This window comes from Marmota flaviventris, chromosome 18 (genome assembly GCF_047511675.1).
Source record: "Marmota flaviventris isolate mMarFla1 chromosome 18, mMarFla1.hap1, whole genome shotgun sequence".
Taxonomy (NCBI): Eukaryota; Metazoa; Chordata; class Mammalia; order Rodentia; family Sciuridae; genus Marmota; species Marmota flaviventris.
Window position 1 is genome coordinate 321,725 of NC_092515.1, and position 124,061 is coordinate 445,785.

General features: G+C 48.2%; 4 protein-coding genes, 1 long non-coding RNA gene and 1 pseudogene across 17 annotated transcripts; 4 read left to right on the plus strand and 2 right to left on the minus strand.

Annotated features, from left to right (window-relative positions):
• Positions 1–14,087: 14,087 nt before the first annotated feature.
• Positions 14,088–27,844, minus strand: Znf274 (zinc finger protein 274). Its single transcript, XM_027921127.2, has 7 exons — positions 27,725–27,844; positions 26,895–27,021; positions 26,133–26,228; positions 18,169–18,651; positions 16,694–16,794; positions 15,839–15,965; positions 14,088–15,452 (listed from the first exon to the last, which is right to left on the minus strand). Exons 1-7 carry the CDS (start codon positions 27,755–27,757, stop codon positions 14,518–14,520), a joined length of 1,902 nt encoding a protein of 633 aa, XP_027776928.1. The 5' UTR covers positions 27,758–27,844; the 3' UTR covers positions 14,088–14,517.
• Positions 27,845–27,849: 5 nt separating this feature from the next.
• LOC114079774 (uncharacterized) lies at positions 27,850–29,712 on the plus strand. Of its 2 annotated transcripts, none has more exons than XR_003580530.3 (2): positions 27,850–28,148; positions 29,270–29,712. It is a non-coding gene; the product is annotated as an uncharacterized lncRNA (long non-coding RNA). The 2 variants fall into 2 exon arrangements; XR_011705359.1 differs by having other exon boundaries at positions 28,117–28,148; positions 28,895–29,712.
• An 11,852-nt stretch (positions 29,713–41,564) lies between these two features.
• Positions 41,565–60,139, plus strand: Znf329 (zinc finger protein 329). Of its 5 annotated transcripts, none has more exons than XM_027921148.2 (2): positions 41,565–41,655; positions 57,615–60,139. In XM_027921148.2, the coding sequence occupies exon 2, from the start codon at positions 57,623–57,625 to the stop codon at positions 59,174–59,176; it is 1,554 nt and encodes a 517-aa protein (XP_027776949.2). In that variant the 5' UTR covers positions 41,565–41,655; positions 57,615–57,622; the 3' UTR covers positions 59,177–60,139. The 5 variants fall into 5 exon arrangements, 4 of the variants coding, with proteins under 4 accessions (XP_027776949.2, XP_071460935.1, XP_071460937.1 ...); XR_003580526.2 differs by lacking the exons at positions 41,565–41,655; positions 57,615–60,139 and adding exons at positions 41,688–42,163; positions 43,796–44,777; XM_071604834.1 differs by lacking the exon at positions 41,565–41,655 and adding an exon at positions 41,724–42,163.
• Positions 60,140–63,713: 3,574 nt separating this feature from the next.
• Positions 63,714–98,149, plus strand: Zscan18 (zinc finger and SCAN domain containing 18). Of its 8 annotated transcripts, none has more exons than XM_027921137.2 (7): positions 63,714–63,734; positions 87,626–88,062; positions 88,570–88,710; positions 89,781–89,884; positions 89,968–90,259; positions 90,916–91,008; positions 91,865–93,532. In XM_027921137.2, exons 2-7 carry the CDS (start codon positions 87,636–87,638, stop codon positions 92,455–92,457), a joined length of 1,650 nt encoding a protein of 549 aa, XP_027776938.1. In that variant the 5' UTR covers positions 63,714–63,734; positions 87,626–87,635; the 3' UTR covers positions 92,458–93,532. The 8 variants fall into 8 exon arrangements, 7 of the variants coding, with proteins under 7 accessions (XP_027776938.1, XP_027776939.1, XP_027776935.1 ...); XM_027921138.3 differs by lacking the exon at positions 63,714–63,734 and adding an exon at positions 71,437–71,584; XM_027921134.2 differs by lacking the exon at positions 63,714–63,734 and adding an exon at positions 82,515–82,598 and having other exon boundaries at positions 87,481–88,062.
• Positions 93,099–102,496, minus strand: LOC114079765 (zinc finger protein 135-like; annotated as a pseudogene).
• Positions 102,497–102,681: 185 nt separating this feature from the next.
• Positions 102,682–113,751, plus strand: LOC114079783 (extracellular calcium-sensing receptor). Its single transcript, XM_071604886.1, is given in 5 exon segments — positions 102,682–102,807; positions 103,657–103,829; positions 111,365–111,656; positions 112,374–112,657; positions 112,659–113,751. Coding segments are annotated over 5 exon segments (1,590 nt in total). The 3' UTR covers positions 113,374–113,751.
• Positions 113,752–124,061: the final 10,310 nt, after the last annotated feature.

A 124,061-nucleotide genomic window follows, 5' to 3' on the forward strand; every position in this document is an offset into this window, starting at 1 on the left:
AAATGAAAAACGTTGTTGTTCTCTACCCACATCAACTCTGTACTCTGTCATTGGAAAGAGAGAAGCTTTAGAAGGAGCAGTAGGTTTAAGAGAGGACCTTTGCTTTTATAGATTTCATTTTATCGGGCTGGGGATGTGGCTCAAGCGGTAGCGCGCTCGACTGGCATGCGTGCGGCCCGGGGTTCGATCCTCAGCACCACATACAAACGAAGATGTTGTGTCTGCCAATAACTAAACAATAAATATTTAAAAAAAAAAAGAATTATTAGATTTCATTTTATCCACAAAGGCCTCCATTATTTTTTTCTTACTCGAGTCTCTATCTGAACTTTCTGAATCCCCCTCATTGTCCAGATCTGATTTAGGAGAATCATCTATAGTATCACAGATATCTTCCTTGGGCTCCATATTATTAACTTTAGTATCAGATTTGACTTATCGACTTTGCTTTCACAAGGAGAGCCCTTTTCATTACTGCTTTCTAATAATTGCAATGCCTGAGTAATAGCGCTACACAGTGTCCAAATCTTTAAAGAAATAACATTCCCAGCCTGATGCTGCTTACAGAGCTCTTTCTGAACCAGTTTCCATTCCCCTATGTTTAACTGGACCTTGGTTTGATACTGGAACCAGTGACAATGACATTCTATAATTTTAAATAACTCCTTGAGTCTCTTATGAGATGTTTTTACACCTATGGAATACAATAATCCTTGAAGTAACTCCACATATTGTTCCTTAAAGGACTGGGAGTTTCCCGTGTTAGTTCTGAAAGTCCCCCTAAAGTTTTCTCGACCCAGGGTGAACACCCTTTCCATGCTGGATCCTGCTGACTACGCCAAATGCCGCAGATAACTCACACGCAGGTCGGCATGAACAAGGAAGAGCAAGCAGCAGAAGAGGAAGAAGCAGAAGCAGAAGCCCCTTTGTTGTATACAGCAGTCTTTTATAGAATTGTGAACAGAGAAGGCACCTTCCAACAGCAGTGACTCAGGTCTCTAAGCTAGCTAAACACAGTATACAGAAGTAACTTACTAATCAGAAGTGACCCGCTTCTCATGGCTTATCTTGGGCCGGAGCATTCTGAGCTCTGCTCTTTGTTAAGAACAGATAAAAATTCTCCCAGAGCCCTCCTAGCCCACTCGGCAGAACATGCCGTTTGCAGGCAAGCTCCATCAAGGACAGCGGGCATCTCGTCTGCCAGCACGCTCGCAGTCACCTTATCTAAACCTTGGAGGAACATCCCGTCTGCAGCAAGCATCAAGGACAGCGGGCATCTCGTCTGCCAGCACGCTCGCAGTCACATCTGATTCTCTGCAGGCACTGAGCTGGCATCGCAGGCTGTGCAAAGCAAGAGGGCCTCACCTTCGCTTGGGCGTCACCGATGGGACTGGGCTAACCCTCGTTTGTTGTACACAATCCCTTGCCTTATTTGGGGGGAATCTTCTTTCCTCTAATGAACACAGGGGTTCGGGTGCCTTCTCTTTCTTGCCTCCCTTGTTGCTCTATCCCTCCAGTGTGGGAGCTGTGACCCCTGAGGTCGCAGAGCCATCCACGACCCTCAAAAAAGGTATTTTGTGTTTGTCTTTTTGTCGCCAGCCCAATTCACGTGGAGTGACCCTGAATCATCGCCCGCATGGGACGTGGGCGATACTGGGAGCCCTGTGGCTGTGGAACAGTTCTGTATCCTGACTGGTGGCAGCCACACAAGGCAGCCCGTGACAGACTGCACAGATCTAGACACACGGGTGTGCAGCATACCCCCTGGAGAGGGAAGGCACAACTGGCGATGACCCACAGGCTCAGTGTAGCACACAGAGGATGCTGGGTGAAGGGTGACGGGGACGTCCCTGAACACTCTTCCAACCTGTCCATCTCTAATCGTTTCAACATGAAAAGTTAAAAAAATGTGCTTCAGTGCATGATAGTTAATAGAGACGTTCTCAACATGACAAAACTCGAGATGGAGAACACATCGGTGGTTGCCAAGGACAGTGACTGGGTGTGGGCCGATGTGGACAGAGGCCGCCCGAGGGGTGTCTTGAGGCGATGGGCCAACTCTGCACCCTGACTGCATTGTGGTCACGCACTGCGTACAGGGGGAAAGCTGCACAGAATCTCACCCCCCCCCCCACCTGTGTGCATGAATGGAGGCTAGAAGTGAAGGCTGAGTGAGCTCTGGGACCAGGCAAGGTGGGGGCTGAGGCCAGCGCCTGGCCCGTGCAGGAGCTGTGTGAAGGCTGCACCTTCCCGTGGCCGACAGTCATTTCAAAATCCTTTTTAAAATTACACGAATTTTAGTTGGGTGCAGTGGTGCATGCCTGTAATCCTAGTGGCTCAGGAGGGTAAGGCAGGTGGACGGCACGTTCAAAGCCAGCCTTAGCAATTTAGTGAGGCCCTAAGCAACACAGCAAGGCCCTGTCTTTAAATAAAATATTCAAAAGGGCTGGGGATGTGACTCCTGGTTAAGCTCCCCCGGTTAAATCCTAGTACCAATAAAATAAAATAAAAATTAACAAATTAAAAAAAAATCATTTTAAATGACAAACAAATGGAATACACTTATGCACAATATGTTATTCTCAAGTATGTATACAATGTAGAATGGTTAAATTGAGGTAACTAACATGCATTACTATACACCACTTTTTTGTGGTGAGAACACTTAAAATCTACTCCCTCAGCAATTTTCTTTTTTAAAAAATATTTATTTTTTAGTTGTAGTTGGACACAGTACCTTTGTTTTATTTATTCATTTTTATGTGGTGCTGAAGATCGAACCCGGGGCCTCACATGCCCTACCAATGAGCCACAACCCTAGCCCTCAGCAATTTTCTTTTTGAATATTTATTTTTTTAATTGTAGTTGGATGTAATACATTTATTTATTTATTTATTTATTTAGGTGGTGGGGATTGAACCCAGGCCCTTGTGCATGTGAGGGAAGCACTCCACCAACTGGGCTGTATCCCCAGCCCATTATTTAGTTATTTTTATGTGGCGCTGAGGATTGAACCCAGGGCCCTACACATGCTAGTCAAGCGCTCTACTGCTGAGAAACAACCCCAACCCTCCCTCAACAATTTGCAAGGACACAGCACATTGCTATTAACTATAGTCACCATGTTGTATAAACCACACAGCTTTTAAGTCCGTTGTGCCCAAAGTAAAGGTATGGGTAGTGAACGATGAAAATGGTCAGCGACCCTCTCGGCAGCCCCTGCTGCCATTCTGCCTGCAGAGCCTTTCAACAAGAGTCCCCCACCTGCCCACTTCCACTCACCTCTAATGTGTCTGCAAAAACATGACCAGGGGCCGGGGCTGGGGCTCAGGGGTGGAGCACAGGGCTAGCATGTGTAAGGCACTGGGTTCAATCCTCAGCACCATATAAAAATAAACAGAAAATAAAGATATGCTGTCCATCTACAACTACAAAACAAATGGTCAGGATGCAAACCCTCTGAAGGCACAGCACCCAGTGCCAATAAGCCATCACCACTGTAGTCAACCTCTGTTTAAAGAGGGCACCCTGATCTGCTAACATGGCCTCCCTTCTAAGGACTCAGCCTTCCTGAACACGTCAACGGATCCCACGTCCTGGTGCTGTCCGTGTCCAGGGGCAGAGGCTACATCAGTAGTTAGGTTTGCAGTCTTAGGCTCGAGAGGGACCTGGACACCCACACAGATGTTTAGATCCACAAGATTCCGTAGTGTTCGTACTGCAGAAGAACAAGTAATTGAGAGCCCAGAACCCAGGACCTAGGGTCCCTGACTCCAACCAGTTAAAGGGGTACCATCTGCATACAGAATGCCGTCCGTGTCAATCTTTTCAATTTCCCCAGGCAGAGCAAACCAGGGTACAAATAGTGTTCAGACAAATAATTATGTACACAATTCAGCTGGATATGCTCAAAATGATTTACTGGACACTACTTCATCTTCTTGATCTGTCAGGTTCTATGGGCTCAATTTCTGTTTCCCTCATAATTCCTTTAAGTGATGAAGTTTCTGCTTTGTTTTTGCTGAGGCCTCTGATCCATGAACACTCAAGAGTGTCTTCCTGCAGCCCGGCTTTCATCCCTGAAGATGGCTCCTGCTGTTGCCTGCACTGGGTCCCACTGCACCTGACCCTCTCCGGCCCCTTCCTTCCCTGCTGTCACTGACAGCTGAGCCTGGCCCACCACCTGTCCTTCACAACCTCCCTTGGAAAGGCAGACACTTCAGCTTTACATTTAACGCAATCTCAGAGTGTCTTTCTAAACATAGATAAGTCCATCGCATTTACTGCTGAAACTGGCCTTATTTCTGTGATTTTTCATTACTTGTTTTTTTCCTTCTGTACTTTTTTGTAGGAATCAGACTCCTTTAAACGTGCTTTTTCCTTGGCTGATCTGGAAGACAGACACACATTCCCATTCCACAAGTGGTAACCTTCAAGCTTTCTTTTCTTTTTTCGTACTAGGGATTGACTCCAGGGTGGCTCTGCCACTGAGCTACATCCTCAGCCTCCCCCACTTTGTGAGACAAAAGTTTTTGAGACAAGTCCTCACTAAATTGCTGAGGCTGGCCCAGTTGCTAGGTTACAGATGAGAGCCAGCGCAACCCTCATGTTTATGTGCACTAGGCATGGCAGTTCATGAGTGGAATCCCAGTGACTCGGGAGGCTGAGACAGGAGGACTGAAGTTCAAAGGCAGCCTAAGCAATTTAGCAAGGTCCTAAGTCACTTAGCAAGACCCTGTCTCAAAAAATAAAAAGGGTTGGAGATGTAGCTCAGTGGTCAAGCACCCTTGAGTTCAATCCCCGGTGCGAAAAAAGAAGAAGAAAAAAAAAAGAACCAAAATCACATGTCTGCATTTCTTTGGATGTACCACTAATAAACAGTAACGATTCCTCACCCACCTACTGGCTTGGAGATAAGAAATTAAATGTCACCATGTGTCCTAGCTGGCAACCTGATGCTGGGTTCACAAAATCGGACTACTCCAATAACTCAAGAAAACAGCAAAGAAGGCACACAACCACACAGAAATACCTTTTCAATCATCTGGGGATGGCTCTGCAACCTTAAGTGTCCTTGGAAAGAGACAGAGCCACTGGACTTCTCTATTCTTATCTAGGGAACACACAAGGGGAGGTGCCATGGAACATCCTATCTCCAAAAGGCAAAGGGGTCGGCTTACCAAGGAACAGGTGAGTGTAGCTCAACCCCGTGGGCGACACCTACACGTGGAGCCACGCCTTGCCATCTGAGCTGGGACGATGCCCAAGTCACTACAAAATGTAGTGATTGGTCAGAGCCCTGGTGCAGCAGGACTGGAAGACATGTTCATCCACGGCAGCTCCTGACAATTAAACCCTGTTTAACTTCTGTCCTTTTCTTCTCATAAACTTTAACTTCCACTGAAAAGGTCTGTAAGGTGAATTCAGTTCTTTGGGACCAAAGTTTCCTACTGTTTGCTCTAACAAATTACCAAAAACTTTGCAGCTTAAAACACCTAAACGTGGGTTGGGGTTGTAGCTCAGCGGTAGAGCACTTGCCTAGCATGTATGAGTCCCTAGGTTCCCTCCTCAGCACCACATAAAAAAATGAATCAATAAAATAAAGGTACTGTGTCCATCTACAACTAAAAATATTAAAAGAAAACAACAAAACTCAAACTTACTCTCTTACAGTTGCAGAGGTCAGAAGTCGGACACTGGCCTTGCTGGCTAAAGCTACCAGGCAAGCAGGATGACGCTCCCTCTCAGGGCCCCAGGACAGGCAGTGCTGGCCTCTGCAGGGTCTGGGGGATGCCCACACCCCTTGCCTTGTGGCCCGCAGCCACAATCTTGCCTTTTACATTTCTCTCCATCACCTGACTGTCGCTCCCTCTTATCAGGACCTTGGGATGACTCTGGGCTCACCTGCACGCGGGGCAATCTTTCCACATTGAGATCCTCTAACTTAATCATAGCTGCAAAGATCCTTTTGATAAGTAATCTGGTGCGGGAAGCCACGTGTGAATTACTCGAGGGTCTTTACTCGGGATGGAGCCGTGGAGGTTTAGGTTTGTCCTTGGGAACTGTCGCAGGCTCCCTGGTACACATTAGATTGCCCAAGGCACATGATCTCTACCTCCACTCTACTAGGAAGACCCCTCTGGTAGCTCAGGAGTTGGGCATAACTCATTGGGAACTGGACAACCCACCTCCTACCTAGTCTGGAAGAACATTCCATGGAAAACCTTTGATATTCCCCGATATAAATAAATAACGCCAGGGTGGACTCCATTTGGCTCTTTTTAGTGTGGAAGCTCGGTTCCCAAGATTGGCTAGCCCATCCCATCCCCGCTTTTAAAATGACTTTCTGTGTCCTGTGATGTGCAGGACACGGGCGGGAACCTAGTATACTGACAAGTTTCAGAGATTGGGACGTGGACAGGTTTCTCTCTCTCTCTCTCTCTCTGTGTGCGGAACTGGGAACTGAACCTAGGGATGCTTTACCACTGAGCTATACCTCCAGGCTTTTTTACTCTGAGATAGAGTCTAAATCGCCTGCCTCCACCTCCTGAGGTGCTGGGGTTACAGGCCTGCAAACACCATGCCCAGTGGACAAGTTTAAGGGCCACTATTATGCCTATTAAAAACATTACATTTTACTTTCAACACAGAAAATCTGTTCTGCTTTAAAAATCCTTTGCTGCTGGGTGTAGTGGTGCACTCTTGTAATCCCAGCAGCTCAGGAGGATCTCAAGTTTAAAGCCAGCCTCACTAACTTAGTGAGGCCCTGAGCAATTTAGTAAGATGTTGTCTCAAAATAAACAAAATTTTAAAACATATAAAAAGATCTGGGGATGTGGCTCAGTTAAGCCTCCCCGGGTTCAATCCTTGATACTCTCCCCCCAAAAAAACTTTCCTGAAGCTGCTTAAAACAACAAAAAACGTATGTAACCATAACTACCGATTAAAAATGACAATTTAGATTTGAAAAAAAGGTTTAAAAAGTTCTATTTCTTTACTAAAACCATTATAAACATAAATAATACAATTTTTTTAAAAAATCAACACATATTCACGATGTAAAAAAAAAAAAAGAGTTGCAAAAAGAAAGAATATTCTTTCTCGTGTTCAAAAGGGAATGCTGTGGACTATCGCATAGCTTCCCAGAAATGTTACTGACAAAAGCATGTGTTTCTTTTACTTCTTATAATACAAAATATTTTCTTCATCTTTACACATGCAAACACACAAATGGAATTAATAGAAAACCTGTTTGGTAGGTTTTTTTAATTTACATTTCCTGGACTCCGTTACATAGCCACACATACACATTCTGTTCTTTCTGTGGCTATCTGTGAATTAATACATTCCATATATGTACCATGATTTATCCTGAATGACATCTAGGTCTCTGGTTTTGGGCTGTGAAAAACAGTGGATCTGGTGGTGGTCACCTAGCATGCAGGAGGAACAGAGTCCAGTGTCCAGCAGAAGACACAGAAAAGACCTCTTTGCACCCAGATTTTGCATATTTGTATCTTTCTTTTTCCTTTTTTCTTCTAGTAGTGGGGATTGAACCCAGGGGTGCTCTATCACTGAGCTATATCCCCAGCATTTTTCATTTTGAGAAATGAGGGTTCTCCGGAGTGCCTTCCAAAAGGGCTTACCATTCCAAGTTCCCACCAGCACGGCAGGAGAGTCCCTGACGCTCTTCATCTTCACCAGCACTTGATATGTCCATCTGAATTTTAGCCATTTTAGTAGATATGTAGTGATATCTGATTGTTTTGATTTGTAGTTCCCTAGTGATAAGGCATTGAGCACTTTTTCATATGCTTATTTGTCAGCTGTCTGAATTCTTTTTTTAAAATATTTTGGTTTTTTTAGTTGTAGTTGGACCTTTATTTTATCTTTATGTGGTGCTGAGGATCGAACCCAGCGCCCCACATGTGCTAGGCAAGCACTCTACCGCTGAGCCCCAGCCCCAGCCCTGTGTGAATTCTTTAGTGAAGTGTCTGTTGAGACCTTTCTTTTGTCCATGTTTTTATTGAACAAGTGTTCAGCTGCTGTCATTACTACTGCTTGATTCAAGCATCACTTCTACATAGCAGATCTGTTTCCCTGCCTGTGTTTCTGGTTTGGTGTTATTTCCTGGCATTATGGGGCTCCACAGAAGAGAAAGTGTATTCCTCTGTGCCTCCGGGGGCTGAAGTTTAGCTGAGAACATTCTCCAGCACAGGAATCTCACAGACCTCTCACTTCCTGAGCCTGTGTCTGGGAAGATGATCCACAAGCCTGTCCAGTAGGTATTGAAGAAGCCAGATTTCCCCCCATCCCTCCTGCACCCTCTTCTCCCAGCCCCAGTAGAGAAGACAGTGTTGCTGACTAAACAGTCAGGGTTTGATGACAGATTATACCTGAAATTTTGAGGACTCTTTACGTTTACTACTATATTCCTTTTTAAATTAAACCCTGAAATGCAAACAATTCACATTAAGACATAACCAAAATGCATGACTGCATTAAAACTGAGTGAAGGCACACTCATATAGGTAAGGTTCTTGTTCCCTATTCAAAATCCTCCCATTTCTTTCTATCTCCTCCTCCTCCTCCTTCTTCTTCTTACCAGAAATTGAACCCAGAGTGTTTAACCACTGAGCCACATACCCAGTCCTTTTGTTTTTATTTTGAGACAGGATCTTACTAAGTTGCTTAGGTCATCCCTAAAGTGCTGAGGCTGGCTTTGAACTCTCCATCCTCCTGCCTCAGCCTCCTGAGCTGCTGGGATTATAGGCGTGTGCCGCCATGGCCAGGCATTTCACCTCTTAATCTTCTTGCACTGTCTCACATATGAGCTTTGTGGGGACATGTCACATCTAAACCATAATAGGGGGCCACGTAGTAGGAGCAAGCAGAGAAGGAAAGGCTGCCAAGACCCGATCCCAGACTGCGGGACTCTAGGAGATGAACTGAATCATTTTGCGTGGTTGGCGTGTGTGGTGTGCCACCTGTGAAGCTACGTGAGTGGTCTTTTACTCCGTGCTGAGCCATGGAGGACTTAGTCTCCTTTTGAGAATGATTCCTGTGTGGAAACTGCCTAAGGCATGAGATCTCTGTCCTTGCTCTATCAGTGGGACAGCCCTAGTAGCTCCGGAATTGGGCGTGACCCATTGGGCCTGGACCGTGCACCTCCTACTTTATTTGGCAGCACATTATATGGAAAACCTTTGGGGTTTCCCCTTATATAATAAAGCAAACCTGGGCTCTCACCCTCTCTCTTCCCAGTGTGGAAGCTGTCTTGCCCCTGCTTTTCAAAATTATTTCCATGGTGTGTAGTCTTTTTGTTGCCTTCTTTTTCTTAGCCTTATTTCGCAGCCAGTGCACTCCATGCAGAGGAACTCACCTCAACTGCCCACGCAGGATGTGGGCGGGAGAGGTGGACATGAGGTTTTCGGGTTGAGGGCAGGACATTACGTTTTGCATTCCCCCAAAGCTCCTGTGTAATGCAGGGATGATCAGAGGAGAAAGGATTAGATTACAAGAGCTGCAACCTAACCAGACCAGCCCAGTTTGAATGGACCAAGTGGGTGTTCCACAGGTGGGGTGTGGCTGGTGGTGGGTCATGGGGCACTGTGCCCTTCAAGGGTTCATCTTCCCTGTGGCCCCTTCCCCCCCCCTCTGCCTCCTGTGCCATGAGCTGAGCAGCTATCCTTCACTGGCCTTTCTCCCAGTGTTTCGCCTCACCTTGGACCAGAGAAACGGAGTCGACCTATGGACTCTAACCTCTGAAACCATGAGCCCCAAATAAATGTCACCCCTCTGAGTTTTCCCTGTCAGGTAATAAGGTTAATGTAGAGTATGACTTCTCTGACGTTCAGTAAACGGAGAATCCTGCTGAAGGGTTTTCTACCATGGCCACATAAATGACGTTTCTCTGTGAATTGTGAAGCCAAATACAGGAGTGCTCCCTAGAATTCCCATTGTTTCTCTGCAGTATGAATTCTCTGATGAGCAGCAAAGTGAGAACTCCAGCATTTCTTTGTTGTGAAATAAGTCCACAGCTTTGGAACATTTCTATTCCAGTGGCAACATAAGCCTCCCTTCAGTTACGCTCTTTGATGCACATTAAAGTCAAGGATGTGACTAAAAGACTTCTCACATCACAACGAGGTCTTTCTCCAGTGTTTACAGGAGCCTGATTGTCAAAACCCAGCTGCTGAGGACTCTTCCACCTTCACACACTCAGGCTCCCTCTGCACGGAGCTCCTTCATGTCCTCTAATGGGCCTCTCCGTCACCAGCCTGTGACTCTGTGGGGTGCAATCAGGCGCAGGCAGGAGCTCCAGTGAAGGACTGCCGCCCCACAGGTGTCTCCACAAGGCAAGCATGGCAGAAGTTTCTCTGAGTTTTGCTACAATCATAGGATCTTTCCAGTAGGGCTCACCTGGCATTCACTTAGGGATAGATAATATTCAAAGACTTCCATGTGTATCACAGTCACATTTCCAGCCTGGTTGAATTTTCTTCTTCTCATTATTCAGGGATGATCAGTGCAGGAGAACTCCTTGTTTATTTCCAGAGGTTATCTTCTTCCTCAGCGGATGAAGGTCAAAGCTATGCAACTTTGTGTACACTTTGCATATTTTTTCACTTGCATAATTTCTCTAGTGTTTATTGAAAATGGAGTTATTTTCCTAACGTTTTGAGTCAGGTTTATGAAATGTTCTAAAATGTGAATTATCTGTGTGGGGAAAATTGGAAATTAGGAAAATTTACACAAAATTATGCTATCTTGGGTACTAGATGCTGTGGACTTACAGTCTGCTGGGACTGATGACCTCCTTTTAAAGTTTTTTTTAAAGTTTTTATCAGTGCCTTGTAATTACACAGTGAGACTCCTTCTGCCATACCCACATGCACACAGTTTGCTCCCACACGTCCCAGTGCTTCCCGCCCCTCTTCTCCGTGCTCTGCCCCCTCCTCCCCTCTCTGGTCTCTGTACACTGGTGTGTCATCACTTTACATACAGTGGGACTCATTGTGACAGCTCTTTACACACACACACACACACACATAGCAGAATTTTATTTTATTCCTGCTTTTCCCTTTTGCTGTCCCTGTCCAGCACAGGGGACTCAACTAAGGTCACTTGTGTGAATTTGGGGTGACACAAAATAAAACACAGACACGAATTACCTTTACCCAAGCTTCAGGACAGCATTCCTCGGCTCTCAGCCTCAGGCTCCTCAAAAGGGAGAGCAAGAGAAAGTCATGAGATGCTGGCGAGAGAGGGAAGCATATTTGGAAGTGAGCTTTTATTTGGGGGGACACTGTTCTTAGAAATTTGTATCCACAAAAGGGCAGAAGGGGTAGGATTTCACGAGAGCAGGTGAGGGTATGCCTACACGTGAAGCCGTGCCTTGCTGTCCGAGCTGGGACAACACTCAAGTCGCTAGGAAACGTACTGACTGGTCAGAGAATCCCCACGCAGGACATGCGTTCTGTGCATGCACACTGGTGGTGCTCGCGGGCGTCAGGACTGGAGGCATTCACTCACAGCGGCTCCCCATGCCCTTCCCTTGGCTTCCTTCTTCCCCCTGGACATCTACCTCTCTTCTTTTTGTGAGACTCCCCCTTTCTTGTTTCTTTCTGGCTTCTGCATGAGACACATTCTGCCTCTGACTTTACATCATCTGCCATGTTGTTCTACACATTCACTAGCAAATGACATGATCTCAGTTTTTCAGAGTGATACTCGTTACATACACATTTTCTTTGCTATTCATCCGTTGACAGGCACCTACTCAGGCTGGTTCCACGACTTAGTGTTGTGAAATGTGTGGCTGTCATCATTGGAAGGCAGGTATTGCTGCAGTGCGCTCATTTTGCTCTTTTGGAAGAGCGGGGTCATCTGGCAGTTCTAGTCCAAGTCTTTGCAGCGCGACCAACGGCGTAGGAGGGCTTCCTCCCTGCGCTCTCCACGTGCATTTCCTATCATGTATTCCTGGCTGCCATTCTGACTGAGGTGGAATCTCAGTGTAGTTCTGATTTGCATTTTCCAGAATGCTAATATTGAACATTTTCTTTTTTTTTCATTTGCATTTCTTCTTTTGAGAAATTCATTTTAGTTCATTTGTTCTTTTATCAGTTGGGTTGTTTTTGAGTTCTTTATGTATTCTGGGTATTAATCCTCTATCAGAAAAGTAACTTGTAGGGACTTCCTCCCTTTCTGCAGGCTCTCTTTTTATGCTTGTTTCCTTTGCTATGCAGAAGCTTTTTAACTTGAGGCCATTCCACATATTCTTTGTTTTACTTCTTGTGCTTTTGGGTCTTACTAAGGAAATTGGTGCTTGCACCTATGTTGGCATGTTGACTCTATTTCCTTCTATCAGTTGTACAGTTTCTGGTCTAATTCTGAGGTCTTTGATAAATTTTTGCTTGTCTTTGTTTTTGGTACCATGGATTGAACCCAGGGTGCTTAACCGTTCTGAGGCACATCCCCAACCCTTTTTGTTTCATTTTGAAACAGGATCTCACTAAGTTGCTGAGGTTGACTTTGAAATTTCGATCCTCCTGCTTCAAACTCCCTTGACTTTTGTCAGAGGATATATGGGTCTAATCTGATTCTTCCACAAACGGCTATCCAGTTTTCCCAGAAACACTTGTTAAAGGAAGTGTCTTTTTCCCACCTTTCGTTTTTGGTAACTTAGTCAAAGATTAGATGGTCATATCTATGAGGATTTGTGTGTCTTCCATTCCACTGGTCTTCTGTTTTCATGCTTTGGACACATCTATTTACTGTCAACGCAGTCATCTACTAAATCTCATTTGGAAACACCCTGACACACCCAGAAATAATGTCTTATTGGCAATCTGGGATTCCTCAGCCCAGTAAAGTTGGCACGTAAGAGTAACTATTGCAGTCTCCCACCATTTAGCTTCCTTGTCTTCTTTTGGTACTGGGGATTTAACCCAATGGCACTTTACCACTGAATTCTATTCCCAGCCTTTTGAGTTTCATTTGAGACAGGGTCTATGTTGCTGAGACTGGCCTCAAACTTGCCATCCTCCTGCCTCAGCTTCCTGAGCCGCTGGGATTACAAGGGTGCACTACCATGCCCAGGCTTGTCCTTAATAACCAGTAAGGTTTCAGATGTCTCACACCAATTCCTCTTTTCTGTATTTCCTAACATTCCTTACAGAGCATGACCACATAAATTCTTACCAATAGAAAATGAATAGAAGTGATGTATGAAAATTAGTCCTTTTCTTAAAAAAAGAAAATCTCTTTGTCTATGTTTCTCTTCTCCCCATGAGCAAGAAAGTAGATGAACCAACAACCCAACTTAAGCGAGGATAGGATGGGAGAAAGCTAGATCCCTGGATCAGCTCATGGGTCCAATGCTCTTGGCTGACCTTAACTTCTACACTTGCAACTGGTACAACCACCATGGAAAGCAGTATGGAGACTCCTAGAAAAAGTTGGAATGGAACCATCTTTGACCCAGCTATCCCACTCAGTCCAGACCCAAAGGACTTAAAATCAGCATACTGCGGTGATGCAGCCACTTCAATGTTGACAGCAGCACAATTCACAACTGCTAAACTGTGGAACCATCAGAGATGCCCTTCAATAAATGGATAAAGAAACGGTGATATATATACACAATGGAATATTATTCAGCAATAAAAAGAGAATAAAACTTTTTGGAATTTGCAGGTAAATAGATGGAGTTTTGAGAACATCAAATTAAGCAAAGTAAGCCAATCCCCAAAATTAAAGTCAGAGCGTTCCCTCTGGTAAATGGATGCAGATCCATAACAGGGGTGCAGGGAATGGGGTGGGAAGAATGGAGAAACTTTGGGCAACAGGAATGGGGGCAGGAAAGATGGTGGAATGAGATGGACATCATTACCTTAGGTACACGTATGACTGCACATATGGTGTGACTCTACACTGTGTACAACCAGAAAAATGAAAGTTTGTGTTCCATTTGTGTACAATGAATCAAAATGCATTGTGCTGTCATGTATAACAATTTAGAACAGATAAAAAATGAAGTAAAAAAAAACAAATAAATAATCATAATTAAATACAAAGGAAACAAATTCTACAAGAAATAGAGTTTATTTATCCACATTCTCTGTTAGTTCCTGTCCACACATAAATACTTTACTACAGATATATCAGTGCATAGATTATGGCTTTTTAAATTTCTAAGTATTTTAGATTTCATTATTACTTTTTTGGGGGCGGGGTGTAGTAGGGATTGAAATCAGGGTCACTACTGCTAGGCTACATCTCAGCCTCTTTTCACATTTAAAACTTTTTAGGATACTGCTAAGTCGCTCAGGGCAGCCTTGCACTTGCTGCCTTCCTGCCTCAGCCTCCTCAGTCACTGGGACTGCAGGTGTACCGCAGCACCAGCCAGCATTCTTGCCAATGACCAGATAAGAGTGAGTAACAAGTGCAACCCTTGTCTCCGCGTCTGCACACCGACCGGCGCAGGCTGCGCACAGGGCGCGGGAGGCTAGGAGGCTAGGAGGCCGGCTGAGTCCTCCTGCACTTCCTCCCGCCGTGCGTTTTCTGGTGCCCGATGAGGTGCGAGCTCTGGGTGAAGGCCTTGCCGCACTTCCTGCACACGTAGGGGCGCTCCCCGGTGTGCGTCCTCTGGTGCCTGATGAGGTGCGAGCTCTGGCGGAAGGCCTTGCCGCAGTGCGGGCAGGGGTAGGGCTTGGCGCCCGTGTGCGTGCGCAGGTGCTGCGAGATGGCCGAGCGGTCGTTGAAGGTCCGGCCGCACTCGCGGCACTCAAAGGGCCGCTCGCCGCTGTGCACCCTGCGGTGCTGCGTGAGCGACGAGCTCTGCACGAAGCCCTTGCCGCAGTCCCGGCACACGTAGGGCCGCTCCCCGGTGTGGATCTTCTTGTGCACCGAGAAGTACCTGGGGTTCCGGAACACCTTCCCGCACTCGCTGCAGCGGCACACCTGGCTGCCCTTGTGGATCCGGATGAAGGTGATCTGCACGGCTCGCCGGGCCCCCGCCCGGGCCCCCGCCCGGCCCCCGGCCATCCGACAGCCCGCTCCGGCTCTCCCCCTCCCACAGCCCCTCGGCTGCGCCCTCCCCGGGGAGGCCGCGGGCGCCGCACTAGTCACCCGAGGGCCCTGTGGGCGCGAGCGCCGTCTGGGAGGGCCTTTCGGGGGCGAGCCGTGGCTCGGGTCAGGTCCGGCCTGCGCTCCCGGAGCTCCGGGGCCTTCCGGGAGCTGCTGCCCAGAGGGGCCTTGCTCCTGGGCAGGCTCCGCCCGGTTCACGGTGGCCAGGGCTTTGGGGACCCCACCCTGAGAAACAGCAGTTGAGGGGGAGGACTGGCGACCTTCTCCTGAGGACTGTTTCATTTTGGGGTCATGAAGTGGTCTCTCTGCAGGATCATCAGAATCTGGAGTTAACTCTTTGCCTTCTGGTGTACTCTCCCACCCTGAAAAAAAACACAACCACAGACTGTGGATGCTGCAGAGGGAATGCGCCAGGACGGGATCCACAATATAACTCAAGTTTTCTAACGTCAGGGGACATCTCCCCCAGCGCAGCCATTGACCCTGGGAAGGCCTCTGAGAAGCTGTGCAAGACCAGAGGCGAACAAGCACCCGCTCTCTGGCTGCCTTGGGGCAGGTGGCAAATCAGAAGAGCCTGCTCTGCGGCTCTCCATCCAGTTTCCACCCCTTCAGGCCCACAGCTCCAGTGAAAGGTACTGGACCAGGCAAGTGAGCCTCCTCAGGATGTCCCCTGTTCACGCAGGGCTGACAGAAGGCAAGGGTCCTGCCCTGGGGCCCCTGTGGTATTGTGAAGGTAGGTTCCGCTCACCTACTGAGACCAGGTTCCCAAAGGTCTCCAGCATCACATCATGGTACTCAGTCCTCTGTGTCGGGCCCAGCAGCCCCCATTCCTCCCGGCTGAAGCCCACAGCCACATCCTGGAAGGTCACAGGCTCCTGTAATACCATGCATGTGTCTGCTTAGGAGGACTGGGGTCTGTCAGCAGGACAGCAGAAGAGCTTATGGCACTCGGGATTCCTCTGCTTTGGTGGATGGCTCAGAGACAACAACTCCAGGCCCACAAGAGGTCCACAGGGACCTCCTCACAGATTAGCTCAGAGCCCCAGCTGCAAAGCAGAGCAATAAGCAAACCAGGCTCACTGTGCCACAGGCCTTCCCCATGGGGGGGACTGGCAACTGCCTCTGTGGACAGTCTCATCTGGGTGCAGCATCCACCCAGCCTGCCACGTCAGTGCCTTCTGGGGAGCTGACCAGGACTCCAGGGTAAGAAGCTTCCCTGTCCTCCCTTTGCCTGGATCTGACAGGCATTCTGCCCAGATGGAGCAGAGCCTATCTTGAGAAAGAATGGGAAAAACCAGAGCCTTGAGATGGGCTGGTCCAGATCCTTCCCACCACCTGGACAGCCTTGCCTGAAGCCTACCCCCATGGCTCGTCTCACGAGATGACGTGTTACATGAGAGCCAATAAATTTATTCACATGCTTGAGAAAGCAACTCACAGTGCGAACAGGACTGACCTCCCTCTGCCTTCCTCCACACCCAGACTGCGGGTCGTTTCAGAGGCCAGCACACTCCCACAGGCTCAGGGGCGCAGAGACTCCCAACCAATGGGACCACCTCACAGAGATGCTGAGATGCAAGAAACGGGTGAGGTCCCCACTCACCTCATTCGGCACCGCCTCTGGACAGATGGCCACCTCCTCCTGTTCCTTCTCCTGCTGAGCAGTGACCTCTGGACAGCAGGCAGGCCCCTGGACAGGGAGTCCTGGGGGAGACAGAGCATGAGGGGGCTGGGGATGAGTGTGGATCCTCTCCCAGGGACAGCTCCCTGCAGTCCACAGGCTGCTGCCTGCTCACATACCACTACAGTCCAGTGGGTCTCCTCCCACCTCTCCTCTCAGTCAGCACCTCCTCACAGCTTGTGGCCAAAACCCCCTACCTGGATAGGTCCAGATGTGTCATTCTGCATGACCACGGGAACCAGTGTCCCCACTGAGACACGGTCTCAGTCCCCATCTCCAAGGACTGTTTGGGGACCTAGCTTGTCTGGAGATAGTCAGCTTCTGCCCAGCTTATGTGGACCCCCGTCCCCTTTTTCTTCTCTGGTTGCCTTGAAAGGCAGGTCTGCCCCAGCCACAGGCTGTGCCCACAGCCCTCCCAACCACAGCTCTTTCATGCCTACCTTCCTCATGTGTCCCACGTGGTTCTGGGCTACCCTGCCACCAAGGAGGGTACACAATGTGACCCAGGCCGGCCCCCCAGGCTGCCTCCCACAGAGAATAATCTGGGAGCCCACAGCCAGCCAATCAGAACCAATGGAGTGCAGGTGACAAGGGACATGGAAGAGAGGATGGGTCTAGAGGATCTACTGGAGCTCTTGGCCCTTCCCTGTGTCACCCTGGCAGTGTCACAACAGGTCCTCCTGACTCACAATTCTAAGGTCAGTCTTGGCGACTTAGTGACACACTGACTCAAAATGAAGAAAAAAGAGACAGCTCGGAGGCAGAGTCACCTGGGTTCAATCCCTACAGCAGAAACATTAATTAAAATAGAAAAAATCCCGACAGGGCCCTAAGCCGCAGGCCAACTTGGCCCTCTCTTCCGATCCACCACGAACCTTCCGAATCTCTCCCTGATGTCTGCATGCCACACCGTGGTCACATCCATCCTGTCCCATTTCTCCACCTGCTCAGGTCCCAGGGTGTGCCACCTCTGTGATTCCCATCAGCACCCTGACCATTCTCCACCCCGCACTGTCTCCCACCGTCTTCACCTGTTACTTCCCCTACCTCTCCTGCTGGACCACTGGCTCGATCCTGCCTGCCTCAGTGACCCCTTTATCCACCGCTCCTGGACAGCCGAGAGCTCCCGTGGCAGGGATCCCAGGAGGATGAACAGAAAGCACTGTGTCTGTGAACTTCTGCAAGCAGCTTGTGGAAAGACTGCTAGAAGGCCGTGCCAAGCCCCACAATGGGGTCCCAACAGCTTTGACTGGTAACTTGGGGGACACAGACACCTTGGTGGATGGCCTAGGAACAACCCTCTCCCCATCCTTCCCAAGAAGGCCGGAGCTCTTCCTCCTGTCCCTCCAAGAAACCCTTGCAGAGGTGTCCTTCACCTTAGCCATCCATACACTCACCTTCCTCTACCGACAGCAAGGTCACGTCCTCCACCAGGGCTACGGCAGCCTGGCAGTTCTCAGGATGCTGTGACTCCACCCATGTCCGGAACTTCTCAGGCAGAGCACCCAGAAACTGCTCCAGCACCAGCAACTCCAGGATCTGCTCCTTGGAGCGTGCCTCAGGCCGTAGCCACTCGCGACAGAGCTCACGAAGTCGGGCCAGAGCCTTCTGAGGGTCAGCTGACTCCTCATACTGGAACTGCCGAAACCTCTGGCGAGCAGCTTCAGGGTCAGCTGGATGCCCACCTGTCTGTTGGGCTGGCTCCCCGAGGATGCCTGGGCTGAGTTCCCCCTTCTCAGCATAGAGGGCCTGGATCTGGGCATTTCGGGGACCAGCCATCTCCTGGTTCAGTGTGAGGACCTCAACAACCCTGATCTTCATGAGGGGATTTTCAGCAGGAAGAGACTTCATCTGAGGGCCCAGTGGAACTTTAGGACATTCTGTAAGCCAAAAGCACAAGACAGATGGCTAACAAGAACTTGAAAAAGCAAATGAAAATCACAGTGAGATATGACTCCACACCCACTAGAATGGCTACTGCCAAGAGATGGACCACAAGACCTAGTTCAGTGACAGAGCACCTGCCAAGCATGCGCACAGCCCTTGGTTTGATCCTAAGACTGGGGAACACCTCCAAATACCAGTGAGGATACACAATGCCGCACCACTTTCCATAGCAATCTATTAGCTCCTCAAAAAGCTAAATATATAATCATCATTTAACTCAAAAACTACCCTTCAACTTACATCTAAGCATAAGAAAACTGAAAATCTGTGTTCGCAAGAACTTACATGAGCAGTACTGCTCGTAACAGCTGAAACGTAGACATCACTCCTGTCCACCGGGTGACAGAAGTACAGAGGCTCCCTGCCTGCTGACAGGATCACGTCCTGATAAACCCATGGGCATAAGAAGCATCCAAGTAAAAAATGCATACAGTACAACTAGCCTATAAAAATGTCATCTCACAGTTTCCAACAAGCTGGAAATAAAAAAATCGCCAGGCCAAATGACCATCACACCCAGGACCACATGCACAGACTGTGACCCACACAGCGGGAGGTCTGGCAACACAAAGGGCTGGAGGACTGTATGTGACGTGACACTCACCAACCTTGACAAGGCTGGACTGAGAAGGAAGCAGATGCAACACCATGTGCTGGTGAACCAGCTGTATGAAATGCACAACAGACGTGCCTGCTCTCAGCTGTACCACTTAACCTGTGTCCTGGATATTCACCTCACCCGACCGAACAAACTGGAAAAGACCGCAGTGGTTTCACTGCAAATACCCAGGTTATCAGTTGCATGTAGGGCTCAGCCTCAGTATGGCATGTGGTACACAAACAGGAAGAGACACTTTATGTTCCTTACTCAGTGGGATCCTGTCAAGTTAAGTTTCCTCCTTTCTGTCAAGTAACTGAGAGGTAAAGGCTGATAATTTGCCTGCACAGATCACATTCAAAGGGTCCTCTCCCATATGAGTCCTCTGATGTGAACACGAGAACTCCTACTGAAGAGGCCCCCCTGTCTGTGTTCACGTGACAATCCTCATCAGCACACCTTGCTACACCTGAAGCCTTCCTTACATGCTTCCGTGTCCAGTAGGACTTGTGATGCTTCGGGGATCGTCCTCAGCAATCAGGTCCTCATGGTGTCAGAGCTCTCAGGTGTAACTAGTTGGTGTAAGAACTTTTTCAAACTCAATGAAACTGTAGTTTTTGCCCAGTATGAATTCTCTCAACACAAGACATTAGGCAATAAGCCTTTCCTGCTGCCACTGCACTCCTGGGAATGCCGTTTCTTCCCTGTGTGAGTTCTCAGAGACACTCTTTGGAAGACTTCTACCATCCAGGGTTGTTATAAGCATCCTTTTTAGTCTTCTCTGTTAAGGATGCCAATCTGAGCTGAAATTGGGCTTTCTCACACTCAATGCATTTATTCCATCTTGGTTTAAACCTTTTTTTTTTTTTAATACAAAACTACTATATTCTACTGATTTACTACATTCTCCATGTGTAGGAGAATGAAAATGTGGGAGAACAGAATGGCATCCCCTGCAGTAGTTCTCTCCCAGAAGTGATATGGCCATGCCGTTCTAAACTCCCACATCCCAATTCTCCTGTATTCACTCTATAGCCTGTGGGATCCCCTTAGGCTACACAAAGGATGAACCCCCCCAAATTTACCTTTCTTACTGTTCCACAAGATCTCATATAAATTAGTACTGTTTTTAAGCTGATGTTTGTTGTATGTTTGCAAGAGCTGATACTTTCACATTTGTAGGGTCTATTTCCTGCTTAATTTCTTAAAAAGTTGAAAATGTGTGTTCTGCAGGCTTTTCTATGATAGTCTCTTCTCTGCACTAGTTTCCTAATGATTAGGTCTAGTTTATCTCTCCCATGTTCCACTGAGAACTGTATGTATGGTAATCCTCTCCTGATGGGGTGCTCAGTGAGAGCTGATTCCCCCAAACGCCTGACCTTCATAGCATATTGTCCAATTCAAGGCTTTCCTGAGGGGGAATGCCATGTTTTAGCATTTATCCCATTTCTCTTCTACTTCAACCACCAGAACCCATGCTGCCACTGGGCTATGATTGAAAGCTGAGAGGCATGCAGGATGAATTGCCAAAACGGGCTAGTTTTGTGTTCAATCCCAGTTCTGTGCATTAACAAGAGCTTATGGCCATGTCACTGCTGGGAGAAAGCTACTGCAGGGGATGCCATTCTAAACTCCCACATGTTCATGAGCTGCCTCGACCCACTTCTGAGGTTCCAACAGGTGCATCCAACTGGTTTTGCAAACCTCTCTGGCTGTCTCTATGGTCCCTTCCCGTTAATATTCCATTTACAGAACCAGGAAAGATGTGAGAAAGTTCAGAAATGAATCAAGGTGGAAGCTACTATTAATTCTCTGTATAATTTGCTTAAAATTATTTCAACATGAAAAGAAAAAAAGCCTGTATTGCAACTCCACAAAATCTGTATCTTCAGACTTTCCCATGTAAACGGCTAATGCCAAAAATTTGAGTAACTTTTCTCCTTGATCATATTTTATAAACAAGATAGTGACACATATAAAGAGAATGCCTGCAGTATACACAGGCCTCTGCAAGTCCCTCTCCTCTGAAAGCCTCAGCAGCCTTCCTTTGTCTCCCACAGCCACTAGCCAGCCCTATGCACCTACCCATCCACCACAGCCCAGCATTCTCGCCTCTCCCCGGATTCTGCTGTGGCCGCCTCCTGCCTTTTTCTCCAACTACCCAGAGAAAGCTGTGAAAAGTCGGCACTCCCTTGCTCAAGGATGAAAGTCAATCCCCACGCACAGCTAACACACAGCTAACGAGGCCTGTGGACTCTGCCAAGTTTAACGTGCATGTCTTTATGTCCCAGTCACCATCGCTGGCACACTGGGCAGCTTTGTGTTCCCTGAATATGTCCAGCCTGTTCCATCTCATGGTCATCTCAAATGGCATCCCTCTGCCTGCCTGAAAGTTCTTTTCACCACCTTTTTTTTTTTTTCCAAAAAGTGATACAGGGGTACTTTACCACTGACCTACATCTCCAATCCTTTTTAAGAAAACTTAACTTGAAACTGGGTTTCCCTAAACTGCCCAGGCTGGCCTTGAACTTGTGATCCTCCTGCCTTGCAAGTCACCACATCCCGCTGAGCTGATGCCGCAGTCTGGCTGGGCACAAATGACCGAGCTGCCACACAGCCTTGTAGGTTCAAACAGCAACCTTTATTCCCGAACTCTCACCGGCCCTCTACACACCCTTCCCGGGAACACACTGCCTCCACCCACGCCAATTCTCTCAGAACCCCACGAGAACTCAAAGGAACTCCAAAGTAGCGGGCGCCCCAGGCAGCAGGATCCGCCCTAATCCCGGAGCAGGGTCACCTTTCAACCATTCCCTCTGGCAAAAATGCCAGGCGTCATTCTGACTAAACTGTGGCTCTCAACAAGCTGATGTCCTCAGGCAAAGAATATAGACAGGAAAGGTGAAGCTGAGCGCAGTGGCCATGCCTGTAATTCCAGTCACAAGTACACGGTCAGCCTAGACATCTTAGTGAGACCCTCATAACTTAGCAAAATAAAAAAGACTCAGGGTGGGGGACTGGGTTGTAACTTAGTGGTACAGCACTTGCTTGGCATGTGTAAGACACTGGGTTCAGCTCTCAGAGACACATATAAATAAAATAAAGATCCATTGACAACTAAATAAAATAACAATAATAATACACATGCACATACATAAAGTGCCCCTGACTTCAATCCTGAAGTCAAAAAAAAAAACAAAAACAAAAACAAATAATTCCACCCCTGCAGTATACCGATTAGCTCCCTACAGCAGTTCCTCATGGTTCCTCCTCAGTGCCTCCCACAATGCACCATATCCGCACAGTCTTTTCGTAATCTATGGCAACAAGGTTGGGTTTATGTCCCACCTGTTGGGTATACTATATGTGGTAGAACAGGTCCTCAGTGTAAGGAAGGGGGAGGGAAGGAAGCATCTCCTAAAGAACTCTGTGACAGAGCAAAGGTCACTATGGCACCTCTCATCTCAGGCCCACTTGAAAGCCAGCTGACCAGCCGCGGCTCACAGGTCTCCTTCCCTGGAGCACTCAAACTCTGCTCACCTGTGAGCCAGCTATCCGCAGACGTGCAGGACCACGCCTACAGTGTCTCTGTGGCAGCCAGCCTTGGAGCTATTAGACCATCCAGAAGAGTAGTCAGGAGGTTTATCCAGGCAGGACCAAAGAGATGAGCTGTCCCAGCCAGAGCCACACAGACAGGAACACATGTTAACAGGCTGGACACCAACACAGGAGGTACAGAACTGCTGGGGGTCTTGGGCAGGTAAGGTATGATTTGGTGACCAGTGCTAATAGAAAGGATATTTGCAATGAAGGGAATGAAAGGAAGGACTGAATGGAGGAAAGAAAAATAGAAAACCACTGAGCCATAAGTTCTAACAGGGAGAAACCAGAACTGGGTTCAGAAAAAGAAAGAGTGGCATCACAGATGCCAGCTTCGTCTTGTTGGGGCAAATAGGTCATCAATACAGAGAGGAACAGCTGGAGGTCCCACAAACACTGGCCCAAGCAGAGGGTTCCAACACACTCACACCACAGCAGAGAGGAGACACAGGGGAAGCCCCCAGAGTGCTCTAGAGCCGGCATCACAATCGGAGAGGGGATGTGGCAGCAAACATGCAGAGAAAACTACCGCCCAACCCAACCTGAGCACATCAACACACCGACACAAGTGGGCAGCTCCCGCAGCAATTTACATCATGCATGTCTGTGTCATCCTGGAAGGCTCTGGAAGGGAAACTGGGGATATGCCTGAGGGTCATTCACGAGAAATGGCTAAAAGACCATTCATCCATATAAAAACTGATTTAAAACAAAGCAGAATCCAGCCCTGTGCTCACCAGAACTCAGATGGGGCACCTACTTTTCACTCTCAGCATTGTGATGTGTGGAAGAACCACTTATGATGAACCCAATCATGTGACTGTCCAAGGCAGTAAGAAATTAGCAACTGGCTTCCAACTTTATACCTGCTGGTCAAACTACCATGTATGTGGGCATCTAAAGAATCTGGCACAACTGTTACAAATCACCCAAGAACTCGGGAGCCTGACATGTCCACCTGGAACAATGATACAGGCCTGAAGATCAATCAGATCAGCAACAATGCAAGCCCCCAAAGGCAACACACTCCTAATAGCATCTCCTCCTCCCCCGATGCACTGATATTATGTGTCGATTAAGAGAACTACATGCTAAGGGTAGGGGAACATTGAAAGGTACAGCAACACCATGTTTCCACACAAAGATCTAAGCAGCACAAGAGACCTCTGTCAGGACTGTGCACTATGATCACAAAAACTGGATTCACATCAAGATGGTGTTTCCAATAAGCAGAGGGGAGGGAGCAAATGGTGCTGCAAAAATTTGTGCCCCACACCACATGAGAAACTTCCAAATAAATTGGACAAAAAAGCAAACTTAAAAAGCTCAAACAGGGGGGCTGGGGTTGTGGCTCAGTAGTAGAGCACTGGCTAGCATATGCAAGGCCCTGGGTTCCATCCTCAGCACCACATAAAAATAAAGTTGTGTCCAACTAAAAAAAAAAAAAAAAAAAAAAAAAGCTCAAAGAGGGCAGGGGTAGAGTTTAGTGGTAGAGTGCTCACTTAGCATGTGCAAAGCCCTGGGTTCAATCCTCAGCACCACATAAAAATAAATAAAATAAAGGTATTCGTCCAACTACAACTAAAAAAATTTAAACATCTTTAAACAAACAAACAAACAAACAAAAACCTCAAATAGGGTCAGGTGCAGTAGCACAGGCCTGTAATCCCCAGGACCCGGGACACCGAGCCAGGAGGATCTCAAATTCAAGGCCAAGCTCAGCAACTTGGACCCTAAGCAACTTAGCAAGACCCTGTATCAAAAAAGTTTCTGGGGGTTTAGCTCAGTCATAAAGTACCCCTGAATTCAATTCCCAACTTAAGAGAAAAAAAAATTCAAATACATGAAAGTAGTTTACATGGAAAAAAATCCAAAACCAAAATAAAGACAGAGGCTGGGGTGCAGCTCAGTGGTAGCACGTCTGCTTGGTATGCATGAGTTCTTGGGTTCAATCCACAGCACTACCAAAAAAAAAAAGAACACATAAAACTTGTTTTTAAACTATATAGCTATAGCTTCCGGAAAAAGACCTTACATAAAAAGAGTAGATAAATGTTGGACTGAAATAGATATTTCAACATTAACATCCAGAATAGCATTCCCAAAATACAAATAGAAAAGACTAAATAATATAGAATTCATAAATAAAATGTGAACTACAGTGAACATATTTTTTTGTCCATCGAACTTACAAACCTTAAGGAGACCATTACAAACTGCTGGGGAAGGAGAACTTGGCACTTGAGTGGCTACACATGTTAAAAGAATTTGAGAGAACAACCTGCTATTACCAGATTTTTAGCTTACTCATAGGTTAATCCTATGGTTTCTAGACATTGAACCTAAAGAAAAATCAAAATGTGCTAAAAATGAATGTCGAGAGCCACAGCCGAGTTGGGATGGCGCATGGCATTTTACCAGAAGGAGTGGTTGAGAGGTGACTCCAGCGAGCGATTAAGATGATGATAATTAAGCAGTGTATAATTGCTGTGACTGGATGATGCTGGATTGAAACAGGCCGTGTATTCAGTCCTATATGGACCCCTGCTGTCCGGCAATAGGGCGGCCCCTGCTGCCCCTGCTGCCTCGGGAGCCTGCTAGTTCCCCTTGAGTCCAGTGGAGGGTGAGAGAGTTGCCGGGAAGGGCGCGCGTGGAGTGCGGGTGAGAGTTCGGGCAATAAAACAGTTCCTGTTTGAACCTACAAGTGCCTCGTGGCAGCTCCGTTATTTGTGCCCAGCCAGACTGCGGCAAATGAATACTATGAAGTTTTTTTGAATAACCTGAATATCCATCTGGAAAACTGAAACGCGGACTACATTGATCCTGTTAAAAGGAATGGTGGGATCTGTGTTGAGCATAACATCCCCCAAATGTGAATATGTTTGTGCACACACATGTAAACACACAAAAACTCCTGGCTGGGGACAAACCAGAAGCACCAGTGACTGCTTTAGGAGACAGCTGACAGCGAGTGGAATAGATGGGAGACCTTATCCATTCAAAAGGCAAACCTGTACCTATGTACCACCCATTAGCAACAGGTTCACCTTTAACCATCAGGACACTGTTGACTGGGGACAGAGGAAATGTGGAGCTTGATTCTCCAATCACACCTCCCCCTGGGGTCTCACAGTCTCTACTCTTTTCTAAAACACCAGTCTCTAACTAACCAGTGGACGCATCCCCTGTGAGAACTCCCATGTGCCTGGTTCTCACCTGGAAAGGTGTCTTGAAGAATTCCTCTTTCCTCTGGCCAGAAGTCTTCTGCGACTTCTAACTGAGATACCACATCTGGCTTGGAAAGCTGATGTTCTGCTCAAGGGAAAAGAGAAGGCTTGGGGCAGGGTCGGTTTGGGAGAAAACACTGTCCCAGCCTCCTCCCCTTCTAACACATGACATGACTTTGGGTTTAGGGCAATGACAACCACATCCTTCCCTTTTGTCAGAGTTTTTCTGAACTCCCTTGCCCACAGAGGTGGCGGGTGGCGGGAGTCAGGGTGCAGGCTGGCCAGCAAGACAAAGGGAGCTGGGGGACCTTCAGGGAAAGCTTGAACACAGACACGAACCCTGGGGCCATAGTCACCTGATGACTAGGAGGAAAAAGTTAAAAGAACCACAGAAATGGAAGGAATCAAGATCTTTAATGATGCACGTTCCAGAGCTGTTGTATATTAACATGTCATTGTTAAATGATCACAAAAACAACCAGCATTCACTACTGCAGCTGAAAACATGACTGGTATCCAGGCAGCTGAGGTATGGATGGTGTGAAGCTTTGGAATCAGACTGAGAAATTGCCTTTTTCCTAAGGCTACCAAAAAAAAAAAAAAAAAAAAAAAAAGGACCCTCTCAGAGGCTTCAGGGCCTTAACATAGCTACTCTGATCCCTGCAGTCTGAATCCAAGCCGACACACTTCTGAAGCATCACACGGGGTACCACAAAGCACAGATCTTTCCTGACATGGAAGCCGGCCTTACCCACAGAGACCAGGTTCCTGTAGTTCTCCAGCATCACTTCCCTGTACAGAGACTTCTGTCTGAGGTCCAGCAGTCCCCACTCCTCCGGGGTAAAAGTCAGTGTTAAATCTTCAAAGGCCACTGGTTCCTAAAACCCAGAGGTTCCAGTTCAGCCTAGGCAGATCCTCCTCCGTGTTGACAGACAGAGGGGAAGGAGGACCAAGATGACCTGGAAGCATTGTGCCTGTCTCTTCTTGAGTTACTGTCTCTGTCTGAAACCTGAGCAAATCCGAAGTGGCCCTGTCCAGGTCACAGTCAGGAGAACAAGTGAAATCCCTACATCTATGAAAACGTATCCATTTCTATTAACCAGGGAAGCTGTCGAAGACCGGCACGTGTGCCTCCGAGCAATTCCCTGGGCCAACAGTCCCACGTGGCCCCTGCTGCTGCTCTGCCTCCACCGCAGGAGGCCAGCTCGCCCTCCTCCCCCCGACCAACTCACCCGACGGCTCGGCCGACGCCAGAGGGCTGCTGAAATCTAAGCACAAGGCCGACCCCGACCTGGGCTTGCTGCCAGGTTAAGGGACACCTCGGGGCCTCAGGCCGGCCTCGGAAGCCCGCATCCCACCTCCCCTCGGGGACCCAGGCAGTCAGTCCCGGGGCCAGGCCAGGCCACCTTCCCGCTGGGGCCCTCCCGCTACACCGCGGGGTGGCGACCGCGCCCTCGGACGTAGGGCGGTCCCCTCGCAGACGAGCTGGGGGCGCTGCTCACAGGGAGCCAGGTCCCGGCTCAGTCCCCAGGACCGGAAGAAAACCACCAAAACGAAACAGCGGAGTCGGCGCCTACTCACACTGCACCAGGCCGTCGGAAGCCGGGCGGCCATGGCCGCTCCTGGGTCTCTCGCGGGAGTGGGCGGTCCCGAACCGACGCGGGTGGCACACGGGCGGGGCCTCTGAGACGGCGCCGCGCCGGCCGCCCCTGAGCCCGCGAACGGGCGCTGCTAGCGGGGGCCCCAGCAGAGCCCGCTGGCAGCTCGCGAGTCCGCCCGGGAGCGGACGACACGGCGCTACTACGTGCAGCTCCGACGGGCGCAGCGTCCCGCCACACTCATCCCGTGCACGCCGCACAATGGCGCCCGTCGGCCCGCGGCGAAGTGCGTCAGCCCGGAGTCCGAACTACAACTCCCAGAAGCCCCCGCGGCCCGCCTAAAGCGGCCGCGCCCTCACCGCGGCCATCTTGACCCGCCCGTCCGGGCGGCGGGCAAAGCCGGAGAGGTAGGAAGGGGGCTCTCGTCGGCCGCCTTTGGCGGCCCCACGGGCCCAGGGTACAGAACCAGTCGGGGTAACAGGCCTCAAGCCCCCGTGTCTCCGTGGGCGACGACCCGAGCCGCAAGAGTCATGCCCCAACGAGGGCGACCACGCGTGGGCGTGTCGGAAGTTGGGGAAAGGGCAACTGAGGGCAGGAAGTGCGGGGTGCGTGGGGCCCGTCGGGGCGGGGCTTTGCGGGGAGAGCAGTGGGGCGGAAACGCGGGACGCGCCTTCTGTGGGGGAGGCCGGCCGGTGTCCACGGCAGGGCTAGACAGGTCCTCTCCCGTCCACGGGGCGGAAACGAGGGTAGGGCGGGACGGGACGTGTTCAGTGCCTGGGGCCAGTCTGCTCCAGGCTTCCGGGAAGGGCGGGGTTAGACTGTCCGGAAGTGGCCGGGGCGGGCGGAGGTGCCCCGCGGCGGCAGGGGCGGGGTCGGGGGGCGGGGCCATGGCAGGCCAGAGGTGGGCCCCGCCCGGGGGCGGAGCAGCGTGTCTGGAATCCGGTTGCAGCTGGGGCAGAGGTCTGTGGGCAGCCGGAAGCTGCTGTAGGTGCGTCTTCCGAGGCAGCCCAGCCTGATGGAGACTCAGGGCCCAGGGATCTGTCCAGCTGGGGCCAAGGACCTGGTGTGCCCCTCTTGGGATTCATGGCAAGTCTCAGCAGTCCTCTGCCTCCCTGCGGGCGTCCCCGTTCACTGATTGCTGAATTGGTTTCAGGGGCTAATTTTTATGGACTCGATGAAAAAGACCACTTTTGGAGCCACGCTCAGCAGGCCTGTAATCCCAGCCACTTAGGAGGTTGAGGCAGGAGGATCACAGGTTCAAGACCAACCTCAGCAACTTAAGGAGGCCCTAAGCAAATTAGACCTGGCAGAAACAAAAAGGGCCAGGGGTGTGGCTCAGTGGTAAAGCACTTCTGTGGTCAATCCTCCCCACCCAACTGAAAAATAATAAAAAAAAAAGGGGACCACTGTTATGCTGTACATGTTCATCTTAACTGTTGTGTTAGGCTGATTTTTGCATATTAGTGGTTACTCAGAGGTCATGCAGTGTCTTTTGTTCTGATAGTATTTCCTTGGGTTTTTCTTGTAGATGGAACACATCCCGACCTGGGCTTGCTGCTCATTTAATGAGTAACTGAGTCTTTTTCACATTTGGCAGAGGTACCCATGTCCAGGAAGGGAAAGCCCAAGTCTGTTGCTGATCAAAACCTGCTGTATGCACATCTTCCATGTCCTTCCAGAGCAAAGAGTACTCTTTTGTCATTCTCATAGATTATTGCCTGCTATTCTTTTCCTGAGGTGTCTTGTCTTCTTTGGGCCACAGGAAAATGTTGAACTGGCTAGTGTGACGTGTTAAATAATCATGTTTACTAACATTTTTGTTTCGAATAAGTATACTGTGGAAAACTGATTCATGAGACAAACCTTAATGTAATTGCTTACTTTTAGCACGTTAAGTACAATATTTAGTATAATTGTAAAAAAGCATGATTTCTGAATAAATGTTAACTGTTGTACATGTGAAATATCAAATGTGTTATGCATCCTTTTTATTTTCAGAAACATAGACACAACCCTAATCTCTTGTTCAGAACATTCAGGACCAGAACCTTCAAAATTCATAAATGTTTGGATTTTAGAATAGTAAAGTGTATACAGTGTAGAGCACATAACATCCTCACCATCTGGGGTAAGGCCTGGCTGTGAAACACAGGAGTATACAATCTTACCAGATTGGAGAAAGACTGAGTGGTTCTGCTCCTCCATGTGAACTTCACAGATTCACAACGTGAAGACATTTTTCATTAGAAAAGATTTCAGAATTCTAGATTGCAGAGAACGCATTAAGGATCAGATACAAAAATGATTGGAATAGTAATTGTAGATTTCTCATTCGGTTGCAAAGTTTGATTTCATACTTTTTCTTTTTTTAACATCCTGCACGTGGTCAGGCATATGTATGTTGAGATAATGAGTTATTGTAATAGTCTTCTCTATGCGTTCTTGAATCAATAGTCCACTATTGCTTTAAATTAATATGTAAGTAAAAACAACACAGTAAAACTAAGTAGACCCTACTGTGGCAGCGGTGGCATTCGGCTGAATCAAAGCAGCTGTACAACTTGACTACTCAAAATTTGATCTCCACTTACCATTCTTCGATTCATCACCTGGAGCATATAAGATTGTTGCATGTGGAAGACATCATTTTTAAATACAAGTGTTGTAGGGACAAACGAGGCAAGGCAGTGAAGACAGCAGGAAACAGTTTTATTGGGCTGCAGCCAGGTTCAGAGGGCACAGCTTTTGCTGTAATCAATCAATCCCCTGAACCTCCAGTTCAGGGAGTTTCAGAGTTTTACACCCAGCATGTAAGGGGAGGGGCTCAGAAGTTCACAGTCTGCAGAAGTTCACATAAAAGCAGCTTTTTCTTTCACTGTTTTGGGCAAGTTAACTCTTCAAGGACAACACTTGAGAATAGGAGAGCTTCTTCTCCCCTCTCTTTCCTCCCCCTGCCAGCTGTTACCACGGAGCCCAGTTGGTAACTTATCTTAAAAATGTAGACATCTCTGTGAAGCCCAGCTCAAGGCCAGAGGTCTTGTTTGCACATTTCTTCAAAGTACTATACTGGATACGTTTGTGAAAAACTAGAAAGGGGTGTCCAGCACCTGGAGTGCTGGTATCTTCTCTGCAGTGGCCATGTAAACAGGGCGACACGAAAATAGGAAGTTTATCTACATTGAACTCTTGCAGAGACTCTTTTGCTGACAGTCCTAAAATCAGCCATGGTAAAGCAGGCTTTTCTGTGGAGAAAGGGGGTGCCACTTCACAAGAAGGATCTGTTCATCTTTGAAGTGTGATCCTGACACCTCACTGAACCTTTTAGGACTTCAAAACTTCATGTTGGAAAATCACAGCCAAGTTAATCACTTTTTACCTGTAAATTATTTGAAGCATAATTATTTCTCAAAAGAGGCTCTTTGGTCCACTTTTCTGCCACCTGTATGTTCTTTGCCCCACTCCCCAAATCAAAGACAAGGCCAGCACCAAGGTGACCTCACTGGTTATAATGCCCAGAAAGAGGCAAAGAATCTGAGGTTTGAGCAGTGGGTAACCACTAACAGCCTCCAGAAAATGGTCTGCTTCAAAGAGGAATGCAGGAGGTCCACAATGCAGGGCAAACCAGGAGGAAAACCCAAAACTAGAGATGCTGGTTCCTCAGGAGAGAAAATGCACAAGCAGGTGGTCTTCATGCTGGTTAAGCTGCCCACTGCTGCCACCCAGGACTGGCCACCCCCATCCCCCTTGCTGTCCCATGTGGGTCATCTTGTTCCTCAGCCACTAGAATGTAGACAAAGAAGAAGCCCCAGAAACTCTGCTGGTCCTGGTACAACCCAACTCAGGGTCTCTCCCTGCCTAAGAAGTCCACCTGTTCCTATGAAAGTTCACTTCTGTTTCCTCTTGAATTGTTTATTCTTCTGATGGTTATAAAATACATCCCAGACAACAGAAGGAGTCTGTTCTCAACAAATAGAGTATGAAACAGACTTAAATGCTGTAACTTGGAAGAAAATATATTAATGAATAGTCAGACACGGTGGTGCACACCTGTAATCCCAGCCTCTTGGGAGTCTGAGGCAGGAGGATTGCAAGGTGGAAGCCATCTTGGGCAACTTAGATTCTAATAAACTAAAGGGGGCCGAGAATAGAGCTGAGTGCTAGAGCCCTTAGCTAGTATTGGCAAAGCCCTGGGTTTGATTACCAGTCCTGGAAAAAGGAAAGCAATCAACAACAAGAAAAAAAACAAATGAGGTTAGTTTATCAAGAAATGCAGGGGACGCATGTGAAGATAAGTTTCTGGAAAGAAATGCTCATGTTCCAGAATGAAAAGTCCAGTGTATAAAGTGTCAGTTATACCCAGTTTACCACTAGACCAATAAAGTTGCAGAGCAGAGCCTTTTAGGATATTTGACCCTTGGCCTGTGGACTTTTTTCTAAGCTTCCTTCCTCAAAATGTGAGGGCAGGAACTCCCAGCTTTGTGTGTGCATGTATTGGGGGTGGCATTGTAACACTGATTGATGCAAGAACAAGATAGTACCCTGACCCAGGCCAATCAGTGCAAGGTATTCTCCTGTTCGTGGAAATTAGGTTGAAGGAAGGAGCAAACACTAGGAGTAAGGCCCCAAGTTTGGGTTAGATACTTGGAGAGTGTGGCAGGCTGAAAAGGGCCTCTAAAAAAGTCGGTCCTGATTGCCGCTATGTAGAAGCAGGGTCTTTGCAGATGTACCTGAGGGTCTTGAGACAGGGAGATCTCTGGGTTCTAAATGCAATCATGTGCCTTCACAAGAATGAGGTGGAGCAACTGGACCACACCTGTGCAGAAAAGAGGTGTGGGCGGTGCCCACAGAAGCAGGGATCAGAGTAGTGCACCCTAAAGCCAGGAACGAGAGCAACTGCCAGAGGCTGCAAAAGGTGATGCCTTCTCTCCTGGAGCCCCATCACTGATACTGACTTCTCCACAACTGTGAGAGGTCACAGAGAGAAGCCCAGGCTCTCTCACAGTGATGCTGTCAGTGGGCACCAGCTTAAGCGTGACCGACATCTCTGAGGCGGATGGAAAGAAGCAAAGCAGCTGAACGTTTGGAGACATCTTTGGACTGCCAATCATGTTGACCCTAGAGCTCCTCTAACCTGCCAGGCCTGTGGGTGGAAATTCCCTGGTGTCAGTCAGTTTGAGAGGGGCCTGATCTTCCTGGTGACAGGAAGCCTCCCATGCAACAACAGTGCAAGGGCCATGCTTGTCTTTGTTTCTGGTTTAAGTCTGTTTAAAACCTCAGCAGGACCCTTTGTGTCCTGTTGACTGAGGTACAGTGAACATGGCCACAGTGGGAAGCCCTGATCTTCATGCATCAAGGGAATTTCACAGACGTGAACAGCTGTACCTACATCACCCAGGGCACAACTCTAGACCACGTCCAGAGCCCATCCTGCTTCCCGGCCGGAATCACAGAGGTAAGCACCACCCTGATTTTCACATGGACTACTTTTTCCTGCTGTGTCTGGTGTCTTTCGCTCAACATTGTGTTTCTGAGGTTTATGCAAGTGAACACTTACCCGGCAGTGTGAGATGCCATGTTCTCCTTACTTTGTTTTGAGGGACTGCCAGAGGGATTCGTGTGTTTGATACAACCAAGCCTTCTATGAACATCCTTTCCTGTGTTCCGGGGACATGTCCATGAGCTGTGAGCGGTCACTGCCAGTTCTCCGGGGCAGTTCTGTAGGAGTGTGGCTTTGAAACCTTACAGGTCTGGAAATGCTTGCTGTGCTCTCCTCCACAGATGGGATTCTCCTGGGCATGAAGCTCCAACATCAGAGTCCTTTCTCTTCTGCAGTCCTTACTTTCTAGCATCCAGAATTCAAACACAGACACTGCCCCCACCCCACCCCCATTTTTTGTGAGCGATTCTGGTTAGTGCTTGTGCGGTTTGCACTGCCCTTTCAGTCTGAACCACTGTCTGGGCTGGGCTGTGTCTTTTTCATCTTGCCTGGATGCTGGCTGTGCCCTTCAGAGTGTGAAGTTGCACAAGGTTCTTCATGATGCTCTCTGGGTGAACACTAGAGTGTCAATGAGTGAGCCCTTGGGTGTAGGTGTTTAAAGTGACAACATGTGGATTATGCAGGAAATGGTGGTTGGCATGCCCCGCCCACAGCCTCTGGTTGAGACTCATGCTGAAGGTACTCATGCTGAAAGATGTATGGCCTCTGTGTCGTTCAGAATTGGTGTTTTTTTATTTGTATGATGCAGAAAGACAGTTATCATTGATTATCTAAGACAATAATTTCCATGAGACATTGTCCATCAGATCTAGACGCTGAGTTCCATTAGATGTTTCTGTGGGAGATCAAGGGTCTATGTAGAGTGGGATCGCTCCTACCTGCTCATCAATGATTACAGGACGCTGTGAGAACAGTCTTAACACATTTCAGTACTGAGTTCATGGTTCAAAAATAATATGTGGGTGGAGGCAGGAATATGGCAAACTCAAGGCTAGCCTCAGCGACTTATAAAGAACTTGTGCCAAAATAAAAATAAAGCTGGGTGCTGTGGTGCATTCCTATAATCTCAGTGGCTTGGGAGACTGAGGCAGGAGGACCACAAGTTCAAATCCAGCCTCAGTCAACTTATTGAGGCCCTAAGCAACTAGCAAGACCCTGCCTCAAAATCAAAAATAACAAGGTCTGAAGATGTGGCTCAGTGGTAAGTTCCCTTGGGTTCAATCCCTGGTACCAAAAAACAAAACAAACAAACAAAAAACAAAAAGAAGGAGATTGGGATGTACCTTGGTGGTAGAGTACCCCTGGGTTCAATCCCATAGGGTAAAAAATGATAATAATAGCAATAATTTATGGGTTTTTGCCTCCTTTATGGCTTATCTCTGAGGTTCAATAAAATGAAATTCTGATCAACAGTTTTTCCATGTTGGTTGTGTTTGGTGAGTTTCTCTCTATGTACATTTCCTGATGTACAATAACAAAGCTATAGTTGAAAGCTTACCAACAGGAACACCTTTCACAGGTCCCCACATGAACTTGTGCTGGGTGGATAATGACACCGGCTGGCTCTTTCTACCCACCACAGCACAGGGTCCCCAGGATGGTTCTCTGGAGCCAGCTGAGCTATCTAAAGACTCCCACAAAGACCACAACATGGTTTTCCTCTCCAGTGTGAGCAAAGTGTGAAAGATCATGTTCAGAATTGCTTCTCCCACAATGTCTGACAGCCTTGCTCAGGAGAGCTTCCCACACTCAGCAAGAGGAGTGCTGTCACCCAGGAGCTTGTCACAGTTCAAAGATCTCTCTTGCTTGTCATGTAGACATGCTCGCTCCACTGTGCCCTCTCCCATGTCAGAGGGCATATTCCCTGAGGAGGGTGTCACACTCACTGGAATGACTTCTCCAAGTCAAAGGTGGCAGGAGCTCTGTGTGGACACTCCACGTTCCTACATGTGAAGGGCTCTTTCCTGGCACCTCCAGAGGTTTGAGTTACACTTTAAAAATCTGCCACATTTGTTTCATATACAAGGGTTTTCTACATTGAACTATTGCAGGTCTGAAAAGTTGATGTTTTGACAGAAAGCACTTCTTCAATCATGATTTTTGTTTTTTTCCTCTGCATTGAGGGTACTTGATTAAGCCTGAGCATGGGTGGGGTTTTTTGTTTTTTGTTTTTTTTTTTGATGTGTCATGATGTGTCCTGTGGCTGGCAGAAATATTTGACAGTAGAAGAGAATTGAATTTTTTTTAAAGAGAGAGAGAGAGAGAGAGAGTTTTTTTAATATTTATTTTTCAGTTTTCGGTGGACACAACATCTTTATTTATGTGGTGCTGAGGATTGAACCCAGCGCCCTGCGCAGGCCAGGCGAGCACGTTACCGCTTGAGCCACATCCTCAGCCCAAGAGGGAATTGAATTTTAATTAACTTCCTCCCAGAACAATTTTTATTATTGGTATCAGAGATTAAACCCGGGGTACTTGTCCTCTGAACCACATCTCCAGTCCTTTTTACATTTTATTTTAAGACAGGACCTCACTAAGTTGCCCAGTCTGGCCTTGAACCTGTGTTCTGCCTGTCTCAGTTCCCAAGTTGCCAGAAGTGTAGGTGTGGCCTCCACATGCAGCAGAACTCTTTATTGCTGTGGTCTCTCCAGAATCTGCGCTCCCAGCATACTCTTTGTGCCCATCTCTCCTGCTGCTTCTCTAAGGGGACTTTTCCAGTGACCATGGGCAAGGTGTGCTGTGGAGAGATGAGGGGCCTTGACTGGGCAGTGCTTTCAAGGACTGAGCACACGGTGCCCTCAGTGACAATGCTAAGGAGAAAGATGCACAGCCATCACCAGGTTGGAAGTGGGAGCCCAGCGAGGGCAGCCACCATGCCCCTCCGCTGCACTGACACCACCGTACCTAGCTGCACGGAGGCCTTGTCTTTTCATTTGCTTTTGTTGTTTGTTTCTTATTGATTCCTCTGCAAACGACTTGAGCACCGGGACGTAACGGTCACTTTCCTAATCAAGCTCGTTCTCATCCTGGGTCCTGCCTGTTGGGCAGCGTTGGCTCCCCGTTTTTTGCCACTACAAACCTTATTGTAGTAAACAGCCCTGATTTTAGGCCCTTTCAAAGCACAAACTCTCACAGGTGGAGTGCCTGGGCCAAAGGATGTGTGTGATTGATGTATAAAGATATTTCTAGTTGGGTGCGGTGGCACATGCCTATAATCCCAGTTACTCGGGAGGCTGAGGCAGGAGGATTGCAGGTTCCAGGCCGTCCTCAGCAACTTAGTGAGGCCCTAAGCAACTTAGCTAGACCCTGTCTCAAAATAGAAAATAAAGGGGGCTAGGGATGTGGCTCAGTGGTTGCCTCCCCACCCCACCCCAGGTTCAATCCCTGGTACACACACAAAAAAAATTCAGGTGAGTTTCCAGGCCAAACAGTACTAATTCACTTTCCCACAGTGGCCATGTAACTTTCAGGAATCACTGTTCCTTTTAATTCCACCAGCTGGATGAATAACAATGCATTCGTTTATCACTTTACCTTGCCTTTGCTCTATAATCCATAAGCCTGATCAGCTCGTTCTATACTTGATTAGAACCTTGATATCTTTCTGCTTGGACTACCCATTCAGGGCCTTGGGATCCATCCTGTGATCAGAGAGTGGACATGCTGGGGTTTTCTGCTGTGTTAAAGCATTGCTATTATGTGACTGTCTTTGTTGTATTTTACAGTTCTTAGAGAGTCAGATATGACACTTCCTCCATGACTTCTGGGACTGCCATCTTGATGGAGAAGTGTTCACAGCTAGTAGCTACGAGCAGCTCAGAGTGCTAGGAGAACCTACGCTTGTACAGGCCTGACAGGAACACCTGCAGGACGGAGTGCTCTGCCACATCCTCAGCACTTGTGGTCAGAGTTGCCAAGCTAGCAGACTACCAGGTCAGGAAACTGAGATGCAAGTGCTTCAGGGCGTTTGACCCCCCAACTCATAAAGTCCCCCTCCCTTAGGGACAAAGACCCTTCCAGACTGCCTTCCATCACGACAGCAACATTCAGTGCTTCCTCGTAGTGCGGTTACATTAGGCATAAGATGATTGGCTTACAGGTGTTAAGGTGCTTATGTGTGGTTGGCGGGCACGCCCTACCTGAACCCTAATACAGCTCTATGCATTCCAAAATTAAATGGGCTTGAGCTTGCTGAACGTCGACTCCGGTTTCTCATCAGCCAGTTCTCACCAGCGCCCAGTGTCCCTGTGTTGACTTGACACTGCATCTCTACCCTCCCGCGACTGAGGTGACCATTGACCAGAACCAGTGACAGGAACACATACAGAGAAGGACTCCTGATATCAAAGATCAGACCTAGCCAGGGACCAGCACATGGTGACCTTTGGTGCACCTGCTACTGTCAATAAAGTTTTATTGGAACAAAGCTACCCCATTTGCTTAGTATTACCTATGGCTGCTCTCTGGCAGAGCTGAGAAGCCATGGTGAGACCTCAAGGCCTGCAAAGATGAAAGTTCTGATCACTGGGCTCTTTACAGAGTGAGTTTTCCAACCCTTCCCTGGAAGAGTGTGTATCCGTTCCTGTACTACTTAGCACCAGGGAACTGCTGTCCATGATCCCAAGAAACACTCTTGCTGTTAAGGATATGCTTCATTGTTGACCTTATACCACATCATCAACTTTATTTCTTTTTTTAACTGCCTTTACTCCAATTCATTATGTCAGCTGCAAATCTATATTAATTTGATTAGTTCTGCTCTTTTATTCATTTATTTATTTTTTATTTTTTGGTAATGGGGATTGAACCCAGGGTCACTTAACCACTGAGCAATATCCCCATCCCTTTTAATTTTTTTTTAAATTTTGAGACAGGGTCTTGCTAAGTTGCTTAGGACTTTGCTTAGGTACTGAGGCTGGCCTTGATCTTGCAGTCCTCCTGCTTTAGACTCCTGGGTTGCTGGGATTACAAGCGTGCACCACCATGCCCCCAGCTTACTTTATTTATTTTTAATCTTTCATTTTCCCTCATTAAGATATTTATTTATATTCAGTTCTGGGGAAAGTGCTCTGCCACTGGAATGTATCCATTACCTGTCTGTTAATTTATTTTCATAGTACTGGGATCAAACTCATGCTTACAAGCACCCTACCACTGAGCTACATCCCCAGTCCTTTTCGTTTTTATTTTGGGACTGGGGCTTGCTATGTTGCTGAGGTTGGCCTTGAATTTGCCAACCTCAGTACCTGGGATTACAGGCGTGGGCCACTGCAGTCACTAATAAAGACATTTAGTGCTTTTACTTTTCCTTTGATTATTTCTTCTACTTGACCGTATCACCCTTCTGTAGATGTCAGTTTGTCTGCTGAGTTTGTAAGTTGGGGGATCGAGCTGCTCAGTTATAGGAAGCTTTTCTCTTCCAGTTCCAGTCTCTGTAGACTAGTCACCTCTGGTGGAGACTACCAGCCCTCTTCTGCAGCCCTGAGCTTCCTGCAGTGTTTGTGACAGGGGCTCATCTCTGGGCTGGGTGGTGGGCCTCATTCTTCATGTCTGCAGCCCTGCACACCCCCACTGGCTGGCTGGGCTGTGAGAGTCAGATCAGTGGCTGTGGAAAACACACAAACCACCTCTTTTGCTCTGGGACACCACAGGGACCAGTGGCAAGGTCCTCCTTATCAAGGGAGGTGGCACCTATTTCCTTCTCTTGTTCTCCTGCAGCGCCCAGGAGCCTAAGTCACAGAAATGGAACCCCCTCCAGGTGGCCCACAGGTCTAACTGCCCAGAGGTTCTGCAAGAGTCTCTTACTCCTGACTGGCTTTGGAGGATAGGAAAATAGGTCCCAGCATGGCCCTTGTGTCAAATACCTAGATTCCTCTACTTGAAGGACTAGAGAGGTGGGAGGGGGAGTGGTCATGGGTCACCTTCCCACCCCACACATAGCTGCCCTCCCTGAAATCCCAAATCCTAGGAGAAGTTCCAGTGTGAAAGGAAGGAGAGAGATGGGCATGATCGTCAGGGGTCATGCACTTTACATTGGTGGACAGTGAAGTCCCAAGACCACTGGGAAGGAATGGATAGGAAGATTCGGAATACAGAAGAGAAAGGGGATATTTGGAAATGCTAGGCCTTGAAGAAGCCAATCAGAAGTAGACCCAAGGAACTTGTCCAACCTCAGGAAGAAGGGCGGGTTCTTTCAGTACTCACTTTGAACTGCTGAGGAAAAGGAAAGAAATGGATAAAGGAAGCTTGTAGAAAGCAGGGAGGAAGTTCGGGCTGGATGAGCCCGTGATAATGTATGAATTTTCAGTGTTAAAACAGAGGTTTGTTGTAGGATCATCCCTTGTCTTAGCTGTCCACGGGCTGCGTTGACTGTGTTGTGCACCGTGGCCTAGTGAGTGGATGGGTCTGGCATTGGGAACTCCTCACAACACCCACACAGGGATTGACCACCTGAAGCAGGTGAACCTCCCCCTCAGCTCTGGCAAAGGTCCCACACAGCACCTGAGATGGGTGTGACCTGCCAAGATGCCAGTCAACCTGCTGACTGCAAGACATCATGAGACAAGACCCCGCCCTTGAAACCTGATCCCTGCCTTTGATACCCTTGAAGAAACCACTAGAGTCATCTTTCCTTTGTCTAGTTCCAGCGCCCATGTGGACTAGATCTATCAGGAGCTCTGCTTTATGTAAATATATTGTGTTTTGTTCCTCACCAATTATTTGAGACTCCAAGTTTCCAGGTGGCTTACACCCTCCTCAGTCCCCAACAAGATGCTGGTCGTCTCCCCTGTTAACCCCTGAAAAAGGAAGGGTGGAGCAGGGAAGTGCTGCATGTGTTAGTCCCTTTCCCCCCAACAACCCAGAGTGGTGGTGAAAGGCGGTAATCACAGGAGTGTGGGAGCCTGAGACTGAGGCTGGAGATTTCAAATTCAAGCCTTAGTAACTCAGTGAAGCCCTAAACAACTTAGACCCTGCCTCACAATAAAAGGTGAAAATAAAAAAGGGCCGGGGATGTGGCTCTGTCTTAAAAGGTGTGTGTGTTCGATCCCCAGTACCTAGATGAATGAATAACCAAGACACCAGAGCAGTAAAGGTTTTGTTCACAGCAGGAAGTGGACCTCTTACACTTCTAGAAGTTTCCCATTAAAAGAGAACTAAATGTCAGGGAGTGCTGTTGCCCTGTGCTTGGAAGGATGGCTCTCCCGGCTAATCTTGTGTGAGGACCACAGTTTTTGTTCCCCAATGTCTAGCTCCACACTGAGCAGACAAGAAATGGTCTCTTGGAAGACACAGCCACGAGGGACCGACAGAGTCCAGAGGATGCCCTGCTTGGATCAAGAAATAAAGCATCTGGAGCCCTGGCTTCATCCACCTGTCAGGAGCACTCCAAACGTACAGACAGCAGCCTGACTTCTGTGGCTCTGGACCCCATTCACCCATTTTTGAGTTTACATAAATGGGATTCTGAGCTATGCATCCTTTTGTCTTCTTGTGCTCAATATTATATGTGTAACGTTCATCCTTTTCTTTTCTTTTTCTTTAGGTGGGTTGGGGATGACCCCGAAGCCTCCGTGTGCCAGGAGTGGTCTGCCACTACATCCTCAAGCTTCACCCATTTTTTTACATAAAGCAGTTTTTTCCTCTCACATTCTGTAGTATAAAAATGCCAGATTCAGCTCATTCCTCTGCTGACAGCCGTTCGTGTTGATGCCACTCTGGGACTTTCACAAGCAGTGCTGTTAGGGACCTCTCTGACCACATTTTTGACCAGGAATATGCCTCGAGTGGGACGGCCGGGCGCGGGCCGGTGATTCTCCGACGCGCTTTAGAGGACCCTGCCCCGCCGCCTCTGAGCGCGCTGCCCCCGGCAGGTGCCTCCTGCAGCCTCTGGCGGCCGCGGGGCCGCCTCGTCGCCATTTCTTTGTGTTTACCTGACTTTTTGTTACGGACATCTTCCCTTTCAAACGAAGCACACTGACTGCCGGCTCCTGGTCCTAGGCTCGGTGACCCACAGCCTCGGACCAGCCCGCCAAAGCCCTTACTCGGCTGCACTGGAAGACGGTGGTTTGTTTCAAGTGCTGCACGAGTGACAATGTCGACAAAGGCTGAGCTTAGCTGAGTTCTAAGATAGGTCTCTTAAAAAAAGAAAAAAAGGCCTGGAGGGAACGCGAGAGGTCGGGGCGGACGAGCAGGCCGAGGAGGGACTGAGTCCGCGGGGCGGGGGGGGGGGGGGGGGCGGCGTCCCCACGCACGGCGCTGACGTCGCGGGGCGGCGCGGGGTGGAAGGTCGCGAGCTCCGGCTCTCCTCCTCCACGGCGGCTGGCGGGTCGAGCCGGGACCTCTAGGGACGCGAACATCCGGGTGCCGAGGGGCGCAGGCGCGGTCGCCGCGAACATGGCTGCCGCCGGCCGCCTGCGGTGAGTCCCGCCGCGCCCCTCCACCCCTCGGTGCCTCAGTTTCCCCAGAGGGCGGCGTGGGAGGGAGCCCCGGGTATCGTGTCGCGGCGTGCCGGTCGGCGGCTTTCAGCGGGTAGGGCGCGGCGGGCCCGCCGGGGCTGGCGTGTGACCGGCGCCTGCCGTCTGCCCGGCTTTCCCTGGGCTCCGGCCGGTGGCCCGCGGTGGTCTCGCCGCGGCCTCCTGGCGCGAGGCCACCCTGGGCGCGGGCCCCCCGGACTCCTGTGGCGGGACCGGCCTCGGCGCGTTCCTGTGCGTCCGGCGGACTTCGCAGCTGCCTCCCACGGCTCAGTGGTTTACTGCTCAGCGGCTCTCCGCCGCCTCTGTTGACTTCCGTTTCTATAGAAACGCAGCGAGACTGTGCGGTGGACTCCCAGACTGACCCGCGCCCTTGCGCCCCGAGATAGCCGTGCCTTTCCTGGGGTCCATCCGTGTAGCCACGCGTAGTCCGTCTTCTGTGCTGCGCTTCACAGTAAGTTGTAGATGGCACTTGTCAAACACCTTCCTCTGCTTAGCATGAGTTAGCGTTCAGTGTTGTTTCTGATTTTTTGAGGAAAAATTGACTTTCAGTGAAATGCCTAGATCTTCCTGGCATAGTCGGACGGATTTTGACAAAATTACCACCATGGAAAGATCCCTTATTCTTTGCCAATTTAAAAAATGTGGTTGGTAGGAACTAGGCTTGAAAAAAATTTTTTTCAGTATAGAGAATTGAACCCAGGGCCTTGTACATGTTAGGAATGCTCCACTGAGCAGGACCCCAGCCCTAAAAATGTTTTAAGTACCATGCTTTGTTCTTCCCTCCCCTATAACAGGTAAATTATTCTTTTTTTCTCTCTCTTTCTTTCTTTTTTTTTTTTTTTTTGGTAGGATTGGACCCAGGGGCACTTAACCACTGAACCATATCCCCAGCCCTTTTTAGTACTTTTTTTTGGTGGGGGGAGGTACCTGGGATTAAACCCAGGGGCGCTCGACCACTGAGCCACATACCCAGCCCTATTTTTTTGTATTTTATTTAGAGACAGGGTCTCAATGAGTTCCTTAGCGCCTTGCTGTTGCTGAGGTTGGCTTTGAACGTGCAATCCTCTGCCTCAGCCTCCAGAGTGGCTCGGATTACAGGCGTGCACCACTGTGCCCCACTTAGTTTTTATTTTGAGACAGCGTTTTGCTTAGTTACTGAGGCTGGCTTTGAACTTGCAATCCTCCTGCCTCTGCCTCCTGAGCTGCTGGGATTACAGGTGTGCCCCACTGTGCTCTGTGAATTTTACTCTTTTTCTATTGCTTGTTTTCTTCTACACCTAGCTTTCCTGCCCCCTCCACTCCCTTCCCCCCAGTCTTTTATTTTGAAAGTTTTACACCTGCAAAAGAGCTGCAGGAACAGTGTAGTGAACACTTGTAAAGTCATCCAGGTTCTCAGGTTATTAACAGTTTACCACATAAGCTTTACTTTTTTACCTTTCTAAAACACATGCACACACGTTCTCTTTTTGTATTTTACATGTATACAGAGTTGCACAGGCTGGTGTGATATAGGTGAAAATTTATATACACTTTTTTAATTTTTATAATTTTTTATTTTATTTATTTTTAATGTGGTGCTGAGGATCGAACCCAGGGCCTTGCACGTGTGAGGCGAGTGCTCTACTGCTGAGCCATAACCCCAGCCCCACATACACTTACTTATGTTGGCTTTATCACTGAAAGTGTATTGTGGACATCATGACACTTCAGCCTGAAATATTTTCACCTGCACTTCCTAAGCACAAGAACATTCTTGAACAAAACTAAAGTGTTGTTGTGACATCCAAGTTCTGTATTATTGGTAAGCAATTTTTGTGTAATGTAAAATCTGCATGTACCTAAGTTGTTTTTGTATTTGGTTTGAACTAGAATCCAGTCCAGTCCAGTCCAGGATCAATGTTAAATTTAGTTTTCATGTCTTTTTAGTTTCCTTCAATCTGTGATCTTATTGTTGTTGCTTTTTCTTTCAAGACATTAACTTTTTTTTTTTTTTTATAAGAGCCAACTGGTTATTTTGTAGTTTGTCCTCTTAGTGTTCCATTGATATTGTCATGATTAAATTCAGGTTCTCCATCTTTCACAGGAAATTAAGTGAAGTCATACCCTTTTTGGTGCGCCACATGAGGAAGAACATGAAGCTGGTTGTGGTCAAACTTTGTCATGTGGTTAAAGACCTGTCTTCCAGGGCTCTCCACCTTTTCCCTATTGTACTTATTAAATCATCCTTGGGGTAACACTTTTAGTAATTTAAAAAAAATTTTTTTTCAATATGTGTTTTTAGTTTCTGATGGGTCTTTATTTTATTCATTTATTTATATGAGGTTCAGAGAAGCAAACAATGCCTCACACATGCTAGGCATGCACTCTGCCACTAAGCCACAACCTCATCCTCAATAATTGTTATTTTTTAATTTACGGTATGTTATTTATTCTTTTTATGTATTTATTTTTATTATAGTTGTAGACGGACAGCATGCCTTTATTTGTTTAGTTTTTTATGCTGTGCTAAGGATCGAACCCATTGCCTCACACATAGTGGTCAGCGCTCTGCCACTGAGCTACAGCCCCAGCTCATGTTATTCATTCATATATAGTCATATGTTTCAAATCTTTTTTATATGTTTAGTGTTTTTTGTGTATTAAGACTCTTCATCCTGGGGCTGGGGCTGTGGCTTAGCAGTAGAGTGCTTGTCTAGCACGTGCGAGGTGCTGGATTCGATCCTTAGCACCATGTTAAAAAAATGAATAAATAAAATAAAGGCATCATGTCCAACTACAACTAAAAAAAAATTTTAAAAAGACTCTTCATCCCGATAACTCAAGAATATTCTTTACTATATATTTTATTTTAATCATACTCAAGTTTATTTGTGTGTGTGCATTTTTTTTTTTAACGAACAGTTCTTTGATCCATCTGGATTTTATGTGTGTGACAGTATGTACAATTTAGATTTTGTAATTTTTTTCTCATCTGAAAAGGCAGTGAGAGGGCTGGGGATGTGGCTCAAGCGGTAGCGCACTCGCCTGGCGTGCGTGCGGCCCGGGTTCGATCCTCAGCACCACATACAAACAAAGATGTTGTGTCCGCCGAAAACTAAAAAAAATAAATATTAAAAAAATTCTCTCTCTCCTCTCTCCGACTCTCTCTTAAAAAAAAAAAAAAAAGGCAGTGAGAGAAATACATGTGTCTTAACTGAGGTATAGGTTATGAGGCTTTTTTTTTGATACTGGTCCTTAACCACGGAGTCACATCCTCACCCCTTTTTATTTTTTATTTTGAGACATAGTCTTGCTAAATTGCTTAGGGCCTTGCTAATTTGCTGAGACTGGCTTTGAACTTGCAATCCTTCTGCCTCAGCCTCCCCATTTGGAGGTTTAGGCCACTTTTACCATCTTCCAAATTAAGCACCAGAGTGTATTTGCGGCTGTTGGTCCTTCCCTTCCTTTCACTGACTGCTTAGTTACTGCAACCTAGTGAAGAACCTCAACTTTGGGAGTACATTCCAGCTCCTCCTCTTTTCTTTTTAAGGGATTGTCTTGGCTTTTTCAGGTGCTGTTCTCATTTGTGTGAGTTATAGAAATGGTCTGTCCTGCTATAGTGAGATTCTTCCAGAAATTTGCATTAGGAAGGCATTGCTTTTACAGGTGGTCTGGTGAGAGTCCTCATGGTTTCAGTATTGGGCCCCTTCATCCTTTGCACCATCTCTAGCTCCCCACTAGCTCAAGTGTCCTTTCAAGTCTTCAGTATTTTTTCAATGGTGTAGGATTTTTGTTAGTTTTTGTTTTCTATTTTTTATGGGACTTTAATTTTTAAGACATTTTTTATTGGTTATTGTTTTAGGAAGATTTTGATTTGGGGTGTCAGTAGTTATTCAGCAAATGATTATTTACTGGGCACCTAAATTCATCTAGAAATAAACAGACAGCAATCCCTGCTGTGGCAGTGCTTATGATTTAAGGCAGTTATTTCTCTTGCTGAGCTCAGGCATTTAAAAAAAATAATTATCCCTGAGCCTGATTTAGTGTGCATGCTTGTAATCCCAGCAACTCAGGAGGCTGAGGCAGGAGGATTGCAAGTTCCAGGTCATTCTGGCAATTTAGCAAGACCCTGCCTCAAAGTAAAAAGAAGGGCTGGGGCTATAGCTCAGTGATGGAGCACTCCTGTCTTTAATACCCAGTACCAACAAAACAAAACAACCTACCTGTTTTACCAAAGAAAAAAAGAATTATATTTAACTGAGAAGAAAAAAATGATAACTTATTATTACTTTATTATTATAGTGAGAATTTAAATTATTCTTAACAGGAATAATGTGCTTTGTGGATTGATGTAGACTGCTAAATTCTTTTTTTTTTAATATTTTCTAGTTGTCAATGGACCTTTGTTTATTTATATGAGGTGCTGAGAATTGAACCCAGTGCCTCACACATGCTAGGCAAGCACTCTACCACTGAGCTAGGACCCAACCCTGGACTGCTAAATTCTAAAATAATAATTTCTATTATGTATTATGCATTTATACTCTGCCAGATATGTATATGGATGCCATGTGCATATTGTTACATTATTATTACATTATTGTTATATGTATTATATCATTTAATTCTTACAGTGATGATGAATTGGGTACATTAGTGTTCTCATTTTTTACCTGAGAAAACTGGGGCTTGAGAGAAGACTTGAGTTAGCAGAGCTGGCTTTTGACCCAGGACCTGTTCACATCCAGAACATGCTGCCTTGTACTCAGTTTGGCTATTTCAGAGCAGTTTTACTTAGAAGATATGAGGCAATATCTATGACTAAATGTACTTTTTGATTAAATGAGTTTAGAATCTTACTAGTGTGTGGGAATCTTATTATTAAAGAAATGGTCAGATCTCTTCTCTGCAACAGGGAAGGGGCGTGAAAAACATTTCTTTTTGTGTAAAAACATAAAACAAAATTATCCATTTGTTTTAATGTGAAATCAAAAGAAAAACTAGGTGTTGGGGCCACTGTGGAGAGAAAAGATGGGACACACACACACACACACACACACACACACACACTGATCAAGAGGGGTAAATGTTCTACTCAAAATGCAAGGGCAGCTTCCCAAGCTATTGCTGAAATAGGTTAACGGAGCAAGCTGGGCTTTTATTTTGGAGAAAAAGTGGGGCTGGGGTGATAATGGCCTTGCATTTGTTGGGGCTTGCATGTTTGATCTTGCTGCTGGCAGCAAATAGGAGGCATGGAGGCTTTCTTATTAGCTTTCCTAGATGTGGGGAGAGGGCTTGAAAACTGTCTGCAAGTCAGCAATCACGCAGTAATTAGATGGGTTACTTTATTAGCTCAGGGTTAGAGTGAGTGGCAAATGATTTTGTTAAGGCATGGATTCTTTGAACAAATAAGGTAGGCATTATGGGTGGTCCACAGAGATGGTGGGAGCCATGTGGATGGGCAGGTCTGCTGAGGTCTGTTAACGTCAAGTACCCAGCATTGAGTGTGAGTGATGCTCCTGCAGGGCCTGGGACTAGGATGAGACCCTTTAGAGCTGAGTGCCTAGAATGGTGTTCTACACAAGCTCACCACATCACTGCGAAACCATTATTTCTCTTTCGAAGTCCCAAAGTGTCAGAAATGTGCCGGGTGGGGTTCTTGCCCTAATAGACTCAACACACTTTTTTTTTGAGCAGCTTTATTTAGATAAAATTCACATCCCATACAGTTCACCCTTTTAAGGCATACAATTCAATGATTTTTATTATATTCACTGGCTTATACCTATCTTCCCACAGTTAATTTTGGAATATTTTCATCATCCCTGTCCCTTGCAAAAGAAAACCAATACCTGCTGGCAGTCACTGCTCATCTCCCCACCCCTCTTACCCCTTGGCAGTCACTAACCTTTCTGTCTATGCAGGTGTCTGTTCTGGGCATTTTTTATAAAACCCATAATTTTTGATTTTTAGTGTCTGGCTCTTTTTTTTTTTTTTTTTTTTTTTTTGGGTGATGCTGGGGATTGGACCCAGGGGTGCTCTACTACTAAGCAACTTCTCCAGCCTTTTGTTATTTTTATTTTTTGGTTTGAAAAAGTTTCTTGATAAATTGCTGAGGCCAGCCTCAGACTTGCAATCCTCCTGCCTCAACAGTTGCTGGGATTACAGGCCTATGCCGCTGCATTTGACTATATGTCTGGCTTCTTTTATTTAGCAAAATATTTTCAAGATACATCTATATTGTAACATGTGTCTCTACTTTGTTCATTATTATTGATGAATAGTAGACAAGATCAAATCTTTTGTTTCTGAAGTGTTCCAAGATAGACTTCAATGTTTAAAAGAAAAAATTTGTTAAAATGGCTTGAGTTTCATCTTGTTAGGTTCCACTTTGTAAACTTCCACCCTTGTAGTTACCCATTGTGCATGTACTAGTCTTCTAGAACCAAGTAGGTTAACCTGAAACAGCTGGCTGGGAGGAACTCTCCAGGACTTGTTTTCTAAAGAAAAGTATTTAGAGGAACAAAACTTAAACCTCCCTAGGTGTATTACAAAGTCATTCAAAAAGTAACCCAGTTAGACTTGTGAATGGAAATATGTAGTACCCAGTCAACATTCTGCTTTAAAGAGTAATAAATGCAGATGAGTTTTAAAAACAAGAATATTTCATTATATCACATTTTGTTTCTCCTTTTGCCGATTAATGGATGTTAAATTGTTTCTACATTTTTCATATTACAAATAATGCTGTGAACATTCATATTCAGTTTTTAAGAAATGGACCATTTTTGGTTTTTTTGGAATAGCTACCTTAGGAGCTGATTCTGGTCATCCTAGTGAGTATGAAATGTGATCATGTTCTGTTTTGGTTTGTACTTTTCTCTTGGTTAGTAATGTTGGGTATATTTGGTTTATTGGCCAATTGTATATCTTCTTTCGAGAACTGCCTATTCAGATCTTTTGTCCATTTAAAAACTTTGTTTTAGATGTAGATGGACGTAATACCTCTATTTTATTTATTTTTAGGTGGTGCTGAGGATCAAACCCAGTGTCTTCTATGTGCTAAGCAAGTGCTCCACCACTCAGCTACAACCCCAGCCCCTTGTTCATTTCTCAAATGGGTCATTTATATTTTATTGTTAAATTATAAGGTATATCTGTTCTGTATATCAGTCCTTTGTCAGACATGTGGTTTGCCCACATTTTCTCCTGCTGTGTGATTTGGCTTTCACTTTCTTTCTTTCTTTCTTTTTTTTTTTTTTTTTAATGATGCTGGGGATTGAACCCAGGGCCTTATGCATGCGAGACAGGCACTCTTCCAACTGAGCAATATCCCCAGCCCCTGGCTTTCACTTTCTTAATGACATTCTTTGAAGCATAAAAGCTTTTAATTTTCATGTAATGCAATTTGTTAACTTTTGAGTCTTTCTTTTTTGTTGCTTACACTTTTGGTATTATAGCAACTTTCCCAAAGAAATCAAAAGAAAAACTAGGTGTTGGGGCCTAGTTTTTATTTAGAATTTATGCCTGTGATCTTTTCTAAGATTTGTATTGTTTTATCTCTTTATTGAGACGTGTGATCCATCTTAATTTTTGTGTGATGTGCACTCTTTTTTTTATCAATATTTTTATATGTTTATTTTTATGTGGTGCTGGGGATTGAACCCAGGGTTTCATGTGTTCAAGGCAAGTGCTCTTACACTGAGCTACAACCCCAGCCCATGTTTTTTAAACATTTTTTAGTTGGGCACAATACCTTTATTTTGTTTATTTTTATGTGGTGCTGAGGATCGAACCCAGTGCCTTGTGTGTTCTAGACGAGCGCTCTACGGCTGAGCCACAACCCCAGCCCCCATTGCACTGTTTTTGATGAGTATTTTGCAGTGTGTTTCTCACCATCTTTATATATATATATTTTTTTTTGATGGAACTTTATTTATTAATTTATTTATATGCAGTGCTGAGAATCGAACCCAGTGCCTCACACATGCTAGGCAAGTGCTCTTCTACTGAGCTAAAACCCCAGCCCCGTCACTATCTTTTTTTTAAATTTATCTTTATGTGGTGGTGAAGATCAAACCCAGTGCCTCATATGGGCTAGGCAAGCACTCTACCACTGGGCCACTACCCCAGCCCTGCCTTTCACCATCTTGAAAGGCATTTTACAGGTAGTGTTAAATATCTACATAACTTAAAAAGTTCTAAAGCTCTAAGTTCATGCAAGGAAAGTGTTTGTTTTTAAAAACACCTGTTTCTGTTTGGATATGTCATCTAGAAGACATAGGAACAGTCAGGTGCTAGAGAATATGTGTTAATCTTCTGTAAAGTTGGATTAGATGAAGGAGCAGGTGCTGCTGGGGAACAAAACTTAAACCTCCCTAGGTGTATTACAAAGTCATTAAAGAAGTAACTCAGTAAGGCTTGTGAATGGAGATATGTGGTACCCAAATAGTGCAATCTGTTAAGTTTTTAGGTAGATGAGGATGGTACCTCTGTGGAAACAGCTCTCAGCACATAGGACTCGAGGCATCCCAGGATGTCTTACCCACAGGGCAGGGTCGGTCTCCCTGTGTCTTACTAAGCAGCACAGTTCTCCAGCTTTGAAGTCCCACACAGGGCTGAGACAATGCTCATGTGCTTTCTTTTTTTTGGGGGGGGGGGAACCTAGGGCTTTGTGTGTGCTAGGCAAGCACTTTACCATTGAGCCACACCACAGCCCAGCATCCTGTATATACAAAGATTTGGATTAAACTTCTCCAGTGGTAATGGATAAGAGGACAGGTTGGTTAGGGAAAGAATCAGCAATACTAGGGTCTCCAGACAAGTATGTACAGCGTCAGAGGAGGAGTAGGAAATAGAGAGCCCCCAGATATGTGAACAACATTGTGATGAGTTTTTAACATTATTTTTGCCATTGTACTGCCAAAAATATATGAATGTATGGGAGGGGGCTGGGGAGTAGCTCAGTGGGAGAGCACTTGCCTAGCACATGTGAGGCACTGGGTTCGAGCTCAGCACCACATAAAATAAATACATAAATAAAACAAAGGTATTGTGTCCACTTACAATTATAAAAAAATTTAAAAAAATAAATATGTGGGAGGGCAACAATGTAAGATATTTTTAAGACAATTTTAATTTATGAAGTTCAGTAAGATTCTTGCATGAATTGCCTTAATGTAATGCCATTATCCTTAATCTGTCCTAATGTCTTCTATATACTTGTGATAATTTGTTACTTCACTGTGGAACTCAGGTCCTTGTCATCTGAGAAAGGCTTAGTTGGTTTAGACTGCTATAGGAAAATGCCATAAACTGTGTGTCTTATGAACAACAAAGTTTTGTTTCTTAGAGATCTGGGGACTAGGAGGTCCAAGATCAAGGCAACAGAGGCCTTGGCGTTGGGTGAGGGCCTGCTTTCTGGGTCCTGGCTTATCCTCATGTGGTAGAAGGTGGGTAATGGAGCTCTCTGAGGCTGCTGCTTTTTTCTATGACACAATTTATATATTTCAAATGGACAAAAAAATTTGTTTTATTTACAGTACCTTAAGATAAATTGCCTTTATGAGCTTTCTTTCCAGACCTTGAGATCTACAAGCATATCTAGAAAATTCACTATTGTGGAAAATGAAGACTGCCTGTAGTTTTTTTCCCCTTCACAAATGGCTGTAACACTATCCTTTTGGTGGTTCAGGGACTTTATTATTTTCTTTAGGCATCATTAAGTCCTGCAACTCTTACAGAGTAACTTTGACGATATATAAATTCTGTCATTTTGCTAGCCAGTTCTTGGGTCCATCACTCAATAGAACCTTTAGCTCCATTCAAATTTACTTTTATTACTGAAAGGTGAGTGACTCACCCGAGATGGAGATTCAGCCAAGAGATTTATTGGGGGGCTGCCCAAAGGGAAAGAAAAGGAGAGGCAGAGAGAGAGAGCAGAGAGAGGAGAGGAGGAGGGCAGAGAGGAAGAGAGCAAAGGAAGAGAGCAGAGAGAAGGAGAGAAAGAAGAGGAAGAGGGCAGAGAGCGTGAGCTTGCAAGCTTTGGCTTAAGAAGGGTTGCCTAGGCGATGTGGCCGGTGCTGATGGGCAGGGGGACTCAGGAACAGCATGCAGATATCGTGTCCTGTGGGGATGGGTCCAGAAAACTTTTGAATTTGGCGTCCTTTGGCTTGGTGCTCTTTGGAGAGGAGAGAGAGGGCTAAGGGATTCCGTGATGTTCTCGCGAGATGGAAACTTGATTTTAGTGGGGAGTCTCTCACACACCCAATAATTAGAAATCTTACAGAAGGGATTGATTTTGAGTATTTAGGCCCACATTTCTATTTTAAGGCTTTACTTTTCATGAATAGTTCTTGGAGGCCCAATTATCCCTGTCCTTCCTTCCTTCCTCCCTCCCTCCCTCCCTCCCTCCCTTCCTTCCTTCCTTCCTTCCTTCCCGAACCCAAGACACTCAACCACTGAGCCACATCCCCAGCCCTTTTAAGATATATTTTATTTAGGGCGGGGTCTTGCTGAGTTGCTTAGGGCCTTGCTAATTTGCTGAGGCTGGCTTTGAACTCGCAATCCTCCTGCCTCACTAGCTGCTTGGGATTACAAGTGTGCACCTCTACGCCTGGCATCCCTGTCCATCTTGTGTCATGTCTTCATCATCTTCTAGACCTCAGCTAACTGGGCCGTCTCCTACTTCTTTTTGGTATTCTATTTCTTCCAACAGTTGGAAATTTCAAGGAACTTTACTCCTGAGCCAGTGGTGGTTGCCATTTTGTGTCCTTGGGGATTTTTTTATAAGGATGTCAATCCCTTTTTTTTTTTTTTTTTTTTTTTGGTACTAGGGGCATTTAACCACTGAGATAGATGCCTAGCCTTTTTATTATTTGAGATAGGGTCTTGCTAGGATGCTTAGGGCATTGCTGAATTGCTGAAGCTGGCCTTAAATTTGGAATCCTCCTGCTTCAGCCTACTGTGCTGCTGGATACAGGCATGTGCTGTTATGCTGGATGTCAGTCTCATCCTGAGAGCTGCACCCTCATGATCCGTTTGCCTCCCCCAAAGCTCTACCTTCTAATACCATAACGTTGACGATGGGATTTCAGTATGACTTTTGGAAAGGGTGACATTCAAGTCCAGGCAAAAGATGTAGCTGAAATGGCTACTTATCATCAAGGAGTGAGAATTCATTGTGAGGAATGAGTCTAAGTTGAGGGCAGTATCTGGATTTGTTGTAAGCTTCCTTCTACATGAAGGAACTTCCCCTGGTGTCTTAGAACACAGTGCAGGAAGCCATCCGTGAATTACACGAGGATCTTCTCTCGATATAGTAGCCAGGGAGACTTAGGGTTGACATTGCGAAGTATCCATGGCTCTCCTGCGGCAATAGACTGCCCAATGCACATGACCTTTATCTCTGTTCTGTGAGGAAGATACCTCGTAGTAGCTCCGGAGATGGATGTAACCTATTGGGAGTTGAACACCTTTAACCTTTTTTGGTGAAGAACATTCTGTGGAAGGCCTTTGATGTTTCCCAGTATAAATAAAGCAGGCACGGGCTCCATTTTGGCCAGAGTCTAGAAGCTTGGTCCATCTGATTGGCTTACTCATCCTGCCCCTGCTTTTGAAACTACTTTCTGTGTCCTCTGTTTTTTTTTCCACCATTCTATTTTTTCTAGCTTTTATTTCTCATCCAGCCTATTCCACCAAGGGGAACCCCATTTCCAACACCTACACTGGACGTGGACAAGAACATAGTACTGTGGTACCTAAGTACCCAGGTTGCTGGTCCACAGAATGGTCAAGGGGTGGTGTAGGGATCAAACCCTGAGCTTCACACATGCTAGGCAAGTGCTCTGCCACTGAGCCACTTCCCTGAACCAGTGAATTTTTACCTCCAGAATCTTTTGTTTCTGAAAATTCCCTTCGAGAGGTTATATCGTCCTGTGTGTGATGGCCTATCTCCTTTTTTAGACTGTACTTGTGAACCTGCCCTCAAGGTAAGGGGTGTGCTCTGGAGCCTTATTTTCACAGGATGGCCAGAGGCTGCACAGGCCCCTGTGCATCAGGAAGGCAGTCCTGGCAGCCTCAGGAGGCTGCTGGGTGGGAGCAGCAGCTGTGAGCATGGTTCCCTGAGCAGCTGGCCCCTCCATGGCATGGTTTCAAGCTGTGGGCAGAGTAGGTGCCTGAGCTTGGTTTGGCTTCCAAGTGAATTAGGGTATTGCTCACCTCAGTTTGGTGTTCCTACTTAAGAGTTTTGGGGCAGGGTGTGGTGGCACACACCTGAAATCCCAGTGATTTGAGAGGCTAAGGCAGGGGGATCACAAGTTCAAGGCCCACATCAACAATTTAGTGAGGCCCTCAGCCGTTTAGTAAAACGCTGTCTTAAAATAGAAATTTAAAAAGTAAGGGCTGGGGTTGTGGCTCAGTGGTAGAGCACTCACCTAGCATGTGTGAGGCACTGGGTTTGATGCTCAGCACCACATAAAAATGAAATAAAAACATTGTGTGTCCACCTACAACTAATATATATATATATATATATATATATATATAAATAAAAAGTTCGAGAGGTGTGGATCAGTGGTAAAAGGTTCCTGGGTTTAATCCCTGGTACTGCCCCTGCAAAAAACAAAAATGTTTGTAGTTCAAGCTTTCATTAAATACACTTTGAATTTGAGTTAAAGAGGTCTGTTATTTAATTGGAACATCTTGACTCTGAGTTGGGGAGATCTCCTTGAATTGCTTTTTGAAAGTTCTAAGGTGTAGGGAGCTGCCTTCCACTTCAGGTGGTAATATGAGCAGTTGCATTGGCAGGTATTCTAATGCTTCATGTTCTTGCATTCCTGAGAGCAATCCAGCTGTGCTGTTTAGGGACTTTCCACTGTTCCTTGATGAAATCTGCATTTCACAACAAATATTATATATGTATCACTTCTTGCACTTTCCTTATGGTCACTTCTTGCCAAAGTCTTTCCCTCACTGTTTCTCAAATTTATTTATTTATTTATTTGTTAGACATGGGCACAATATCTTTATTTTGTTTATCTTTATGTGGTGCTGAGGATCGAACCCAGGGTCTCTCACGTGCGAAATGAGCACTCTACCACTGAGCCACAACCCCAGCCCTCTCAAATTTAATAATTAATATTTTATGTCATTTGCTTTGCCATTTTTATTTATATTTTTGAGATAGTGTCTTGCTATGGTAATAGTGTTTCTATTTTGAGATGGGGTCTCACTAAGTTGGCCTCAGACTTTTGACTCTCCTGCCTCAACCACTTTGTCAATTTTAAGTATGAGAAATAAAACATTACACGTCAAGTCCTAATCCTCTTGAGTCCCTACTACCACAGGCAAAAATAAGTAATGTGCGTTTGTTTAACCTATTTTTGTTTTTACTCCTTGGTATATCTTGAGAAATATTTTTCTTTAAAATATCTTTTTTACTTCTGACACATAGCCATTGAACGTATTCATGGAGTGCAGTGTGACATTTCTTGCAAATCTTAATGTTGAACAGTGAGCTCAGTGACCTTCATTTTTCTCCTTTTTTTTAAGTCAAGCAATTTTAATAGGTTAATTGTAATCAGTAAAAGCACAAGTAACACAAAAGACTTGAATTTCATATCTGTAACAACTTTTCATAGTCCTTACTGTAAGGTGTTGAGGAAGGGACCCACGCTTTTTTGGCTTTCTTGGTTTATGACCACGGTCAGCAAATGTTCCACGTGTGCCTAGAAGGCATCTGGCTCTGATGAGTGCGTGCTCCTTCATCCCAGTGTGATCAGGCTGGCTGTGTACATTCTCTCCTGCTTATCCCCATTCCGTTTTTTTGAATTTCCATTTCTGAGAGCTGCTCACTGTGGTTGGATTTAGGTTATCTCCCTGCATTCTGGGTAAGACTTTTGCTCTGTGTTTTGCTGCATTTCTAGGTGTTCCGTTGCCCTGTGATCCTTGCTGGATGTTTGTTTGCTTGTCAAGGGATACAGAGCCCTTCCTTGGTTGGCTTTGCCTGTTCCACCCTGATGCTTTTGTCTTCTGTGTCTTTCTGCTTTGGTGTTTCTGTTATAAACTGTTCAGAGAGTTGTTCTGTCCCATTAAGGCTGTTCGCATTTACTGTTATTGGCGATATCATACTTCTTACCTTTTATTTAGCCTGTTGTAATTGTGCTCTTTGAACCCTGTATCAGCTGCTCCTGAATTGATCTGGCTTTCTTATTATTCTTCCTTCCACAAGGGTTTTTGTACTTCAGTGCTATTGACATTTGGGGTTGGGCCATTCCCTGTTGTGAGGACCATCCTGTGCATCACAGGACATTCATCAGCGCCCCTGGCCTCTGCCCCTAGATGCTAGAAGCCCTAGTCTTGAAGTCAGAAGCATTTCCCAAGACTGCCAAGTGTCTTCTGGGGACAGAGCCTTCTGCAGGTGAAATCCACTACCTAGTCTGGGGATGGAGCTCCGTGGTAGAGTGCTTTTGTCTGGCATGTGTGAGACCCTGTGTTCAACCCCAGCACTGCCCGACACACACACCAAGTGCCCTCTGGGCTTGGAAGTTTTGTATCACGCTTACTCTTTTATTTTTGACAAGCTGTAACAGGAATCAGAGAAAACTCAAGGACTTTGTCTCCATTTCCCCTTGTCAGAGGTAACAAGCCACTGCCGCCCTCCGCCCTCTGGCTAACCCTAAATTTTTGGCACTACAATCCCATCTCCCTCTCTCCCTTCTGGGTTTTTCCTGATGAATAGCACTTCTCCATTCCTTTGGCTAGTGTCCTTGGAGTTCAGTTCTGTCTTTGCTTTTCTGACTCTGCCCTTATCTCATTAACTCTGGGTTCCTAATTGCTATGGGGTGATCTGTGGCAGTAGTTCCCACTGTTTACTGGTGCTGTGTCTGGCCCTCTGACCATCTCCACGGGCTTGGCTGATTCACGTCTTCCTACCTATAATTCTTGCTTGTTGAGTCTGAGATGCCTAAATGGAATTGCTGGATGGGGGGTTTGCCCATTTTGTTGTTTTGTTTCTTATGAGACAGCTCTTCAGTTGCCCAGGCGGGCCTGGGACTTGTGCTTCTCCTACCTCAGTGTTCTCAGTCGCTGGGATCACAAGCAGGTACTACTCTGTCAGCTTTTCATGTCTTGTTTTAACAGCTGCTACCAAATTATCCTGACAAGCCGACTGACCACTTTATATGCCTTTTGATTTCTCATGTGACCTGCATGAGTTTTGTTTTGTCACATGTTTTCTTTGGCTTATGTGAAATATACATATATGGTGGTCTTAAAGTTACAGTTTGTAATTGCTCAAATATCATTGACAGAGAGAATGAGCATGTATATTCCTTTACTCTCTAGGAAGTACTTCTTGGTAGCCTTTTTTTTTCTTCTTCTTTTTGTGCTGTTCTGTTTGAGTTTTTTTTTTTTTTAATAGATTTTGGGCATTAAATCCTTTGTCACTTTTATATTTTATAATATTTTCTCTCCATCTGCCACTTGTGTCTTTTTTTGTTTGTTTGTTTGAGGGTTTTTTTTTTGTTTGTTTGTTTGTTTGTTTTTTTGGTTCAGGGCCCTTAACGACTGAGCCACATCCCTGCCCTTTTATGTATCTTATTTGGAGACAGGGTCTAGCTGAGTTGCTTAAGGCCTTGCTGAGTTGCTGAGACTAGCTTTGAACTTGTGAACCTTCTGCCTCATCCTCTCCAGCTGCTGGGATTATAGGTATGGGCCACTGCACCCTGCCTTGTGTTGTCTTTTATTGTGTGGAAATTTTAAATATTGATGTCAGATTTTTTTCTCATTTTACCTCTCCCTTGCACAGATGTGAATTTTAAAAAGAAAACAAGTAAAAACACATATACATCTAGCCCATCACTGTTTTCTCTTTCTCTTTCAGATACAGGTTTGTGTGCTTTACTCTGTCTTTTTCTTTTCAGCTTGGGACATGAGACTGGAAGCATCAGTCCAGAATGTTCCTGAGGACCTACTCTCCTGTGACACAGACATGGAAGGTCCCACAAGGGAGGCCCCCTGCTTCTCTGTTCCAAGTGGCGGTTGGGACTGTGAGAGCCACGAGAAACACTTGAGACAGTCTGCTTTAACTCAGGAGAAGCCAGTGGCTCAGGAAGTAGTCTGTGAATATCTTGGTTTTGGGGAGCATTTGAGTGCAAGTTCAGGCTGTTTGCCACCTCAGAGAGTGCCCGCCACAAACGGTTTCCATGTATGTGATTCAGATGTTGAGATTTTGGATTGTGGAAGAACGTATAGCCATTCCCTGGATGTCACTCAGTGTGGAAGAGGTCACATGAGAGAGAAGCCCCATAAATACCCAGGAAATGTTAAGTCTTTCAACCATTTTACTCTCCTTGGTGACCAAAAACTGATGAAAAGGGGCAGGAAACCTTACCAAGGGAAGGATGTTGGGGACGTCTTTGCTCTGAGCTCATCTCTTCATGGAAGCAAAAGTCGTCCCATGGAGAAACCATATAAATGCACTGAATGTGGCAAATGCTTCAGACGGAACTCATCCCTTGTTTTGCATCACCGAACTCACACTGGAGAGAAACCATATGCCTGTAATGAGTGTGGAAAATCCTTCTCCAAGAACTACAACCTGATTGTGCATCAGAGGATCCATACAGGAGAGAAGCCCTATAAATGCTCTAAATGTGGGAAAGCTTTTAGTGATGGGTCAGCTCTGACACAGCACCAGAGGATCCACACAGGCGAGAGACCTTATGAGTGTCTAGAATGTGGTAAGACATTCAACCGAAACTCATCCCTGATTTTGCATCAAAGAACTCATACAGGGGAAAAGCCATATAGATGTAATGAGTGTGGGAAACCCTTTACTGACATCTCCCACCTCACTGTACATCTCAGAATCCACACTGGTGAGAAGCCCTACGAGTGTAGCAAATGTGGAAAGGCTTTCCGAGATGGCTCATACCTCACTCAGCACGAGAGGACTCATACCGGAGAGAAGCCCTTTGAGTGTTTGGAGTGTGGGAAATCCTTCAACCGCAATTCCCACCTCATTGTGCATCAAAAAATCCATTCTGGGGAGAAACCCTACGAATGTAAAGAGTGTGGGAAAACGTTCATTGAAAGTGCTTACCTCATCAGGCACCAGAGGATTCATACTGGGGAGAAGCCCTATGGGTGTAATCAGTGTCAGAAACTTTTCAGGAACATTGCTGGCCTCATCCGGCACCAGAGGACTCATACTGGTGAGAAACCCTATGAGTGTAATCAGTGTGGCAAGGCTTTCAGGGATAGCTCCTGTCTGACCAAGCACCAGAGAATTCACACGAAGGAGACTCCATACCAGTGTGTAGAATGTGGAAAGTCTTTCAAGCAGAACTCTCACTTATCAGTACACCAGAGACTCCATGACAGGGAGGGTCCCAGCCAGTGTCCTCAGTGTGGGAAAGTGTTCAGAAGAAGTGCATCCCTTGTCCGACATCAGAGAGCACACCCGAAAGACCAGCCTGTATAAACATAGTGGATGCTGGGCCACAATTCTCTCAGCTTAGTGTGATGGCACCATTCCCTGGTCAGTAGAGAAGAATCCTCAGAGCTACCAGAGAATTGATGGACAAGCCATTCCCTAGCCCTGTTACATCTGTTAGTGGTGAATCTCCTGGAGAAAATACTGGATGATGATAAATGGGGAAGAGTGCATCAGGAATGACTGAGCCTATGCAGAACATGGTAGTGTGACACTGGAATAAAAACTGGGGGCATGTCAGCAAGACAGTTCCCAAAGAGATCCACCCCCTTCACATGAGGATACTCACACTGGGAAGAGCCTGTGTGAGTCCAACAAGCAATCCCTAGGAAGGATCCTGTGAGAATGAATGTTCACTTCATGTACATGAGCACCTGGATATTAGCCTGTGTGATCAGAAAGAGAAACTTTGGCAGGAGCTTATGCTGAGCTTTTGTATCAGCAAAGACACGCTGGTGAGCCATCCCACACCGTGCTCCGCTTGCAGCAGCCACAGGATTGCAGTTAGACTTTGATGTGTGAATGAGCCAGAGTACTGCCAGGATGCTAAGGACTCCTTAGAAGGGGAATTGGACCAAGGAGGTGCTGGTAGACAAGGAAGTCATCCCTTTTAAGACTACAGCAGCCTCTTCTGTGATGGATGTCTGCTTGAGGAAACATGGTCCATTGTTGCATTGGTGTTGAAACAAGATCCCGAGCTGTCGGGTTTGCATACCCATTCCCACACGCACCATTGTTGCTCCTGGAGGCCATTTCCCATTCATTCCTTTCAGCCACTCTGAATAAGTATAAAGGGTTTGTTGCTATGTTGAAAATGATTATGATGTTTCAAAAAGAAGGTGTAAGAGATTTACTGTCCTTAGAGTCCACGTAAAGATCTGTGTGCATACGGATGTAGATTAGAAGTAGATGTTGGAGAAATAAACAAATGGCTTTGTTAGAGGATTGGAATTGTGTCTGGGCTTTTTTCTCTGTTACAGATCATCAATAATTTGAAAATGAGATAAAAGGAAAGCCGAGAGGATGTGAATTTGGGGTTTCTTGGGCCTTCTTTGCCAGTGGGGACTAGATTAGGGCTATGGAAGCTGTAGCATTAGGTGTGCATCCAGGAATAAGCATCTCTGGAACCTGCATTCCTCAGCTTAGGCAGGAGCGTCATTTTCTTCCTTGGGACATGGATAGAATGGGTTTGTCGTTGTGGAGGAGAGCATGGGTCTCAGGGAACAGGAGAGCAAAGAAAATTCTGGAACAGGCAACCTTAGCATGTCCTCTCTGAGGCCTTGTAGAGGTGGCTGGCTTCTTGACACAGTTGTAATGTCCTGAGTGGATCCTTTGGAATTTTGCCTTCCCCTGTCTTCTCTGGCCCCTGTGAAGGAAGAGTCCGGGTAAAAGCTGCTCTGAGCTTAGCTGTGAGTTATATGAATTAGAAACCTGGTCAGGCATTTCAGACATCTCCATAGGTACCCTTCCCTAAGGGGAAGAACCATCAGATAGCCCCAAAGTTTGGTATGAGGGTGGCCTAGTCCCCACCTGCCTTCAGTGCTGCCTGTCCTGTAGCTTCATGAAGATTGGCTGGTTAATATGTATAGGTGTCCCTTTGTTCCTACCAAGATGGTCTTTCTATATGATGGTCAACGAGTGCATAAGAAATCCTGACCCTTAAGTCTGTTGCAGTTAAAATCTGAGCTGCCATCTCAAGATGGAATGTCCTTGCACATGCGTTGTGGTGGGCCCATGCTTTCTAACGTGTGGCATGTAAACTCTCCCCAGGCAATGGTGACTGACGGAAGAAGTGTCCCATGATGCTGGGGGGCTTGACCCTCCAACACTGACCGTGCGGAGCTTGAGGGTGCAGAGAAACCCCTCCAGAGACAGTTTTAGAGAACAGTGTCTGATTTATTGCACAGCAACAGTAGCTTTTATAATGGGTATGTGCCAATTTACATATAACAGTCATGGTAGTCCAGAGGTGATACATACATATCATCTTACAGAATTCAGGACATCAAGAGATCAGAAACTGCCACAAAGCCGGACCCTGAACCAACAGGGGAATCACACCTTGTCAAAGGAGCAAGGAAACTGCTTGCCAGGTTCTGACAGCACTTTGTCCCAAAACATAGCATTCTATGTTAGGACTTGCCTGCTGCACAATGAGCAAGATAAGCATTCCTCCATGAGAGTCTACAGTTAGGCCCTGAAGCACCATTATGCTCACCCCATCAAGTCCATGCCTCTCCAAGTGCACCCCTTAGATGCCTCAAATGCCTGCTTGCTTTGTAGATATGCAAGCCAGAAAGGAGGAAGGGAAGGAGAGGTGGAAGAAGGCAGCAGTATTTTAGGTGCTCCCTGGCTCCTGTGTAAACTTATCTCACCTGGCACCCCAGTCTCATTTTCAAGCATCCCATCCCCAGGTTTCCTTGCCAAATGGCCCTCTTTTTGATTCAGAGGGTGGGCAAAACTTTGGGCTGGCTTTTAGCTGTAGTTTCAGGAGTTCAAAAGAATACCTCCATGCATTTTCTTTATTTGAAGTCTTGCCACAGTGCCTCTCTAGACAAGAATCCCTGGAGGAAAAGTATAGCTGAGCAGATAGCAAAGAGTTCATGACAACCCCGAGACTGAGGTGAGCAAGGTCCCTGGTGTTGCAGTGTCCCATCCTATGATTTTGTGACCTGGTGTCTCCATGATGCATGATTCCAAGGTCTCCATGCTTGGGGGTCAGATGGGGAAGAGCTTCAGGTAGCAATCTCTCCCCTGGAGTATCTTCTCTCATGTCTGGCATCTTAGCTGTGACCTTTCTTTTTGAAAGATGGAAATGAGTGCCTGACCTGGACTCAGCCCCTGTTGGTTATGTCACAGAGGAGGGTGGGTCACCAGCCTTGGCAGCTAGAAGAGAGTTCAAAATCTCAGTCCTGAGAGAGAGTTCAAAAGAATACTTCCATGCATTTTCTTTATTTGAAGTCTTGCCACAGTGCCTCTCTAGACAAGAATCCCTGGAGGAAAAGTATAGCTGAGCAGATAGCAAAGAGTTCATGACACCCCTGACTGGGGTGAGTAAGGGGAGAATAGGTAGGTGGTAGAGGCAAGGGAGTGGGCAGAAAGGAAGAGAACAGCCCTGGGAAGGCATTTGGAGAAACAGGACCCACACATTTGAAGGTAGTGATCTACATGGGGGTGGAGGCCTGTGAGCACCTTACCTAACTCCTCTAGGATTATGAAATAGTGGTGCTGTTTCCCAGGGACTCTGCCTGTGGGTGGGCAACCATGTAGGAAGAAGGGACCTGGCTGAATTGTGTTCTCTAGAGGTGTGCATATGTATTATAGCATCACTCATATTTAGAAAAATACACCGATAGACTCTGCTTCACCTGTGTTCTGTCCAGTTCTGGGCTTTCTGCTCTGTAAGGTCTAACCTTGGCCTTCCCTTCTGATCTTGTAGGATCTACTTTGAGCCGGAGTCCTTCTTTGATATTTGAATTTTTCATCCTTCATCTTTGAATCCCTGTAACTTTGGCCTACCTTCATCCAGAGTCCTGTGGAGTTGGTGGAGCAAGGGTCGCCTTCTATCTATCATGTATCCTTTTAGTAATTTTTATTTTACTGATCCCCATCTCATTCTTTAAATCTTTACTTGACTTTGTTGGAGTTGGGGTTGAGTCCACGCTATAAAGTCTTTCCACAAAGCCCTCCTATAGTAGCCCTCGATGAATAAAGTCTACTTTATTTACTTAAAGATAGAGGAGAGAGATAATTTTTTTAATATTTATTTTTTAGTTTTCGGCGGACACAACATCTTTCTTTGTATGTGGTGCTGAGGATGGAACCCGGGCCGCCGTACCTGCCTCCTCTCCCCTGCGCTCTCCCCAGGCATGCCAGGCGAGCGCACTACCGCTTGAGCCACATCCCCAGCCCAAAGTCTACTTTACTGTATTTAACGAATTTCATAATTTTTATGGACCGCCACAGATTGCAGCCTGGCCAACTGGGAGTGTGAGGGCCCCAATGTCGGGCACCCGGCAGAGGATGGGCCACGACTAATCATAATGCCTCAAAAAGCAGATAACTTTGGGGTCAGATGCAGAAGGTGGAGGGAAAAAAAAAAAAAAGGTAAACACAAAACAGCAGCGTGGATAGGGACGCGGCCACGGCGGGGGTGGGCCTGGGTCCTCAATCTGCTCAGCAGGTAGGGAGGCGGGCGCGCACCGGGGCCTCCTGGCGGCAGGGGGCGTGCCGCTCAACCCGGGCCCGACAGGTGCCGTCCGTGGTCCGAGCCAAGCCCGCGTACATTCCGGCACCCTTTGGTGCATGGAAACGCAGCAGGGGTGAGGGTGAAAGCCGCGACGCTCGTCACCGCCCAGAAAACGCTGCGTGGCTTCCCAGCGCCCGTGGCGAACTAGGCCTGGCGCCCGACTTCCGGCGGCCCCCCGCCCCCGGCGTGCGTCGCTTCCGGGAAACCTCCGGGGTGGGTTCGGGAGTGGGGTGGGGCTTGGGCGCCTGCGCATGCGCACTGTGCGGAGCGCGCCGACGTGGGCGTTGGGGGCTGGAGGTGAGTCCGCCTTCTCGCGGTCTCGCGGCCCCTTCTCGGCCTTTCAGGACTGGGTTCTTCCACCCCCGGGACCGCGGAGCGAAGCCCTAGATTGGGTATGGGGGCGCTCCGAGGTCGGGAGCGGCGGAGCCGGACGGTGGCCGCGCGGTGGCGCGCCTGTCCCTGAGGGCGCAGCGACCCTCTAGAGGCGGGTCGGGGCTGGGGGCGCGGCCGGGGGGCCGGGCTGTGCGGGGACGGGGCCTCCGGCCGGCTTCCGTGGGTAGACCCTCCTCCTCCCTCCTTTGGGGTGGACCGTTTGGCGCAGATCCCTCCCCGGCCGGGCGCGCGCCTCCCCAGCCCCGCGTGTCTCCCTGCTCCCAGGGCTCGGGCTCGAGCAACCTGTCCCGTTTCCCGTGTGCACTCCCCAGGAGCTTTCCCTTCGTCGGTCGCCCTCCCCAACAGCCCGTACCTGCCTCCTCTCCCCTGCGCTCCCCCCACTTGCCCTGCCTTCCCCCTCTGCGCGGTTGGCAGTGTGTGCGAATGCCTCCGTCCTCTTCCTGCCCACTGTGAAGTCTCCCAGCCGGGCGTTCACCCTTCGCTGCTGGGAACTAACTCTTTTCCCTTCTCTCATGCCGGGAAGCCGACTCCTGGGGTCAGGCATCTCAGGCTTTGAGGTTGTAGCTCAGGTCCCTGAGGACGTCTGGTCCTGGTAGTCTGTGTAAAGGGTGATTCCTTCTGCTTGCTATCTTCATCATCCCACATCATCTTTTGAAATCCTGTTCCTCTACCTATAAGAAATTTTCAGAATTCAGCCACTTTAGCCCATCCTTTCTTCCTGCTATGGGAACCTCCTGTCTGCTTCTTTCCTTCGGCCTTTGTCTTTCACATGATCTGTTCTCTAGGAGCCAGTGGGAGCCTGTTAAATCACATCCCTCCTCTCCTTCAAACTCCTCAAGGCTTCTTCCATTCAGTAACAGCCAGAATGCTCATAAGCTCCAGGACTGGAGCCGCTGGCCTAAGAACTGTTTGCTGCCTGATGACAGTTCATACTCATGCAGAACTTGCCTTAGTCCTTTCTACCTTCTTGTGCAGTGCATTCCTGACTTTGCTTGGTTTCAGAGTTGTGGGCTGTTGGTAGAGATTGGGAGCCAGGGATACCGTCCCTAACTCAAAAGATTGATCCAGGTCTGGGTGCATCCTGAGTTTGCATAGTGATACTAACAGATTCTTCATTTGTTCCCTACTTGGCTCCTCCACTAGAGTGCACCTGTCAGATCCACTGTGGTAACATCAGTGCTGAGAACAGTGCTTGGCACACAGTAAGCGTTGAGTAAACTTTGGCTGAGTGAATGATAAAGAGCCAGCTCTGTGACCACAGGGAACCAACCCTTTTCTAGGTAATGAGATCACAGGAGGTGTGTGATGCTGCCAGCAACATGTACCTAGCGTACTCAGGCCTTTGTGAGGATCTTTGCCTTTACAACATCTGCCACTTCAAGCACTGTGGAGTATGGCTTGTGTAGGTGTTTGGAGCTGGTGTGCTCGGTGTGATCTGAACCTTTGTGGGCTGCTTCTCTCACCAACTCTGCAGTACTAGTCGAAGCTTTCAGCAGTACAGGTTTCACCACTGTGTGGCGGTCCACCTGGCAAAGATCACGTGCTTCTTTGTTGCCCTCCCTACTGATGACCATGTTGGAAGTTTTCAGTTTTTCCGCACTTCCAGCAATGATTTAGGTGACATCTAGAACACTGTCCTTGTAGAACAGGTAAGGGATTTCCAGGCGTGGTTTTCAATCTTGTTTAATCTAGGCGGTAAAGGAAGCACATTTACATGGTGGCCTGCATATATGTATATAATTGGAGGTAAGGTCTGACGAAACAGTACTTAATAAGTGTGAGGGTTTTGGTTTGTGACTGGGGATTGAACCCAAGTCTAGGAGATTCCAGAGGTGATCAGGGAAATCTGTGAGCGGTTGATCAACTCTGCCCTCACCAGTCCTACTTCTTAGAGGCACACCTTCTTAGCCTTTCTGTTCTCTGCTGCATTAAAACCTATTGTACAAAGAACTTGAGGGGCTAGCATTTCTGAGCTGAGAACTCCTTGGTTTTCCTGCAGCTTCTGGCCAGACCTGAGCTTCCCCCTAGAATACTTGCAGCCATCTCCTGGGCACCTATTGAGGAAGCTGTTGTTAAACTGTTTCCACTAGGTTGTTATGAATGCTGATCCTTGATGTAATGACTCCAGGGAGCATTTACATGTTCCCTACCTGGTTTCTATTTTGACAAGTTTCTGAAATATTGTAACAGAAAAGTTTGAGAAAGGGTAATGAACACCCATCACCCACCATTTAGATATAGCAATGAATACATGTAATAGGTAACACAGTTAATATGTGTTCATAATATGTGCCTTAAGTGCAGCATATGTGTCTTTATCTACATATTTGTGTGTACATACGTATATATGTTTCTGTGTATGCTTTGTTTTTTGTGTGTACATGCATAAGTATGTATTGCATGTATATAAGAGTACATACATGTGTATTTGTGTAGGCATGTATTTTTATATTTTATATGAATGTCTATTTGCATGTTGTATTTATATTAAGTGTATATTTTGTTAGTGTTTGTGTATAACTATTTGAAAATAAGTACAGTATTTCAGGACATATGTTCTAAGGATAAGGACTTTTTTCTGCAAAAACCACAATAATGTTATCACATCTAAGAAATGAGGATTAATTTTATTTTGTGTGTGTATACGGGGGATTGAACTCAGGGGCACTCGACCACTGAGCCACATCCCCAGCCCTGTTTTGTACTTTATTTAGAGACAGGGTCTGAGTTGCTTAGCACAGTGCTTTTACTGAGGCTGGCTTTGAATTCATGATCCTCTAGCCTCAGCCTCCAAAGCCACTGGTATTACAGGTGTGAACCACTGCCTGGAGTATTAATTGTTAGCTGATAACTCATCTCTTTTCAGATTTCTCAGTTGTCCCTAATATACTATATTTGAACCAAGTCTTTTCAAGACTTTTGCATCATTGTGTTGTTTTTGTTTATTTTGACATAATTAATAGATTCCCGAGAAGGTACAAACACATGTACCAGAAGATTCTCTGTACCTTTCACCTAGCCTTCGCATTGTGAACATTTGCATCATTGCAGGACAGTATCAAAACCAGGAAATTAACATTTTTTGTACAACTTAGCTTATTCAGGTTTCAGTAAATTACCAAGAAAATTGAGATCCTGACTGTACCTCATTACAAGATGCCCTATTCTCATCCTGTGCTTCTGGCAACCACTGATCTGATCTCCATGTCTGTAATTGTGTTATTTAACAAATGTTATATAAATGGAGTCATGAAGCTTGTGTTGTTTTGGATTTGGGCTCTTGCATTGACCACAGTTTCCGCGTTCCTCGCTACTAAAACACTCAGGGTCATTCCAGGTGAACTGGGCTGCATGAAATAACCACACAAGAGACAGAGATACCTTTTTATTTGGGTCCTGTGACGGCTCCTCTAACCTTAAGGGTCCACAGAAAGAGTGCGTGCGCTGAACCCTTTTATTGAGGAGAAGCCATTCAAATGAGGCAAGGGGTCAGGTTTCAGGGGGTTGAGTCTAGCTTCATGGTGTCTGCTGTCAGCAGATTGACTGACATCTAGGAAAGGCACAGTAAGAGAAAGGGACACACAAAGGACATTTCCATGGAACATTCTATCCCAAACAGGGCAAAGTGTTAGTATTACAAAGGAATGGGTGTAGATGAGTGTAGCTCAATCCATGGGGCAGCATGCCTACATCTGAAGACATGCCGTCAAACTTCCTGGAATGTCCAGGTCACTACAAGATGTAGTGACCAGTCAAAGCCTCTCCGCTCCAGGATGGAAGGTGCGAATCATTCAGAGTGGCTCCCCACACACAGTTTCCTTCAAGCCAATCCAAGTTTTGTGTATCAATAGTTCCTTTTTTTTTTTTACTGATGAATAGTAATCCATGGTGTTTTCGTCTGTTTTGTGCTGCTAAAACAGGATATCTGAGACTGGGTGATTTGTAAGGAAGAGAAATTTACCACTCAAAGTTCCCAAGGTTGAACAAGAAACTGGCATTTTATCATGTGTTCTCACATGGTGAAAGTGAAAGGGCAAGGGAGGACAAATTCTGTGTCCTCAAGTGGCAGAAGAGCAAGAGAGCAAACCCATCCCTGCAAGTCCTTTTCATAGTGGTGTTGAACCATTTATGAGAGCCCTCAACACTTCCCCAAGGTCTCATCTCCTAACACTGCACTGGGGAGTGTTTCCAGCACATGAATTTTGGAAAGGATATATCCAGACCAGGCACATGGTACTTTTCAGTTTTTGACTGCTGTGAATAAAGCACCTGTAACATTAGTATATGGGTTTTTGTGTGACCCTTCATAAGCCTTCTCTTCCCTAGGGTATTTGCCTAGGAGTGTGGTTACTGTGTCATATAGTAAGTTGACTTTTATTTCATTATTTTGTGGTAATAGGGATTGAACTCAGGGGCACTCTACCACTGATTTATATCCTCAACCCTTTTTATTTTATTTTATTGAAAATTTTGAATCAGGGTCTTAATAAATTGCTAGGACTGGCCTTGAACTCACAGACCTCCTGTCTCAGCATTCTAAATCACTGGGATTACAGGAGTGCGCTACTGTGCCTGGCTATGTTGGTTTTTTTGTTGTATAAGAAACTGCCAAAGTTGGGTGTGATGGTGCACACCTTAATCCCAGTGACGCAGGAGTCTGGGGGAGAATGATTGCAAGTTTGAGATCAGCCTCAGCAACTTAGTGAGATCATTAGCAACTTAGTGAGACCTTGTTTAAAAGAAAAAAACAAAAAATAAAAAAAGACTAAGCATGTAGCTCAGTGGTAGAATGCCCCTGAGTTCAATCACAGTTCCAAGGGGAAAAAGGAAAAAGAACAGACATTGTCAAATTATTTCCAGAGTGGCTGTACCATTTTGTGTTCCCATCTCCTGGAATCCTCACTGGCATTCGGTGTGATACTGTATTTTAATTTAGCTATTTGATAGGGTGTGTTGTGGTGCTTTTAATCAGTGTTTCCCAATGAGTAACAATCATGAACATCTCTTTACGTGCCTGTTTACCATGCATGGTCTCGGTGATGAAATGATTGGCATGTCTTTTGCTCATTTTCTAACTGGCTCTTTGTGTTTTAGCTGTAGTCATCCATGGGAGATTGGTTCCAGAACCACCTACAAACCCACAACCTTCAGTGCCCATGAATGATGACGTGTCCTTCCATGAAAAGGTGTAGTGTTGCTCATCACCTATACCCATACTCTCATTTACTGTAATTCTCTCTAGATTCCTTACAACACCTAAGAGTATGAGTGCTAGATAAGTAGTTGTTATATTCTGTTCTTTAGGAAATGATGAAGAGAAAGGTAAAGTCTGAATCTCTTTAGCATAGGTATAGCTATCAGTCCTTACTACATTCAGAACTAGCAGATTGAGAGGTCTAATTTTGAGTTTTGATGCTCTTTTTTTTTTTTTAAAGGACTGAATTTTTTTTTAGTTCTTTATTTATTTGTTTTTATGTGGTGCTGAGGCTCAAACCCAGTGCCTTGAACCTGCTAGGCGAGCGCTGTACCGCTGAGCCACAACCCCAGCCCCAAGTTTTGATGTTGTTTACATGCCACATATGTACTTTGTCAGGTATGTGATTTGCAAATATTTTCTCCCAGTCTGTAATTTGTTTTACATTCTCTGGGTCCTTGCTCCAAAAGATTTTTTTTTTTTCTCCCTGTGGTATGGGGGACTGAATCCAAGAACTGTTATGTGCTAGGTAAGCAGTATATCACTGAGCTACACTCCCTGATCTTTTTTTAAAAATTTGAGACAGTCTTACTAAATTTCCTGTGCTGGCATAGAAATTGTAATCCTCCTGCCTCAGCCTCCTAAGTTGCTGGGATTACGGGCATGCGCCACTGCATCTGGCCAAAGTTTTCTTTTCTTTCTTTTTTTTTGGTACCAGGGATTGAACTCAGGGCACTTAACCAGTGAGGCACATCCCAAGCCCTTTTTCAATTTATTTATTTTTTATTTTGAGATAGGGTCTCCCTAAGTTGCTTAGAGCCTCATTTAGTTGCCAAGGCTGTCTTGGAACTTGTGCTTCAGTCTCCTGAGCTGCTTGGATTATAGGTGTGCATATCAAAGGATTTTTCCAATTTTTTTCTATAATTTTTATAGTTTTGCAGAAAACTGTGATCCATTTTGAGTGGATTTTGTATATAGTGGAAAGAAAGGGTCAACTTCATTCCCTTGCATGTGGATATCCAGCACTGCTGTATTCAGCTTAAAGTTTTACTTTTGATGAGGTCTGGGTTGTCTTTTTTTTGTGTGTGTGTGGTGCTGGGGATGAAGCCAGGGTCTTGTGCATGTGAGGCAAGTGCTCTATCAACTCAGCTATGTCCCCAGCCCTCATTTTTTCTTTTTCTTTTTTTTTTTTTTGAGAGAGAGAGAATTTTTTAATATTTATTTTTTAGTTTTCGGTGGACATAACATCTTTATTTGTATGTGGTGCTGAGGATCAAACCCAGCACCTTGCGCATGCCAGGCGGGCGTGCTACCACTTGAGCCACATCCCCAGCCCTCATTTTTTCTTTTATGGATACTTCTTTTTTGGTATCAAGTCTTAAGTCCTGCATATCAAAGGATTTTTCCAATTTTTTTTCTACAATTTTTATAGCTTTGCATAAAACGATGATCCATTTTGAGTGGATTTTGTATATAGTGGAAAGAAAGGGTTAACTTCATTCCTTTGCATGTGGATATCCAGTTTTCCTCGCACCACTTGTCGAAAGGCTGCACTTTCCTGTAGTATGGTGTTAGACCTTTGTCCAAAGTCATTTAACTGCCTGCCACTGTGGATTCCCAGCTACTCGGGATGCTGAGGAGGGAGGATCGGATTCAGGCCAGCCTGGGTAACTTAGCCAGACCTTGTCTCCAAAAGGGCTGGTGATGTAGCTCAGCAGTAGAGTTCTTGCCCCTGGATTCAATGCCTGCTACCCAAACAAACCAGCAAAGTCATTTTCATGTAACCATGCCTGCCTTGGCTTCTTTGCATGCTCTCTCTGTTCTGTTTGTCCGTGTGCCTTTTTGCCAGTACCGTGCTGTTTTGATTACTGGCACTTTTAAGTTTTTGCAATCAGGAAGTGTGAAACCTCAGCTGTGCTTCTGTTGCTGCTCTTCTGTTTTCGCATTTTTCAGGATTGTTTTGGCTGTTTGGTGTCCCTTGGCATTGCATATGAATTTTAAGTTGGACTCTACTATTTCTGCAAAACATATTGTTTCAATAGGAATTACCTGGAATCTGCAGATTACTTTGGGCAGTATTGACAATAGTATTGTCTTCCAGTTCACAAAAGGGATGTCTTTACATTATTTGTATTTTCTTCAATTTCCGTCAGTGCCTTTTTATAGTTTTCAGTACATAAGTCCTACCTCCTTGGTTACAGTGCTACTACTGTAGGTGCAGTTGTTCTTTAATTTCTTTTCTGGATTGTTCATTGTTAGTGTATAGAAATGAAACTGATTTTTCTGTGTTGGTTTTGAATTCTTCAGCACGTCCAAGTTTGCTCATTGGTTCTAACAGGTTCTGTGTGGATGATCCTTAGTGTTTTCTTTTTCTTTTTTGTAACAGGGATTGAACCCAGGGGCACTGGAACCACTGAGCCATATCCCAGCCTTTTTTATATATATTACATAAAATAGAGACAGAGTCTTGCTTGGTTGCTTTGGGCTTCACTAAGTTGCTGAGTCTGACTTTGAACTTGGGATCCTTCTGCCTCAGCCTCCTCGGCTCCTGGGATTACAGGTGTGTGCCACTGCGCCCAGCTTGGTGTTTTCTATTCATAAAACCGTCATCTGTGGGTAGAGGTACAGGTGCCCTTTGATTTATGATGCAGTTACATCCCATTGAACTATCCTACGCTGAAAATATATTTAATACAGTGTGGAGCATTGGTTGTTTCTCTCATACTCTTGTGGGAGCTGTGGATCACTGCTGCTGCCCAGCATTGCAAGAGTATGAGAATACTCCTGGCTGGGGAGAGGTAAAAGTTCAAAGTGTTGTTTCCACTGAATGTGTATCTCTTTTCCACTTTCATAAAACTTGAAGAATCATAAATTGAGTCATCATTAAGTCTGGGGTTGACTGGGATTTTGCTTCTTTTCTTTCAGTAAGAATGCATTTTATTTCTTGTTTCATTGTTCTGGACAGAACTTTCTTCTGTTTTTTTTTTTTTTTTTCCTCCCCATTTTGTGTGTGGTACTGGGGATTGAACCCAGGTTGCTCTGTATTTTGTTTTGAGACAGGGTCTCACTAAGGTGCCCAGGCTGGCCTCAACCTTGTAATCCTCCTGCCTCAGCCTCCCAAGTTGCTGATGACAGGTGTTTACCTGTTCCCAGCTTGGCTAGAAGTGATGAGGGCAGGCATGCTTGTCTTTTTCTGGTGGTTGTGTCCTCTGTGGCCTTTTACATATTGAGGTAGTTTTCTTCTATGCCAATTTTACTGAATGGTATTTCTTTGCTTTTCTTTTCTCTTTTGTTGTGTGTGTTTGAATTTTTTTTTTTTTAAAGTTGTTGGATTTATCCTGTGCATATTCTACACTATTACACTATTTGGAATGATATTTTTTTTTTGTATTCTATTATGTGTTGATTAATTTGTATATGTGAACCATTCTTGCATTCCAGAAGTGAGTCCCATTTGGTTGTGGTATATCATCCCTTTAATACACTGTTCAGTTTGCTAGTATTTTGTCAAGGTTTTTTTTTTTTGCATTAATATTCATAAAGGGATATTGGTTTTTTTCTACCCCCTTATGTGTTAGTTTGATTTGGTTCCCAGTTTCATGGGATATGTGTGTTGGCTTTCTGGAATGAATTAGAAAGTGTTCCCTAATTTTTTGAAAGAGTTTGAGAAGAATCAGTGTTAATCTCTTAAGTGTTTGGTACAATCCAGCAACACAGACAATACTGAGAACTACTGCTAAATGACTCAAGCCCCACACAGCAGGATGGTGTGCAGATGGTGTGCTCCTGCTCACCTGGAGTCCAGAGCAAATGAGTCAGTATGAAATGGAGACTGGGTGATTCCCTGCCAGGAGGTGGGGTGCTTTCCGTCATGACGTCTGTGGTTGCCCTGGTGTGCAGGTGTTCTCAGGTCAGGACACTATGGGAGACACGTTTAAAGACTCAGTAGAAAGTACTGTATTTTATACCTCCATTTAAAAGAGAAAAGAAGTCATTTTTCTCTACAAATGGCCCTGTCCTTCATCTACCTTCATATTGCCATCTCACTCCACAGGTCCATTCTGAAAAGAAAAAAAAAAAAAAAAAGTCTGTGTGTGCCTGGCTAATTTCTTATTTTGGTGAGATATGTGTGCATATGTATAGATTTTTTTTTCAAACGTTCTATGGAAATGTAATATACATGATAAAAAATGTAAGTGTGGGGACACACCATGCCCCTTTTTGTGTCACTCATGGTCTCACCCGAATCCAAGCACACTCAGGATTTTCCATAAAGTGTCGTATTAAGCGCTTGGGTCTCCCTCCCTTTAGGGATTTGCTTATATTGTTTTTTGTAGTTACTCATTTTTGTTGATGTATATTATTCTGTCCTGCAAATCAACAAATAAAGTCAGCTCCAGTTGGTAGACACTTGGGTTGTGTCCAGTCTTAGGCTGTCATGAGCAGTGTCAGCTCTAGATGTATGCTCATGTTTCTCTGGGCTGTGTGCCTACAAGTTGCATTTCTGTGTTGTGGGGTCAGCAGTCATGTTAGTAGATACTAGCCTGGCCAGTTTTAATATTGACATGCCACTCTTCTGTTTCTAGGTGGGGTACTTTTGTTAGTGGTGGGGTTTGCTTTGCTTTGCTTTTTTATTTTTTTATTTTGGAAAGGATTCAGATATTTTCTCCCTCTCCTTCCAGTCTGGGAGACAAATGTCAAATGGAAGTGTGAACTCAGGGTTTTATTTAGGAAGCAACATCCAATTTTGTGAAAATGGAAGAGTCATCAGGGGCAATTGCTATTCATCTGGGACTGAGAGGCCCAGGTGGAAATGCTTTTTAGAAACCCCAAGAGTGTGTTATCAGAGGACCTGGAGAGTCTTTTGAAAGCAGGTGTCTAGCTTTAAAAGATTTCTGTGAATGAGGCTCAAATGTCAGGTGTCTCAGCTTCATATGTAGCTGTCAGCAGAACTCTGGTGATAACTTGCTTGACAGGTGGTGATTGTAGAGCACTGTCAGCCATATACCCCCCTGGCCTCCTTTGTGAGATCTAGCAGGAGGTGCACCTTCGAAGTGTGAGGAAAGTGGTACCTCCTTCAGCCATTCTGCACACCTCAGTGGACAGGATGGATCATCAGAGAAAAGCAGTCACACAAAGGGAGGGATGGGAAATGCTGTTTGACCAGGAACATGCCCTAGTAAACAGAAGAGGAATAACTGTGGATTGAACACCTTGTCTATGATGAACAGGTGGTCCTTTGCCGCGTTCCTCATGACTAAAACACTCAGGGTCACTCCAGGGGAACTGGGCTATGCAAAATAATCACACAAGAGACAGAGATACCTTTTTCTTTGGGGGTCCTGTGATGGCTCCTCTGACCTTAAGGGTCTGCAGAAAGAGAGAGCGAGCGCACGCACTGAACCCTTTTATTGAGGAGAAGCCACTGAAATGAGGCAAGGGGTCAGGTTTGAGGGGGTTGAGTCTAGCTTCATGATGTCTGCTGTCAGCAGGTTGACTGACATCTAGGAAGGCCACACAAGGCAGAGCAAGAGAAGGGGACACACAAAGTCTATCCATCCCAAATAGGGCAAGGGGTAATATCACAAAGGAACAAGTGAGCGTAGCTCAATCCATGGGGCTATATGCCTACGTCTGAAGACACATTCTGCTACTTTGAGGACCAGGGCAACATCGAGGTCACTTCAAAAGTGACCAACAGAGCCTCTCCAATCACGGGAAGGAATATGAATTCATTCAGATTGGCTGCACACAGTCCTTCAGATAGTGATCTCGTTTGGCAGCAGAGGACTCATAGTGGAGAGTCCTTATACTTATGACTGTGGAAAATCTCCAAGACCTACAACTCGATTTGCATCAAAGAAATCACAAGGGAGAGAAGCCCTGTAACTGCTGTGAAGGTGGGAAAACCTTCTGTGATAGCTCTGCCTTCTCCCATGGCAGAGAATACACATGGGGGAGACAAGCCCTATGAAAGTGTCCAGTGTGGGAAGTCCTCCAGCCACCAGTCTTGTTTTATATCACAAATCTCATCCTGGAGAAAAACTGTAAATATAATGAGCATTGACAAGTCCTTTCCAGTGTGTCCGCCTGAGAATTCACACAAGAGAGAAGCCCTCTGTGTGACTGAATGTAGGAAGGCCTTCATTGATGGTTCAGACCTTATTATACGGGGTTCTCACTGGGGAAGAACCATAGAAGTATGTGGAATGCAGGAAATCCTTCATCTGCAGTGTCCACCCATGGCGCATCACAGAATCCAGAGTGGAGAGAAACCCTACTAGTGGGGAGAGTGTGGGAAAACATTCATTGAGAGTACCTGCCTCATCAGGCCCAGGGGATTCATACGATTCAGACCTGTGAGAAGCCCTCTGGCTATAACCAGTGTTAGAAACCTTTCAGGAACCTTGCTAGCCCATCCAGCACTAGAGGACTCATACTGGCAATAAGCTCTGAGTGTATTCAGTGTGGCAAAGCTTCTGAGAAGACAGGCTCAAGAGACCTCTTACCAGTGGGTCCACCTGGAACAATCTCTAGAGCAGAACTGGTACACTGGGTGGCACCGTGGGGGCTCAGTGGATGCTGGTGGCAGGTTCTTTTTACTGTCAGGAATGTCATGCGGAGGAATGGCTCTTTGAAAATAAAGTAGCTCATTTGCTCTTTGGAACAGAAACCCTTGAGACAGTGTCTCTTTGTAAGAAGCTAGGAGAACTCTTTGCCACTGTTGGAGAGAGACCTTGGAACTATGGCAGATATGTAAAAACCATCAGGGAAGATTTAACTTTTGCTAAATTTCCATCCAATGCATCACAGTGAATTGAGAGAAGGGACAGGAAAGCCAGGGGAGACGGACTTTTCACTGCATTTCTTCCTAGCATTACGTGATGTGCTAATGCTTATTCAAAAACTATTTCTAAAAAAATCAAAACCCAGGGCTGGGAATGTGGCCGAATAGCAGAGGGCTTGCCCCTTATTAAACTCTTGGCCTAGAGTTTAATCCCCTGCCATAAAACAAAAAATCTATGAATGGAAAGAATGTAGGAAGCATTTAAACTGGAACTTCTTTCTTTGCATCAGAAGACTCACTTACATAGTAGGTTTGGGGTTTCACTAATGTCTTGCTGAAATTCTTGTGTTGCAAGAAATTATTTTGGAATTAGGCAGTATGGAGCTATAATCTGGACAAACCTCTTAAGATGACGCTCACTTTAACTTGTACTGAAGATGGACAATAACTACACTTTGTGTGAGAAAGCTGCCAGAGAACTCATCTTCCTGGTAGCTTTGTCTAATAGTACAGTGTAAGTTGCCTGTGTAACTTCACATTTCCTAGTGGATACATTAAAAATTAAAAAGAAACGAGTGAGCCAGCCGTGGTGGTGCTCGTCTGTAATCCCAGCTACTTGGGAGACAGGAAGATTGTGAGTTCAAAGCCAGCCTCAGCAATGGCGAAGGCCCTAAACCATTCAGTGAGATCCTGTCTGTAGATCATATACAAATAGGGCTGGGGATGTGGCTCAGTGGTCGAGTGCGCCCAAGTTCAATCCCTGGTGTCCCCCCCCACCACCAAAAAAAAGTGAAATTGTCAGTGACTTTTTGTTTAACCTCTTCTGCCCTAAGTAGTAGTGGTTAACCTGGTGCTTGTGCATTCCAGGTTGTCCAGCTGCAGTTGTCTAGTCACTTTTCTATGCTGGACAGTGCACCCAGGCCACCCAAGTGAGAGTTCTGGAGGCAGACCTTCAGGCCCATTACAAGCCCACATTCAGGCTTCTCACATTTCTAGCAAAAAGTGACACAAGTGCAAGCTCAGCCAGCTGAGTGGTGTTCACAGTCAGCACAGTGTTTAATCCAAGGCTTCATTGTGACATTGGCTTTGTGTTAGATTGTTGTGGAAAACAGACCCGGAAAGCCCCACGTGGCAGAGAGTGAAAGAACTCAGGTTTATTATGCAGGCTTGCCCAGAAGAGTTTCTCTTCCAAAGTCTGAGCCCAGCCCTTTGTTCTTAGGATCATTCCTTTAGTGAGACTTTGGTTTTTAAGACTTTCCTGCTCAGCAGCCCAGATTCCTCCTCCCTCCCCAGCTTCTCACCACAGCAGTTGAGCAAGCAAGATGGCAGCAAGCAGAGTTTGTTAGAGGGAAAAAACGAGACAGAAACCTCCACCAAAGGAGAAAGAAACATCCACCTTCAGTTCTTTGTTTCCCTTATGAGGTGGTACGTATTTCTAGTTAGGCATTGTGATTCTGTACTGCAGAGTTGCAACCATGTTGAGACTGAGTTGTGGAAGGCCCACTTTTATACTAATGGCTTCATGTTATTATTTTCTCTGCTCTGAGAAAATCTGTACCACAAAATGACTGCCCAGCCATCAGATGTAAGTGTTCTGAGCTGTGATGTTTCTGGAGTGTAGTGAAGGCATTATTAACTGATAACATTGTCAACTTGCTGTGGGTTTGTTGGTACAGAACCCCATTGTAAGTTTTAGAAGTTCGTCCCAATATGGAACCCTGAGGACTCAACCCATTTAATTTTTTCTGAATGTTAGTCTCACATTTTAACATTTCTGAAATGAGGTTAGTCAGTGACTTGATGATTTAAATTAGCAGGCTTTTCTCTTACTGGCGCATAAAATGTCTTTCCCTCAGTTGTGTCTTGGATTTGAAGAAGCAGTGGCACCAGGAGGAGGGGTTGAGTGACCAGTGGGTCATCCATTTGAGGACTGGGGAGAGGGGTTCTGGATGGTTACAGTTGACACTGAGCTCTCTGGGGGCAGAAGGCAGGAGTCAGCTTGCCATCCCACCTTGTGGATGTTGTGGATCTGATTTTTCCTAGTAGCCTTTATCAGCTGTCATTGTTAGCATTTTGTTGCAAGATTTAAAGTGCTCATAATGTGAAGGAAAGCACATAGCACAGACAAATGTGTAGGATCTGAGCTATCTATTTAAAGGGGGAAAAATCTGTGTCCTCGTGGGGCTTGTGTGGGAAGCATGTTTAGGGTTAATGTTGTGTGTATATACGTCTGTGTCTCCATGTGTGCATTTAGGCCTTTTGTTTACAAAAGAAAACAACGTGCCTGATGGCTAATAGTGCTCATTTAAATAGTAAATTCCTGTCTTAGAAAACATATACAGGAATTCCAACCACAATTAAAGAAAAATAAATGGTATAAAATTGTATGAAAACAAAGAATAGAGAATCCAGGAATAGACCTATAGATAAACTCCCAGCATTGCTGGGTTTCTGTTCTCGCGACTAAAAGGCTCAGGGGTCACTCCAGTTAAACTGGGCTAACTGGGCTGCACGAAATAACCACACAAGAGACACAAATACCTTTTTCTTTGGGGTCACTGTGACAGCTCCTCTGACCTTAAGGGTCCGCAGAAAGAGAGAGAGAGCGTGAGAGCACGCGCTGAGCCCTTTTATTGAGGAGAAGCTATTCAAATGAGGCAAGGGGTCAGGTTTCAGGGGGCTGAGTCTATCTTCATGATGTCCACTGTCAGCAGGTTGACTGACACACCCAAGGGCACAGTAAGAGGAGGGGACACACACAAGGCACTTCCATGGAAGATTCTATCCTAAACAGGGCAAGGGGTTAGATTACAGAGGAACAGGTGAGCATAGCTTCACCCACGGAGCTATAGCAAGACACACCCATGCACAAGACACCGACCCTCGCACCCAAGAAAGGTGGGGAAAGCTCTGCCACATTTCTGCGACTGAGCGCCCCAGCACCCAGCTGGGGAGTGTAACCCAGTCCCGTGTAAGGTTGGTCTCCCACACAGCATTTTTTTTTAAACTATTGGGACTTGAACCCAGTGCTTCTCACATACTAGGGATGCACTATACCACTGAACTACATCCTTAGCCCTTTTTAACTTCTTATTTAGAGACAGGGCTTGCCAGTCTGGCCTTGAACTGATCCTCCAGCCTCTGCCTCCTGAGTTGCTGGGGTTGTAGGGATGCACCACTGTGCCTGACTCCAGCAGGTTTTTTGACAAAGGAACAAAACTTTGAAGATGTGCTAGCCTCTTCACCTAATACCTGGGTGTTGGTGGTGCAGAGAGGCGTACTTGTCTTTGTCCCTGCTGGCTGACACAGAGCTGATGGCATTTCCTCATGGGAGTATCTTGTATGAAAGGAGCCCTTTCAACTGCACTGAAGTTTGTGCTAGTGAGATGTCTTGGGTGGGTGGCCTACCTTGTATCGGGAGGGGTGCTGGTTGTGAGAATTTGAAGCCCCGTGAGACTCAGAGAGCTTCTAGGGTGGTGAACACAGTGCGTGCTCTGAGTGTCTTGTGCCCTGAGGGGCACATCAGCCAAACCTTTTCCTGGTTTCTTCCATTTAGCTGTACCCTTTGTAATAAACTGGTAAATATGATTGTTCTCCTATGTTCTGTGAGTTCTAACAACTTAATTGAACCTGAGGTGGGGACCAAGAGGCCCCCTAGCACAAGTGTGGGTAGCCTGTAGCTGTGCACAGTGGCTCATGCCTATAATCCCAGTGACTTGGAAGGCTGATGCAGGACGATCACAAGTTCAAGGCCAGCCTCAGTAATTTAGTGAGATCCTAAGCAACTCGGCAAGACCCTGCCTCAAAATAAAAGATTAAAAAGGGCTGGGATGTGGCTCAGTGTTGAAGTGCCCCTTGCTTAAATCTCCAATACCTCCCCCCGCCAAAAAAAAAAAATAAAGGTGGGAGGTAGATAGCTTGTGGTGTCTGAAACAGGACTGAGGCTTTGCTTTCCAGTTTGCAGTGATTCTGGGTAGAGTATCTGAAAAGGATTGAACACTTGGACACCCAGTTAGTGTTGCAGAATTGTTGGTTTGGGAACAAACCATTCATTGGTGTCAGAGAACGAGACACCTCAACAACTATAATGGAGAAAGGACCTCAACATAAACCTCACATCTTACTCAAAAATGAAATTAGTGGTGGACTTAAATGCAAAAGGTAAAACTATTGTAAAGTTTTTAGGAAAAATATAGGAGGAATCCTTTAAGACTTAGGGAGTAGACAAAGAGTTGTTAAAATTGACACCAAAAGCATGATCCATAAAAGGAAAAATTTGCTGAATTGGATGTCATCTAAGTTTAAATTCTTTGTTCTGCTGGAGAGCCTGTTAAGGGCATCAGAAGTCAGGCAACAGACTAGGAGAAAATGTTACCAAAATACATAATTTTTCTAATAGACTACCAATTCTCAGGGGCAGATGGAGAGTGGTCTTACTAATTTATCTTTAATGTTGCTTAACGTATGTATTTTTTAATCATTATTGGAAATAGTTCAGTTCACAGTGGGATAATTTAGACAGAATAACTTATTGCCCACCAATATTTGAGGAGATCATATCATTTAAGATGTTGGCTAAATATTTGCCCAGTCCATGGTATATGTAATGATGACACATGATTACATATATAAGTGGTATCAGTTTCAATTCCTGAAGCTGTTATTCTATTTCAGGATCTTAATACTATTCCCTTTGGGTAAAGTGTCCTAACAAGTCATTAATCTATTTCTCCTAAATTTTTCTATTCCCCACCTTTTCCACAAATCACCTATATGCTTTCAAGTTGTCTTCCTATATTCACAGCTCTAATCAGAATTTGACCAAATTATGCTATTTTTAATATTTATTTTTTAGTTGTAGTTGGACACAATATCTTTAATTAATTTATTTTTATGGGGTGCTGAGGATCAAACCCAGGGCTTCGCCTGTGCTAGGCGAGCGCTCTACCGCTGAGCCACAACCCCAGCCACAAAATTATGCTATTTTCATATATTAATATACCGTAATGAATTTCACCTTTATGTATATCTATAAAGCACCAAGTTAAAAAGTACTATAAATAAATAGAAAGGATACCAGTAAAGTAGAGGAAAGGGAACAGGGAGAGGGAGGAGGGAAGGCTAAGAGGAAGTACTGGGGACTGAAGAGGAACAAATTATATTCAATACATGTTCAATTCTGTCAGAATGAACCCCAATGTTATATAATAATGCACTAATAAAAACACTGAAATAAAAACTGAAAAAATGTAGCTGGTAAAGAACTTATGTTTAGATATGTAAATATACCTCAAATGCTTTTTCTTTTTTTAATATGTATTTTTTAGTTGTAGTTGGACACAATAACCTTTATTTATTTTTATGCAGTGCTGAGAACCGAACCCAGGGCCTCACATGTGCTAGGTGAGCACTCTACCACTGAGCCACAATCCCAGCCCCGCTTTTTCTTTTTTAAATCAGAAAATAGGCAAAAGGAATTGAGCGGATATTTTACTGAAGAGGATATACAGATAACAAATAACCAAGAAAATACACTCAACATTAGCCATTAGGGAAATGTAAATCAAAAACCACAGTGAGATATGACTACATACAGAATGGCTAAAATGAACAATAATGATAACACCAAATGTCAGTAAGAATGTGGAGAAACTGAGTCATGCATATGTTGGTGGTGGGAATGTAAAATGGTTCAGCTACTTTGGGAATTTTTTCTTTTTTTCTTTTTTTTTAACAATACTGGTGTACTTATATGCGACCTAGAGGTTGCATTCTTATGCATTTATCTCGCCCAAACTGAACACAAAACCCCGTGTATTTTCTAGTAGCAAAATATTGAAAACCCAATGCCTTTCAGCCAGGGAATGCTTAAAATTATTGTATACTATTGAATAATACTTAACAGTAAAAAAGAACAAACTATTGATACACACTGAAGATCTAAAGCTAATTACCTTCAGTGAAAAGAGCCAGACGCAAAAGAGGCTGGGGCTGGGGTTGTGGCTCAGAGGAAAGATGGCTCACATAGCATGCAAGTCACTGGGTTCCATCCTCAGCACCACATTAAAAAAAAAAAAAAAAAAGTATTATGCCCACCTACAAGTAAAATGGTTTTTCTTTTCTTTCTTTCTTTTTCTTTTTCTTTCTTTCTTTCTTTTTTTTTTTTTTAAGGCATAGACTGTTAGTTACATCTGTATGACATCCTGTAGAGAGAAACCTGTACCAGGGACTACACATCCATTACTGCCAGGGGATGTGGGTGGGGAAGGTTTGATTAACTGCCCAGGGGGCAGTAGAACTAATCTTTGTCGTGATTGTGTTATGAGAGTTAAACTTCTCAACTGAATTCAAAAAAGTCTCCTCTCTACTTCTTTGTCCCTATGTGTGTCATCCCTGGCTCTAGGACTCTTGGTCCCTTCTCTGCGTGTGTCACCCAGGCTCTTCTGGTGGCGGACACTCTCCAGTCTCTGGTTTTTCTGTCTCTCTTTGCCAGTCTTTTGTCTCCGCCTCTCACTTTTCGGGGGGTCGGGGCGCTTTTCTATAGGCGTTTGTTTACCGGTTGCCATGGTATCGAAGTGACGAAGGTGCAATTGGGAACGACGCAGGGGAGCCCTATCCTGATTGGCTGGCTCCTGTCAGCGGCCCCGCCCCGCCCGCGAGGACCGGCCCACAGCATTCTGGGGGTCGTAGTCCGATGCGTGGCCCCGCGCGCACGCGCGGATCAGCGGCCGCCATCGTGGTGCTCTGCTCCGGCCGCTTGGGCCCGCCTGGATTCGCTGCGCAGCAGGTGGGTCCGGCTAACTGGCGGCGCTCTCCGGAGCCTTCTGTAAACGTAGGGCCCAAGTGCTGCGCCGTGGGGAGGGGACTGGGCGCTAACCCGAGCGGCAAGGGCCTAAGAGCGCCTCGAGGGCGTGTGTGGGCCCTCAGGTGGGAGCGAGGCCCCGAGCGTGGTGCTGGGGTGGGCGGGCGGGCAGGGGCCCTCTGTTGGGGCGTGACCCCGGAGCCTGGGGCCGAGGCGGGAGGACGGGAGCCCTCGGGTGGGAGCGTGGCCTCGAGCTTGGTGCCGGGGTGGGCGGGGGCCCTCCGGTGCGAGCGCCCCCCCGAGCTTGGGGTGGGGGCGGAGGCCCTCGGTGGGAACGTGACCCCCGGACTTGGGGCTGGGGCGGGAGAGGGGGGCCTTCGGGTGAGAGCGCGACCCCCGAGCGTGGTTTCCAGGGCGGGAGTCCTCGGTGGGAGCGGGGCCCTCGGTGGGAGCGCGATCGCCGAGCGTGGGGCCGGGGCCGGGGGCCCTCGGGTAGGAGCTTGAGCCCCGAGGTTGGGGCCGGCACGGAGGGCCGGGGTTCTCGGTGGGAGCTTGATCCCCAGAGGTTGGGGCCGGGGTGGAAGAGCGGGGCCTTTGGGTGCAAGCGCGACCCCAGAATTTGGGGTCGGGCCCTGGTGGGAGGGCGACCTGGGGCCCTGGGTTCCTGAGTGTGTCTCAGAGAAGGTGCAGACTGAGGTACTTGGGCGGATGAGAGGCCAGAGCCACTCATGTTGGGTGTTGGCATTGGTTAACGTCGAGAGTACCCCACTTTTTATGGGAGAACAGAGCCGGCTAGGAGAGGCCAGGTTGAACATTGGGGAGTATGGAGCTGGAGGGCCTGGCTGTCCTGTCCCGGGTGTCTGCGAGAAGCAGGGCTGAGGGTGCACCTCGTTGAGGGGAAGGCAGGCTGTGCACTCCTGGTGGGAGTGGGGAAAGGTCGCAGAGTTCTGGGGTATCCCTTGTACCCCAGGGTAAATGCTAGCTGCTCTGGGGTGGTTTCTGCCCTGCGAGGGGCAGGGCAGTGACTCGGAGGCAGCCAGATACCAGCTTCTCCCCAGCCTCCTCAGGTGGGTTCTCTTTATAGGTGCCAGGGACCCCTTTTTTGGGAAAGAAGGTTCCCAGTCTCAGCATTAATCTAGGGGCTTGGGGGTGGAATGGAGAGCATCCGTCTTCCAGATGCTACCCCTGAAGGGGCAGCAGGGGCTGCCAGGCACCACTGAGACTTGGTTTTGTTTTGTTTTCTTTTAAGTCTTACAAAGTTTCATAGGAAAATTCTAAGTAAAGGTTGTAGAACTCTCCTTGCATTTTTTTTTTTTTTTTTTTGCCCAGATGCACCTGGGAGTATTTTGTTCTTTATCCTCACCTCTTACTCTCCTTCCTGCCTCCTTTGTGTGTCTGTTTTCTCTGATACCTCCCCTCCTTATATTGCCTGCATTGGGGAGGACTTCTTGGAGATCAGATCGGATCTCACAGCAACTTGAACTGGACCTCTGTCCTCTCCTATCCTGACATGCCCTGTGGACATTCCTGTCACAGCTCTGCAGCCAGAACAGAACCCCTGTTGCACTGAATCCATCTCCTTATGATCCTTGGCTGTGTAGCTGCCTTGGTATTTCTGACCTTGAGGCTCACGGGGACCCAGACCAGTTGTGCAATATTCTCGCTTCTGTGTGACCTGCCAGAGAAAGTATGTTCTTGGCAGGAACCACAGAAGGCAGTGGAGATGCTCCGGTGATCCCTTCCTGCATGTGCATTTAATTCTTTTAAAGGTACATTTCCCCTTTTTACAATGTATAAGTCATCTGTGGGTGAGTCCAGGGAGAGACTCAGTGAGTCTCTTTTTCCATGACCCTTAGCCCTGTGGCTGTGACTCTGGTAAAGGTGTTAAAGGGGCATTTTGTTTACAGGGCCCTGAGGAGGAATGGGGGCAGGGCTTGCCAGATGGAGCTGCTGAGGGAGGCAGGATAGAGGGCCTGTGGTGAGGATCCTTAAGTGCTGGAAGTTCTGGGAGGCACCTGGGGTCCCTGGGCAGCCCAGGGCTCTGGCAGGCCTCCAGGCTTAGGACCCCTCAGCTTAGCCGCCCACCCTTGGCCTCTCGGACCCTTTGCTCCAGCCAGCTGCCCCAGGAGAATGAATGAAAGTTCATTTCTAACCCTGAGGTAGAGAAGGAAACCCTTTTAACCCACTAACTCCTAGTTTTCAGTTCTGTAAATATTTCAGCGACTTCACACAGGTGATTTAAAATAGGTTGACATTTGTAATCTAGAGCTTATGTTATTTTAATTAATGTTATAATTATGATTATATGCTACATTTAAGTTTTTATAGGTGTTGCACGTCCAGGACAATGGGAAGAAATGGGTTAAGCAAGTTTCTGAGCTCAGAAATTTAGATTTTGTTTTTAGTTTTAGATGGACACAATACCTTTAATTAATTAATCAATTTTTTAATGTGGTGCTGAGGATTGGACCAGGGCCTCACATGAGCAGGTGCTCTACCACTGAGCCACAAGCCCAGCCCTCAGAATTTTTCTTTTTTTCAAATGTTCAAGCAAGGTTTATTTATTTTTTTAAAGAGAGAGAGAGAGAATTTTAATATTTATTTTTTAGTTTTCAGCGGACACAACATCTCTGTTTGTATGTGGTGCTGAGGATCCAACCCGGGCCGCACGCATGCCAGGCGAGCGCGCTACCGCTTGAGCCACATCCCCAGCCCTTTTTTTTTTAAAGAAATTGGATTGGTAAGAAACATTAGAACATAACGTGTGGTCAGAGACTGAAAAGAAGAGTCGCAGGTGGGGACAATGGCAGGATGGAGGCAGACAGCTTGTGAATTATCTAACAGAAGAGCAGTAAGGAGAATGGAAAAGGCGGTAGTTTACCCACCCATAGGGATGAGGGTGTTCTAGAAAGTGCTGAGCTGTGAAGTGGGTGCTGTGTTCTGAGGGCCCTCAGTGCAGCAGGCAGGGGAAAGGGGCCCAAGGAAGGACACCTGGTGGACACTGCCATGGAGGGTGTGTACAGTGGTGGCCAGGATGGCGATCCAGGTGGTGGTGGAGGTGGTGGTTATGGAGATCATGGTGATGGTGGTTCTGGTGGTGAGGGTCTTTTTTCCGGAGAGAAATGGAACATGTGTAGAATGTCTTATAGCTCTTAGAATTCTGCCCTTATTTGTAAATGCTATTTTGCTAGCTACAAAATGCTGGGGATGGAATTGAGGCTCACACATTCTAGACAAGTGCTCTACCAGTACCAGTGCACTACATCCCCAGACCTTTTTTTTTTTTTTTTAATTTTGAGGCATGAGAGTTGCCTGGCTGGCCTCAAACTTGAGGTCCTCCTGCCTAAGCCTCCTGAGTAGCTGGGATTACAGGTGTGCAAGCACTGTGCCTAGCTTTTCTTTTTTTAAAACAACTTTATTGAGGTATAATTTATGTACCATAAAGTTCACCTCTTTAAAGTGGACCATTGATTGGTTTTTAGTGATTCACAGAGTTGTGTGCCTGTTACCAGTTAATTTCAGTACATTTTTATCACCCAAGAAAGAAATCCTATAACCATTAACAGTCGTTTCCTACCTTGAAAATCACAGTCCCCAGAAATCACTGATCCACTTCCTGTCTCTGCATTCACCTGTGCTGGACAGATGCTCTCAGTAGAATTGAGCACCCCCAGCCTGCCCACGAGACCCTCGGGCCTGCATGCTCGTGGGAAAGTGTATTGGACAGATCTGACTTGACTTGGCAGAGGTCAGCAGCCTCAGTCCCCATGCACGGTTTTCTCTTGAATTCCTCAAAAGATGTGATTGTTTCTGTGGTTCCAAGGGCAACTGTCTTCTGGTAGATGGCTTCTTATTTGCTCCTCGTGGTGGTGTCTGGGAGTTCTTCCTCCTGCTGGCTCAGATCTTCAGGCCCAGGTCCTGGGAGGACATGCAGATGCAGGCGAACTATGGCCTGCCCGTGTCTGTTAGCTTGGCCATTGTTGGCCAGCAGGTACCATGAAGTGGTTTCACCCAGACATCCTGGATTCTGGCCCCTCTGTGCCTAGGAGTTAAGGGGTTGAGGAAAGTTGGCTAGGACCAGAGCCTCCTCTTGTCCTTCATGCCCTGCCATCCCCACTCCTAGCCAACCTCTGATGACTCCCACCTTGTACTCTAAATCTGCAGAGCTGTCCACCTCCAGACGGATGTGGGCTGCCTGTGCCTACTGTCTTTCTAAATGCCTTTTGTTTCAGGTTTTTAGTTGTTTTAATGATAGAAATCCCAACACCTATCCTCCCATCTTATTGGGAACTAAAGCCCTGTAATGCTTCTCCCCATCCCCCTGTACTGGGGATTAAAAAGTAAATACTGGGCAAGCACTTTACCTCTGAGCTGTATCCCAGAACTTTTTATGTGTTATTTTGAGACAAGGAATATTACCAGTTTGCTGAGTCTCTCAAGTTGCCGGGGCTGAGGACACTGGTGTGCACTCCAGTGCCTGGCTCATACATAATACATGTTGTTAAATGTGAAACAGGCCTGGCAGTTCAAATCTGATGCCATGAGACTGACATCGTGTATATGATACGCACAGTGGGAATGAATGATGTGTTCAGGCTTTTTTATATCTAGGTTTATAATTGAGGTTGTCCAATAATTTTTAATAAGTACAAAACTGGAGTTCAGCTGATGTTTAACAAGCAGACTGCGTATAAACTGGAGTTCAGCTGATGTTTAACAAGCAGACTGCGTGTAAATAACTGCATGAGACCTGGGTGTGGTGGGCCTGTGGTTGTGCCCTGAGACCTTGGCTTTGTTGTTGTTTGTTGAGGTCCCTACAGCTGTGTTCTTACCATGTGGGCATCTGTCTCACCGCTGTCCTCTGCAGGTCCTTGGATCCTGTCACTGGCTGACTCCCTGGGGACCCTGGCACCACTGTGTGTCCTCTGCTAGAGGCAGTCAACCTTTCCTTGGGCCCCTCACCCCTGGCATCTTTGAGCCCTTGGCTCCACACAGTCATATTTCCAGTGCAGGTTTGGGAAGATGCTGCCTCTGGAGAAGGTGTTGGCCTCCCCCAGAAGCTCCCCAACTCCCCCAGAGGTGCCCACCGAAGGGTCTGCAGACACAGAAGGGTCTGCAGACACGAGTCAGCAAGAGGACCCCGAGTCTGAGACCATCCCTGAGAGGACCCCTGCGGACCTCGAGTTCTCTCGCCTGCGGTTCCGGGAGTTTGTCTACCAGGAGGCGGCTGGCCCCCACCAGACCCTGGCCAGGCTGCACGAGCTGTGTCGCCAGTGGCTGCGCCCTGAGGCCTGCTCCAAAGAGCAGATACTCGAGATGCTGGTGCTGGAGCAGTTCCTGGGCATCCTGCCTGACAGGGTCCGCCCCTGGGTGGTAGCCCAGTACCCCGAGAGCTGTAAGAAGGCAGCCTCTCTGGTGGAGGGCCTCACGGACGTCCTGGAGGAGCCAGGTGAGGCTGCCGCCCTGGAAGAACGTGTCTTAGAGGAAATGGGGAGCAGGGTCTGGGAAGGGCTGGAATCCCCGGCTACGGCTTTGCAGAGAAAATTGTTTCCCCACGTGTAGGAGGCACGGGAGGAAGCAGCCCTGAGTCGGAGAGGCTGTTTCTCAGTCAGCAGGGATCCAAGTTCCTGCTGTCCTACCCATTGCCATTTCCATCAGGGTTGCCTCACAGGCTGGGACAGCTGCTTGGGCTCCTGCCCTCACTTCTGCTTTGCAGATGTTAGGAAGCAGGAGAAATGAAGGGCAAAGGCAGTGACCAGCCTCATAAAAACTGGGTGAAGATTCTGGGTCACTGGCTGGAGATTTCATCTCTGCAGTTCTGAGGGATGGATGGGTGGTGATGGGGCAGGAGCCCATGGGCTTGGGGTCAGAACCCTGGGTCCCTGCCTGGCCCTCTCCAGACTCTGTGATGGTGAGCTTGTGTCCTAACCTTTTACTGTTCCTTGGTTGTAAACAGGGATGCTGTTGTGTTCCCCAGCTGGATCATCTTCTGGGTTGAGTGAGGGAGTGTATGAGAGGCACCCTGACCCCCTGCTGTTACCAGGAGGACTAGGGAGCCCCAGAGACCCTGAGGATATCCCAGTGCCACCTGATACTCGTGAGTGACCAGCTGGGCCTGAGATGGGGAGGTGGGTGCGCTGCGGAGGCAGTGTGGGAGCCAGAGGGAGGCCAGGGAGGGGGGTCTCGAAGTCCATTATGCAAATGGGACTTGGTCCTGTACATTATTATGACATGAGTGTATTACTTTTGAGTTAAGAGTCCCCTTAAAAAATAGCAGTTATACATGTTTATCACATGATGAAGAAACATTGATGTATGAAGAAAAAAAGTAATCTCTTGCAGGGTGCAGTGGCACACACCTGTAGTCTCAGTGGCTCAGGAGGCTGAGGAAGGAAGTTCACAAATTTGAGGACAGCCTCAGTGACTTAGCAAGGCCCTGAGCAACTTGGCAAGACCCTGTCTCACAATAAAATATGAGGGCTGGGGATGTGGCTCAAGTGGTAGAGCGCTCGCCTAGCATGTGTGATTCTCGGCACCACATAAAAATAAAATAAAGGCATTGTGTCTGCCTAAAACTAAAAATTAAATATTAAAAAAAAATAAAATATGAAAAGGGTTGGGGAGGTGGCTCAGTGGTAAAGTGCCCCTGGGTTCAATCCCTAGTACCAAAAAAAAGTTACATCCCCTCTCCTCATGCCCTCTAAAAATAGCATCCTGGTGTGTGGCTGCCCGCCTTTCTGCACGTTGCGCATGCTTGCAGAGTCGGCTGCTTGTCTCCTGGAAAACAGTGCTCACTGCTCATGGGGCGGTCCTCCCTGGGCTGTGGTCGCTGGCTCCTTGGCTGCCTGGCACCCCCTGTGCAGCCCGGTGACCCTGCCCTCGGGGCAAGGAACTGCAGATAGTGCCTGTGTGGTCTCCACAGCTGCTCTGGTGCACAGGCTGTGCCTGCCCTGCCCGTCGGCCCTGCGCTGGTACCGTGCCAGGTCCCTGCCCGTCTGGAGGGCAGCAGAAGGCACTGCCTCCTCCATGGCGTGAGCTGGCACTTTTGTGGTGGCTCTGCCCCGTGAGGTGCAGGCCTGCGTGGTGTGAGTGTGCTGGGACCTGTGAGGGGGCCGCAGGTCTGCCTGGCCACTCTGAGTCGTGCAGTGACAGCATGTCTCCCTGCAGCGCTGCCCTGCCTTCTCCCAGCCTGGCCTGCGCTGGAACCCATGCTCCTGGATCAGGGGAGCAACGGGGGAGAGAAGACCGACGAGGCCAAAGCGCAGCCGACGGTGGGTGGGGGCCCTTGGGTGTGCTGGGGCTGACCTGCTCACAGGGTCCGTCCCTCCTGGCCCTGGATGCTGTTCCCTCCCAGGGCATGAACTCTCCCACAGCAAGGATTAGGACCCTGAATGCCCACTGCCAAGGCCAGGAAGCCTGCTTTGGTGGAGACCTGAGGGTAGGACCCACAGGAGGTCGTTGCTCCTGCAGTGCAGGGAGGGTCTCCCGCCTGCCCTCCGTGGGGTTGGGTGGAAGCCTCAGTGAGGGCCGCCTTGCCTTTCTGTTTCAGCCGTCCTTTCCGGAGGAACCTCTGCACTCTGAGGAGTGGGCCCACCTGGATCCTGCAGAGGAGAACATGAAGAGCTACAGGAAGCTGCTCCTGTGGGGTGAGGCTCGCCTCCCACAGCCCGCGCTCCCCGATGGGTGGGAGATTCTGACCCCATCCTGGGGGCTTCCTTGGGACACTGGGGATGTTTTAAATGTCTGAACTTGGGCTGGTTTGCCAAGGTCCCACCCTTGCCTGAGTTCTGCCTGGGTCCTGGGTTCCTGCGGGATTGCAAGCCTCTGAATTGAGAAAGCTCTCCCAGCTTCCAACCGCCAGTGCTCCCCACTTTGTGGTGCAGAGATGAGGCTTCTCAGCCTGTGGGCCTGGTGAAGGGTCTGTTTGGTAAAAGTTGGTGCCACAGAGCCCTCCTCTGCAGGGGGCTTCCTGGGCCCTTTGTGGTTCTGATTCTGTTTTTTCATTTGTGCTGGGGGCTGGCCCGGGGCTTCCTGCACAGTAAACACATGCTCCACGGCTGAGCGACGCCCCCAGCCAGTTTTATGTTCCTACATGTTTGATTTGCTTCCCCTCAGACTCGTTTACCACCCAGCTTGTGGGCCCTCCAGCCTCGCCCAGGCACAGCCTCTTCTTCCTCCGCCTGCCTTATTCTTGGAACCCTAGCTTTCCAGGGGCTTGGTCCTGCCCGCCAGCCTAGGGGAGTGGGGCGGGCTGCTTTCTGTGTTGGTCCTCTTAAGAGCTGCTTTGTCTGTTGAACCTCAGGGTACCAGTTTGCCCAGCCTGATGCTGCATCTAGTCTGGAGGCAGAGGAGCAGCCCCTTGTGGAAGGAGAGGCACCTGGAGGCAGCCTCCCAGGTAAGGGCACCTTAGAAAGTGGTGAGCAGGGTAGAGCATGCACCTTGCTTTCAGGCAGGTGCCCTCCCCCACCCCCCCAGCTTTGGCTTCACCTGTGTTGGAGCAGGAAGCAGGCATCATTTCTTAGGGATCTCTTGCTGCGTGACAACCGCCCTAAAACTTGGTCACCAGAAAGAACAGCAGAATTACTTGTGAGGTGTGGGCTGCTGGGCTGAGCTGTGCTGTGGCCACTTGGTCTTCAGGGCCGCATGGACCTCTGTGGAACCTATCTGGGGCTGGAGTCTCCCTACCTGGGGAGACTCTCCATGGTCTCTCCCAGTGCTAGCCGGGCCTCCCCAGGTCAGCAGCTGGGTTTTGGGGGTGCACTCGAGGAGTATAAGCACTTGTTGAGGCTCTGCTGGCCTCCTGCATGCTGATGTCCCTGGGCACAAGGCCACGGCCGTGTGGAGAGCCCAGAGGTCTGGCTCTGGGGCAGGAGTTTAGGCCCCGTGCAGCCAGTGGGCTTTTGCAGGGCTTTCTGGCCCTCATTCCCCGACACCACGGCTGTGTGGCCTCCATGCCAGTCCTCCTGCAGTCAGGGTGGCTGCTCCTGGGGTCACTTCCCCAGCAGCAGGGTGGAGAAGGCCCTGCTCACTGCCTGCTTATGCTGGTGGTCACACGGCCCTTGGCTGCTAGGAGGGGCCATTTCTTTCAGGTAGCAGGGAGCTGGAAGAGGGTGACAGAGGCCGCCAGGTCACGGCCTCGTGTCCCACACCCTTTCCCCTCCTTGCTCAGGCCTTCTTTCCTTAGTGCTGCGTGGGCAGTGTCCAGGCCTGAGCGCTTAGTCAGGGCTGCTCACACGTGGACCTTATTTCAGGCAGCGGGAAGCAGGAAGAAAGCACAGAGAACATGTGCGAGGAGGGCTCCGCAGGCCAGGACAGTGGCTCACAGGAAACGCCATCAGAGAGGCTGGCAGGGGACGCAGGGGACACTCCTGCAGACCCCCCAATGGATACCAACCAGGAGGAGGAGCAGCCCGAGAAGGCGCCAGACACTGTGGGTGAGGATTCAGGCTGCGTCAGCCCCTCCCAGAAGCAAAGAGTCCCCTGCCCTTCAGAAGAAGACCAGGGCCAGGCGAGTCCAGACAGCCCACAGCAAGGCTCTGGGACCAAGCGGCCCCACCCAGAGGATGAGGGTGAGCAGGGACCCGAGTGTGCCTCCAGCCAGAGCAGCCAGCAGCCTGGGGACGCCATGCAGCCTGAGGCAGATGGCCGTGCTGCCACGCCCCTAGCTGGGCAGGACGCAGGCACCTCGGCCTCAGGCAGTCCTGAGGCCGAGGAGCCTGGAGTGTCGGGAGGGAAGCCCTACCCCTGCAGTGAGTGTGGGGAGGCCTTTGCGTGGATCTCGCACCTCATGGAGCATCACAGGAGCCACGGCAGCAAGAAGCTGTGCGCCTGCCAGGGCTGCTAGACAGGCCCTGCCGGCCAGCACTGGAATCCCCAGGAGCCATTCTGCACCTGGCCCCGCCCTGCCACAGTGAGTTCACTCTGGGGGGAGGGTGGGCCTGAGGCCTGGAGACAAGCCACCAGGCCAGTGTCCCTTGAGGTGACAGTGACTGGCTGGGAATCTCAGAATGTATGGGGGCTCCTTCCAGACACTTGGGGGTGGTCTTCCTGTGGTCTTTGGACAAACATCAGCTTGCTTCCCAAATGGGCTGATGTGGCCAGAGCACCCACGGAAAACCCCACCTCATCCACCACGGGAAACCCCGACCCCACTGTCCTGCAGCCACGTCTATACCTCCGTGTGCCGGCCGTGGCCATTGTGCAGTTCGAGTCCCCGGTGTGCGTGTTCTGTGGGCAGTCTTGGAGTCTTCACTTCCACGGCTCCTGTTTGAGCTCCCCAAGTTTGTTCAGGCAGAATTCTTGCCAGATGTTCTGGCCTTTCGTAAATATGTGACGTCAAGTTCACTTTTGAATCCTGAAAAGCTGAAACTATTTCCTTGTTCCACTCATGCGTCTTTACCTATACGGAGTGGCTGACGAAGATCACCGAAATGCTTGGAGCCTAGTATGCAGTTTTCTGACTATGGGTTCCAGCCCATCAGTGAATTGTGAAATCAAACTAGTGGGTGGCCAACGGCATTACCAAGCAATGAAGTAGAATAAAGTAGGTCAGAATGCATCACGTAGTGAAGGCAGTATCATTTTGTGGAGTTCCAGCTGTGTATCTAAATGTGAGAACTGGCTTCTATGTAGGATGTCTCTTACCAGGGGGTGATTGCAGTAGGTTGGAAACACTAACAAAGGTTGAGGAAGCTTCTGTCTGCCTGAGCAAAGGGAACTTAACTCCTTGGGCTCCGTGAGGTGTCTTGATTTTGCATTTAATCTCAGATTATAGTATTGTTTCTGTTGCCTGAGCATAAATTTAATTGCTCCTGTAGATAAACGGTGCCTCTTTCTGTCACTGTGTTTGAGCCAGCAATTGTGTAACAACCCCCGAGTCACAGGCTTGACGTAATAAAGTATTTATTTCTTCACTCACATTACAGCTGGACATCCTGTCTGTTGCCTGTGTGTGTTGGTGGGAGGGGCCCCTGCTTCTTGCTGTAACCCAGGGATCCGCTTCCGCTCTCCAGTCCTTGAAGGGAAATGAGACTGTGGGCCCCTCACTCGTAAGGGCCCAGGTACCCATCTCTACCAGTTACTGAGCCACATTCCCCTCTGCCTGTCCTCAAACCAAGTGTGGTTCTGGCAATAAAAAAAGCCTAAATAGACTCTTCCAACCCTCATTCCCACTCAGCCTTGCTGAGGCTGGCTTTGAATTCATGATCCTTCTGCCTCAGTCTCCTGAGCACCAACACACCCAGCACATCTGCCTTCTTTGAAGACGGGCCCACGCACACCTGTAACCCCAGTCCCTCGGGAGGCTGAGGCAGGAAGATGGCCAGCCTCAGCAACTTATCGAGGTACTAATCAACTCAGAGAAAGCAAGGCTTCCCATCACAAAGGGAAGGTCAAGAAGCTGACCAGAGGACCTAAGTCACCATGCTGCCACTGGCCAGCCACATGTGAAGGGAGCACCTGAAGTGTGGCTAGTGAACTCGGAGGCACTGAGTATAAGTACACACTAGAGAAGTAAAGTATCTCAGTGTTTTAATACTGACACGTCAGAATGGAAATGTGGTGCATGTAGGGGGTACATATTGAGCTAATTTTATCTATTTCTATTTTTCTTTTTTTGATGGAACCCAGGGGTGCTCTATCACAGAGCTACATCCTCAACCCTTTGATTAATTTTTGAGACAGTCTTATCAAGTTGCCAAAGCTGGTCACAAACTTTGATCGCCCTGCCTCAGCCGCCTCAGTAACTGGAATTACAGGTGTGCACATTGTGCCCACTTCTTGCTTTTGGAATGGGACCAGAATATTTTAATACGGTTACCCAGATAGCTTGCAGTGGTTCTGTTGGCAGTCTTTTGCAGCTTTTAAAGGACAGTGAAGGACTGGGGATGCATGCAGCCCACCGGTAGAGTCCTTGTTTAATATTCATGAAGTCTTGGGTTCCACCCCCAGCACTGCAAACAACTACAAGGAAAGTGAAATTAATTCCCAGGAGGCTTTTCACAAGGAGCAGTGTTGAAAGACTACTTGCAACATTTTCCCCCAGAAGCAATTTCAAGTTCACTAGGAATTTATATGCTAGCGCAGTGATTGAGGAAATCAGACTGATGCAAGCACAACTGATTACCACCCAGGATCCAAACCAAACAATGCAATTATTCCCCCCGCCCCCCATTACTGGGGGACCCAGGGGTGCTTTACTAGTAAACCACATCCCCTGCCCTTTTTATTTTTTTATTTTCAGACAGGGTCTTGCTAAAGTTGCCCAGGCTGATCTTGAACTTATAATCCTGCATCAGCTTCCAGAGTCACTGGGATCACAGGTGTGCGTCACCGTGCCCGAGGCTATTTCTGATGAAGAAGGCAACAGTCATGGTTGTAGTTGTCAGGAATACTGCTATTTGTGGATCCAGGGTTTAATGAAATACTGTGAGCTTTTAAAGTAAACATAAAAATAGAAACTTAATGAATGGGGTGGGGGGAGTAGAATACCAGGATGAAGAATCAATGAGGACACATTTCAAGAAAAGATTAACTTGAACACTTCCTCAAAGAGAAATCTTAGAACAAAACAGAGTACCAATGTGAAGTGCCACTGAGCATGAGATGATGGCTGAACAAAGGAGTAAACCCTCCCCTTTTCGTAATATCAGCATTTCTAATGCCTGTGAGTCCTGCAGCAAAGCCCTCTCAGAATCTTGAGACATTCCATGGAAGCAGCTTTATGTTTCAAGTCTTCCCATACACAGCTTTTCAATCCCATTGCACATAGAAATTAAATCGCAAAACGAGATGAGGGATGTAAATTCTGTTTATAGTATGCTGATACATTGGCATATGGAATCAGAAGTGTCTGGGATCGGCTGTTACATACCCAGAACAAGCAACTTACACACAAACCAGCTTTGTACTGTCAAAGACAAGTATCCAAGGGATTCCACAAAAATGCCATTCTCATTTTTGGAACATGCTGCTGTTCTTTAGGATTATCAGAGTCAACCTGAATATTCATAAACATCCCTTTAAGAAAGAATATAATGTAAACAACAGCAAATTCTGACTTCATTTGGTTTTCTTACCTGAAAGGTATCTGTTGAATTTCTCAGGCCTTTGAATCTCGGGTTCAGTCTGTTGAATGCGTGGGCGCGCGGCATCACCAGGCCCAGACATCCCTTGTTTCTCTCTCTCCTCGAGGCTCGGGTCCTCAAGGTTGATGGTTTCCACCTTTCCCTGCTGTTTAGAACCTGAACCTTGGTGGCGCTAGGCATTTCCGTCTGAGAACGTGGGGTGGGTGCTGCATCTTTCTTGTGAGAAGGAACAGGCCGAGTCTGAGTGGGACGAGCTGTGGCTTCAGGCCTCCCCTGTCCCCAGCACCCATGCAGCCGTCTCCCCAGTGAGGGTTCTGGGTGCTGGGTCGGGGAGGAGCTGTGGGCGAAGGCCTTCCCTCAGTCCCCGCAGGCGCAGGGCTTCTCCGGGGAGCAGGTGGCCGCAGCACGCCTCGGGCTTTCCCCCCGCGGGTCCTGCGGTGCCCGCCGAGACGGTGGCTCTGGCTGAAGGCGCTGCCGCCCGCACTGGCTGCATTCGTCGGCCTCTCCCGGGGTGGACCCCCTGGTGCTGGACACATTGGGTGGCCCGGCTGAAGGTCTTGCCGCACTTGCGGCAGGCGTAGGGCTTGTGGCTCGCTGGGTCCGGGAGGAGCCTCTCGCTGGTGCTGGGACAGGGACCGGCTGAAACCGAAGCCTTCCCACGGTCCCCGCACGCGTGGGGCTTGGCGCCCCGTGCGTCCTCCTGTGCTGGGTCAGCGGGGCCATCTGGTTGAAGGTCCGGCCACACCGAGGGCACCGATAGGGCTTCTTCCCGGGGGGGGGGGGGGGGGGGGGACCCTGCAGTGCTTGGTGAGCGCAGAGCTGTTCCGGAAGCCTTTTCCACACCGGCGACACTGGCCAGGCTCTTCACATTCCCGGCATCTGCAGTTTCTCTTTTGCACGGATTTTCTGTTGTGCATTTACCTTTGAGTCCAGCTTCTGCCTCTTTCTGGGTGTTCTCCACGTGTGGGGACCTGGCTGTTCAGGAGTCGCTGGATGAGCTGGGAGATCAGGGCTAGGACTCAAGGCTCCCCCAGACCCATTCCCCCACTGCTCCTGCCCAGGCTTGAGGGCTGCCACGTCTCCCGGCTCGCGCCTCTCAGGACTCCACTCCCAGGGACCTGCGGTGTCCTCCCCTGGAAGGGCCACACACTACCCCACAGGAGTCTGCACCAGAACAACACTGCTGCACAGCTCTTCTGGGGTGCTTTCCTTTGGGGCAGAAGGGCTGATTTCTTGTCTGGTTTCTAAGTCTAGAAGAAACAAAAAAGTGGAAATGTCCCTTGACCCTTTCTAGGGGGAAAGAGTTTATAGTATTTAGGGAGAGAGCAGAATTAAACTGGTCTTGAAAATTCTGAGGTACAAAAAGTTTTTCATGTTGTGCAAACCAGGAGAGGAACAGGAAGAGGGGTGGGGAAAGGCGGCCAAGGAGACAGTGCTCAGGGGCTACTCCCAGAGGCACCAGGCTCCCGAGCAGTGATGGCCAGAGCAGTGAAGGCAGCCAGCTACGCAGCTCCCACAGTGCCAGGAGGCCAGAGAACAGTGCCACGTGGGAAGGACCCCAGACACCTTCCACCACAATACCCATCTGGTGTCTCCTCCACAGCTCAGCTCAGACATGAAGGAACTCGGCAGGCCCCCAAACCAGACACAGCCGACACTGGGAGGACAGATGTTTGACCTCGGTGCAGTGGAGCGCTTGGACCTGGCTTATCTGTCTCACTAAGTGGGATCCTCAAAGGCAGGGCATCTGCCCACCTCAATAACCACAGGGCCTCAGCCGATGAAGCAGTGTACCCCTGTCCTCCTGCTCTGGTGCCCTGCCCTCCCCCACAGCCATGGCTCTCAGACTGGCTAGAGGTGTGAGGTGGGCACCTTGCCCATACTATGTTATGCTCCAGTGAAACTTAAAAAAAAAAAAAAAGGCAAGGCTGTGTGTGGCTAGTTGAATAACGGATCCCAGGATGTCCACATCCTAACCCCCAGGCAAGGAGGAACCAAGGGATGGAGAAACCAGCCTCTGCCAACTCTATGTACCTGGCCTTGTGCCAGGGAATGCAGGTGGCCTCTAGGGGCTGGAAAAGGCAAAAAAGAATTCCTCCCAGCAGCCCCAAGAACACGCCCCGTGCGCTCCATCAGGGCCAGCGAGAGCTGTGTGAGAATCTGCTCTGCTTTCAGCCACCAAGTTCATGGTGATTTGTTACAGCAGCAACAGGAAGCTACGCTGGGCGAGAGCTGGCTGCTCTGAGGCTGGAGGACCCTTCTGTGACCCTCCCACACTGGCCAAGCCTCTCAGAACTTGGTGACAAGCCACTCTTCAGATAGGGCCTGGACACACCCACCTCCTGCACACTGCTCGCTGAACCCAGAAGCAGAGCAAAAGGACAAAGAGCAGAATGACCCAGGCAGTGCTGGGCCCTTGACCAGTCAATAAAGGACACTGGTTTAAACTGACATCACACAGAGCTGTCTGATGTGTCACTTGGGTTCCTCTGCCTGGAATGCTGCTCGCTCAGATGTCTAGCCCAGGCTCTGGCTCCCACCCCTCCCTGAAGCTGTCCATCCTCCTGCTGTCCTCCCACTGCCTTCCTGCTTTCATTTCTGGGCACTCGCACAACCTGTAGTCATCTCACACTGCTGTCACCGCTGTACTGTCTGCCCCTCCCCCAGACTGTAGGTGCCCTGACGGTGGCAACTCAGTCTCATGGCCAGGAGTGCTGGGTGGGTGTTCACTTGGAGAGCAGCCGATCTACTGTGCAGAACTAGAAAGCAGAGAGAGAGAGAGAAACCTGGAGGTGCAGGTGGACAGGCCCTGCAAGGCTCTGTCTCACCTGGGCACATGCCTTGGGGATCTCCAGAGTCCACTGCCCACAGCTTGGCCTCCTGCTCCAGCAGGAAGAGGACCTCTGGCCCTGGGAACCAGTGTCCTGCTCAGGGAGACCTGTGGAGTGAGCATCTGCCTCCCATGACCTGCTGATCCCCGACCACTCCACCTTGTCTTCCAGGTGGCTACAGCAGGCATGTCAAGAGCCCAGTGTTCTTTTTTTTTTTTTTTTTAAGAGAGAGAGAGAGAACCTCAACATTTATTTTTTAGTTTTCGGTGGACACAACATCCCTGTTTGTATGTGGTGCTGAGAATCGAACCCGGGCTGCATGCATGCCAGGCGAGCGCGCCACCACTTGAGCCACATCCCAGCCCAAGAGCCCAGTGTTCTTAAGGGACTCCATGTCCATACTCTTGACCCTTGAGCCCACCCCCAGTTCCTGAGTGGACCTCAGAGTTCTGCTTCCTCCCTTGTCAGCTGGCAACAGTGGCACTGTGAAGGGGACCTGGCAGCCAGCCATAGCAACCTGGAGACTCTGGCCAGACTGCCTTGTCCACTGGTCTTGCACACAAGAATGGCACCCTGGGAGCTGTCTTGTCATCTTCAATAGCCCATCTGGAAACTCAGACAGAAAGAGGCTGTTGGGTAAATCCTATCAGCTCGGGAGGCTGAGGCAGGAGGATCATGTGTTCAAAGCCAGCCTCAGCAATGGAGAGGCACTAAGCATCTCAGTGAGACCCTGTCTCTAAATAAAATACAAAATAGGGCTGGGGATGTGGCTCAGTCAAGCGCCCCTGGGTTCAATCCTGGGTATCAAAAAAAAAAGAGGCTGCTGGGGTCTGAGTGTTGATCTCCCCCGAGGTTGTTATGTTGGAACCTAACGCTCATTATGACAGCATTAAGAGGTGAGGCCTCTGAAATGAGGGTTCCACCTGTGAATGGGTTGAGTGCCCAAGAGAAGTGCACAGGCGCTCCCTTGCCCCAGGTCTGCCATGTGCAGCTGCAGGAGGCACCCTGATCTTGGACTTCCCAGACTACAGAATTGTAGCAACACGTTTCTACTGTTTATAAATTACCCAGTCAAAGGTGCTTTGGTAGAGCAGCCCAACCAGATGAAGACAGACGAAGACACAGAAGGCCGAGTGAGGAGCTCCCAAGAGCACCACTGAAAGACTCAGCCCATTTCTCGGCTTCTCGTGATTTCAGGTTGGGTCTGTAACCTGTTGATATTAATCCTATTTGATATTCTCTACACTAAAAAAGTCAAGTTCCTGAAACTCAAGATATAGCCCAAGGATTGCTTTTAAAGCTGAGCCCTAGCCAGGAGAGGTGGTGCACACCTGTCATGTCAGCCACTCAAGAGGCTAAGGCAGGAGGATACAGGTTTGAGGCCAGTCTCAGCAAGTTAGTGAGACCCTGTGTCAAAAGGAAACATAAAAGGGCTGGGGATGTAGATCAGTGGTAGAGCACACCGGGGTTCAATCTTTTCAAAGGGAAAAGAAAACAAAACCAAGTCCTAGGCCCATTTTTTTTCCCCAAAACACTTTATTAGTTATTGACAGATCTTTATTTATTTATGTGTGGTGCTGAGAATTGAACCCAGTGCCTCTCACATGCTAGGCAAACGCTCTACCACTGAGCCACACCCCCAGCCCTCCTAGCCCCATTTTTAACACAGGAGAAGTGACTGTTGTGTCTGAAGACCACTGAGGACATGGGTGTGGCCTTACCTACAGAGACCAGCAGTGTGAAGGTCTCCAGCATCACATCATGGTACAGGGTCCTCTGGGCAGGCTCTAGTTGTCCCCACTCCTCCTGGGTGAAATCCACAACCATGCCCTCAAAGGTCACGTGAGTGTCCTCAGCTGAGTCAAACCTGGCACTAACTGCTGGTGGGGGCAGGTGGTGAATGGGAACAACAGCTGGGCTAGATGGGGTCTGGAAGTTGGGGTCAGAGTTTCCTATGGCCTGTTCCTCATTGGTGTAGGAACAGCCTCTCACCTGTCTTCCAACAATTTGGATTAAAGTCTCAGAGTTGGTATCAGAACAATCCCACTAGTTAACCTCACATCTTAGGTTACAATTCCCCGTTGCAACTAAGTTCTCTGCACTGACCCAATCTGGAGGGTCTGGGAAAATGCCTTTCCAGCAGGACCCCACTCTTCAATTTCGGGCACTTAAACATTAGGGTAACTGCATGGTCTTCAGAAAAGGTGGGGTTCGTGGGGCAATTCCTGTGGTTATCACACCCTTCCATGTGTTTTCCAATACTCCCCAGAGAGGCTAGTTCCTCCCAGCAGGCTTGTGGGTAGGATTAGGGCCATCAGGAAAGGTCTCTGTGTTTCTGCTCCTGCCCTGGAGCTCTTTTCCCCACAGAGCTGGCCACATTCAAGGTGCCAACTTGGAATCAGAATCTCCAGGCTACGAGCACCTTAACCTAACCTTCTTGCACCACAACTAGGAGCCGGAAGGTCTGTGCTGGCCATGAACTCCGTGGCCTCAGGTTTGCCATTACAGGTGAGGAGGCAGCTGGAGAGAGGTGGAGCTGGCTGGAGTGCCCTCCTGGCAGGGGAATGACAGGGCACAGGCTGAGGCACAACAGGCTTCCGAGGTGGGGCCCTGAGAGGACAGAAGCGTACCTACCCCCGCCCTGGTGATGAGGAGCCCAGCAGCCATTCCCCGTGTTTCTGGCCTCTTGCGGGAACAGTCAGGTCCAGCTCTGGGTGGTTTCTGCAGTGACCAGAGATGCCAAGCCTAAAGCTCTTGGGTGCAGGTAAAAGGTCTGGCTGTGGGACGTGGGACGCTGGGGCCCAGCACTGGTGCTGTGGAGGGTGCTCTCTGCCCTGTCCTGCCCACTCCGCATAGGGAAACCGCGGGCAGGGTGGGCACATTCTCCAGAGAGGCTGCACAGGTCATTTCCAGGAGGAGCTTTACTGACAGGAAGCCCAACAGCTCGGGTCCCCCGGCCCCCGTTGGTGTGCCTCAGTTTCCCTCTTAGAAGGCCATGATGGGGACTGTAGGAATTAAGGGCCCGGGTAAACCGGCGAGGGCTGCTGCTCTGGGCGGGAAGTCTGCTCTGGGGAGAGGCCCGTGCCAGGGCCCTAGGTGAGAGGCGCCTCCCTAGCCCCGCAGGCCGGGGACCGGGGCTTCCTCCTCCTCGCCCGCCCCGGGCGCTGCGGGGCAGAGGCGAAGCCGGGCTTCCCACCGCGGCGCGCGGGCCCCGGGGGTCGGCAGCGGGGTCGCGCTGTCGGTGTACGGGCTGACCCCGGCGGCGCGCCCCGGTTTGCTTTCTGGGTCCCAGACTGGGGCTAAAATCGCGGGCTCCCGGTGTCCCCCCTCTCCCCTTGGGGGCAGAAGCCGCTCAGGAAGGGCGGGCTCCAGGATGGCCTCGCGGTCGGGGCTTGGCCTACGCCATCCCCTCCACAGAGCGTCCCGGGGCAGGGGGCTGCGGGTCCGGCTAACGCGTCGCAGAGGGCTCCGGCCTGTGGCCCAAGCCCGGTCCAGGCCCTGCCAGCCCCGAAACGACGCCCAAGCCTGAGGAGGCGGAACGGACGACACACGCGCGCGCGGGCCGACGCCGCCCGGCCAGGACCTCAGGGAAGGCTCGCAGGCCCAGGCCGGTTGGGCCTCCCACTCACTGCGGACAGGCACCATAAAGGCGGTGGCCGCCACCACCCGTGACTGCGCCTGCGCCCGCGAGCGTCAGACTACATCTCCCAGAGACCCGCGCGCACTTCCGGTACCTTCAGGGCTGGCCGAGACCTACCCGGGACCGTCCAGTAACGACAGCAAGACTCGGGATCCGAGCGCCACGTCTCTGACCCACACAGGCTAATTCCTCTTCTTCCACTTTCTAAGGTCGCTGTCCACACCGAGAGGGACTCCCCCTGTACAGGCGGGTGGACGCTGAACTACAACTCCCAGAAGGCGGCAGGCTTCCCATCGACTCTGTGCTCAGGCCACCTCTCCGCTGGAAGCCCTCCCGCCCCACGCTCCCTCGACGCTCTGGCTTCCGCCAGCCTTAACTGCGCTTGCGCGGAAGGGCGTCGAACTACTACTCCCAGAGGGCCGCGCGCGAAAGCCGCGCGCCTCCGCTGGTGTATTTTAGTCTGAGGCCGGGCCTGGAGTTCCCATCCTGGAGCCATCCGCCCTTTCCCAGGGATGGCCAACCCCAGGACTAGGTTGGCTGGAGGGCATTTGGCAGGGCGACCACAGTCGGCCCGCCCGGCGAACTCCCCGAGCGCCTGCGTTCGGCTTCGTACTGGAAACGGGACCTTGGGCTTCAAGGTGGTGAAGCAGAGCGGTGATTAATAACCGCTCTCACATTTTACAACAGAAGCTTTCCCCAAAAGCCCAACAGATGACCCCGCCGTGCAGGGTTCCCAGGCTCTTCTTATTACATGGTATAAAACGCATCACGTGCAAGATGCTGACATTTTGCATGTTTTACACTTTGCTGTGTAATTATCAAACTGCATTTGAACAGCAGCATAATCTTCAAAGCTGATGTACCTTCCTTACTGATCATCATCTTCTGAACATTCACCAGAGCCTGCCACGCACCAGGCCCGGGGTGCAGCAGTGAACACATGAGCAGAGAGCTTCTCATTCTCTCCAGTATACATCACACATCCAGGAGTGGTGGGGGGGTCTAAGAAAACCAAGCGGAGCTCCAGGCTCTTGCCCTTTTTAAGAGAGGGCACTTGGTTTCCCATTACTCAAGACCTGCAAGCTGGATTTGAAGCTGAGAAAAAGTTTCAAAACAAGGTGATTTTTTTTTTTTCTTGGAGTGAAACAACTCTGAAAATAGGTGATAAGAATTCCTGTTGTTCCAGAAAAAAAGCCCTATCTGGTTATGTTTTCTTTACAAGCAGACACTTGAAAAAGTTTGGCTGGTTCACACTAGAGTTAAAGACTTTACATTTCCTAACCCCTAAAACAAGGGTAATGATGAAAAGATGATTTCTCACAATCAACACACTGATAAAAACAAAGACAAACATACTGGTTTCTCTTTAAAGGTGCCTTGTACATTCTAAGAAGGAAAAAGTTCCAAACGGCCAAGTTCCCAGGTGACTGGCTTGGCTGGCCTGACTGGAGGATGGCAAGGTAGCGGTCCTGCTACATCCTCCACAGTTGGAGCTGTCCTCCCGTGCTTTTGCCTTCACCTCCTTCTGTGATATCTATAATGAAATGAAGACCAGGGGCAAGCTGAGAACAGAGGGGTACACCATAGTCCCAGCTACTCAGGAGATGGAGGCTGAAGGATTCCTTAGCCCAGGAGTTCTGAGCCAGCCTGGGGCAACATGGTAAGACAGTGCCTCTCTCTTTGGGGGGATGGGTGGGTGGGTATAAGGAACCCAGGGCATTCTACCACCTAGTTACATCCCTAGCTCTTTTTAGTTTTTATTTTGAGGTAAGGTCTTGCTAAGTTGCATGCAGTGACGTCAAAATTGTGACCCTCCTGCCTCAGCCTCCTGAGTTGCTAGGATTATATCTGTGTACCACTACGCCAACTGGCAGGTGGGTCTTGTATTCCTTTGAGGATGGAGCTGTGTAGGAAGTTATCACACTAGGGATACAGGGAGGGCCCCTACTTAAAGTGGGTATTCTGGTGCTTCATGAAGTCGGTGACCCAGATGGTTACCCCAGCGTCTTGAGAATGCTCATCAGAGCCACAGGGTCTGGGAGTGAGTGAGTCTGATCCTTGTCTTCCCTGTGGCTCTGATGAGCATTCTCAAGACGCTGGGGTTCTGTGATGGTTGAAGACCTTCGTCTCCCACAATCACCCTGATTCCCTGGGAGGGATTTGCACCCCACCCTAGGCAAGGCCTTTCTGGAAAGCACTACAGAGACTTGTATATCAAGAGCTTGCCACAGTGGTGCGGGAGGCTGAAGCAGGAGGATCACAAATTCAAAGCCAGCCTCAGCAAGGCCATGAGCAACTTAGTGAGACTCTGTCTCAAAATAAAAATTAAAAAGGGTTGGGAGATGTGGCCAGTGGTTAAGTGCCCCTGGGTTCAATATCCAGTACCCAAACAAAAGAAAATGTACCAGAAGTTTGCAGTGTGGAATTTATTCAAAATATGGATAAGGATTTAGGCATCAAGATTCACTACGAAGTACCCAAAAGTGGAGCTTGGTGGGATCGATACTCCCCACCCCATCACATAATAATATTCAACTGTACGAAAATACACAGCGTCAAACCCTCTGAGGACTAAATATGCCAAGTGCAGAATGAGGTTCTGGAGAAAAAGGGATATGGAAGAGTGTCTTCCCAAAGGTCCTGGGCGGCCAACCATGAGCTTTGTGTTCTTCACTATTCTCTGTCTCCTCCAGATCACATGTGTGATCACATGTGACCATCACCACGGAAGAAACAACAAAATACCACATTTAATGCCAATCTGTAATAACTTCATGAGGATGGTTGTCAACATGGGAAAACGCTGACGTGGTCAACACAAGGGGCACATGTGGCTTTCTCTCCTGGAATGTCTGCTGTGCTTGTCACTGTTCCGAGGCTCTGGTGGGTGGGTTTACAAGCAGGGAGAAGGAGGTGCAGAGGCGCCTACTGCCCGGCCACCTACACCCTGCCCAGTTCATAAGCCTAGTCACCTCTGCAAGGGGCCACAGGAAAAATACGCTTACCCTATAGCAGTCCTTGGATATGTTCTGTTTTGGAAAAGGACGCATTTCACAGCTGCAAGCAGTTTCCTGTGCCCTAAGGTCTGCTCTCCGGTGCTCAGGGAAGGATGTACCACCCACAGCCTCGGCGCTCTCCAGGGCCCCGGGCCGAGGGGTGCAGGGCGCACCTGGCGGAAGGCGCTGTGGTTGGCGGGTGGCGGGTGCAGGCGGCCTGATGGGGAAAGGCCAGGGAGCTCTCCAGCTGTGAGAGGGACCCCCCGGGCAGGTGCAGCGGGCAGCCCAGGGGCGGGGCTGTGGGTCAGTGACAGGCTGCGTGGGGCGTGGTGGCGGCAGCCAGGGGTGTGGGGCCTCAGACCAGCTGGGCCCGGGGGCGCGGGGTATCCCACGTCCTCCCGGAGGCACACCCGGCGGCCAGCGCCCCCAGAGCCGAGTGCGCGCCACGCCCCCGCGCAATTCCGACCCCCCATTCGGTGGCCGTGGAAGGCGTCTCGCGGCCGCAGAAGGATGCTCCCGGCGCCGCCAGCGCGGTCCCCGTGCGCCGTGGGCCCCGGGTTAGCCAGCTTCGCGGCGGGACCTGGGCTGCAGGTGACCGGAGGGCCGGGGTGTTCCAGATTCGGCTCTTTGAGTCACACCAGCCCGGTGATCTGTCCCATAGCAGTGGGTAGACGCAGCCATGAACCGGCAGAGCCAGCTAAACTCAAATTCCAGGCCCACGGCGAACCGGGGATTGGATCCCAGGGCGCTTAACCCCTGAGCCCCCTCCCCAGCCCCTGACGTGTTTTATTTAGAGACAGGGTCTCGCTGAGTTGCTTAGCGCCTGGCTGTGACGACTCCGTATGTGGAAAAGAAGGAATATTTTATGTAAGTCATTTACTATACTCTGTAAGTAAGGGCCAGAAGAGAGTTAAAAAAGTCCAAGACAGTGCCAGCCTAGACTCGAGGTTCAGATGAGCCGCGCTCTGCAGTGGAGACAGGCTTATGCTAAACACTGCTACTGCACTCTACCTGAAGGGACACTAGTGTGTCTCACCGGATCGCCCCACATGTTTGGAAAGCTCTTATGCTGACTCCAACACGGAATCTGTTTTTAAATACTAATAGTATATCACGGTATGGTCCCAGTGCTATAAATATAGCACATATACTCAAGAGTGATTCACTTGAAAAGTGCGGTTTAATGAGACCTGAGGAAAGGATTCAGGGAGGCTCCCTGGCTCTGGGACCGAGCTGGGACTGAGCTGCCCAGTGTGGAGGGTGTGAGTGGGGAAGGCGCTGGGAACGCCCCTGCAGAGGTTGGATTGGAGCCTGAGCATCCACCAGGAGCTGCTAGCAAACGCCCAGGTAGACAGTGCCTTCCGGGCCCTGAGAGATCATACCAGTGAGTGGACTCATGGGGCCTTGACCTTTCCAGAGGCCACAGTGTGGCTGGCTCCTGTCAGTAAGCACAGAAGAGACTTGCAGGAAGTGTAAAGGCCTGGAAATGGGAATTCCTGGAGGGATGGGGACTGGCTGCCTTCGCTGGATGCTCAGGGCTGTGCCCCGTACCCCTCGAGCTGGCTGCTGGCCCCTGGAGTATTATACACACCACTCACTGCGTGTAAAAGCCACAGGTGGGAAGAAAGAAGTAGGGTGCCAAGAGCTCATTATTCTCCTTCCTACAAATGAGCACTTGGAGTGGCATGGGTCCCCTGGTTTGTTTTCTTGGTAGTTAAAATCGGCGTGGCCCTTCAGGCCCATGATGGCTCATTTGTGCATTCATGTCTCTGAGCCACTTGGAACTGTCCCTATCAATTTAGTTTGTCTCTAGAGTCGAAAGACACCAGCCATCAGAGGCCACCTGAATCCTAGATCCATTGGGAGGTAGCCTAGTGCCAGACAAAGATTTGCAAACTTTTTGTAAGCAGCAAAAAACTTTATCCCAAATGAAGTCTAACTCAAAAGCCCAGTTTCAAAAATAAATCAACTAAAAACAGAATGACTGCTTGCTGGGGTCTGGGAGGGCAAGAAATGGGCTTGTTTTGGGTGGCGAGTGTGTTCTGGAGTGAGATTGTGGTGATGGCTGGGCAGCTGTGAGAACATGCTAAGCACCCCAGAACTGCTGAGCACAGCTGCACCTCAGCCACTGGCCTGTGCCTTTCCGCACAGATTCCAACCCATGGGGAGATCTTCTGGTCCTCATTTGGGGCCAGTTTTCCACTCTGCCCCACAACATTTGGCAGTGTCTGGAGACGGACGTGGTAAGGACAAGGGGTCATTTTGGTGTCACCTGATTGAGCCCAGAAATCCTGCTAAACATTCTATATTACACTAGTCAGCCCCTATGGGGGGATGATGGCCAGTGTCTCATTAAGGGGTCCTTCCTGCCCAGGATGACCCAAACCACCCTAAGAATTACAGTCTCAAATATTCAGTAAATAACAAAGCACATATACTCAGAAATACATTTATGGAATGCGAAGCCCCTGATAGATCTAGTCCACGTGGGTTCTGGAACTGGACAAAGACAAAATGCCTCTGGTGGTTTATTAAAGGGGGTCCATCAAAGGCAGGGATCAGGTTTCAAGGGCGGAGTCTTGCTTGTGACGTCTTGCAGTCAGCAGGTTGATTGGCATCTTGGCAGGTCACACCCATCTCAGGTGCTGTGTGGGATCTTTGGCAGAGCTTAAGGGGGAGGTCCACCTGCATCTCAATGCCAGACTTACCCCCTCAGGAGGCTGCTACAACAGCCCACAGAGCGGACAAAGCCCGACCACAAAGAGTGATTTGGTGCAAAACATCAGTTGTGCCAAGTTGGGACAGCCTGAATGCAGACAATTGTAAAGTGTACCCTCTGTGGCCGAAGTAGCAGCTCCGTGGGCCCTGTGTGCTGCCCCCTGTGTGGATGTGAGTCCATGCCTCCGCCCGCTCCGCGGTGGCCAGTGCCCCCAGGCTGTTCCCCTGTGGCGTTTTCCCAAGGTGGTGAGCTGTACTGTCTCCCCTCTGTCTCTCTGCATCACGACAGCTTCATGGAGATAAAATTCACTCAAAACAAGCCCGTTTCTGGCCCTCCCAGACCCCAGCAAGCAGTCATTCTGCTTTTAAAGCTGATTTACAAATTCACGTACCGTCAAGTTAACTAAGCGTGCAGTTCAACGTTTTGGCATATGGTGGATCCCTGACAATTTGGGTTTGAAACGCACAGGTCCACTTACACAGGGGTTTTCGTGTGTGTGTGTGTGTGTGTGTGTGTGAGTGTGTTTGGGATATTTTTGACAATTTGGAAAAACTCAAAGATGAACCCTGTAGTCTAGAAATATTGAAAAAAATTAGAGGAAGGTGTCATGAATGTATTGAATATTAGATTAAATGGTCTTTTATTATCCACTATCAAGAATATATACGAATGTATTATAAAGAATGAGAAGTTGTCAAACTCTGCACAGAGACACCTACAGGCTGGGCATGCAGCAGCCCAGCCTGGGGAAGTGTGGACGGACGTGAGATGTAGTGTCACATCAATGGCACGGAACTGTGTAGTACTGAGGTATGTAGCACCTCCTGCTGCTGTGACAGGTGTTATGAATGTCCCCTGAGGTGCTGGTTAACAGGCATCACCAGTGTCTCCTGAGGTACTGTGACAGGCATTGTGAGAACCCCTGAGGAGCTGTGTGACAGGCATAACTAGTGTCCTCTGAGGTGCTGTGTGACAGGTGTACCTAGTGTCCCCTGAGGTGCTGTGTGACAGGCTTACCTAGTGCCCCCTGAGGAGCTGATAGGTTTCATGTGTCCTCTGAAGAGCTGTGTGACAGGTGTCCCTAGTGTCCTCAGGCATTGTGAGTGTCCCCTGAGGTTCTGTGACAGGCATCACAAGTGCTATGTGACAGGTGTCCTAGTGTCCCCTGAGGAGCTGTGTGACAGGCGTCCCTAGTGTCCCCTGAGGAGCTGTGTGACAGGCGTCCGTAGTGTCCCCTGAGGAGTTGTGTGACAGACTTCACAAGTGTCCCCTGAGAGCTGTGTGACAGGTGTCCCTAATGTCCCCTGAGGTTCTGGGTGAAAGGCATTGTGAGTGTCCCCTGATGTGCTGTGACAGGCATCATGAATGTCCCCTGAGGTGCTGTGTGACAGGTATTGTGAGTGTCCCCTGAGGTGCTGTGTGACAGGTGTCCCTAGTGTCCTCTGAGGTGCTGTGTGACAGGTGTCCCTAGTGTCCTCTGAGGTGCTGTGTGACAGGCATCACAAGTATCCCTTGAAGTTCTGTGGGGGAGGTGTCACCAGAGTCCCCGAGGTGCCGCGCTGCTCTCCTGGCCCTGGTGGCTGGCCGCAGTGCGCTGTCACCGTGAGAGGCACCTAGGGTCCCTAGAGCATTGGCCCTGGTGACATGTGAGAACGTGTGACTCCGTGTCGTGTCAGCACGGCTTCCGGCGGGCGGCAGAGGGTCAGTGGTGGAGTCTGGGGACTCGCAGGTGGCGCGCAGACTTGAACCCGCGACCCTCGTCCCGGGCTCGGCTGAGTCGAGTTGTGCCGCGGGGCTCCTACCTGTTCCCCGCGGGGCGCCATCACCCCATGGCCCCCAGCGTCCCCTGCAGCCTCTGGCCACCACTGCCGCGCCCTGTCCCTGCGGAGTTGCTGTTCTGGACGCTGCGGGGCAACGCGGTCGGCGTAGGTGGCCGTTGCCGCGTGGCACAGGGCGACACCGGCGCCGGCGGCTCCCGCGGAGGCTTGCAGCGCGCCCCCTCGCGGCGCTCCGCAGCGCTGCCGTCCCGCCCCGTGCACCGGGAAGGGCCCGGGGAGCGCGACTCGGCCGCTGTTGGAGGACACGCGCGGCCCTGGTACACGCCCGCCGCGGCCGGCCAGGGCCCAGGTTTCCCGCAACCACAGCCCGCCGCACCCTGCGGGGGAACCGGCCTCACGGGGGGCTGTCCCTGGCGGCCGCGGTGGCTGAGAGCTTTCCTTCTGCAGAGCCGCAGGCCGCCGGCCACCCTTGGTCCCAGCCTCGCTCCTCCCGCCTGGACCTGGGCCCTGACCCCAGAGTCAGGCTGCAGGGGCCCTGCTCCTGCCGGCTGGCCCTGGCCACTCAGCTCGGGACCGCCCCCTCCAAGTGCCACAGCCTGCGGCTCCTGGGTCAGGGCTCTTTGTCTCCTGGGGTCTCTCTGCAAAGCACTGTCCTAGGGACCCGGGGCCTGCAGTCCCTCAGGACGCCGTGAGGACCCACAGAGGGCTCCCAGAGCTGTGCCCTGGCGCGGGGCCCGGAGCCCAGGGAAGAAGGTGAAACTTGCAGCAGGGCTGGGGTCAGTGGCTCAGGGCGCCTGCCCCACCCCGTGGCCGGGAGGCCCGCAGAGCCGGATGGGCCTCCAGCCCCAGGTGCCTGGTCCAGGGCAGATTCCCAGACCAAAGGGCTGTCATCGCCAGGCACAGTTCCACACAGTGCTGTGACGCACTGTCCCTGTGGCCTGCTCATCTCCTCATGAGCTGGCAGCACCTGTGGTCCCCTGGCCTGTGTGTCTGCACCTCGTCTGTGCTTGGATGCCCCTGATCCCAGCACAGCCCTTTTGCTGTGTTTGAACATGTGCATGTTTAGGTCGCTAAGATGCCTGTCCCCGGGTTTGGGGGCGTTCGCCTGTGATCCCAGCAGCCGGGAGCTGAGTCTGCAGGAGGCAGTTCCCAGCCATCCTGGGCACCTGAGCGAGACCCTGCCTCAAAAGCAAACGCAGAAAGGGCTGGGATGTGGGTCAGTGGTGGCCCACCGCTGGGCTCCCTTCTGAGAACTAGAAAAAGAAGAAAATTGCCAAATTGTTTCCCAAAATAACTGCACGCATTTGCCTTGTCACTGGAAATGAAGAGACCCCCAGTTGTTCTCGCCGTGGCTTCTGTTGTTGGGGAGGGTTATCTGTGCATGTGTGGGTCCCCTGGGGTGTGCTGCCCTAGTGTCCACCATGGCATGACTGCGCTTAGCCCTCTGATCCCGCCTTTGGTGAGGTGGACATTTAAAGGCGCTTTCCTGGAGACTTTGAAACACATTGGTTGGCTCTATGTCATCACCCTGCAGTGCTCTGGGCTTGGACCTCTCCTGCCCTGCCCTGCAGCTGTCCTGAGGAGGCCATCCAGGGGGCCTGTGCTGGTTTCCTGGAAGGTGCATGTCCCTGTCCTCTGCCCTACGCCCAGGAGCCGCTTCCTGCCCTGTGGCCAGCCATAAACATGGGCTTCTTTCCCTCAGTGTGTCCCTGTGGGGCTACCGGGTGGCCCCGGGCTTTGTTTTTGCCATCGAGGAGATCAACAGGAGCGTCCACCTGCTGCCCAACCTGACCCTGGGCTTCTCCATCCGCAACTCTGGGGACTCGGTGCACGGAGCCCTGTTGGAGACGCTGAGCTTTCTCACCGGGCAGGAGGAGCCCATCCCCAACTATGCCTGTGGACTCAGCCTGCCCTGGGTGGCCGTGGTGGGGGATACGCGGTCAGTCCTGACGATCTCCATGGCCAGGCTGCTGGGGATCTCCAGGTTTCCCCAGGTGAGTCTCCCCAGAGCCTCTCCCCGGCAGCGAGTCTGTGCTGACTGGGGTGGTGCTGACGGTGCTGCCCCTGCCCCGCACAGCGGAGGAAGCTGAGGATCAGAGGAGGAGCAATAGGGGCCGTGCTCACCCAGCCTGCAGGTCCAGGAGCCAGGGTTTGAGGCCAGGCAAACCCTGGACTCATGCCACAGCGTCACTCACCACCGCCTTTCCGAGTCCCACTCTAGTGGCACTTCCACGTGCCACCTCGTCTTTTCACCTCATGATGGGGATTGAGATGCGATTCCTGGCACACAGGTCACCCACTTGAGACAAGCGGCTCAGTGCTTGCACAGGTGCATACCAAGGGCCATAACTGACTGGGAGACAGAGGTACAGACTCCAGGACCTCCTTCCCAACCAGCCCCCAAACCCCAAGACCCCCGTTAGCATGGGAGATGCTGGGGCTGAGCCGTCTGGCAGCTGCCACTCATGTTTCTTAGGAGATGACTGCACCCAGCTGTGCTCCAACTTGGGTGACCAGCTGCCCTGTGTGCTCAGGCGACGCTTCTGAGAGCATCAAAATGCTTCTGGCGACAAAACTGGGAAACTTGTCCAGGGCAACTGGGGGCGAACTGGCCACTCCTTCTCTGTCAGGGTGTCCACCTTCTGCAGTTCAAATCTGAGGGCCTGAGCCCGAGTCCTGGTTCTCATCTGCACTCTCCCACTGCCCTTCAGGTCAGTTATTCATCCACACTGCCCATCCTCAGCGACAAGACCCAGTTCCCATCCTCCCTTCGGACCCTGGCCAGTGACCCCACGTCCTCCTATGCGGTGACCCAGCTGGTGCTCCCCTTTCGATGGACCTGGGTGGACATTCTGGCCCAGGATGATGACTTTGGGCAGCAGGCCAGCTCTCTGGCTGCCCCGGAACCTAGCCAGGCTGGCGTCTGCATTGAGGTCCAGCTCTACGTCCCTTCCCAGCAGTCCCTGGAGAAGATAGCCACCATTGTCCAGAGGATGCAGAGTAGTTCTGGTTTTCCTGAGCAACTCAAATTTCCTGCTCATCTTGCAGGGGCTGCTGGGTCTTCGGGTCTCGGGCCAAGTCTGGATCAGCAAGGGCACTCTGCACCTGGCCATGGCCCTCAATGTGCCGGGTGTCTCCCAGGTCTTGCAGGGCTCCTTCGGCCTCATGTTTCACAGCAGCCGGGTGCCTGGCTTCCCCGAGTTCTTGGCTCACCTGCACCCCAGCCGGACCCCAGAGGACATGTTCATACAGAGGTTCTGGGAGGACACTTTTGGGTGCACGTGGCCCCACAAGAATGGCACAGTGGCAAGGGTTGTCCGGCTCTGCTCAGGGAACGAAAGTCTGCGAAGCCAGGAGTATTCTTTCTGGAAAGTGAGTAAAGCGGACACCGCATACACGGCCGTCTACAGCATCGCCCACGCCCTGCAGGACCTGGTGGCCTGTGAGCCCTGGGATGGGACGTGTGCAGACTCTGGGCACTTCCTGCCCTGGCAGGTGAGAGGGAGGGGTGGAGGCTGGGGCGCTCACTGTGCCAAGCTACAGAGGCCGAGCAGAATCCACGCTGCCCAGCTCAATGCCTGTGGTCTGCATCCTAGCAGGAGCACTGGACAGGGTGCCAGAGTCCCTGCTGTCACCCTGCTGCAGGTGAGGCACATCACTGTGGGGTTGCTCCCTTTAGCAGACACAGGATCCCAGTGGAGCACATTCTAGGTAAACAGCAAAAGACTTCATAGCATGTCCCGAATTTGGAGTTTTGACCAGCAATGTATGACCTTTGCATACGTGTGCTTTGTGCGAGTTTGAATTTCAGATAACTATCAGGCACCTGTTAGTTCAGCATCTCCCAAACACTGCGTGGGTGTGGCTATGCTGGAAGGAGTCACTCTTTCAAGTGGGATTCAAGGCAGAGACTGTTGAGAGCCACAGCCGAAGGGGCCCCAGCAAACTTCCAGCTGCCGGCTGATTGGCTCCTCTGCGGTGATGCTCACTGGGCTGTTTCCCCACCCTTTCAGACCACGGAGCTGCTCATTGGGGGACTTTTTTGACTCCACCCATGCGACCCAGCCAATCAGCCTCAAGAGCAGGAGGGGTGGGGGAAGTGGAGAGGCTGGTGGGAAGTGGGTGGTGGCAGTTGGGCTCTGAGGGTTTTCCTGAGGAGCTGTGTGGTTCAGCGTGTGTTCTAAAAATAAAGTTCGTTTCTTTTGACAAGTGGCTCCTGAATTGTGCCCAGCCAGACTGCGGCATCCAGGGTGTGTAGAATAGCACTTATTAGGCTGCTTCTCCCCTGAGTGACTCCATGGTGTACAGAACAGCAGTTCTCAGACTTGCCTGCCCTGAGTGACTCCATGGTGTTTAGAACAGCAGTTCTCAGGCTGTGCCTATCCTATGGGACTCCATGGTGTTCAGAATTGCAGTTCTGAAGCTGCACCTGGCCTGAGTAGTCCATAATGTGTAGGTCTGCCTGATGCCTTCAATGAGGCCCAGTCCCTGACCTTCAGCATGCTGCTGCTCTGCAGGGTCTGGATAGCCTTCTGCCCCTGTACCACAGTGCCCGGGGCAAGTCCACTGTGGCCGTGGAGACCTTCTCCATCCTGGCCTCCACTTCAGGGCTTCTGGGGGGAGTCTTCATCCCCAAGTGCTACTTCATCTTGCTGAGGCCTGAGCAGAACACCCTGGCCTGGCTGAGGCAAGGACATGGGGCTCAGCGGGAAAGGCAGGGTCAGGTGCCCTGGAGGAGGTGTTCCCACAGGCCAGCTGCACGAAGCCTCTAGAACCCGTCTTCACAGAAGACACCAGGGCTGCGTGTCTGGGGCTCATCATTTCTGTGAGGATCCAGAGACTTAATGGTCAAGAGAGAAGTGAGGCACACAGGCAAGGTGCTGATGACTGTTGGATTTAGGGTGGGCACCTGGTCAGTCCTGGACGGTCCTCTTTGTAGGTAGTGCTCAAAATTTTCACGATTAAAAATGTTTGGAAAGGGCAGTGAAGTGAGGAGGAGGAGGAGGAGGAAGCACGTGGGAGGATGTGGGAGTCTGTTGGTGCCAATGCAGAATGGAAACCCGTCTGTCACTTCCTTGAAAGGTTAAGTGTAGACTTACCTGGTAATTCCACTCCTGGGCGGAACCCGGGAGAAATGAAAACAGACGAAAGGTGTAAATGAAGGTCTGGAGAAGCATTCAAACCAAACAGGCTTCCCGCGGCGGGGGTAATGACTAAGGGGTGCAGCATTTATTTCTGGAGTAATGAAATCATAAAATTCATTTTGGTGGTTTTGCACAACTGTGAATATACAAAAAACCATTGAATTGCATACTTAAAACTCATGAATTGTAGGGTGTGAATTATATCTCAGTAATGGCAGTACTAAAACAGAATGATAATCACAAAGTGTGGATTTTCATTTTATCCTGATTTTAAAAAACTATTAAAATGAGATAATGACATGTCGGAATACCAGATAGTTAATGATGTAAATAAAGCAGGTTTTAATTTTTTTTTTAGTGCCTATTATGGGATTATGGCTATGTTAGAAAGTGGTCCTTATCTGGAGATTTCACACAGTCGGTAAGTGGTATGGATTTGGAGATTCCTTTTCAAATGATCAAAGTGGCAGGTAGCTGGGAGCACTGGCCATGCGTCCGTGGGGATACGGACGCTCTGTCTCTGTCCTCCCAAATTCTGAAACCTCATGGAAGAACCTCAGCGACTTCGGGGGACACGACTGGCACTGCACCTCGTGCAGGACCTGGACTGGTTTGCGGGGGTACCTCACCTGGGGACACCCCGCCCGGAGGATCCTTGCCCGGGGGCACTAGCCTGGAGGATCCTTGGGAGGGGGCGGGGGGGGCACTTGCCTGGAGGCTTCTGGGGGGCAGGCACCTCCTCGCCCGGGGGCGGGGGGGTGGCTCCTCGCTCCAAGTGACTCTCTAGAGAACCCAGATGCCGGGAGCGCTTCACCGAACAGTGTCGTGAGCTGAAAACGCAAAACAGCTCCGCCCGGGATCGAACCCGCGGCCCACGCCGAGGAGCTCCGCGCACCGGCGCCGCGGAGGTGGGCGCTCCCCTGGGCTGGCCCCGCCCCGAGGCCCCGCCCACCGCCCCGAGGCCCCGCCTACCGCCGGGGGCGCTGCGACTGCGGAGCCTGGAGTCGGGGGCTGGGCGCCGAGCGCTCTCTGGCTGGAGGCGGAGATGGACGGCCCCTCCCGGAAGGCGGCGGCCCGCACCGCGAGGCCTTCTGGGAAACGTAGTTCGGGTCTCCGGCGGCCGCAGGCCTTGACGGACAGGGCCAGGTCCCGTTAAGAAAAGCACCACTGTCCCTGCCTTAGAGATGCTGAAAGTGCAGGTGGAAGAGGTCATTGGCAGGGAGAGGTTGGCAGGGAGTCTGAAAGGATGTGGACAAAACCCGGGAAGATGGACCTGTTGGCCCTCATGGATGGTTGTGAGCGTGCCCTCTATGCTGAACCCATGGGTGTGCCTTCTTTGTTGGGTGGCCCTGTCAGTGCCCACAAATGGTCACCTGGGAGCATCTTTTTGCTGGGTGTTTTTTTGACTTTGAGCCTCTTGTCCACGTTTTGTTGGTTGGTTGTCTTTTACTGCACCGTAGGAGTTGTGTATCAGTTCTGGATATGAGTTCTTTGCAAATGTGCAAACATTTTCAAAACCGAATTTTAGCTGGATGTGGTGGCATATGCCTATAATCCCAGTGGCTTGGGATGATGGCAAATTCAAGGCCAGCCTCAGCCACCTAGTGAGACCCTGAACCAAAATAAAAAATAAAGAGACCTGGAGTGTAGCTCAGTGGTAAAGCACCCCTGGGTCCATCTCCAATACTACCAAATAAACAAACAAACACTACCAAATTTTAACTAATTGAATCCAATTATATAGTAAAAGGACCAAGTGGAGTTTATTTCAGGAAAGTAGTTGCTTTAACAAAACTAATATAATCTCCAATATTAAAAAACTCAAGATAAAACCCAATATCATTATCTGTCGCTTTCCTGGCGACTTAAACACTCAGACTTTTTGCCCACCCAGGGACTCCATTTGCCGGGTTGCTCGAGACAAACACTCAGGGGTCACTCCAGGGGAACTGGGCTAACTGGGCCGTGTGAAATAACCACACAAGAGACAGTGATACCTTTTTCTATGGGCTCCCTGTGACGGCTCCTCTGAACTTAAGGGTCCACAGAAAGAGAGAGAACACGTGCTGACCTCTTTTATTGATGAGAAGCCATTCAAATAAGGCAAGGGGTCAGGTTTCAGGGGGCTGAGTCCAGCTTCAGATGTCTACTGTCAGCAGGTTGACTGACACCTGGGTAGGCCCCACCCAAGGGCACAGTAAGAGAAGGGGACACACAAAAGGTGTTTCCATGGAACATTCTATCCCAAACAGGGAAAGGGGTGATATTACAAAGGAACAGGTGAGCATAGCTTCACCCGTGGGGATGTAGGAAGGCACGCCCATGCAAGAAGACACAGTCGCTCGGATCCTAAAGATTGGGGCTATCGGCTGGGTTGACCCACGATGCCACACCAATCAGAAGGGGAGACAGACTCAGTCACTGCTACTTTGGCCTCCCACAATTATCCTAATGCATTCAGAAAATTTTTGAAAAGATACAATATCCATTCCCAAAAGAGAAAAATAATCAAAACAAAGCAAGCACTCTTGCCAATCTCAGAATAGAAAGGAATGTCCTCAACATGACAAAGGCCGTCTGTCTATAAAGGACCTATAAGTGACATCTGACATAATGGTGAAAGACTGAATGCTTTGCCCTAAGAGCAGGTGTCTTCCCAGCACTCATTCGTAGCACGCCAATGGGAGTTCTAGCCAGGCCACTCAGAAAAGTGCAATACGTGGAAGGAGCAGAAACTATTGTTACTCACAGATGACGCACTTTTCAGTGCAGAAACTCTGGTGGAACTCTAATAGCACAAAATGCTATTAGAACTAATAAATGAGTTTATTAAGTGTGTAGGATACAAGATCCATATATAAAAATATATAAAAATTTCACTTCCATGAATTACTTGAGGGTCTTCACTCAGAATTGAGCCATGGAGATTTAGGTTTTTCCTTGGGAACTATCCTGCTATCTCCACTCTACAAGGAGGACGCTCTGGTAGCTCTGGAGTTGGGCGTGACTCATTGGGAACTGGACAGCCCACCTCTACCTTATTTGGCAAAGAACATTCCATGGAAAACCTTTGATATTCCCTGATATACATAAAGCAAGTGCGGGCTCCACTTGACTCATTTCAGTGTGGAAGCTTGATCCCTGAGATCTGCTAGCCTGTCCTGCCCCCACTTTTAAAATCACCTTCTGCTTTTGTTTTGTCCTGCCCTACCTTTTTTAGCTTTCATTCTGCAGCCAGCTCATTCCACCAAGAGGAACCCCATTCCCACTACTCGCGCTGGATGTGGGTAGGACATTGGAGGCATTAAAAATCTTTTTTTTATAGCATAAATGTATGAAATATGCTGGGTGTGATGCCTCACAGTTTTTATCTCAGTCACTTGGGAGGCTGAGCCAGGAGGATTGCAAATTTGAGGCCAGCCTCAGCAACTTTGCAAGAGCCTGTCTCTTGATTCTTATACTTCTCTCCTGCATCCCACACAGGCTTTGAAATTTGGGTTTTCCTTGTGCAAAATGTGCTGGCTGAGAAATATGGTGAAAAATCACAAGACTCAGAAATACTTTTGAAAAGTAAGGGTGGGACCCTAGGGGTCCTGTTTCCACACTGGAAGGAGAGAGTGCTTGAGAACTGTGGTTTGTGTTTTCTTTATTTATACAAGGAGGCTTCAGAAGGATTTCAATGGAATGTTATTTTGCTAAATAAGGAGGAGGTGGGCTGCCCAAGCCTAATGGGTCACACCCAAGTCTGGAGCTAGGAAAGCTGTCCCCCTGGTAGAGCAGGGCAGATCTCCCAGACTCCCTGGGCAGTCTACACACAGGAATGCTGGGATCCTTCCCAAGTGGAGACCTAGGTTCCATGGGCCAGTACTGAGTAAAAGAACACTCAAGTAGCGTCATGGGTGGTGTACCACATATTCCTTCTTTTTACTTTGCAAATGATGAGCTGCTGTTTTTGATAAACCCAGCCTAATTCCCTCTTAAGATTAGGAGCCATCTTGTCAAAAGTTATAAAAGATTCATTTCTGTTTTCTGTAAAATATTAGGATTTCTATTTCACCTGGCCATATTTTGATGTTTTAAACTTACTTGGAATGCCTGCCCGTGCCTTGAACTCACCCATGCCTGCTTTTCCCTGACCAGATAAAAACCCTCTCTGAAAACTTAGTGGCGCCTCATAAATTCTGGCTTTCCCTGACCACATAACAACTCTCTCTGAAACCCTAATAGCGCCTCAAAAATTCTGATGTTGGGATCTAAATTTACTCCCTAAGTGCTGAACCATTTAGACCATTAACCTACTACCTGCCTTTGTATTATGCTTGTCAAAATCCTGTTATCTGTAAGTTCTCAAGACACTCCCCTCTTTTTACAACTTTCTGTGCTATAAAGCTGCACTCCTAGAGAGCCGGAGTAGTCTTCTATCCCACGGGTTTCAGGAGAGGGACAATCCTGGCTAGTCGGAATTACAAGCTTGCTTTAATTTGATTTAAAATTGGAGTCGGTGCTCTTTTCTTTGCATCGTGGTTTTACAGTTTTAAATTCTCAGAATCTTGTTCTGAGGATGCGACATCCTATCATCACAATACAATAGAGAATTAGTAGCATAGATAACAGTCCAATAACATACCATGCAGACTGTTTCAGCATGTTTCCAGGACTAAGGCCATTAAATTCTTGAAGCATTTGATCAGCTAGAGAAGTGGGATCCAAAAGATCGATTTCGCTTTTGAATACCCTGATGTGGAGATGTAACTCCAAAAGATCTAGGCTATTATTATTGTTCCATCAAATATCCATTAGATGATTTTTAATTTTTTCCAAATTTTGGGAAACATGAATTTTGGTTACAGTAATACAGGCATACTTATATTAGCATGGCATTTAAGTCTTTGTTAGCATTTGAGAGCAGAAAGCTTATTATTGATATCTATAATAATGAGTTCTAGAATATTTAGTTCAGTTGCAAACTCTTATCAATATTTACCTAATTGTATAGGACTTTAGAAATATCTTGAGCCAAATTATTAAGAAAATTAACTTAATTAGATTACATCTTTTACAATTTATAATTTATATAAGAATAAACTATCTTCATTTTTGCCTCCAATAATTAAAACATAAGAGGATTAAATATAGGTTTACAGGCCACAATAGGAACCCTTCTTGCGATTCCTGCCCATAAAATTAGAAATGGGGCCATTTGCAGGATGGAGAAAATGAGGCCACAGTTGAATGCCGGGATCCCTTTTTGAATATCACCTTTCCTGAAAGTTAAAATATTACCAATGAAAATTTCAGGGGTCATAGCATCATGAGAGCATGGGTTATGTCCATAAGCAAGGTGAATATGGAGACAGATATAATTTATATAATAGACTACATTTCTCTTGAATATATCTAACGGTAAAAGGCAGAGCATCAAGTAAATGCATGCATAAAAACATAAATTATGTGTTTCCTGTTGAGGAAAAAATTGTTAGAAGCAAATAGACATATATGTTAATTATCCTATGAATTAAAGATTATAGATTATTTAAGCAACTGGAATATATATATATATATATATATATATATACACACACACACACCCACACACACACACATATAAAGAATAAAGATAGTTTATTCTTATATAATTACCTAATTTAATTTGAGTCTTATTGAATCATATGATTTAAAAAGTATTAGATCCATTTTTATTTTATTTCAAATATTATGAGTGCACTCTTTTATCTATGTAAACTTTGGCATTATGTAATGTAGTTAAAATAGAATTTTTATGCAAATATTTAGAAATCATATGATTTAAAAATCTTACAATTATAAAAATATCCATAAAATAGGATATTTTAGGTATGGAAGATGCTGGCGTTTTTTTTTTATAATTGTCAGATTTATTCCCAATAACATCCTTAAAGAGAAAAAAATAATCAAGCATAATTATAGTTATTACTGTTACAGAAAAGAACCTTGTAACATTTTGTTAGTGGTGTGGCCCTAGAGAAAATGGGAAGTTCCTCAAGAAGCCTGTCAAAGGGATGAGAAATCAGTTTATCTGACTCAGCATCAGGAGAAAGTATGCAGGAATCAGGCTGGTGTTGTGGCTCAGAGGGAGAGTGCTAGCCTAGCGTGTGTGAGGCACTGGGCCTGATCCTCAGCACCACATAAAAATAAGGCTATTGTATCCACCTATATTTAAAAAATAAATTTAAAAAATTCAGGAATTCATCTAATTGAATCCTGTCTGTGAAGAAGTCCTTTTGTTAGCGAGTATATACTGGAAACCATGAAAGAGAATTTTGTAGCTGGGTGTCAGGAGCAGGAACTGCGATGTGCAGGCTCGGTAATACTGGGTGTCTGTCTTTGTGAGACAGTGGAACACAGGTCAGCAAAGCTGGGGGGTGGGGCTGCCACCCCATTCCCCAGAGAACTTATTTCCGGAACATGTAAAGACCTCAAAACTCAACAATAAGAAAACTGCTCAGGTTTTAAAAAATGGACAAAAATATTTGAGTAGCAGCTTGCCAAAGAAGATATGCAAATGGATAATAAGTGCATGAAAAAGTTCAACTTCATTAGTAATTAGGGAAATGTGAATTAAAACCACAGTGAGAAACCAACACATATCTATTAAAATTGCAAGAAGAAGAGTAACTGTACCCAATGTTGGTGAGGACGGGGAAACTGCTCTCATTCGTTACTGGCAGGCATGCAATGGTACAACCACTTTGGAAAACTAATGGGCAATGTCTTAAAATGTTGAACCTACCACATGACCCAGCCATCTATCTGTAGGTATTTACCCAAGGATTAAGGAACTGTCTGCCCATTCAAAGACTCTAGAGCAATTCTATTTTATTTTTAGTCATTCTAGCAGATGTGTAGTGCTCACTGTCATTTAGGATGGGGATCAGCAATAATGAAAATCTATGTAGCAACTACCTGTTCTGTGTTTAGGAGAAACCCTGTAGTTCCTTCCCTGGACTGAGATCTAAGACACCAAGTCTGACGACATTTCTCCCTGCTTTCCACCTCAGAGGTTGGCTTAGTCTGTGCTGCTACAGCTGAGTTCCTGAGGCTGAGTAATGTATAAAGGGATGTGTGAGGTAACAGTCCTGGGAGCCAATTTTAAGCAGCTTTGGCAACTGTGATTCCAACATGGCACCTCAACACTGCACCCTCACAGGGCAGAAGGCAGAGGGGCAAAGAGGGAAGAGAGGGATACAGAGAACATGTGCCCCCACTAAACCTGTTTTAAAGGCATTAATCTCTTTGTGAGGGCTTCCACCTCATAACTTAGCACGTCTCTAGACCCCACCTCGCAGAGCCTCAGAGGCAGCACAGGCACAAAACAGCTTGTGTAGGAAACAATCATAGTTATCTGTTATCAATACTGAAAGTTTAAAGGAACAGCTGTGCAGACATTACTTTTCCCCTCTCCCTCCCCTTGGTCTCAAATACTTTCACGGCTACAGAAGGGAAACTTACTAAGATTCTTCTTTGCTTGTTAGCATTTTCTATAGAAATGTTTGTGTCATTTTCAAACCTCAAGAAAATTCAGTGTTACTTCCTTGCAGCCACAAACAGAAAGATTCTGTCTATGTGGACCTTACAGTCAATCAAACAAATAAACGAAGCAGATCATTTTAGATGGTGTTGGCACACAGAAAACAAAAGAAGGTAATGAACTGAGAACTAGGGAGAACTAGTCAGAGCTGGTTAGTGTCAGGATGTGATGGCTGAGATCTGGAAGAAACAATAACCCATAACTTGACGAGGAAGAACATTCCTGCCAGAGGAAACAGCAAGTAAGGCCTGGAGGCAGGAACCGGCTGGCCCTGCTGGAGGGGGCTGGAATTCAAGGGTGAGTGGGCAGGACATGGACTGAGCTTGCAAACTGTCCTCCTGTGTCCTAAATTATTAACTGGAGTTTGGATTTCACTCAGACCACAACAGGAAGCCAGTGCAGAAAGAAGCAGGGAACTGATGAGATTCTAAAGGTCCCCTTGGCTGCCCTCAAGGGGATGAGCTGTGAGAGCACTTTCCTCACCTCCAGTGCTGCTCCTCTACAGCATCTTCCTCTGCTTCGTCCTGAGGGGTGGGAATTGTGGGCATACCCTCCATGGACTGCTTTTCTCTCCAGAACCCACTCTTTGACCAAACTCACCTTCCTACTGCCTGGGAACCCTCCCAGAACCTTGCTCCCTTCTCCTTACCTCTCTAGTGTGACTCTCAGTCTGTGTTAGCCTAACACTCATTCACCGGAAGGCGCTCCTCTGCCTTCCCACAGTGAGTCCCAACACAACCCATGCAAACCCAACCCACAAGCCTGCTTTAATGACCTTCTGTTGCTAGTGGAAATACCTCCAAGATCTCTCTTGCACACTGCTCACTCAAATCTAGAATCCTAAATGGCCACCCAGTGTTTGGGCTCAGTTCCTACACTTCCTTCTCCAAATTAGCTGCCCAACCAGTTTTAGAATGAAGGCCTTGGTTCCACTGGGTCCCAACAGACTCAATACCCCCCACCCCCATCCCAAGGTGCCAATGGAAGAAGAGTAGTGGAGAAGGAAGAACTTTAATCTGGATGTCAAAGCAGGAAGACAAAGGGGCAAAGGGAGTCCTGGCACAGAGGAAGAACTGTGACAGGGGGCAGGAACTCTGTATAATTAAATCTTGGTCAAACTGTGGTCTGGTTGATCATTTTCTCAACTCTGGTTCCCTGAGGTGGCTCTGGAGAAGTCTTACCTCTGATGTGGCCATTCAGAACTCAAGAGTAACTGCTCTTGCTTGTGTGTGTGTGTGTGTGTGTGTGTGTGTGTGTGTGCGCGCGCGGGGTGGGGGGGGCAGCCTCAGTTTCCATCAGGGGGTAACTCATCCTGCTTAGGGGGGCTAGGCTCAGATCTTCCTGCAAAGTCAGCATTTTGAAAATTATACTAGATTCTTATCTTGGTGTCCTTGGTCTTGAAGGACAAGAGACATTAAATATACGGCTAATCAACTTTATATTGGCAGCTTTCTGATACTCCTTAAGGAATGTGTCTTCTTGCCCCCCATTTCTCCTCATTCTTGTCCATCTCTATACATTCTCCACTCCAGCAGCTTAAGTCACCTATTTATTTTCTAACATGCTCCTCAGCCTCTGCACTTTCCCCTCTCTGCCTGACCCACCTCTCCATCTGTTTGAACATGCAAAAGTGTCTTCCAATGGTCAATGTGCTTCCTGGGGACACCCTCCCCGTCCTGTCAAAGCTG

Bases quoted from the DNA above. Each gene is read 5' to 3' on its own strand.
- Znf329 (XM_027921148.2), top strand. From the start codon at position 57,623: ATGAGACTGGAAGCATCAGTCCAGAATGTTCCTGAGGACCTACTCTCC.
- Znf274 (XM_027921127.2), bottom strand. From the start codon at position 27,757: ATGGCCGCCCGGCTTCCGACGGCCTGGTGCAGT. The intron at 27,022-27,724 runs GTGAGTAGGCGC...TCTGGGTTTTAG, and splicing joins TTCCGACGGCCTGGTGCAGT to GAACCAGTGGCCTTTGAAGA. The intron at 15,453-15,838 runs GTGAGCGGAACC...GTTTTTTTTCAG, and splicing joins TGGGAACCTGGTCTCAGTAG to GGTGGGAGAGTACACCAGAA.
- Zscan18 (XM_027921137.2), top strand. From the start codon at position 87,636: ATGCTGCCTCTGGAGAAGGTGTTGGCCTCCCCCAGAAGCTCCCCAACT. The intron at 90,260-90,915 runs GTGAGGCTCGCC...GTTGAACCTCAG, and splicing joins CAGGAAGCTGCTCCTGTGGG to GGTACCAGTTTGCCCAGCCT. The intron at 91,009-91,864 runs GTAAGGGCACCT...ACCTTATTTCAG, and splicing joins ACCTGGAGGCAGCCTCCCAG to GCAGCGGGAAGCAGGAAGAA.